The sequence below is a fragment of the Amblyomma americanum genome, chromosome 4 (assembly GCF_052857255.1).
Source record: "Amblyomma americanum isolate KBUSLIRL-KWMA chromosome 4, ASM5285725v1, whole genome shotgun sequence".
NCBI lineage: Eukaryota > Metazoa > Arthropoda > Arachnida > Ixodida > Ixodidae > Amblyomma > Amblyomma americanum.
The window spans coordinates 190,749,284-190,893,462 of NC_135500.1; the positions used below are offsets into that span (position 1 = coordinate 190,749,284).

A 144,179-nucleotide genomic window follows, 5' to 3' on the forward strand; every position below is an offset into this window, starting at 1 on the left:
AGAATCGGCGGTAAAGGCGCGTGCAAAGTAAGCACGGCCGGCTGCTCTTTCCGAGCATGTCCCTGGTGCCACCTGTTCTCGCGCCGTCTGTCGGTGGCTGCTGTTGTGATTTGGCATCTCACCGCTGCCACCAATGTTGTGACTTTGAGGTGGTCCCGTTGCGCTCGCCACCCGTTTTGTGACACAGCGTTGCCAGCTCTCTAATCGGTAGCGGTGACTCCAAGTCAGGCGTCGGTGAGAATAACAAAAGGGATTTTGTACATTGTGTACAGGGCGTTATACAGGACAAGGTCGGCACGGGGGCCAAGAGCTCACAGCAAACACGACTGTTCTCGCACAGCGACTTCCGGCGAGACTCCAACGCGTCACACATCTCACTCCACTCGTGAGCGGCACTCGGCTCACGGTGGGTCTTTCTCTGTGTAGATAGGGGTCTCGGTGGATCGGTCTCTCTCCAGGCGGCAGCGCTGGGGCTTATAAAGCCCCGAGAAACGGATGTCACTCAAACGGCCCATTACAAAGCCAGCACTTGACGGCCGTCCGAGAGGTCCAACTAGCGCCCGCGCTGGCCACGCGCTTCAAGTTTTCCGCGCGCGGTGACTTCCAAGGGGAAAGGGGAACCGGCGCCTCGCTGTCTAGCAACTTGCTGCACGTTTGGACATGTCGCCCGCCGATGCTTGGCGGGGCAGCATCTTAGCTTGTCAAGGAAGCGTTAGGGCGCTGTTGCCTTGCAGCGCAGCACCGGGCTTGTCCAAAGGGCGTTCGCCGGAGAAATTTGAATCCGGGCTGGTTGTCCGGGCACAACACTGCGCTTTGCGAAGCGTGGATTCCAAGCGATTCCGTCTACCCTTTCATATTGCGTCTATAGCTGTTTAGCAGGATGTGCCAACTAAATCGTTTCTCCTGCGTATAATCTGCCACAGAGTGAAGCACTTCGATTTGCATGTAGTGCTAGATCGAGCTTGTCTGGCACTTGGCTCATTTTGTCGACAAGGCACGCCCCAAAACGATGAAGGTCGTCTGTTTCTTTTTTTAAAGGATTTCTCCAAGCATGCCAATTTGGTTGTCATACGCATCTATTTTATTTCTTTTTCTTGCATGAACCTGTGCTGGGCGTTTCAGGCACAATTAAGCTCAACTCTGGCATTTGGGGCTGGAGTTGAGCTTCGCCCAGGGCTAGACGGCAATGAGGCTTGCTCGTTAGGGCACATTTTTTTTCTTTTTCAAAAATCTCCTGCTCACTTTCTTGTGGCGTGTCGTCGCCGTTATATTCACGGACAATGTATATGGCTTCCGCATCGCCGTAGGGCAGTGCTCCCACTTTGCGCGAGACCCTACAGTAAAGTAAAAGATGAGTAGGTACCTTCAGTTTCAATCGGGTAATTGAGGTCCTTGCAAGTTTAAATGCACTTTAAAATCATGGTCTGCTTGAACTACTTAAACGGCAGCAAATATAGAAAATTTTCTGGGGTTCAACGTGGCTTGAAACCAGTTATACGAGCGACAGCTATGTTAAGCATGGTGCAGCACGGTTCGCTTGGTTTGAATGTTTTATTATTGCACATCAAAGGTTGCATCACTGTCTTGTTGTGGATTGACTAAAGTGAAGACTGTGTTATGGCCTGTAAAGTAACTGCTTGCAGTTAGAGCTCGGGTTACCTTGAGGTTAGAACTAGGTAGTATGTGATACCCACTGTCTCGAATCAAATGTCAAGGTAAAGGGTCGAGGTCATGCACCCAATGGTCATAATCATATGATCACGTGGTCGTACTACCATATCTTTGGCCACACCACCATGCAATCAAGTTCGGTTCGACCTTGTGAAGCATTGAAGGTCATTGTCTCATCTCCACCGAAATAGGAATCAGCAAATGGGATAATACCATTGGGCCTTGGTTTCTTTTCCTGTGAAAAATGGCTGGGTACATCATGGAGACATGTCGAAACAGCACACAGTAGCATACATTTGTCGAAATGTAATGATAAGCGCCAGGTAGGCTTATGGACTACTGCGCATTGTGTCCCGCGTGAAGGACAGCCTTTCGAAGAATGGCCAGCTGGCGGATTCTTCTTCAACGTCATCTGCCTCAGTCTCGCTCTTTTTGGCCTGTTTGCTTTTAGGAAATGCGCAGATTCTTCCGTCTGCTCGTCACTTCGGGAACTGCGTAAGCATGAAGAGCACAGTAAATCCGCAATCAGGTGAGAGCCTGTATGAAGACTATGTACAGATTTGGCATGCAAATCTGCTGCACGGATGAGCGCCTATTCCAACGAACCGTTTGGTTTATGGTTTATGGGGGTTAACGTCCCAAAGCGACTCAGGCTATGAGAGACGCCGTACTGAAGGGCTCCGGAAATTTCGACCACCTGGGGTTCTTTAACGTGCACTGACATCGCACAGCACACGGGCCTCTAGAATTTCGCCTCCATCGAAATTCGACCGCCGCAGCCGGGATCGAACCCGCGTCTTTCGGGCCAGCAGCCGAGCGCCATAACCACTCAGCCACCGCGGCGGGTTTTCCAAAGAACGATGACGATCGCTCGACGTTACGCAGCTCACCTCGCCCGTAAAACATAGCACTTGCGAAACGCCGCATTTGGCGTACGGACAGAATATCGTGCAGTCGATGGCACCAACTAAGTGCTTTGTTTAGAAAACTACACACATGTTGCACCGACGGCTGCGGCTATATACTCGGCGCCATGCTGCTTTTGAAACGTGGCTCGCCATGTAATTTTTTTGCTGCGGGTCCCAAAGGACCCGCTCGCACTCGACGGTGTAGTTGAGGCGCTCATTGAAGACTTGGGAGTGCTCCATGGTAGTGCAGTAGAGGGCAGATGTACAGTGGTACAGTGAACTAGACAGTGGTGAGCAGCCCTGTCTAGAGCGCTCCATGGATGGATGGATGGATACGGCTGAACCCTTTACATCGGGCGGTGGCTCAAGCCACCTCCAGGCGGAGCAGGTCAGCGCCATCTAACGTTAGGCTCTGGGTTTGACTTATGCATCCCGTGCGCATGCGCGGCAAAAACAGACCGATGCCTGCTCATCGCTTCTTTGTCCATGCTGCCCCCACCTTGCGAGTTCGTTTTGTGCCGCCAGGGACGCACTGCCTGCATTTGTGACGCAGTGACGATGGCCAGGGCTTCGCCATGCCGCCGTGTTTTTACGAGTGTAACGAGACGGCCAGACAAGCAAGCGCGAGTGATAGCGGATGATCGCGCGTCTCTGCATCCAAGTTCATTGATCTGTAAGGACGCCAAATGCGGTGTCCCTTTTAGCTGACAGCGCACGCCGTCAAACAATACGCCAGCAACGCATGGTGCGTGTGGTAACGCAACCTTATACGGACAAGACGAAAACAGGCATCAAAACCAACTAGGCCCAATTCTCGGACACGCAGTCTCGTCCGTGTTTGAAACGCGCGATCACCCGATATCACTTGCTTGCCTCCGCGTCGTGATTCGCGCGAAACGCGTTGGTTTTCCGGTCGCGGTTACATATTCAGCGCGGTCCTGGCGGCGGGAAGCGCAAGCACTGAGCGGAAATGATGCCGAGAACGCACGAGCAGGCACCGCTTTATTTTGGCCGCGCATGCGCACGGGACGCACAACTCGAACCCAGAGCCTAACGTTAGACGGCGCATACTCGCTCCGCCGAGCACCCGTCGGCGCGCTTTATAGGGTGCGTTCCAATTCTCTAGACGTCCGACAAGACAAGTTCCAATATGCGGACGTGTAGACGGCGTTCTATAGGAAGCCGTCTACATGTCCGCATATTGGAACTTGTCTACTGCTCATGCCGCCTCGCGGCATAAAAATGTAACTAAAGCTTATGGACAGTTATACTGTAATTTTTGCTAAACTTTGCAATGACGATCATTAAAAACGCGTTTTTAACAGTTCGCACGTTTTCTGCTGCAATAATTTTGCGCATAAATTAGACTGGTGGCAGCGCCTATCGGTCAGTCTACTTGTAGCAGACGGCAGTGCCCGCTCTCCGAAGATGACGCTAAAGGCATATGCCATTATTCTTTTATTATTGATGCTATTGTTGCTGTCCTCAAGAGGATAATGTTCCTCGAAAATGCTCGTCCAGATGGCCCTGTAAACATTAAAAGGAATACGAAAGACTATAAACACGAAATTAATACACGCGAAAGGCGATACTTGAACAGAAAAACACATGCGTGTCTTTAAACCTGCTGTCTGTCGTACGTGCACGGTACTCGACGACGGCGAAAAACCTAAAGACATCACTGAGCTTGAATCCTGCACAGACTAAGACCAATTCGCAACACGCCGGTGTATTTGTTCTGAGACTAGAGTGCACGAAACAGTTGATGCAGCTAATATAGCAACAGAAAAACACATTTATAAACGTTACGCCAGCCGTAGTAACTCCGGCGAGGAACCCAGTGACAGCTGCGAGTTTTAATTAACAAAATCAAGCGATAGGAGCCGGCATCGTCAGATTACAGACAGACCATGTAAACAGACCTACAGCATCCGCTGCTGTAACAAATCTCTCAACTGCACGATTCTCTCCTGCGTGAATCACTGCTAGGAATCACACGCCCACAAAAACGGCTTCATTAGCCACTAGTATGCGTACCAATTAACTTAAATTAATGACTCTCACTTGAAGGACGGTGCCTATCCATATTCCGGCTGCAGTCCGACGCCCGCGAAGAGCCCGACTCGCTCCGCGTACGTCAGCTCCGCCATCTTTAGACAGGAAGTTAGCCTGCATCGATGTTGACTTCGGCCAGCGCCTCGTCTAATAGAGCCGGCGCCTCCTCTGGTAGAGGAGGCGCTGCTTCGGCGAAGCAGCCATCTTGGACTGCTTCGTGAGAAATGGAACGCATCCCAAGATGGCGGCTGTCCGGCTAGACGTCTAAGTAGCCGTCAACTTGGGGTATTGGAACGCACCCTTAGACAGGGCTGGTCACCACTGTACTTAAGGGAACCTGACAACACTTTACAACGCAAAATGCGGCGCTTTCGAGAAACCGCGCGAAATCACTGGCAGTGACGTACGCTGAGCTTCTATTGGCTAATCGCGTAAGCAACTTCCGGGCGATGTGGGTGCAGATCCGGGGTGTTCAGCGACAAGGCAAGCGACGCTGGCATTTTGCTTCCCGCTAGGGCGTCGCTTGCCGCCGTCATGTTCGCGTGAGTTATCGCGTACACGGATCTCAACTTTAACAATTTGGTCGTAGTAATCTGCAGCGCATGATGGTCATGGACAACTCGCATTGCCGTAAACTGCATAAGCGGACGCCCCAAGGGAATGCCAAATGCTGAAAATCCGCTCTGTCAAGGTGAAATTCACGACTCAGGGAGTGCATACGCTGAAAGCGCTGAAGGCATGTAAGGCTATTGTCAAATGCAATGTTTGGAATAAACAGGACCACAAGTCATCAAATGTAGGGCAGATGCCCTTTATTCTCCCTATCCCGTCCTGTGCCATCCTCCTTCAGCGTTCGTCCCTTGCTGTGCTTTACCACAACACATTTATGAAGTTATGATAGCCAGCCTAAAGGTTCCGTTGAGCCCTTTTTAGCTGTGCGCGGCATCGCACCCCACTGCTTCCTGTTCGTGCGTCTACTACCAGCTTGCGTTAATGGGGCATCGCAGCCGAATTTGAGTGCTCCGCTACCAAGTTTAAAATTGTCGCCTATCCTGGAAAGCACCACACAATGAAGTAGCAAATCACTTGAAAACACCGCGCATTTTTAGGCGCCCTCGCTGCAGTATGACGACACTGATGTGCACATGGCCACTGTGTTCTGCCCACGAGTCACGACGAAAAGCTGAAACGTAGCCAGCTCACTGAACTTGACAGGTGATAGATTTATCGCATCTCAGTCAACAGCAGTGGGCTGTGTCTTGCAGTAAGTTCTGCCGATAAAACGCAGCATGGCGTGTAAGTCCAAGCGCAAGCGTCGTTTGTGATGAAGCAGAAATATGGCTTTGTAAGAAACGTGAACCTCACCTTGTCTTTGATTGCAAAAAAGAGCATCCTCAAAGCGTTCTTTGAAGAATTATTAATGATTACTTTTCTACTTTTTGATAAGCCCGCGCAGGAGGTTGCCGTGTGACGTCATGCACTCAACTGCGCATGTCGCGACGCTGGCGATGCTTCGCACTCGTAGCCGCACATGCTGTAACGTTGTCGGCATTTTCGGTCACGTATTTTGTATCTAGGCTGACCAAACACCTGCGTGATTGCGAGCAGAACTTGCAAAATACAGCATATGTTAGTCGTCGAGCTCAGTCATACCACAGTAGTGATACTATGTGCCCGTTGGCAGGTTACTGTTCACTGCAGCTTAGTAGCTTGGGCGCAGCTTAAAAGAACGCGATACTGCGGGAAACTCGCACCGGATCGTCAGCCTAGATCTACTGCAAATGACGTACGTGTGACAGGCTCTTAACTGCCAATCAGTCATCTACCATACATCTACGATCAGTCTAATAACGTGTCAACGCATTTTTAAACCATTCTTTCAGAGCCCGTTTACGTCCTGGCTCGTTGGTCTAGGGGTATGATTCTCGCTTAGGGTGCGAGAGGTCCCGGGTTCAAATCCCGGACGAGCCCTATCATTTTAAAAAAAAAATGATGATTTTTTTATTAAAAAAAAATAGGGCTCGTCCGGGATTTGAACCCGGGACCTGTCGCACCCTAAGCGAGAATCATACCCCTAGAAAAACCATTCTTTCAGAGCCCATCTACGTCCTGGCTCGTTGGTCTAGGGGTATGATTCTCGCTTAGGGTGCGAGAGGTCCCGGGTTCAAATCCCGGACGAGCCCTATTTTTTTTTAATAAAAAAATCATCATTTTTTTTTTAGCCAAACGAACACAGCCTGATTGCGACATGCTGCAAGGCCTGCGATGGGACACTGGTCTTCATTCATGCAGCAATGCAGCCTTTACACGGCCTTATTGTGCCAAGACAAGAAGATCATATTCCTGAATTAAAGAAAATGATTATGAATTAGCTTTCTTGGAACCTTGTTAGCTTTCTTGAAACCAAGCTTATTAATAAAGCAAATCATGCACAATTTCCACACAATTCTTCTAGACAAAGCTCAGCGTAAATATGGGCTGCATGCTGCCGAGAGTTCAAAGCTTTAGCAAGATTGCACTAGCTCCATATGGCCATTGCAAAGCGCATGAAGAATTTTGTCAGTTATCCCGCTGTCCTAGTAATATAAGAAACTGTTCTGCTTCTTTCCTGATTGCCAAAATACTAAAAAAAAGTAAATTTGCAGGAACACACAACATATATGGCATTGATACTGCAATTCCTCACTGTCATTTGTGTAACACCGATTAGTATTTACTCCCTTATTAATAGTGAAGACTCATTTTCACCATAACAGCATAATTAAATGTTCAACAAGCAGTAAACATGGAGACAAAAATAAAAACGGGACAAGCACCTAACTGAAATTTTGTTAGAACAACATGAAATATTTACGCACACATGCATACTCGACACTCAGGCATGTTCCTGACATGATAGGAGCACATATCAAGCGAAAAAGAAGAAACTTCAATGTATCAAAACCACTTAATTTGACTTTTGTTTAGTTTCACATAATGTACGCGGAGAATTTATGGGTACCATGCAGGTCTTTGAGAAAAGTCGGAAACATATGACAAGAACTTTGAAAAGGTTTTACAATGCTTCAATTTACTGATTTTGAGTAACTACACTGGTACTTTATATATTGGTTCATCTGAAGTTAGTAATACCAGCAAATGTTCTGATTGGAAGACGTATTTTTAGGACAATGAAGTGAAGTCCATACTTCCTGATCACGTCAAATTGAAATATATTCTGAGCAAACACCATAATGTCAGCCATACATATAAACACATTCATGACAAGTGCATAGAGGTGATGCTTCTAGCTTTCTATCAGATCTTCTTAGAAATATATATGCTCAATACAGCAGCAACAAGACAGACCTAAGCAAATTCTTGCAGGCTGGCCTTAACATTCCCACGCAAGGACACAAAGTGGCCCCGAGCAGGTGCCATGGGGTGCTAACTTGAACCAGTTATTACAGTTGGGAGAAAACGCATAGTCAGTATACAATGTGGGCTTTAATTAGCTGTTTAATACCACCGTGTCGCAGGCACTTCTCGTGTTTATGTACAACCAAAAGGGAAATAACGTTTATCTGCAGACATCTCAGCTTTTCCGTTTTTTTATCTGTCTCGCTCCTGTTTGCTGCAAACGCCAAAAACTTGACACTGTGATGCATAAATTTGAGGTGCACTTTACTCCACTTTTGCATTCGACAGCATGTTCTTGTCAAAGAAAAACAGCACACGACAGACAAAGATAACAGACATCAGCCCTCTCTCTTTCTAGTGCCTTGCTCTGTCCTGCCCTTCTGTGCTGTCTCTGACTTCATAACCCACACAGTGACATAGACAGTGCTTAAAGTCAGGGACCCTCTCCCCTGCGCTAGAATATATTGACTGCATGGATCAGAAGCAGGAAACCATTTTTATTCATGTCAATGGTGGTCGAAACATTTCTTTATCGTTTTGAAAATTTCACTGCGACTTTTAATAAGAATCATGAACATGCTTTCTAAAGGATGAAGGTCGGCAGCGCTACACAAAAGCTGGAAGAAAAGGGGAAACCCGTGACGTCACACCACGAGTCAGTCCAGAGCTGGCCATTCAGCTCCAAGGCTACCCAAAAACAATGGGAAACACAGTGCAAAGTATCCCCCCCCCCCCCCCCCCCCCCCCGCCAACATTCATGAGTAAAGAAAGCTTCCAGCCTTAATAAATAAAAAAAAAGGCTCTAAGGCGTTTATTATCTTTTTTTCTTTCTGTTTCCCACCTCTCAGAGAAGATAGTAAGTGATTTCTAGTTTGCACCATTTTTATTTTCATCCTGTATGTATGCAGTTTTTTGTACACTATATACTCCGTCTAAAACGATGAGTAAAATAGCTGTCAGCCACTTTCTCTCTCTCCCACTTGATTTCCCTCTCCAACTGTGCTTGAATAACTAGAGGCCCCACTTCGATGTAGTCAGACATTAAGCACTGGACATAGAGGATTTTTGCAGGAAGGCCTTAACAAAAATTTTGCTGTTCACGTACAAAACGCCTCTTTTTCTTTATTCATTTAAACCCATCCTCTACACAAGGCATCAACCTGTCACGGGGATATTTCAATCATGTATGTCAATACTCAATGCACTGCATGATGGGGACTTCATTGCCCTCGGAACCTTCATCACTGTTGTGAACAAAAAGATACACAATTTTTGCCATATTTACACGGCAATTCCATGGAATCACTGTTTGTTCGATCATGCTCACCAGCAGCAAATGGACTTTCTAGTTCCTGAACTTTTCAGAGAAAAATCTTCAACATTTACCAAGGCCACAGTACTTCCGTGCCAAACATTTTTTTGTTACATGAAAAAAATTCGACATGAAATGTAACCTACCCACACTTTTTCATCTGGCTTCTATCCATGTGACAGCATCTGTGCACTCAGAAACAACCCCAGGAACGAGTTTTTGTGGATGCTAACTTGCCAAGTCACTTCAAAAGCTGCTCAAACAACCTTCTGATTGAGGTGAGGCTCAGCACTTTTTAGTGGGTTGTAGAAATTTTAACTCACCCAAATGGAGGACCTTACCAACTTTTGTAGAAGATTTTTCTTTTACTAGTTGTAGAGGCGGCACTTTATACTGAAGGAAATTGACAGTTACATTGCTTTTCTATTATCAGTCCTTGAGCAGGTGCTGCAAATGATGTACCCCCTTTTTGCAACATCATCATCATCATCCTGACTACGACCACTGCAGGGCAAAGCCGTCTTCCATATCTCGCCAATTAACCCTGTCCTGTGCCAGCTGCAGCCATCCTATCCCTACAGACTCCTTAATCTCAACTGCCCGTCTAACTATCTGCCATGTACCCTTTGCTACGCTTGCCTTCTCTTGGAATCTAGTCCGTTACTCTTAAGGACCAACGGTTATCTTGCCTTTGCATTACATGCCCTGCCCAAACACATTTCTTCCTCTTGATTTCGACTAGGACGTCATTAACCCGCGTTTTTCCCCTGACCCACTGTGCTCTCCTAACGTTACAACTGTCATTTTCTTTTCCATAGCTTTCTGCTTTGTCCTTAACGTAAGGTGAACCCTTTTCAATATCCTCCGCGTTTCTGCCCCATAGGTGAGTACCGGTAAGATATAGAAGGTTAGGTGGGCGGATGAGATGATGAAGTTTGTAGGCAAAGGGTGGATGCAGCTGGCAAAGGACAGGGTTAATTGGAGAGACATGGGAAAGGCCTTTGCCCTGCAGTGGGTGTAGTAAGGCTGATGGTGATGATGAGGGATATTGGTAAACTGCCATTCATAATCATTCGTTATAAATAAGCAAACATAAATAAATAAGTAAATAAAGCCTCCATGTTTCTACCTCATAGGTGAATACCGGCAAAATATAGCTACTATATACTTTTCTCTTGAGGGATATTGGTAACCTGCCATTCATAATACATATGAGAGAACCTGCCAAATGCGCCCACCCCATTCTTATTCTAGTCATTCCGCTCTCATGATTCGAGTCTGCGGTCACGATCTGTCCTAGGTAGATTCCTTTATCACTTCCAGCATCTGGCTACCAATTGTAAACTATTGCTCCCTTCCGAGGCTGCTCAACATTACTTCGGTTTTCACTTCTTTACTTTTTGCAACAGGCTCCTCTAACCCAGCCTTTATACCATCATTGTATCCAGCTTTGTAGCCACAGCATTCAGGAATTGAAACTAAGCATGTTCTTCAGAAATGGATCATGAAGGGCTGCAGCCAATCAGATATCACTTGACGATTAGGCAGACATGTTTTGTAGCAGCTCTTAAAACGTGCTACATTTACCCTGTATGTGCACACAACAATCATTGTAGCCCGAAAGGCCATGTAGCAGAGAAGAGTCGAACAAAATAGAAGAACTCCGCATACTAGAAATATATTCACGCAAAACTGAAAGATGAGCTCAATGGTTGAAGTTGACCATGACAGCTTGAAACCGCAATAAGGGGACAAAATGCAGAGAAACAAATACAAACACAGGACAAGCATCTCACTCAAGACTGAAGTTTTTAATTAAAACTTGATATATGTATGTACATATACAAAAAATATAGAACTGCATGCATCGTGCAGGAAAAGTGCATGCTTGAATGAATAAGTGAAAAAGCTGGCAAGTGGAAAAACCAGGTATGAGTCACAAATATCTGAAAAACATCAACAACAAAAAACTAAAAACTTTACAAAACTATAATGCCATCTGGGCCATAATGGTAGGTAACCGAAATAACAAAATAAAATAAACTCAATGTACAAACCAAACCACTAGTGAAGGCAAGCTGTTTGTCATGTAACATGATTCAAGGTTGATTTATGCACACTCATATACTTTTCGTTGACTAGCACTAATTCAAGTCAAGGGTTCAAGAGAATCCTGTTTGGCAGGGGGGAAGGATAGTGGTTGAATAAAACATGGACTCGCCAAAAATTGTTTTAAAACATGACGTCTCGGGACCCCTATTAATCCCTTGTTCACACCATGTTTTAAAACCATTTTTGGGGAGTGTATGCTTGATGCAACCACCACTAAACTAATTCTAGTGCTTGGATGACTTCTTTGTTACTCATGCACATACAGTAATCACTGCAACCAGAATGGCCAGGTTGAACACAGACTAAACTGTAAGGTGCCCCACCTTTCAGAAATATATTGCTGCAAGAATGAAAAACGACTCAGCTGGTTAAGTTCATCTCAAAGCTTAAACATGCAAAGAGGGAACAAAATACAAAGAAATGAAGAAATGACAGGTCAAATCTGGCACATGTGAGCTTTGCTCATGGCAGAAAATTTTACAAAAACTGCCAATATTTATAACACATAACAAAAGAGAAAAGTAGTGTGCATGATTGCCTCAGGAGCATGTGCTGAGAGAAACAAAAGAAAACCTCACATGAGCAAAGCAACAATCAAGAAAGCAAAAATGAAAGTCAAGCAAAAAAAGCCCAGCAAAAACAAACCAAAACAAATTAACATCACAAATTACCATTTACTCTGGATGAAGGCATACCCTTTATGATAAGACATGACTCGTCATAAATACAAAATGATAGAAGTTCAAGTTTTGTGTACTTCACTTCTTTTTCTTATGTGAAAGGTTTTATCAATTCTAACTAAGCCAGCCATTGCGACACTGAGCCAGCCATCGCAGGTCACATTTCCCAACTGGAGTAACCATGGTTCAACTCTTTTAAGAGATGTTTCTGCAGTATTACCTATCCTTTAATTCTTGCCTAGTCTTTCCATTATCCAAAAACAACTCTGGTCTTGTCTACCAACATGGCCATTCTTATGCCGATGGTGGATGTAAGGTCTGTAAAAGGTCAACCTGCAAACATAATACCCAAGTGGCCTCTCTCCCATGGGCAAGTGCACTTTACAGTTTGATTCCTCAAAAGATGCTTCTTTGGGGATACTTATTCTTTAAATCTTTTCTAGGCCTTCTGTTTTCCATTAAAAACTGTGATCTTGTTTATCAAAATGGCCACGCTCATGCCGATGGCGAATGTAAGGCCTGGAAAAAGCCAAGCCACAAATACGGCACTTGAATGGCCGCTCTCCTGTGTGTGACCGCACATGACGGGTCAGGTCGTTCTTCTGAGCAAACCGCGCAGGGCACAGGTGGCAGGAAAACGGTCGCTCTCCCGTGTGCGTGCGCTGGTGCTGCACAATGTGGGCCCACTTGTACGAGCGGTAGTCGCACGAGGAACACATAAAGCTTGTCTTTTCCCAGCTGGTAAGTCGGCCCTGGCGAACGGAATGCAGCAGGCCCCCTGCAGCAAGCAGCATGAACATACAAGCATAACTGCCATTGTACTCATCTCCAGTATTTGCAGAGTGGTGCACACACTGGCTGTAACTGATCATTTTTTCTCGCATTTGCTGCAGAGCCTAAAACATTGCAAGGCAAGCTAGTGTTTGCTTACTTTGATGGCTACTTCAGTCTTTCAACCCCTCGCTAATACAATCTTAATGTTAAAAAAAAATATTTGCTCAACCATAATTGATTTGGTTCACCTATAAACATTCCACTGAACTTTGGACCTCACCGCACAAGCTACGTTGTCTAGCTCTTCAATAAGCATCAGCAAAGGGCTGAACAATATACTGCAACCGAAATGAATTTCTGCTTTTAGCACTGGGAATGCCCCAATTTATTATCTCCAGAAGTAATAGTTTCTCAACAAAGTTTTGTGGCTTAAGATTTCTGACAATTGTGCTGCAGAAGGTGCACAAGGAATTACATTTTCAAAATGGCCGCACACTTTCTCTTCTGCAAGTGGTCATCGATAGCATGCGTAAGGTGTGCATAGTAATGATGCAACGAAGAGGATATAAAAGGACTAAGCATTAGCACAAGACGTCATGGGATAGCACAGCTGCAAAAGATGTGTTCCCAAGATGAAAAAGATCAAAAATGTATGACATCAATAACCTAGCCATGAGATACGTACATTATGATTCCTGGACACAGCAATACATGCAGCCCAATTGAAAAAAAGCAAGGGGTAGCTGCTGTAAAGCCAACAAACAGCCATTAAGGATAAACAGGGATATGCTTTTAAAATGAGGGCCTGTACTAAGGAAATTAAACAAAAAGAGAACACAGGGCTACAGATATAGTTGCAGAATAGATGGGGTTAGCTAAATGATAATATCGATAAAGGAATAGTCACTTAAACTTATGAAGTAGTCATATCAGTCACAGTAAGAAACACTATTCCTGGCATTGTTTGCAATTCTGTCATGTACAAGACCAAAACTGAATGAAAGGAAGGTAACAATGCCCCATATATATGCCGTTATAACTCCTGCAAATTCACACAAGGCTAGCAATGTCTAAAATGATTAATGAGAGTTGATAAGACCGGTGCATAGCGTTTTAGTCAATAGCCAGCAGCTGAGGCACAATACATGCTCCAAGATATACAGGAAATTTTTAAAAGCTACCTTATACTTACTACCGAACTTTTTATTGCAAAAAACATGTTCCAAATATTGTGGTGCTGATGCACGTGCCAATTAATATGTACTGCAACCAGAGCTTTTCTTTCAAACCAACTACAACACATGTGGGTGATACAATTCAATGGAGCTGACAGCTCTTGTTCTGTAACCTTGTTGTGCCTTTAAGATGAATTCACTGCTTTGTTTGCTTTCCTACTTTTGCTGCGACATGTCAAAATGAAAAATAGACTAGGTAACGCCATGATATCTATAGGTATAGTCCGGTCCCCAGTATGTTTTCTCCTCATGTCATTACGTGCTAAGCAGGAACTATACAATTTTTGCCTTATCCGCATAACTAGTTAACAATGGCTAATGGATGACAGCGTAACACTAAATAACAAAAGATAATTCCTTGGTTCAAAGCCCTACATTTGTTCGCACCTTAAGTTTTTATCACAGCAATTGACATAGTTCTTTTTCCCTGTAGGTTCCAAACTATCATTCTCCCCAAGGCTACAGATGTCAGTTTTATTAGTTGTAACCGGGGCTGAGCAGTTATAGCCGTTGCAGCTTCATCACACTGGTAACGGCAGGTGGACATTTGCTCAGAGCAAAGCAGACATACGGCAAAATGCATCTGCTTAGATTTTTCCGGTTCGGTCCAATCCGCCTACATCTACTATTTAATAAGGAGCAGAACTACAGCCACAGTTTACAAAACCAGTCAGAACATGCAAATAAGAAAACAAATATCGAGATATTCCATCTCTGGCCTCTTTGAGCAGGGTAAACGAGAACAATTGAAGCATAAAGCACAAAATGTGACATTCTTCCTCGGCTCATGAGAAATGGAGCACAAGTAGCCAAGGGGAAGTAACAAGGAAGTAACAAAAACTTCACAAAACGCAATGCCAGCACGTGTTCGATGTCTCATCACGGCAACTGCATAGTTTCCGCACATTCCAGTCGCCAGTGAATGAACTTGTAAAACTCGCCCGATTTCAACGCGCACAAGGCCGCCATGTTACATCACGATGTCGATTAATGCCGCAAGGCTATCAGTCGACATCTATCGGTTACAAATTTTCTTTCCGCCGTGTTCCTAAGCGGTTAAATGATGCTGAAATAACATTTATGTTCTCTAAATATAAAATCTCCATGCAACTACAATCAAACCGGTCGGTCCAATTGAGGCATCGTTTTCGCTTTTGCAGTCGAAAACAAAAGGGAAACGACCAGTCCACTTCCTAATTTCCAGCTCGCCCGTCGTCCGACAGCGCCATCTATTTTTGTTGCTCCTAGTTCTATTGCTCTTCAACTGTGCCATCTTGAGCGAGTAAGTTCCGAAGATTGCTTTCGCGTTTTGTAGCTTCGCTTCCCGTTATCTCCTGTTTGTGCTCATCCGGAGCTAATTTAATATGTGCCGCACCATTTTCCTGACGCTGTGAGTCCTCCGTGCCGGTATAAGAGCAGCGTGCGCCTTTCCAGCTCCCTGGTTAAGCCTAAGCTGAAAACGTGTTGATTTTGTGATTGCTTCCATCCTTGCTCGCTGCAAATAGAACAAGCGCAAATGTCGCCTTCTTTCAAGGCTGTCGCCGATTTGACAAGAGAGGTGTGTGGGCTTTAAACTTCCGCCTTAACGAGCGAATGAAGTGGGCCTAGGAGAGCTCCAGACAGAATCCCCTAGTTCTTTATTTTTTTTTTCACTCGTACCCCCGTCGTTGGCGAAAACATCTGCACCTAATTTCTCCCGCTGACGCCTGAGCTGCCCAAACTTCGCTTGCGCGGTTGCTGCTGCCGGGTGTAGTTTCTTGCGCACCGCACGCAGCGGACGCCGGCTAGTGTGCATTCTTGTGTAGTGACCTTTCGCTTCGCGACTCGGATTGAATGACTCCACACCGCCGCCGTGCCGAAATTCGGCGTCGAAAGGGCGCTTCCTTGCGCCTCCTCGGCGACTGGCTTGGAATGGAACGCGGGCTGCATTCGCATGCACCGTGTAGGACGCGGTTCAACGCCGTTCTGTTGCGACAGAAGCTGTGGTTCAGCGTAGTTGGGCGCTTTATTGTTGGTTAATTCTGTTCCCGCACTCGCTGGCACCTTCCTAATGTGCTGCCGTGTTCGCAACCAGTTTACTCTACCGGAATAGCATCTCCGCTGTGTCTTTTCCGGAACGCTGCCGTGACATTGCGGAAACGCCTTCCATTAAACCGTGCTCGCGCATGCCTCGCGACGGAACGCGTCTAATTGCGCAAGCGCAGCTTTCGTTTTCGTCGAGGTGCTTTGGTTTGCGGTTAAGGTCTTTCCTTAGGGTCTTTCCTTTCCGCCAGTACTGCGTCAACGCCTCGTGCTTTGCCTTTGTCGACGGAATTCCAAAACCGACTGCGAAATTTTCGTCTCCGAGATGCGTCGTAGAAGATGGAAAGCGTTAATAGGCTCTGTTTGCTCGTACTAGTCGCTTGCCCCCTTTTAGTTCTTCGTGCCCCCTACGTGGAGTAAGCGTGTGACCTCGTTCAACTTTTTCTTCTGTTCTTCGACCAGCAAGTGCGTGCTGCTTAGAAGTTGCAATGCTGGTTGTAGTAGTAAGATTAAAAAAGGGCTGTTGTGTGTAACTTCTGGCAGACTTCGTGAACCTTCATCACTTTCTGACAGATCCGGGTAGCTTAATAACAAATTCCATGCCTTGGGATGACTAGGGGGTTCATTCATTCATTGTAGGTTGCGACATGTGCTGAAAGCCTGGTTCATGCACTCATGTGACTAGAAGGTCCACTTCGATTTAGCCTTTGCAAATTTAAATTGTGAGAAAAATTATGGTTGCGCAATATTTGTGAAATTTTGCTGGTTCAGTCATTTTCACTGGCTTTTTCTTATGCCGGGATTCTACGCTAGTGCTGAGCACTTGTGCATGGAACTTACATTCATCACATTGCATGCACTGTCAACCGTGTGTGCAGCTTCTCGTGCTGCACTGCCTGGCAGGTTTTCTAATGTGCGGGGAAAAGCATGATCGTAGATCGACTGCCTTAAAAGAACATAGAAGATGCAGTGTGACATCTGGTTGGCCCAGCTTTGGAAGCAGTGTGTGCGAACTAGCACTGGTTCTGTTTTTTTGACCCTTAGCACTTTAGTTGTGTCCAGGGGAGGAAGCCAAAGAAATAGAAAATGTTGATGCCATTGTTGACAAAATTCCTGTGGCGCTAAATTTGACAGGAGCCTGTGACTGAGCTGTGGCGTGCCGTTTCGTGCAGGCCAGTATGTTTTTTGGCAACTAGGATGCCCGGCCGACTGCCGTGCCCACGTCACCCGTTGTGCTTTGTCGGTATTGACCTGTAAGCACTCGGCAGCTCCTGCTGTTTGTCGTCGTAGGCACACTCAAAGCAGATACACACATAAGCTCACCAAAGAAAGGCACGCCTCCCTGCCAAGTGAGTAGCGTGTTTGCATCTACAGCAGTAACTAGATGTAGATAACTTTAGTGGCTTTAGAATAGTGAATGTTTGTACACCTGAAGGCTAGGTAGTCCGATTTTTGTATGAGGAAAGTCACTGACAGACACTAGGTGCACCTAGCCCGAGAACTAATTTATGGCTCATGGGGAATTTCCTATTTTTTCGTGTGAAATGATAGGTTTCTCCAATGTGTTTTCATAACTGCTGTAGCTGCCTTCTTGCCATGTAAAGTTACTGGAAAGAATGGGTTATCGAGAAAATCAGTTTCACATTAACAGGTGTGGGCTTGTAGTTGGTAATCCATTCTTGACACAAAATGCACAGAAAACGACCAAGGCAAAAGAAAGAAAAGGTAGACAAGTGTTTGTCTGTCTTTTCTTTTTTTTTTTGTCTTCATTTTCTGGAACGCTTTGGGTCAAGAATTATCTCCTGCTTTTTAGGTGTCCTTTCCACTGTGTGCCTGTAATGGCTGTTGACTACTGTACAGAACTAAACCAATTCTTTGAGGTGATCTAAGCGCAAATTCAGGAATAAGGAGCAGGTGTGCTTCACAGCATGCTAATTTTCAATTGGGTATTTGCTGTAGCTGGAGATCTCTCCTAGATATTTGCATGGTTCTATTTCTGCTTTGAGGTAATTAATCCAGTCTGGCCCCATTTCGAGATTTTTTGGGTTGCTCAGGTCAGATTGTTAGGTTCTGCTGGAGTCGCAGTGACCTTGTATTCAAGTTTAGTCCTTTGAATAGTTTACTTGTAAGAGTTTAGGGCTGTATTCCTTGCAGATTCTTTTATTATGAATATTATGTTGTGTTATCTTCAGTAAAAGGAGAGTGCAGTAACCCATATGGTTCCACAGAAAATTGTACTGGTTAATTATGATGGCTGTATGGAAATAATAGTTTTTTTTTTTTTGCGTTGCATTTTCTGTTTCTGTATTTTGAGAATGACTAAAGGTACAACAGTTTACTTGTAGCAAGGAATCTGTTGGAATTTTTCTGAAAGCCGCCGCGGTGGCTCAGTGGTTATGGCGCTCGGCTGCTGACCTGAAAGACGCGGGTTCGATCCCAGCCACGGCGGTCGAATTTCAATGGAGGCGAAATTCTAGAGGCCTGTGTACTGTGCGATATCAGTGCACGTTAAAGGGCCCCAGGTGGTCCAAATTTCCGGAGCCCTTCACTACGGCGTCCCTCATAGCCTGAGTCTCTTTGGGACGTTAAACCGCACAAACCAAACCAAACCGAATTTTTCTGTGTGGATAGTTGTCGTGGCAGGGAATCTGATGGAAGTTTTCTCTCTGAATAGTTGTCGTGCATTCACATATTTTTGCCCACGCAAAATGCCAACAAGTATCCTTTTGTCTTGCTTTTTCAGGTAAAAAGCTAGGCAGTATACTTGAAGGAAGAAACTGCACAACAACTAGGAACGTAACAGCCCAAGGTAGCACCAAGCAAAAGTGATGGCTGCTAACCATGATAGGAAGAATGACGACTGCTACTTTTACTTTTACTCGACGTGCACCAAGGTAAGTCAGTTAATGCTGCAATTTATTAAAAAATTTGTGGATTAGCTCAGCTGATCCAGGATATACAGAGTGAAATCCGTTGGTGTTCATTGTGTTCATTGGCGTTGACTCCATTGACAGGCCAATGATTTTGAGGAAAGGAGGGGTGCTTAACTGGCTCTCTGGCTCAGGGGAGGCCAATTGTAGATGGCTGTGGTGAGGGAGAGATGTGGGCTACTTTGTGGCAGACATGCAGCACTGCAGTGCAGCATGTTCATTGGGTTACCAACCTCCTCTCCCGATAAGCCATTAACTGCCACCTGCCAGGGTGCCAGGGTGGGTGCACTGCCTATCCAATGTGGGGGAACACAATCAAGGCAAAGGAAAATTAATGGCCTCTACAACTGTCAACCCCAATGAATGCCAATGAACCCAAAGAACACTGGGGGCTCACTTGTTTTGTTTGGTTTTTGAGGAAAGGAAGTGGCAGAGTAAGTGTTGCATATCTGGGTGGATACCTGAACTGGAAAGGATAAAGGAGGGAGGGAAAGAAGAAAAGAGGAAATTGAAAATTGGATGAAAATTGGATTTTGAGGAAAGGTGGGGCATCAACACCTGTGGCCTGTGACTATGGCCTGTGACTGGGTGCAACTAGAGGTGCATGCGCAGTAGTGGCTAGGGAAGCTTACCAGAAATGCGCCGCTGACTAGTCTAGTGTAGCTTTTGCTACAAATATGTTTGCCTCATGTGGGAATGCAGGTCTTGCGCTTGAACCTGCAAGTGTGCGTGTTACCACATTTCGTGCCCATGGTTTTAATACCCATTCACACTTGCAAGGGCAGCCCGGAGATAGCTTTTCTGAATTGGTCTTGTTCGGAATGAGAGTTGTTGACCTTGGTTGTTGCTGGCAACGAGCTGCCGGACATGGAACAAGCTTTCGTTCACTTCCGCGGTGCTGCTGATTGATTAGTGGTTTGTGACTGGCCTGTGACTGTTGATATTTGACCAAAACGGTTGTACAATCTAATACCCCTGTCACACGGCCAGTTTCAATGGCCATCGAACTCGAAAGAGTTGTGTCGCTGCTACACGGCAAATCTCAATGGCCATTGAAATGGTTCTCGTGTCTTACGCCAAGCTTGCGTGGCGCCACAATCGCTACTTTGGATTTTGCAAAAATAACAAATATTTGAGAAATGTATACTAAATGCTTTAATACGCGCATGTCGTTTAAAACCCTTTTAATTGCACGTATGCGAAGGACAGATGCAGACACTGCTGTAGCCACTCTAATACAAGACGAGCCAAAACCAAGCCAGTCCAACTGTGTCGGAGTGCTGCTTCGTCAGGCACCTGAGAAATCGCCTTGATATCTGAAAAACGAGCTATTTGTCTCTTCAAACTTTCTGCGAGGGTAAGAATGGGCAAATCGAAGGCCAATACAACAGCTTAGAACACGATATTGCTTTGAGGGATTAGCGACGAAGCTGTTCGCTGTGAAGCGGGCGGTCAGGGCGCCGCCATGTTGTCAACGCTAAGTATGCAAGCAACGCAAAGACCACAACGCAAAATTAATGTGCTTAAAACCAGCCTGATACAATTTTATAATTATTGTACAGACTGCTTGCATTAAGGTTTAGGTGAATGTTTGTTCATACTTTTGTACCATGAATGTATCGTGTACGAAAGTGCACTTGGCGTCGCTCAAAGCAACGCTAGCAACATTGGGAAACGCTCGAAGGCCCTCAAAATCTCGATGGAGTTCCGTGCTGCTCTGTTGACTCGATAGACTATTGGTTCGAGGGCCTTTGAAATGCCGTGTGACAGGGGTATAAGACTCACAAGTGCAAATGGGCCTTTCGTTGAAGTTGATAAGAAACCTGTCTGCTGAAAAGTGTGTCAATTCTGATTACATGTATCTTGCAGTTATAACCCCTTCAGGCACAAATTATTATCGAAAGGCGGTGAAATGTAAAATTTTCAGGTTTTATTGAGTATGCTAAGATGCACAGAAAATCTTCCCAGGTACTGAAATATGCAGTTTGTCTGGACCTCATTTCTCCACGTCGCGACTCCACACTGGTTTCAGGGCTTTGTTGTACAGATTTTGGCTAAATCCTGTCATAGGACTCTTCATGCATCAGTTCATTTTAGCACTCATGTCTGCAAAACAAACAGAAAATACGCACTGACTTGCGGATGATGATGGCAGTGATTTTTTTATGGCACAAGGGCATCTGCGGCCAAAGAGTGCCATGGCACAAGGTATTTTTTCGTTTGCCCAAGGTGGGGTCAGAGACCTATTTCCCAAGCATTTCACCCTGAATTAGCTATGCACCAAGCGAGGGGAAGCTTGTACTCATTGTATCACTGGTGGGTACCCGGCGGCACTGCGGATCGAACCCCGGGAGGTGCTGGAGCTATTGTACGATGCCGTGGTGTCAGCCTTAAAAACTGAAGTTTACATTTGTTTTGTATAGCTGGCTTGAAATGGTTCTGCAGACGGCTTTAAACATTCGGGAACTTTACTGTAGTGCCCCCGTATCTGCACTTGCACCTTCTGTGCAGGGATTTGACAGTATTCAGGACGCATGTATAAATCTACACGCAGCACTTGAAGGGGATAAGCAAATACACTGTATGGATGCCCAGTGAAGCCTGTTGACATGATCTTTTGGTAGCGGGAAGGTTGAATCAACCTACATCCAAGCATTGCTAGTTTACTGCACTCTGAAAAATGGCGCTTTATCTTCTGGTAAAGTGTCCTTGAATGCTTTGCTTTGCCTTGACTGCAGGCTTCCTTGGTCTTTTTTTTTCCCTTGTTTTAGGGGGATGACTGCCCCTTCCGGCACTGTGAAGCAGCTCTGGGCACAGAAACTGTGTGCCCCGCCTGGAAGGAAGGCAACTGCCTCAAGAAATCATGCAAGTTCAGGCACATGGAAAGCAGGGTAAGTGTCAGTGCTGGACTGAAACTTGTGTCTGGGGTGAAACCTGGATGTGGGGTTCCTGAGCACACGCTTCAGGACATAGCCTATTTGAGGACCTGCATGTTTTTATTACATTTGGAGAAGCTTTTGTGTATGTAGACTTCTTTAGTGCCCATGAAAGATTCGTTGTCTGCTTGAAAAAAAAAACAAGGGCCCTGCGATAGGGCTCAAGCAAAAGTTCCTTAGCTCTCACATTCAATTTTGATACTTCACATTTGCTTGCACAACTTTCCTTAGAAATGTGCATGTGATTAGTCTGCTCCTTTTGCAGGTGTCTACTACTTGTGGGTGTTGTAACCCTTGTGCAGTGCGTGATTCAAGAATCGAGGTTTCTGTTTGCAGAGTTCACTGTTGTTGATGGGAGATAGTTTCTTCTATGGGCTGTTATTGCTAGCAGTCAGTGCCGTACATATGTGCCCCCTGTGAGCAGGCAACAGGTAGACATAGCGCCACCTTCTCTCTGGGCTGACTGATGCATACAAGGCTGCAGATTCTCCCCAAGGACAAAATTTAATGGGCTTGCACTTTTCTTATTCTTAATAAACTGACCATTTGGTCATCCCTGGCTCAGTTTGTTCTGCTGAAGGCTTGCACTGCCGTGGAACAGGTCCTTGGTGATATGGCTGCTCATTGGGAGGCCTTTCCTGACAGCTTGTCCCATTGGTCAGAAATTAAGGGTACATGTATGTGCCGTGCTTAGTTTTTGGAGGCATCATGCAGAAAGCAAGAAGTGCATGCTATCTTTGAATCGGGATCCTTCCCCAGCTGCCGTTTCTCACACCTTTCTGCTTCTGTTCTACTTTCTTGGGGCCGGTGCAGAAGAACCGGTCACAAATCCCGTGCTACTGGGAGAACCAGCCAACTGGATGTCGCAAGCCCCACTGCGTTTTCCTGCACAGCCGGCCCCGTGCGGCTATCCCAGATGTGCTAGGCGCCCAGCGGGCACCGGGCTGTGAGTGCCAAGCAGACCCTATGGGTCTCTCTCTCTCTCTCTATACTTGGTAACCGTTGAAATGAAAATTGGTTTTGGGGAAATGATAGGTGTAGTAATTGTCTTGCTTCTGTGTGGACACCTCAACTGCACCATGATGGAAAGAAGGCGAGATAAAAAGAAGGGAGAACAAGACACCGTTGTGGAAGGCTCTAGAACAGTTTAAGCCCCCACGGTATCTTTTGATATGCACTGACATTGCACAGCACGCACGCGCCTTATGTGTTTCGCCTCCCAACGAAATGGGACCGCCATGGCCGGGAATGGACCTGTGTCCACGGGCTTAGCTGCCGAGTACCCTAACGGTGGAGCCACTGTTGATTGCTCTGCTAAATGAGAGGCAGTGGTGGCATGGCCCGGGATGTGAATGGTTCCACTAAGTTCGCATGCTCAAATGGGCATGGTTTTTACTCCAAAAAACACCAATGCCGTTGCCTGCTTATGCTTTCAAACACTTGAACATAAATCATAAGTATTTATGAGACTAGCTCTATAATAGTATTCGTTTTTGCCTTACGATTTTTATTGGTGCAGTGGCTAATGAAGCTTGTCTAAATGACCCATTAGTAAAGACTGGTCAGCTGTCGTCACAGGGGCGACATCTCCATATTTGGGGCTGCAACTAGTCAGTGTGGACCAAAGTGACCGTGTACATTTTCTGATTGTGTTTCATATAGGGGCACGGTTTTCGCTGTAGAGGAATGGAAAGACGAAACAGTTGGTGTAAATTGTTTAGGAAAATAGCATTAAGGGGATATTTACACGTATTGAAACTTACCGTAAAAACCGGAATATAGGTCGAACTTTTTTTCAAAAAACCATGGTGAAAAGTCGACCCCCGTCTTATATACCGGTCATTGGCGGAAAAAATACGGAAGTCTTGCAACAATGGGTGGCTGAAGTCAGCAGCCTCCATCACCATCGCCATCAGCAGCAGTGCCGCCATTTTGCGTTCCAGTAGATGCAAAGCGGAAGCTAATGGCAATTTACCGCCGCCTTCAAGAAAAACACGATTGAGTACGAGGAAGCTCACGGGAACCTGGCGGTACAGCGCGAATTTGGAGTATCCGAAAAGAGCATTCAGTACTGGCGAAGGCAGAAGCTGCGTATTACAACTTGCAGCAACCAGAAGAAAACATCATTTCGTGGGCAGACCGTAGTGTATCGAGAATAGGAAGGAAACGTTGCGCTGCGAGCAAGATCGCTGCCTGTGACTGCCGAATGCATCCGCGTGAAAGCGGCAGAGATCGCGCGTGCCTCTAGACTCACGAGGGCGCAATTCAAAGGCTCGCCATCCTGGTTGCGGCGATTCATGAAGAGGAGGGCTTTGCTCTACGGCGCCGTACTTGCCTGTGCCAGAAACAAACACGCGGGCCGATTGGTGCGCGATATTGTTAAAAAATTTTCCGGGTGTACATACAAGCAGCATTTAAATGAAATTAAATACTGTCACCATTGTGCAACCTCTCGAGTCGCATTTGTTTCAAAGTAAGGATGTGACTTTGAAAAAGATCTTTTTCATTTTTAGAATTGGTTAGTTAGGGGGTCGACCTATATTTCGGTCCGACCTATAGTCCAGTTTTTACGGTAGTCATGTTTCCATCCTGTCGGCATTTTTTATTTTGTCTCTTGCATCTCTCTACTGCTGCTGTTAGTTTCCGTTTCTGTGATATCTTGGCATGTCAGGTCTTTGCCCTTGAAAAATTTGTGGCTAAGCATTGAATCGAGAACACTAAACGGGTATTGACATTGTCTAGGAATTGGTGCGTGGGATAGTAGTGTTAGCTAATTCCAACCTGTTGGGGGCAGGCTGCTAGTTATTATGCTTACTTGGCATGAAGAGCAAAGTACTGAGATTAGTTTTTCCACATTTTAATTGTCCTTATTTATTTAAAAATACTGCAACCCCAGATTTTGGGGGGTTTTGGCAGGGTGGGAGAACAAACTATAAAACACAGTACTTCTGGTCACTGCCATAGTTATGCCTGTACTCTGGAAGAGGCAAGTGAATATTTTACTGTGACAGCTGCTAGGCGCCTGTCCTTGGCTTTCTCGTCGGCATCGCTATAACCACTAGCGCACTCACCAGTTGCGCCGGTCAGCCTGGGTTGCAGTCTACAGGTGGCTCTGTTTGGAACAGCTGCCTGCCAGTGCAGGGGTGCATCACGTGACCACTACACCAGTGCGCCAGGAATATATCCCTAAACCCAAACGCCTAAACAGCTATCGCCGAATCTCTCGTTACAGTCGTAACCATCCTGTGAGTTTCTTTTTTTTGTAAATAGTTCAGAGCAGGTGTATTTTTCTTTTCTAAAGTTTGAGACCAAAACCTCTGTTAGCCATAGCAAGCAAATGGTTATCGCAACCTTGCCTAAACGGTCATGTAATGATACCTGAAATATAATACTGTTGACCCATGCTCATCTGTTTTGGTTGCATTGGTGTGGGTTTTGTTACTGAAATTGAAGTGATTGCCCCCTTTTGCACATGACAGGGACTTGTGACTCATTCTGACCAGACCAGGCAATGAGGCTACCAGCATGCTCTGTGAAAGAAAATAGATTGCCACTTGCTGCACAACATTCTGTGTTTGGCATATTTCAGAAATGCGTGCAGCATGCACATTCGTGTGTCTGGCGGCTGCTCAGCATTTGGCATAGAAATCGCCCCTGAAATTTAGAAAAATTAGAGCACAGTGCTAAACTTAGGACTGTCAAGCCACGTGTTAGCCTCGAACTTTTCACTCAACCATCTGCTATCTATTCACTGCCAGTGAGTGCTGCTTGAGGAGGGCTCTCGGTTTCCCAGACCTATGCCACATTTGCTTTTTTGCCTAACTGTGCTACACACCGCCACTTGCATGTGTTGTCTGCTACAGAGCTTTTTCTCTAACAAGCTCAAAGTTTGTCACAAGCAGGTTTATGACATTACTCAACACGTTAAGAAGCATTCTAGCCAAAGTAAAATTTTGTTGCAGTTGGCCTTTTAATGGTTTGAGGTGGTGGGGGTGCTTTGCGGCTTTGGGGACCATGTTCTGATTTGGTGAAACTGTCGGGAAGTGTTTGAGCTAGGCATTGGCTTATATTAACCTCTGTCATTGCCTGCTGCTCGTCTGGGTGCAGTGATCTTGCCTGTGCCTGCCCCCGTGGTGGCCCCCGAAGCGGCCACCCTGGTGGTGGCCCCTGGGGCCAAGCAACCTGACCTGACCGCCACCCTGCCTCAAGCCATTGAACCGGTGGTCGTCAACTTTGATGAAGGTCAGTAGCACTCGCAAGGTGCACAGTGTCCCCTTTTTTTTTAGGTCTCTGCACGCTTCTACCCTCGGCAGCAAGCAACGCTTTGCCACACCTTGCTGAAACTGTGCCGCACTGTTGAGGCTAGAGGCTGACATCAGCCAGTGGTGGGGCCTCTGGTGTGGGCAAAACAGTGCTCAGTATTCCTTCATGGCGGCAGATGATGCTACATGGGAAGTGTGTACAATCTTGTGAGAGCCTTGTCAGGTTGTGTTATCCTTTCCTGCTTGTTAGATGTGTGCTGCAAAAGCTTCCACAATGCCACATGGCTTCAGCAAGGCCAGATATGGTTGTGCTTCTCTTTGGCACTGTCCAGCGGCTCCATTGCGTGCTCACTTGCTGCATTGTGAGAGCGCCGGTTCAGAATAGGCCAGTCTGAACATCTGGTGTGGGCTTGGCATGTGATAGGTGGTGGGTGGCAGTGGTTCACGCGACGCCGTGGTTGTTTGTGTAGCCAGTGCACCGACACTGGCTGCACATTGTGTGTTTTGCTTTTGTTTTCTCTCGGGGATGTTTCTGGCATCATTGTCAGGTGACCAACCATCTCAAATTCGTGGCCTTCAAGATAGTTTCATTTTGACGAAACAGAGTTTTATGCCACACAAGTTATGAGGAGCTTGTCACACCTGCATAAGGGGCCCGTTAAATGGCATCTGTTTTGTTTGCAAAAAAAAAAAAAAATCCTCTGGTGCAGTTTTTGTCTCTACAGGCCAGAATGGCAATGGAAGAAAGGGTATTTGGAAATCTCCTTTCTTATAAATGAGGCAGAGCAGGCAGTAATACTGGTTATGATCTACATAATGAGCTTCTTGGGTCATTAGTAGTGTAGAGCTTTCGAAACACATTCCTTTATGATCACTTGTATTCTAAAAAATGAGCAATGAGTTTGCACAGAGAGAGAATGCAGTGGACAACTGATTTTTCGGACTCTCTATCTTTAGGAGCTGCAAAATAGTTTCAAATTTCACCCCAAAAAATTTGACTTATTTTCAATATGCTGGAGGAAGGGATTAGTAGTTGTGTGCATATTCTGAAGCGCCTCATGACCTAATCTCGTGTGTCTTGCTCACGAACTACGGGCGGCGACCTTTTCCATGTGCTCGGCGTATGGTGACTGTATATTGCCTTCAGCATATTGTTGACGAATGCACAGGTTGGGACAGTCTAGACGTGAAACGGAATCCACCGCAGCGGGAACTGTGCTGCACCCGCGGTATGAATGGCCTGGAACAGTGATAAGGTGAAGATGCCGAAACGATAAGAACCGACAAACTGTTGAAACAAGCGCTTTCATAATTAAGCCTAGTGACTGGAGCCAAAATCGCCATCGTAACCGTCGATATGCAAAACGAAATTTACAGGCAGCACTTGTTTATAGTCCGGGCTGGGCACAACAGTCATCTCTGTCTGAACTATATTTGGACTGATTCTTTTCCCACAAAGTGGTCACTTCTAGCTACAAAGTAGTGTAAATGCTACTGAATCATGAGAACATTGCCGTTGTGGCGCGGGTCGTCGTGGTACGATGTCGCTACCTTGGACGCGATGCTCATCAAGGTTTCTCCGCACTGACTGGTTTGCTGGATTTAACAGTACTTGCTCGTACAACTGAGAGAAAAAGTGAATCGAAAACTAAAGTACAGTTCTTGTCCAACCTACTGTTTGGAATGATTTGAACTAACGTGGTAAGGAAAGAGTCTCTGCCCCCGTTGCCAGCCAACATGTGACTGCCCGCAAAAGTTTACACACAAGCTGGTTGTATAGCAAAACAAGAGGCTGATGATGCAAATATAAGGAACTTGCAACCATGGCGCAGTAAATGTCTGCGGAAAAGTAGCAGCCTGTATGTGCAGTGGGAGACAGATGGAACATTAACAAAAATGGTGGCATAGAGTGTATGGCAGTCTTGCATACAGGTTCTTTGGAAGCACGTTCGGAACATGGTTAGTACAACAGAAATGTTATTTTTCTCACTGAATGTCAAAGTTCGCAACTGTTGCAAACTGTTCTCTGATGGCGCATGGTCACTGAGTATGATGAGCATTATCTGATTTGTGTTTTTTTTGTCACGCAGAATGTATGCTGAGTGTTCTCTTAGTGTGCTCACAACCTTTCTGCTTCCAAAGATGGTTGTTTTCGTATTTAAAGAGTGGAATGTGCCCCACACAAGGCCACTGGCCATCGTTGCTCTTGTTACACTGGAGTTCAGGCTTCTTCTGGAAGCCCATTCACTTTTGCTTTCGGTCGTACAAGCAGATGAAGCATTGTAGTGCTTAGTGATGACATAGCATAAAAACCTGCGTATAATACGGACACGCATATAATACGTGTAATTTGGTGGTAGCGAAAATGGAACAGATTTCATTCACATAAAACGGGAGCAAGGAAAGGTCACGAAAGCATTTATTTGCACTTCATTTCGTGCATCAATGATCGTCATAGGATGTACTGTCTTACTAGAGTTCCTTGTGAGACGAATCTTTCCCTAGAAACTTGTTTTGGGTACCATTGAGCCCATTTGATATTCCACATTTCTTGGAAGTGTGTCTGAAGAGGGCCCAAGAATCGGCAGTCCAGCTGCAGAGCATGGCTGAAAAGTGGAAGTACTGGCAGGTTCTCCCTACCCCATCCAGTGCTTGCATGTGCCGTGGTGCCTCAGTGGCTCTGGTGTTCAGCTGCTGATCCCAGGAGTGCCGGTTTGATACTGGCTGTGGCAGTTGCATTCCAATGAAGGCGAAATGCAAAAATGCCCCTGTGTTGTGCATTGTCAATGCATGTTAAAGAACACCAAGTGGCCTAAATTAATTAGGAGGTTTCCGCTGCGTCCCTCGTGGCCCATACATTGCTTCATGGAGGACTTCATGTCACTGCCTCATCCAGTCCAGGCAGCAGTGCTTGACACGGTGCTGATAGTTTCAGCAGCTGTGATTACAGACCTTTTAAAAGGAGCCAAGTACTGCTTTAGTGGTGCTGATATTGGTCTAGGTGCGATCATTCTCCTTTGAGTAGCATAGGCATGGAGAGGTTAGCGTGCTACTGCTAGATAGTGCCTCCTCTTGCTGGAGGTCTGATGGCAGTAGTGCTGAATCATGATGGTAGGCAGTGCCTCCTCTTGCTGGAAGGCTGATGGCGATAGTGCTGAATGATAATGGAACAGGAGCTGTGGATTTGGGCTGAAAATTGTTTGGATCCGAATAAAATGAGGCAGGAATTTGGCATCCTAAAATCTAAAAAAAAACATTATACACAGGTTTTTGCGGTACGCAGCATGTCCGTCAGTTTTCTATGAAGCCTGTTTAGCATATATTTCCAGCTATACAGTAAGAGCTCGTTAATTGGAACTTACGGTTAATTTGAACTGACACTCGGGTCCCGGCACAGCCCTGTGTATTTCAATGGGGGAAAACTCCTGATAATTCGAACAAATCGGCATCCGCCACGGTTAATTCGAACTAGGAGCCACTGGCTAACACCGCTCCTCGCAGATAGAAGTTGACCCATAGCGAGTAAAACACGCTCCAAATTTACCAGAGATTTAAAACAATGGAAAAGAAAAAAAAGCTGAGCGCACGAGGCTCACGGAGCCCGCGTTGCGGTGCATGCCGTAGCAGGTTTTCGCTGCTGGAGCACTCGCCCACGCCGCTGATGCTTCGACATGAATCTCTCCAGGTATTTGTTGTGCCGCTGTCGCTGGGTCGTGATCACGTGGTGTAAACAACGTAGTATGGCTGGTATGGCGGTTTGGGCGGTGACTGCTTTTGTTGGTGCTGCGAGCGGGAGTTACATGGACAGCAGTGTGGACACGTTGGTGCCCATGAGTGACGCCGATATAATTGAGGCTGCATACTCCCAGCAGGCGTTGCAGAGCTCACATGCGGTGAGAACAGTCGACAGTGATGAGTCCGACGGCGGCGACGAGACTACGCCACCGCCAAGTGCACATGAAGTAGCGTCGGCGCTCGATGTTGCAGCACACCACTTCTCTGTCAATGAGGACTCTGACATTGCGCAGGAGCTTTGGGCAAGCTGCAGATGAGGCTGATGGAGTCTCGGTAGAAGAAACGCAAGCAAATGCACTTCGCCGATTACTTTTTATTTTGACAACCCTTCCCCGTAAATAAACATCTTTTGGAGCATACATAGCGTCAAATATTCCAGCATTAATGCTCGCTGCTCACGTGAATGCATTCCAGTACTTTTTTCTGGCGCATAACTGGCTGTCAAATTATTTCATTTGCCACTAGGACCGGATGAATTCAATTCTCAGAATATGCCCGCCACAAATGTTAGTAGCGCCTAGCTAAAGATAACGAGTCTAGATGTGACTGCTTTGGGTTCTGCCCGCCCAGCGGGGGGCGTTCTAACCGCTCATTCTAGCGCCCATTCGATAATTCGAACTTCGCTTAATTTTAACAATTTTCCAGTCCCCTTCGATTTCGAATTAACGAGCTTTTACTGTACTTGTATAATATTGGACACTAGTGCATAACGTCTGGCAGTTCTCATTCTGTACATCACAGGCATGGCATTGTCAATGCAATGCTTACCACCTTTGGCTTGGCAATTCTCATGACTTGAGGACCGCTTACTGTTGCTATGCTTATGATAAGCTCCTGCCCCCTGAGTTTTGGCAACTGCACACAAGCGGGAGCGCAGGATATTGTCTGCAGGGTCATCGTCAGTGATCTTTCTCTGTTGCTGGTATTGTTTTGTAATGACATCGAGCAGTTGCGGTCATGATTTTTGCAGTTGCTTTTTATATAGGTTCCCAGCTCCTGCAATTATAGTTTGATCAAATCATTTTTTGTTGGCTTGTTTTATCTAAGCACAATCCGTGGACGAGTAAATGGAGTCGCTGTGCTAGCTGTTGACCTGGCTAGTATTACAAGAGTCCTTCAGTGCTTTCTGGCCGCAAAACTTTTCCGTTACGTTATGGGAGAGCTTCATATGCTGCTCACTGTGCCATCCTCTGCAGAGGTACATTGTCCGAGGAGCTTATATTCCTTCTCGCAAACTGTTAATTTGAGGGAGAAATTTGATTTTTACTCTTTTGTGCGTTCAGGTAGTGTAATTTGCGTGAGTGGGACCATGTCGAGCACTTGTTACGTGTCTGAATGTCGTTCCAGCTAGAGTGACTCGACTGAGAATGTCTTATTGGTTCCCTCTCCCGGTGACAGAGTTGCCAAGGGAAACAAAGCAGGCAGTAGCGCAGCAAGAAATGGGTGACTTCATTTCCGCCTCAAAATGTGTGCGCTTGTGAAAAGCATTTCATATTTTCACTCTTGAGAATAGTCAACGCCGGCCCTTTCCCACGATGGGTAGACCTAGCTAGTTCGCACTACAGTCGTCGCAACATTGTCGTCGCAACATTGTCGTCGATGGAGACTGTCTGTTGCTGCAGTCCCATCACAGACAGCACCCGGGAACTCTGAAAGCTGGTTGAACAAATCAAGTTCCACAAGTGGTTCACCGCTATCGAGGGGTTAATTGCAATTGTTAGATGAGCTTGGAAGATATTGGCAGGTTCTATTGCTCCACAGCAGCCATCTTTTACGGAGTGGACGAGCTCAGCGCTCGCACAACGCAACAAAGCACATCGATTGAAGCAGTTGCGAGTGAGAGATAACCACATGCAGGCGCACGTGGCCGTGAGTAAGAGAGTGCGCGGTCGAACCATATTTGCTAGGAGGGGTGGCCGAGTGGCTGTCTGAGGGAGCCAGAGCAGAGCCGTGCGAGCGCTGCTGGGCTAAACCACTTTGTCCAGGGGGGGGGGGTGCCACCTTCTAAGGCGGTTTTGCAGGGCTTGAAGTTCGACATATCGAGCGCGGCTGCTATTTTTGTTCGATATATTCATATTTTTTGCTTTGTATTCTTATATTAACAATACAATGTTCATAAATTGTTCGATATATGGGGTAATTCGATGTAAACGGGTTCGATATATTCAGGTTTGACTGTATTTGTGAGTGTGATTTTGGCGATTGTGGAAAACAGATTCACAAGTTATAGTGGATGCAAATGGCCGCCCATTGTAGTATTGGCAACAGTGACCAGAAATCGTTGATTGCTTGCGTCGCAGGACGTACACAAGTAGCGGTAAGCACCAGTACGACCTTGTCTGCCGCACAGTGCTGAAGAGGGCCAACAGCTCTAGTCGGCCAAACTTTGTTTGATAACAAATTAGGCCTTTTTTTTTTTCATACGAACGGTCGCTGAACATACTTCAGATTGGAGAGAGCATATATAATAACGGAATACCCTAGCCGTATGCGGCATCTACAACCTGGCTGTCAAGCTTTTCTCAGTTGTGTTCGCATCTATCGGTGCAGCTTCCAGATTTATTGCACTGTGCAAAACAAGCAAAGCCACAACTAGTGCAGGAGTTAATAAAATGTTTAATATAGAGAGAGCTCAGTCTGCGTTTTATGCTGTGTAAAGGAGAAAGATCTCTTTTTACAATTACAGAATTATCATAAACAACAGCAATTATCATCGGTGCATGCCTGGGGGAATATAGCGTGTACTTTGTAAATGCTGAATGGTTATTATTTTGAAGTACTCATTTCACAAATACAAGAGATGTTTACTAAAACTGCAGGAAAAAGCACCTAGCAATCGCGCGGTGCGCATGTGGGTGGCGCAGAGTGAACACAGCTGCAGCTATTGGTTGGCGCAGATAGACATCATGCCAGCTGACCAGACAGACGGGCAGACTGCTGCCCAACTGATCCGATCTCGGCGACATGCCACGGACACTGCCGTATGCCGTGTGTCGGCGTGCCACTGACGTCAGCTGGTGTAATGTGACAATTGGACAAATGGCAATGCAGAAAATGCGTTTGCCGACGATCTGCCAGCTGAGGTCATCCTAGCGTGATCGCACCTTTGGTGCAGTGATCATGCACCATTTTCTTTCTAAAGCAAGTATTGAATATTCACAGTGGTGACGTTTTCGCTTGCATACTGCAATTTTTGTAATCTGATAGTACCAAGTGAAGACAGGAGACAAGCAGACAGCTCTGTGGGTTGCTAGCGGGTACAGTAGAATCTCGTTACAACGAACTTCACGGGACCGCCGAATTTAATTCGTTATTTTGAAATATCATAGTGCTGAAAAACCATTATTTTCATGTCAGTAATGCATCACAATAACTAAAATTACGTACCTTTGCAGCAGATTTATGTGTTGGTAAGTAAATAATGAACGATAACGCTGGGCTCTGTTTAACTACAATTTATTGCTTGAAGAAGTCTGTTATCTTCTTCTGGCGAGTAGACGACAAGTGCTGCAGGACGAACGCCTCCACATCCTCGACCTTCCTGTGCACCTCATCAGGGACATCGTTGCAGTGCCCGAGGAATGATCGGGTCTTCTCTAGAAAGACTAGGACATCCGAGCCGGAAACAATCTTCCTTTTCGTGCGCTGATCCAGTCTCGGCATCGTCTTCGTCGCTACTACATTCTTCTTGCTCTCGCACTTGATTCACAATGTCTTCGGTGGTGAGCTCCGCTGATGTAGCCGCCGCGCTGTCGCTGTCCACATAATTCGAAAGTCGCTGTCCACATAAGTCGCTGTCCATGGTAGTTGCCGAGCCGCAGACGTTTTCTTGAGGGAGCCAGCTGCGACTCTCGATGTAGTTTTGTGATCTTGTCCCGATCTTGAGCATCGTTGCCATTGTTGACGGTGTGATGTCAAGCTTCCTGTACAAGTCCACTTGCTTTTTTCCAGCATTCAGCTATGACAGAATGTCCGCTTTTTCCTTAAGCGAAAACTCGCTTCTTTTTAACGCGGGGGCCAGGAGAGTTCATTGTCAGGAAAGCTAATGCACAACACAATCACAGCGCTGATAACTTTGCAGATCCTGCCGTTTGCTGTCAACGTGGTGAAACTGCGCTAATAGGCTTACGACTACGGCGCAGTATGCGACCACACGCTAAATGATGGATGGATGATAATGGCCTTACCCTTTGTATCGGGCGGCAGCTTGCGCCGCATAGCCTATATTCATTCAACGCGAGACTCGCGTTGATGCCGATGCTGCTGGGGCTGTATCCGTTGCAACGGGTTCCCCAGCGCATACCTACCTGCTGCTTCGAATGATGATGATAGGCATCAGCTTCAGGGATTTGGTAAGAAAATTCGACGGAACTTCGTAATAACGAAGCATCTTGCAACAATTGTGAGATAAAATTACATACGTTATTCTGAAATATTCGGTAATCTGAAATGCGTAGTACTGAAAGTTTTTTTACATTGAAAATATAGGCATTTTAGCGGGGATTTTAAAAAAAATTCGTAAATCTGAAAATTTCGTTAATCTGATGTTCGTAGTAACGAGATTTTACTGTATCAAGTGTGCCCTGTCACATTTAAAAAAATTTCATACATTGTAGTTTTGAGTTAAAATCCTTCACAGTTAGTTTTACAGCAAACATCTGCTGCAGTGGGGCATTTTATGCATTGTGCTCGTCTTGCAATTTCCTAATGGAAGGCACAAAATTCTGCTTGCAAACTAAATGCCAGAAGCCATTGTGATGTAAGCTAATAACACAATCTCTTCTCAGTGTGTTCCTACATACTGTGCCGCCTCTAGCGGCCGGCGCCAACCCTATATGAAATTCTGGTGGGAGCTTCGTGACGGAAAAGCATTGAAGGACTCTGGTATTACAGTATAAACACGCTGTTGCGTTTTTTATGGGGCTGTGAAAAAAAACTTACCTGCCGGGACATTTAGTAGCCGGGGCGCGCATGAAAAAAAATGTGCATTGTTGTCTGTCATTTTTGTTGAATGTCTAGTAAGGGCAACATCTATTTTAAAGCCTTTGTGGCTCTCTTGATCGTTCGTACTCGCATAAATTCCTGAACGTCTTCCAATGGCTCTGTCTGCCTGATTAGCCATTGGTGCAAGGGAGTAAATAGCAAAGAGGGAATGCACGTGGAGTGGCTGAAGTTTGAGCAGTGGTGTGTGATTCTGCGCAGTTTTCGTGCCAGCCACTTTAATTCTACGCAATCCTCACCTATTGGAACCTAGAAATTTCTTTTAAGTTATAGTCATTGAGGCAACAAGGCAAATTCGGGTGACAGAAGCATACCTCGGAACCAACCCACGCCACAGTATCTTGTAAAGCTCTTCCCAGGTGGCACATTTTCGTTTTTGCACCTTGGGGTCGTTTGCATTCGCTCCTGGTGATGGAACTGCACCAACAGCTGCAGCAAAACTCGTGCCGTCCTCAAGTGTGCTCGGTGTCGGCTCGGATGGAGCATGCTTGTAACCGCCAATGGAATCTAGAGTTGTGCTTTGGCCGGTCTGCCGTTACCGTTCCATGTGCGTTAAACATAGCCTGTTAAAATTCCTGGTAAAGCACTACCGTGAAGTGACATTCGCAACATAGCTTGCGGGAACGGTGTCACAGTTGCAGCATTACAGCCTGGTCAGTGTTGCATGGTTTTTTACGGGAGCTTGGATGGGACCAGCTCACGAAAGCTTAGCAGCCAGGAATGTAACAGCTGGTAACAGCAGAAATTTTAAAAGCTGTTTGTAAATTATGGGGTCTATGCAGAGCTTTTAAGTTTGACTTGATACTCGCAAAGACCACCTTGACAGGTTTGTTACATTAGAACTGGGCCGTCGAAATCCTTTCGGGGGTCCCTTTAACAAGTTGGTGGCGCTCCTTTTTGATTTTCCTTTTTGTCAGACCCTTGATTACTCTTGCAAACAGCATGGCGTGGCACTAGGTTCTGTTTGAAGATGCTTGTGTAGTCTCGTGTGGCACTCTGCTTACGCAGATAGACCAGAAAGAGGTGCTTCATTGCACATTCTATGTCTGCTTAGCCAACGTTGCATGCTTTTGCGGCTGTTGTGCTCCTAAGTTTGCGAAATGTTATGTAAAATGCTTAGCATACAAGCGAAGAATGCTTTTGGCAAAAGGATCTGTAGTTGAGAACGCTTTGAACAGACTGCCTAGCTCGGGCTGGAACGCTTTCATTAATCTGATGGTGCACACTGTGAATGGGTGCTGCCACCTTTCGATTACCAATGCAGAGAAAGTCGGTAGTGCACTAGCGCTATAAGTCTTCAATCTTTGTACTTGTGCAGAGCTTTCTCTGCTCAAAGAAAGATGAAAGATTCGTGCGCAGTTTACCTATCCCATATTAGTTCTAGTTTTTTCAGTCGGATTAGATTGTAATATTACTGCTGATCCTGTGGCACATTACCTGATAGTGCTGATGTGTTTTTAGCACGCTTGTTATCATTTGCTCCCATTTGATCACTGCCGTTGCAACTGCACTCAAATGGTGGGCTGGACAGTGTTCATGGCATCGTTAGTCAACTATAAGCCTAGCTACGAAATAAAAGGGGGCATGACATGCATGCATTGCATCAGCATCATGTGGCATCATTTTTCATTCACGTGAATACTACTTGAGGGTTGACTCATTTAATACTTGCTTACCAGGAAGGGCCGGGATTCTAAGTTCTATTCTTTTAACTTTTTGTTACTATTTGTGAAGTGCCGCACAGCTCAAGACAAGGGCTCATGAGCACTTTATTATCCTAACCATACAGGTCTATCTTGTTTCACATATAGTGGAAACACAGCAGCTATAGTTGCCCAGCAAGAAGCTCTTCTGTGTAGCCTCTCAGATATGATAGCTGTGGTTATTCAGCGCCATCTGTCTGCAAGGGTACTTCCAAGCTGGATTTCTCATTTAGCTACCGTTATGCCCTTGTATATAAGCCGCAAGGTGTGCGTCTGTCCACCATTGTGAAAGTGGCGAGACAGCTGGGCAAGAAATTTTAATATCCTTTTGCTTTGATTTTTATGTAGTAATTCTATTCTCATAACGCTGACTGTGCAGATTAACGTCTCCTCTGCCTGTCGCTAACTGCTAATGCTGCTGCTCAGGGTTGCCGCAGTCTGAGTGCTCATTTGTACCGGCTTTGCTCAGGGGTGTACTGGGAAGCTGGCTTTCCTCCTGATCTTCGTCAGTCGAGCATGGCATCAGGCAAGTTTGGGTGCTGGTAGTGCCGCCACCATTGCTGCTGCTTGCTGCGAGCTTCATTTACTACAGTTAGGGAAGCTACTAACGTCTTCACGGCAGTGATTCCTCTGCATGCCATTAGCTTTGCAGTTCAGGCACACTGACAAGGGCTGCAAGCTGTTGTCCTGAAACGCCTGCCGAAATAAAGGTGCCCCATTCATGTGTAGTTCTCAGTTCGAATCTAACATAACATGGAGGACAGACAAGGCCTCTAAAAAGGTAGTTCTCCAGTGTTGCAGGGTAAAAGCCCTCCTGACTGAAGCATAATGCTGTCCTGCTGGATATGTATTTAGTCTGTTTACATTGCATATCATATGGAGTTTTAATATGAGGCGCTCACCCAGAGCAGAAGTTGAAGCTCAGGTCCTTCAAAACTGTGCAACTCTGCAAAAGTGAAGAGTCCTTATTAGGAGAAAGAGGTACAGTTGTTGCCTTAACTCATGCCCTGCTGTAGCAAATTCACGGAAGTTTAATCTTTCTGCTAAAGTCTTGATGCATGTTCGAGGAATGGTGCATGCTTTGCATATCCTGCAAGTCTTTTTTCTGCATTAAGAGTTCTCAGTTTATGCTTGACTGCCTGCGTTTGCTTTGCTTTATTGGGTGCTTGCATAATAAATGTTTAGTGATGAAAGCTGCATGAAAATTGCCAAGCCTCTCAAGAAGCTCTGTGAGGAACTTGCTTGCTGGGGTGGTGGCACTGGTCGGGGCATTTTTTGGTGCAGTGTCACCTCTTAATTGTTAGGGTCAAGTTCTTGCTGCAGTAATAACTTTTTACAAAACTGTGGCCTGTCGTGTGGACTGTCAATCACATAATTAAGCCCACATCTCTTGTCTTGCCCACACCATCTCGCAGCACAGCTCATTGCTTAATATTCCTTTGCTGTTTACCTAAGGGCTTGAATCTTGCATGGCACTGGTGATCAGTGCAGTAGGTCTCCTGGTTTGTAAGTGCTGTGCCTTCAGTTGCACGCATTTATTCGATGGCCAACCTTGTCTGCCTGTCGCTAGTAAATTTCTGAATGAATGAGTTAGTTCACAGCTCAATCAGTTCGCATGTCACAAAAAGGTGTTCCTTAGCAGAGCTGTGGTGGATAATTTGCCCGAGCACTTTTTTAAGGTTGAAGGTCTTGCCTCAGGCCATGTAGTGTTGATCTGCAGCCATTATGTAGGAGGAAGTCATTCTCTAGTGGCTCTGTCTTGAGCATTAGCAAGCACAACCTGCATCATTGAACGCCTGTTTTTGTGGTCTGTGAACATTTAAAAAAAATTTTTTGGTGTTATGAAGACATAATAGCACTATGTGTTTGGTACAGGAAGACTTGTGTGGTTCTGTAGCTGCGGCTAGAGTGCCACCACCCCATAGCAGCTACTTGTTGGAGACTGTATGCAAGGCTTTCAGGTTATTCTTCCCATAAAGCCCCTCGTGAATGCACTATTACATTTGCAGGAAACAGATGTGACAGTACACAGAGCATGTGCGCGGGTGTCGCATGGTCTGGTACTGCTTGATTGGTGACAGCTTTGCCATTGCTGTTGCATTTGTAGAATGGCGGCTTTACGACTATGGGGGAGGGTTATGGCAGCCTTGTTATGAATAGAAAACCTGCCTAGGATATTGGCGAAGTCTCAAGTTGATAGTCGGATTTTGTGGGGGGTGGTAGTGAGGGGTATGGGGGGGGTTGGGCGGAGGAGGGCGGTGGCATCCGGCTGAAGCCTCTTGTTTCCGGTTTTTGCAGGGGTGTCGACGTCTCGCTATTGCTAGAGGCAGGAAGAGTTAGGTCTCGGGGGCGCGCGTGGTGTGCTTGGCTCCGGGGCCCTCAAGGCTGCCGATACTCTCCCTCCGCCTCTGGCACCACCACCATTGCGCCGCGCCCGGATTGGCATTCTCCTCCGCACTCTGCAGTTGCTCCCTCTTCCTGCTCTTCCCCCACCACCCCAATCTTTGTTATTGTTTGTTGTTTCTTCTTCTCTTTATTATTTTTTTCTGTCTGCTTTCTTTTTTGTTGTTGGATGATGTAGCACATGCGCCACAACACACACCTACACAACCACATTTTCACGTCCTTTTATTCACCCCCCCCCCCCCTTCTTCACAAATCTTTCCTTGTTATAGAAGCACATGCATGGACATGTGTTATGCAGGTCTTCCTGTTTGTTATTTTTTCCCTTTGGGTTGTTAGCTTTATTCCCAGTCCCTTCAATTTTCATCAAGAGCAAAGCTCTTGTAAAATCTGATTGCCTCTCTTTTGGGAAACAGGCCAACAAATGGATTTTCTTTCCTAGTTTAGAAGTTGTAGTGCTCTATTAATTTATTGTTTGCAAGTGTGTCAGCTTTGTACAGAGAATATCGCCAGCTGGGGTTGTTTGCTATTTGGCAACATGGTGTTGCGTGTGTACCTGTGTGACTTTGTCCTTGGCAGGGGTTCCTTTCTAGTAACATTAACAAGCGCTTCTTTTTCTTTTTTACATATTGCACTCATTCCGTAGGCTGCTATGTCCTCTCACTTTTTTTTTCGCAAGTTCACAGGTCTGCACACAATCCTGAACATTACCTGTTGCTTTTTTCTTTGCTATCCTATGCATTTTTTTTTCCCTCCCTGTGACAGGGTCATGTGTGCATGTCTCATGTGGTGGTGTTTGGAACAACAATGCTTTCATTCTGTTTTGTTTGAATATATGTTGCTTGCCAAAATAAGGGTATATTTATAAAAATTTTCTTTAAGTCATCCTGGTCGGACTATCATGTCTACACTACTGTTGATATAAGAATTCTCGAAGTAATAAAGTTGAGTTCTTGCACAAGGACAGATGAAGCATGCATGTGTTGTTTCTCTTTTGTATTTTATTTATTCACACCTTGTTAACATTTGGTTTTCGGGGGCCCCTTTTTTTTTTTCCTTTACTGCTTGTTATTCACTTTGTTTACTTGCTTTGGCTGTTAGAAGCTGGCAGGTAAGTTTAGAGGGATTGCAGCAACTGCATTGGTGCTAAAACCAGTCGGCTAGCATTTCCATTTGGAGAAACTGCGTGCCATTGGCAAGGTTCATATGCACAGTCTTTGATCTTGCTGGAAGCTACCTAGTGTGCTTCTGCCCTGCCTCTAAGCATGTGTGCTTGCCACCTCTGGCTTCTGAGTCATCGGTACTGTGCTTTATTTTGGGATCGAAAATTCCTTGAAGTCCAGAAAATTGTGGAATGGTGCATTGTGCCCTGCCATGAGATGTTTAGCTGAGGAAACATTTTCTCCAAAATGTTACCTGTTGGCTAACTAGGACTGTTCCGCAGTACAGCTGTTTGTGCACTGTGCCCAAGCTTTATAGTAGCTTGCTCACTGGGATGTGCCGATATGCGCACTTGCTTTTTCGTGTTCATAGAATGGTTTGCTTGGATTGCTTAGCATAAGTAAACGGGTTGTGTTCAGCTTTGGCTTTATAGTGACTGGCTGTGGAATGTTTGAGAAGTTTAGCTCTGTGCTGTTTAGTTGTAACCAAATACAAGCACCTTACGTGCAAGCACTGAGTGCACATCCTGCTGCTGTATGGTGCATGGCATACTTGGAACACTTCCGGGTAGAACTAAGCAAAGCTCTGCACTGCAAATGATTTCCTTGGAAACTTCAGAGTAACCAGGAGTATTTTGTTGTGTACCACCTCTAAAGGGTATTTTAACGTGTTCATTTTGTCATGTCACCGATGGATCGCTTCGCATCCGTGCGGTTTGCGGCCACCAATACCGAACCGTGCAACGAAGCCGTGGATAGCTAAGTAAGCTTCAAAGAGCGTGCGAAAGCTTATTTGCAAGGTTGCTATTCCCATTCGCTGGTGGTTTAAAAAGCAGGTTCCGCCAGTGGCTCACTGGTGATTGGAGCTTTGCTCAAAACAATTGGTTTGCCTACCAGTGGGCATTACACACAGGAATTAGGGCTCCGAAAATTGCTGTCACAGTGAGCATGTAAATGCCGCATCTGTCATGCAAAGCATGTAGCACAAAGACAAACTGCTGTCACATTGGCACTTGCAATCCCGATGGAATCTGATTCCGTTTGAAGTGCGAAGTGGCTTGTCATGCAACGCTGCTACACGTTCCTAAATCGATCTTGATAGACAGCTTCGCCTTCTAAATGAATGGCGGGCATTGCATGCACACGTTCAATAAAACTTGTAGATGTTTCACCACAGTTTTTCAGATTGTAGTATTGACAAAACTGAAGATGAACACAGGACAAGCGCTTGTTTCATGACATCCTTCTGGCATTGTGCAAATTTGTCTTGGCAGTGCACTTCACTTCCTTCTGAAACCATGCACAAATGGTGGCAACGAAATGGGGTTGTAAGCAGATAAAAGAAAAATAATACACTGTTGAAAATTCATGTGACTGTGGCAGCACAGCCGCACTTGCGCGCTGTACATTTCATGTTTAGGATGTGTTTGAATGTTTCCCATGCTTCAGGGCTTGGAGTTGCGGAGGATCGGGCTCACTTGCAATTTAATTGCCTAGTAGTGATGCAGCTGCAATAATTTGTCACGGTCAGAATTGCCTGTGTGACAGTGGTATTTAGTGATACTTCGTCTTGCCTCCACTGCATTCTGTTAGGCATGCAAAAGCATAATATGCCAAAGTACCCGACCATGGTGTCCTTGCCGTCTGGTCACTAATTTGGGCTATAGGCTTTGTCAGTACCATGATAATGTACCGTGGTTGAGTACTTGGTTGCAACTCTTAATCGTAAATCCGTGTAGTGGAGCTTGCCGCAGATGGTGATGCTGATTTGTGTAAAGGTGCTGCATGGGACTTTTCTCTATTTGTGTGTGCAAGCAGCTGCATGCTGTTTTGTCTTGAAAACCTTTGACTTTTGTATTTGGCATGGGTGTCAAAACTAAAAACTGCAATGTTAGAAACTGAAATTTTAACCTCCATGGCAAGTGCGATTCAGAGTTCTTATGTAGAAATAAAACAGACCACAATGCCATTGGTTGAGATTATTGCTACAGTTGATCTGCCTGCCAGTCCCTGGGTGTTTAATTTCATTGGTGGCGTTTTTCTCCTTTCTTTCAGTCCATTGATCAATGCAGAAGCTTGAGCTAGCGTTAGTGATGGACTTCACAGAGCTCAGGACTGTGAAAAGCATTTGACAGGGCAGTGAGCTCCAAACTGGCATAATGTAATTTTAGTTGTTTGCAGGTTGTTTCAGCCCCCATTTCACTAGCAAAAGAAAGGGCAGTAAATTCCATTTCTCTTCACACCTATCTTCATAGCGCTAGAGAGTGACAGGGTGCAGCCTTCGAATCACAGCCAAAGACTCCCTGTGCCCTCACTGAATTTTTTTTTTAATAATTCGAAGGCCGGAATAAAGCGTGCACGCGTCACCATTGTAGCACATCGATGGGTCAGGTACTGTGCCACACATAAATGTTGATCGAGTCTTCTACTCTGAAACAAAGTGGCTTCGTATTCACTCTTACTCTGAACTGCCATGCAATACTGGTGCTGTTTTGCAGTGTAGTGGCGCGTATGGAACCGTTGGGTGTGGGGCCAGCACATTCAAATGGTGGATATGTTGGTCAAACAACGAGCTCCCCTTATTTTTGTTTTATCATGACACGCATGTATCCTGTTGCTGTGTGGAAGTGGATTGAAGGGAAAGGGGTTACAGTGTGTAAATAAAACAGCTGACCTGCCAGAGGGTCTCCGCAGCCCACTTGACCAGCCGGCAGATTTCACACTTGGTTTACAGTAGCCATTTCGTTCTCGCAAACGTTGCTTGCAGTCACCGCCTTCGTACAGGAGTTTTATCATTACGCGGAGACCCACTTGCACCTGCGCTGTTGGCTCCTCGTGGAACACGCTATGCGGAAGCACTCGCAACATTACGAAAGCTTGATGCTCGGTCCTTCTTTGCATCTGTGTGTCTGTGTGTGTCTGCATGCATTCGTGTGCTTGGGAAGTCGGCGTGTACTGACGCGCGCGCGTGTGCCCACCCCCGCCCAGGGCGCCACCACACCGTGTTCCAGGGGTTCCTGCGCCATGGCAGTGTCTACCTGGGTCGGCCCGCCTGGCACTGAGCAGAGAAGCCCCGCAGCTGCCGGCTATCGCTTCTCTCTCTGTCTCTCTGGCCTGCCCCGCCTCCTTCCTTCCTTCTTTCCCCTCCCCCGTTGTTCTTGTAAAGCTTCCCCCCACCCCTTTCTCTCTCTGTCCCACTCACACCCCTGCCGACTCTTTCCTATTTTTCTTCTAATTTGTTTTGACTAATCCCTGGGATGGTGATGCGCGCCGTTGGTAGACGTGTCGCGTGCGATCCCACCCTTCTTCCGGCCCCTTCCTTCCTTCCGGCGGTCGACCAGAGAAAGTGCCGTTGCCAGCTGGCGCAACTGGGAGCCCATGGCAGCCGGTGACTACTAGAGCGCTGCGGTCGGCGCAAAAACGCTGTGGCAGCTGTTGTAGGGAAAGGAGCTACTGCCGCATTTACTGCAATGAGGACGCGCGCCCGGGCTCCGACCCTAGGTCACCCTCTACGCTGGCGTCCCCTCAAGCCAATGGCTTCCTTTCTGCATGCGAATTCGAAGAGCCCGACTGAGGCGCGCGCTGGCATGTAGTTAGCGGGCTCTTTGGCGAGGATTCCTTTTTTTTTGCTTGTTTGATGGATTTAGACGCTGGCAGGCCCCAATGAGGCAAGCATTCGTCGAGCCAGCTACTGGAAATTGCTGGCTTGCTGCTCGTGCCAGCGCTCGCGCAGCTCCTTGACGTGTGCACCAGGCTGACATCCGAAATAATGACTGGGCACAGGGACGTGTGCGCTTTGCGCGAGGGTGACCGCCGGAAAGCTTTGGTCCGCACATGGCTTGTGCGTTTTTTTTTTTCCTGCGTGTGGTTGCTTTCTTTAGCTGTCGCCGGTTATCGGGAGCCTGCCGGCTGTTTAGGAGGAGTTTCTCGCGGAACATAACTGCAGAATGCCTTGTTTTCCTTGCTCTCTTGTCTCCGTTTCTTTTTCTCTTGTGGACTCGTCAACGGCCTTACCGTCACTACGAGAATCTCAGGCGCCCCACTTCTCCCGTTCTTCCCCTTCAGCCCTACCGAAAAGCAGCTCTGAAAGGCCTTGTCTAGTGTCCTCGACGAAGTGCGCCAAATTGAGAGCGGTGCCTGCTACTGTTTTTGTTTTTTGTGTTGCGCAGACCGCCACTTCCTCGAATGTTTTACGTTGGTCTGTGCCCTTAGACCTCCTGCCCTTTCTGTCTGCTCCTCCTCCTCTTTCCCCCGAATTCTCTGTCCCTCGCGCCTCTTGAACAAGCGTCTGAGTTCTGCTGAAATCTGTCGACCCTGTGCCTCCCGTCTGTGTCATGTGACCCCCACACACAAACAACAAAGGCGCTTGCTATGCTGGACGTCACTAACAGAACCGAAGAGAATGCAAGCTGTTTGTACATAACAAATAAAAAAGAATACAAGGACGTGAAAAAGACGGTGTTGCAGACGTGGTTTTTCTTTGTGCCATTATCTCGCGACAGGAGCCCTCTGGTGATGAAGCCTGTCAATGAGGTATGCCTTCCTGCTGGTAACTGGGCATAAACATTTACGAAGTTTCGACTGGTGACTGCAGTGGGGTTTGTGCGGTAACAGCGCGGTTCTCCATGGAGCGTGGTTGCTATCCTTAAAAACTCCAGGACGTGCGTGGTAGTTTATGTAGCCATGGATTCTGTATTGCGGAGGTAGTGCTTTGTTATCGCAGTCTGGTAGCTGTCTAGGACAAACTGTGCACTTGTCATAGCAGCTCATGCCCGGTAATATGCGGTGTGGATGTCGCTGTCCTTGAAGCGGGCACATCCTTGGTCATTTAAGCACTGCAGTGTGCCCCGGAAATAACTGCACGATAGCATTTCTGTTCCCTTATCGATCTGTTGCGGGCTATACATAGCGGTGTAGTTATGTGCTAACGGCTAAAGAAATGGTGTGTTGTCGCGTTTGAAAACATGGAGGACGTACATTGCAATCAAGGTCTTCCACATCGCCGCGGGCCTACTTCGACTCGGGATTATTTTGAATCCGCTTTTTCCATATTACTTCGCTTCTTTTGTTTTTGGCTTGACATCGCTCTGCGTCATCATACAATTATCATATGGTAATAAGCGCCGCACAGAACGGGTAGCAGGCTTACATTTAAGTTTGGCCTGTCAGCGTCGGCGGGCAGACGTTGTACAAACGTACGAATGCGAAGGTGGTGTAGCACTTTCCGAAAATATTTCGATACGATTCCGATCCATTTCGTTTGGTACTTGTATCGAGCGCTCTAAACGCCATAACCACGAGCATAGTAGTGGTTCGTGATTTCGCTTTGGGACCTGTACGTGGCTCCCACCACGTGCAACAAACAGCTTTCGAGTTGTTTTCCGCACCGTCCGCTGCTGCATGATCTTTCGGCGATAAGTGCTTTAAACTTGCCTCGTTACCTGGTGTCGTGTGTTGCGAAAGCTCGAGGTGGACGATTTCATTCTGTGTTTTGGTCGGCATGTGTGTGCATAATTTTGTTCTTAAATTTGTCCGCATCGTCGTGCCTCAGTACCTGCACCGAGGCCAATAGTGGATGGGGTGAAATGTTTGGGGAAATAATGGAGTCTTTCGCGAAGCTACCATGCTACATTACAATGAACTTTATACGCCGCTCGCTCTTTGACTGCATAGAACACACGCAGCATACGCACCTCATGAGGTTGATGGTTTGCTGCTACCAGAGCTTTGTTTTTCAGTGGGTCGATTATCGGATTCTGGAGTACCAAACGTAAGGAATGCTAGACCCAATGGACATTGGAGCTCCCGTGGATGTCCAAAGTAGTTTCAATGCCCATTGAGAGACGTTGTGGTCCTCCAAATACTGAACACTGCTCGTTTTGTGGTCTCTCTCTGGCTGCATTTCCATTGTGCCGAATCTAAGTCGCAAATGGTACCAATACAATGTCTCTGCACAAAGCAAGTGCCACACCGGACTACAGATTTAAGCCCAGACCGCGCGTCTCGCGGTTCAACAAGCGGCAGGCTTGAAGGTATCTGGTCATCAAGTGACCGATTCTCTTGAATAACACATGGTAAGAACCTTGCGGCTGCTGCCGGGGCTTGGATGTCCTGTGTTGCGGACAAACAACTATTATTAAACCGCTGAAAAACCGAAGCGTGAGTATTTGGCCTCTCCAGCGAAGGCAGTGACGTTCCTACACCTCTGTCGCACTGCGGAAAGCAGGCATCTTTACTAGCTCGATCTGGGTATTCGTCTTTAGATTACCCGTCGACGATGCAACGGCGCATATGAACAGTGTGTTAAAATGCTCCAACGAGGTACCAAAGGAGAACTGCACAGAATCACGTTCGTTTCCTTTGTCCTGCACTGTGTCCGCGAAGCTGTATCGCTCTGTGTGACCTGTGCAACGTGGGAGCACTGCTGACTGGCAGCACGAATCGTGGTCCGTTCTCGTGACCTCTGTATCGCTTCCTAATTCGACGGTAGCGACGAAGAAGCGAAGTGGAGATGCAAAGGCGTGAATGTTTTCACCGCGTCTCTTTCAGAATCCGACAGTGAGAGCACCTTCGGAACGCCCCAGAAGAACCACGCATCGCCTGCGCCGCGCTGCGGACGAGCTGGAGGCAGGAGTCCTCAAAAAGGTGCGTGTATCGCGTTCGGGTGTTGTTGTTCCCCTCACAAAATGGCACATACCCACAAGGGGGATTGGCCATAACCAGGCGGTGTCTATTTAAATTGCAGAATGCATATGGCAAGCGTGGGATTACCTAACAAAATTGTGTAACTGTTTCCGTAGTAGAGGAGGTTGCAGGAGGTTGGGGCGACCTAACAAACTGAAAATTAGGTAAGGGAATCAGTAAAAAAAATTGAGAGAGTAGGAATTGCAAATAGTAGTTACTCAAATACGAAAGCTTATGATGGTATGGGCAGTGCGAAAGCTTATTACGTTCGGTACTTCATCATCAGCCTGACTGCGCCCACTGCAGGGCAAAGGCCTCTCCCATGTCTCTCCAATTAACCCTGTCCTGTGCCAGCTGCGGCCACCGTACCCCCGCAAACTTTTTAATCTCATCCGCCAACCTGACTTTCTGCCGCCCCCTGCTACGCTTGCCTTCTCTTGGGATCCATTCCGTTTAGGACCAGCGGTTATCTTGCCTTCGCATCACATGCCCTGCCCAAGCCCCTTAATACCCCTGTCTCACGGCATTACTCGAAGGCCTTTCCGGCAAAGGCGCTTCTTTTCACCAAAGGACCGAAAGCTCAAAGGAACAGCGACGCAGCTACACGATGCAGCCCAAAGGTGAAACAGTCGTCGAGGCTTAGCACCCGCTGCTGTGTTTGAGGCGGCTCAAGTGAGTGTTTTAAGATTATAGTGGGGAATTCTGTTCATTCGTTGAGCTCAGACAATTTTTGTGTCAAATTGCTTCCCTAAAAGAACTGCAACAGCTGCTCTCCTCAGCAGCAGCGGGTTTTGTTTATTGCCTTGGCCACCAGGGGCACTCGGTGTTGCTGCAACACTTTTACTTCACTATACTTTTACTGTCTTGAAATCTGGGCATAGAATATAAACACCCGCACAAAAAGCGAAGGCAGGCACACCTTTCGTATTGTTTTAAAGGTATTTTCAAGCAGTGTTGGCTGCATGCATTTTTTTCATTACTTTTACTTTTTGGCGATGGACGGCACTGCGATCGCATGTTCTCGAAGGCCGCGCCTTGAGGCCCCAAAGGTCTCAGGCGGGCGCCTTCGCCTCCAAGGTTCTTAGCAGCAAAGGTGCAACATTTGTGCCGTGTAGCTGCACTCCTTGCGCCTTTGGATATAAGGACCTGACTCTCAAAGGCGTTTGCGGTGCCTGTGTGACAGGGGTATTATTCCCCTTGATTTCGATTAGGATGTCATTATACCGCGTTTGTTCCCTCACCCACTCTGCTTGCTTCAGGTCTCTTGACATTACACCTATAATTTTTTCTTTCCATTTCTCGCTGCGTTGTCCATAACCTAGGTTGAGCCGTTTTCGTTAGCCTCCACGTTTCATGGCAAAAATACAGAACTAGTGCTCAGCGTCGCAAACCGCGCTACCATATATGAGCCCATATACCATGGTGTATTGGTAACAGCTGGGGATAAGTGTTAATGGAGGATACCTTAGTAATCTGCGATTCGCAGATGACGTACATTGCCATGCTAAGTCAGTCAGGGGATGAATTGCAAAGCAGGATCAATTACTCAGACAGGCAGAGCAGAACGGCGGGTCTAAAAATTCACATGCAGAAAACCAAAGTAATTTTCAACAGTCTCGGTAGGGAACAGCAGTTTAAAATTGGTAGCGATATGCTGCAAGTGGTAAGGGAATACATCTACTTATGGCAGGTAGTGACCACAGATACAAATCACGTGAGCGAAGTAACCAGAATAAGAATGGGGTGGAGCAAATTTGGCAGGTTCTCTCAGATCATTCGTGGTAAAACAGCGCGGAAAAACACGAGGACGGAACAAACACGACAACACGAGCGCTGTGTTTGTTCCGTCTTCGTGTTTTTCCGCGCTGTTTTACCATGGATAGTAGTAAACAACTTGCTCAGCTTTCCGTACTTCTAAATCTCAGATCATGAATGGCAGTTTGCCAATATCCCCCAAGAGAAAAGCAACAGCTGTACCTTACCGGTACTCGCCTATGGGTCAGAAACGTGGAGGATAACGAAAAGGGTTCAACTTCAGTTAACTACAAAGCTGAGGGCTTTGGAAAAGAAAATGATAGGTGTAACGTTAAGATACAGGAAGAGTGCAGAGTGGGTCAGGGGACAAACGAGGGTTAATGACATCCTAGTCGAAATCAACTGGAAGGAATGGGATTGGGTTAGGCAAGATAACGGGTGGGCCCTTGAGGGTAACGGACTGGATTGCAAGAGAAGGCAAGCGTAGCCGGGGGCGGCAGAGAGTTAGATGGGTGGATGGGATTAAGTTTATCGGGGATAGGGTGGCCGCAGATGGCTCAGGAGAAGGTTAATTGGAGAGACATGGGAGAGGCCTTTGCCCTGCAGTGGGCGTCAGGGCTGAGCGACACGGTCTCGCACTGCTCTTCGTTTATTTTTTATTTATTTATTTACAAAATACTGCGGACACTGAGTCCAAGCAGGGTGGGCGAACAAGTCAATCAAACCACAAAGAAAACGCAACACTTAAAAAAAGAACACAATATAGCAATAATTTGTTAAAACTCATGGGACAATGGTTTAATTAGCTGATTTCAATCTGTTATTGTGCGTGGAAAAAACGAAAACTTGTGTCTGTTCTAGCGAATATAGGGGTTAGAGACCTGGGATGGTGTTGACGAGTTTGTGTGGTTGGTGCCGGCGTTAAGAATGATGAGGGATCTAAACCAAGTTTGTTATGTAATAAGAGAAAAAATTCTAACCTAAGCTTTCTTCTACGATGTTCAAGTGGTTCAATTTTATTAACCTCCATTAAAGTAGTTGGGCAGTCAGTCCTTGCATATCTATTAAAAATAAACCTGACAGCTCTTCTCTCTATTCTTTCCAGATTGAAAGCGCGGTCGCGTGCTTAGGGCGGGCCGATATTACGGGATTTAGGATTGCTCTGTGGGAGCAAAACTTACATTCGTCGCTGTGCACCCAAGGGTAGAGGTGCGTCATATAAATGGGAGAGTAACCGCCAGGTTACCTCGACTTTTCATGAGTGTCTTGTTTTCCGGGGGGTACTTAATCTGGAGAGCGATAAATAACTTCGCGAGAGGTCACATCTTCCCTTCGCGTTGCAGATTCTTACATCCATCCCCAACCCGTGTCCCTCCCACATTATCTGGACGCCGACGCATGTGTCTCCCTATCGGGAAACGAGGCAACTCACACCGCAGCCCGAGGTTTCACGAGCTGGGCTGTGGCTCTCGATCGAATACCTATAGGCGTCGTGTTAACGAGAGACTCGAGAACGTTTCAGAAGCGCGCTCGTAAAGAGAGGAAACAAAGGCACTGCCGTATTGCTTCAACTCTTTCCCAACCATGGTGAAGACGTCCATTTTTTTTTGGACCTTGATTCTTATTTTTGTGTTAAGAAACTGTTAGGCTCGTTATGTTGCGTCGCGCTAATAAATGTAGCTAAATGAACGTGCTTTTACTGAGTGGGAAGTATTACCCAGAGCCCGAGTAAACACTGCAAAAATTTAATTCCCCAAACGCAAATTTTGAGTGAAGATCAGAAAAAAAGGGGGTAAATATATGCTTATATCTCAAAATGAGAAATGAAAAAAAAACAGAATATACAAAATGCTCCTTATTATGCCAATAAAACGTGCTTTTAAACCTAGCGTTATAGCTAGCAAAGTCTTCAGTGCTGTCAAAATTCGAGTCAACCATTATAACCGATGTGTATTGCGGCGTACCGCCGCTCTAAGGGCTGGCTTTCTTTCAGGTTGAAACTGCACTCTCTGCGCACGAGGCGGCAAAACTTCGCTGGCGAATGATACAGGCACCCTGCAGATACGAAATATCGCATTGTAAACATCAGTAGACGATTTGAACAGAGCGCGAAAGCGAAATTTTCATACGACCTTTTACCCCGCCGCGGTGGCTCAGTGGTTAGGGCGCTCGACTACTGATCCGGAGTTCCCGGGTTCGAACCCGACCGCGGCGGCTGCGTTTTTATGGAGGAAAAACGCTAAGGCGCCCGTGTGCTGTGCGATGTCAGTGCACGTTAAAGATCCCCAGGTGGTCGAAATTATTCCGGAGCCCTCCATTACGGCACCTCTTCTTCCTTTCTTCTTTCACTTCCTCCTTTATCCCTTCCCTTACGGCGCGGTTCAGGTGTCCAACGATATATGAGACAAATACTGCGCCATTTCCTTTCCACCAAAAACCAATTATTATTATTATTATTATTATTATTATTATTATTATTATTATTATTATTATTATTATTGTTATTATTATTATTATTATTATTATTATTATTATTATTATTATTATTATTATTATTATTATTATTATTATTATTATACGACCTTCCGCCACGGTTCCGGGCAGGTTTCGTTCATTCTTGCTGTCAGAACTACTGAAATCTGACGACCTGGAATCATCATCGAACACGCTGCTTCTAAAGTCAGGACCGTCCATCGACGGTGCGGCAGGGTCGAGAGATGCTGCTAGGTACCGCACCTGGCGACGGACCCCGCGTGGGCGCGCATGGCTTTCAGCGATCATGCCGCGGCACCGGTTTCACTTCGGCAGAGATCAAACTGCATAGAAATTAAACTTTAATCCCCAATCAATCTGCGGGATTGCGCAACGTTCCGGGCGCCGCAGCGAGAGCTTGATATAGGTGCTCATAATCATCGATCACTGGCAATCGACACTCTGTAGGCGTCGTTGGAAAAGAATTGATCGCACGAGAAATTCGGGTTCAAAATCCCAAAGTGTTCGATGCTTAACCTTACATTGAGAAAGCGCGTCAGGCAGTGGGCTGCGACACGCGTCTGGGTCTTCTTCAGGGACACCGGAACTTTTTTTTTTTTGAGTGGGGGCCAAGAATTGGAGCTTATTTTGTTATTTAATCAATGCTCAGTTCATAATAAATTTTATATTTTGCTAATATTCTTTATTTTTCAATGTTCAAAGGTCGTCACGTTGTAGTGACGACATTCCAGCAGTCAGGAAGACAACGAAACGGCTTCCAAAAGAAACTGTTTCGCAGCCACTAAGAATTGAATGACTCGGCGGCGGCAATAGCCACAAGTGTGCTCGGCGGTCATCGAACTGAATGCCTGCCTGAATGCCTGAATGCCTGAATGCCAGGAATGATGCAATGTGAAGGATTGATGTTAAGAGGTTGTTAACGTCAACGAATTGTGTGGTCAAAGAGGACGGATATCCGCGACGCCCGGAAAGTTGCAGATATGCTGACTATAAAGATTGTCATTTGTGATAAGGTGAACAGGATTTGTGACGTAGAAAGGTCTCGCTCGTGAGCGCTGTTAATCGAGTATGTTGTTTTCATTCTGCCATTGAATCTTTAACCGGCTGCTGCTCAAAACATGGAAGAAAGTTACGGAATTGAAAGGGTGGAGGGAAATTGGATGGGCGCGTTGCAAGGCGGGGACTGCAATACAGAAGAGCAAATCGGCTTTTATTATTATTTTTAGCCGTTGTCGTTGGGCTTTCGGGCTTCTCAGCGCGTTCCTGCTTCCTGGGAAATTTTGCCGGGAGCGAAGTGCAATATCGTTTGACTGTAGCGAGCAGTTAGGCGAATTTGAAGCAAGTACGGTGTAGACTTGAACATTTATCCCGCCTTTATCGTACTGCAAGGGCTTACTATGCGAATGCGCATAGATAGCCAGGACGTTGTCGGAACAGATTTGGCCTATCTTTCATTGATGTCTGGTTCAGGAAATGTTTGTTGCATCGGACGAATTTTTAGCGCAGTTCAGCCCATGGGACCGCGAAGTTCTTGACGAAATCGGTAGTGTGGTCTTCTTAACCATGTCTCCGTTTGGCGCTTTTCTTTCAGGTGGCGAGGAATCGGAAACCTTCCAGGTCAAAACGCTTGCTCAAATTCGGCGGGAGAAGGCCGCCGCGCGCGACACACCTGTGACAAGTACAGAAGAAGGTAAGTTTGATCTTCGCTGACGCTGCTGTGCGTGAAAGTTGTTGTTGTTGCCTGAAAAGATGATGGCACATACCCAGGGTGGGGGATTGGTCAGGGTTTGGTGCAGGTCCAAACTTCGCTGCTGCTACTGCTGCTACCGCTGATGATGATGACGATTATTGCGGGTTTCGCCGCGGTGACAGAGTTTCTCAATATTATCTGGAGGGGAAGCTGGCGCCACCGTCTATACAAGTTTCTTAAAGAGCAGTTCATCCTCCGCGGTAATGCCGGGAAAACGAGGTTCCTTATTTGGCTTGGCTATAGTGTTGACCGAAAACATTGATTTCGCATCGTGATTGGCTGTTTCGCCGCGAGGCTCTCGTCTGCACGCGCGTTGGCTTATTTTAATAGTGCGTTTATCACTTCCCTAATAAATTGAACACAAGTGTCACGCTGGTATGCAAACTTTCGCGGCATTTCTTCGGGGTTTGCGGCGATAAGGGTCGTATTGTTGCGGCTTAATCCACATTTCATGCCCAACAATAGCCAAGCCAAATCAGAACCTGATATTCCCGACATTCCTGCACCTCTCCTTGTTGCATCATGCGCAGCGCCGCCAGCTTTCGCTCTAGGCATTCTCTAGGCAATATTAAGAAACTCTGTCATGGTGCTGTCGGTTCGCTCAGCAGATAATAGACATCATCATCGTCGACTAGGCCGAGCCCATTGCGCAATAAATGCCTCTTGGTTTCCTATTCTGTCCTGCATCAGCTGTCACTACTGTATCCTGGCAATTATTCCTGTATCATCTCCAGACCTTTTCTACCTTATACGCACTGCGTTGCCTGAACTGACCACATGTTGTGTGGCCTACACATCGTATGTCCTTATGCGTTAACTCTAGTTTCTTCTCGAATCCGCGAGGCTTTCTTTTTGTCTCTTAACGTCATATACTACCTCCATAATTTCTCTTTCAGTAGATCGCTGCATGGTCTCTAAGGCTACGCGCATTGTGAGATATGTTTAAGCCTTTACGCATGCTGACCCGCATACGCGATGCGGAAGCGATTAAATGCGTGAACATCATTGTGGCGGGTTTTACAGAGAAGAAAAAAGTAGAGGGCGGAGGCAAAGGCTTACGGTAATGGGTCCCCAGTGTCTGAAAGCGTTGCTTAAGCGGATCACTGGCGGCCGTTCGCGTTAGCAACGTTCACGTGCATTGCTTCCCGTCTTGCCTTTTCAAACGCGAGCCATACGCGTTCCGAAGCTGGCCTCGTACAGGGCGCCGCAGAACAAACGCTGTTGGCTCGCGTGTGAGACGAGCAACAGCAGCTGCATCCGCTGTGAACGCTGCACCCTATAGATCGCACCACGCGCGTAATCTTATAGAGGTTAGAACGAAAGCGCCATGAAATACTTTACTAGGCCTGGAAAGAAAGCGCGGCAAAAAAAAGAGAACGAAACAACTAAGTTGCTTGTATATAAGGAAAGCTCGATTTGAGTCAGTTGCATCCTTACGAGCTGTGTATGTCACATGCGTGTCTCGCGTGAACTTTGCACTTGACTCTCCATCGAACGTTGTGGTTCCTTTCAGAGGCGGACGCCTCGGTCACGGTCGACTCGGAGCGGATACGGGAGGAGCAGCTGCTGAAGCGCATCCTGGGGGTTTCTGAAGTGTACACGGTTGCCCAAGGTAACGTATACGCAGCGCGGTATACCCGCTCATTGAGCCTGTTCAAGCCTATGTGAAAGGGCGCTGAGTGGATGCTGCTACTCAAGAACGAACGGGCAGATGTCACTGCCCGGCACACGTAGACGCGCTGTAGAAAATATGAGTACACTGACTGCCATGGTTGCCATGACGCAGAACATCAAGTGTGGAGTTGTCCACTTGTTCATCCGCAGGTTAGATTGCGAAAGCGCAGCCTCCCATCGCACCCCGTCGTAATCCCCCACTGCGCTGCTTTCCGGCTGCTCTTTGCCCATTGCCGGCCGGGCACCTCCATGGTGGGATTGGGGAGGAGGGTGCTAAATAGGTGCTGGAACTGGTATTTAAATGAAGCTTATGCCGGCTTGCTGACAACGGTCACTAATAGCTGGCATCCGTGTATTACCACTGCGAACGTAATGGGAAGAGCAAAGTAGTTTTGTTTTGTTTTTCTCTGAAAGAACGCCCTAACAGCGCACACCGAACTCTGTAGAACTTTCGTCCTCGCTTAAAAGGGTATCTACACAAAATTTCGAACGCAAGCAAACGATTTTATGTCTTTAATGGACCCGCAGCGGTGGCTCAGTGGTTAGGGCGCTCGGCTGCTGACCTGGAGTTCCCGGGCTCGAACCCGACCGCGGCGGCTGCGTTTTTATGGGGGAAAAACGCTAAGGCGCCCGTGTGCTGTGCGATGTCAGTGCACGTTAAAGATCCCCAGGTGGTCGAAATTATTCCGGAGCCCTCCACTACGGCACCTCTTCCTTTCTTCTTTCACTCCCTCGTTTATCTCTTCCCTTACGGCGCGGTTCAGGTGTCCAACGATATACGGGACAGATACTGCGCCATTTCCTTTCCCCAAAAACCAATTATTATTATTCTGTTTAATGGCCGTTAGGGGATGCCTTCTATCAAGTTTTAGTCGCAGGCCTTGAGTGGAACACAACATTATTTAATACGGTTTTGAATGTTGTCCTATGAGCCGCTCGGCATTTCCACCCTCATCCAGTGACGTCAAGGTGCACTTGCCCCAATTATTGTGACGTCACCGAACCCTGTGGTTGTTCACATGAGCAACCAGTGCTTGCCGATGACAGCGACGACATCAGTATTGTGATAGTCCAGGTTGGCCGGTCGACCCTGGTGTTAAGGTGCACCTCAGCTCTTGCGCCGACCGAGCGACCGAGACGGAAACTGGCGGTACAGAACCATTTGTAAATAATTATTCACATTGCGCACTGGTGTTTCCAGCTAATTTTCGTTATTTCCTATAGGCCTCTTTCAAGCCAGTAAAAACGGACACACTAGAACTTTGTTTAAGTACATCTTTAACGTTTCTCAGGGGCGCTAACTTCTACAGCGATGTTAGTAGGTTTCAGGCAGTAATACCAGTGGTGGTGGTGGTAAAAACATTTATTAATTATAGAGAGAGGTGTTGGGGTCCGTGACCTGAAGGGTCACGCCCTTACAACCACTAGGTGGGGATGCCTAGTCAGGCACCCCATTGGCGGTTGCCGCAGCCCGGGCACGCTGCGTTAAGGCCCTTTGGGCCCGGAGGGTGCAGCAGCCGGACAGGGTCGCCTCCCAGTCCTCTCGGGTGGGGTTTGGGATAGGGGGTAGGGATGGGTTCTGCTGGCAGGCCCACACCATGTGGTAGGTGTCCGACACCTCCCCACAGTGTGAGCACCGCCCGTCGAATTGAGGATTGAAATGCTTTAGAGTTGCCGGGCACATCATCGTGTTAGTGAGCAGGCGCAGGAGTACCCGCTCGTTGGCCTTCCCCAGCCCTTTGCAAGGAGTGGGAAGAGTTTGGTGGGTGGATTTGTAGTAATCGCATATTTCCTTAAAAGTGTAAACCGGATTGAAATCGGAGTCCTGGTCATCGTCGGGTCCCGAGGGAAACGCCCGGAGAGAGAGCGCGCGGGCGGCGGCGTCGGCTGCTTCGTTTCCGTGGAGGCCTTGGTGACCTGGAGCCCAGATAATAGATCGGTGCGCAGGATCGGAGTCTCGGCTACAATTTTGATAGATGCGATAAGCCAGGGGAGTAGCCCACCCTTGCTCGACGTTTCGACAAACCCCTCGCGAGTCGGTGATTATGTATTTGGAGGAGGAGTCGGAGGCTGCCAGGGCGATGGCGACCTCTTCTGCGTGAATTGCTGACTGGGCCTTGAAAGTAAGGGCGTCTACTGTTTTGCCCTCGTGGACGACCGCGGCCATGTACCATCCCTTGGGGTCCGGGCCGGAGGCGTCCACGTAGAAGACTCCTGGTTTATTCCCAAAATGGCGGTCCAAGGCTTCCGCCCGCGCCTGGCGCCTGCCATTATGGTCCTCTTTGGACATGTTGGTGGGGAGAGGCCGTACGTGGAGGGCGCGTCTCCAGTGTACGGGAAGGCGGCATCTCTCCTCTGTGAATTGGGTGTGCTGGATGTGAAGTCGGGCTAGAAGGCGGCGACCCGACCCTGTCCTGACCAGAAGGCAGCTTTCATGTTGTGGTTACTTTTACCGCACACGGTCGCACTGACACCACATATGCCCCAAATGCGCCACATTGCGCTTAACCAGATAAGCTGCGTCATGGTGTTAAAAATTGGGAAAATTCCGCCAAACTGCTGCCAATGATCAACTTATTATCCAGCCAGGCATGATAACCTTAGTTGTCGCCGCCGTTTCAGCACGCTGCAATTCGTTAAAGTCCGCTCACAATGAACATGACTTGTCACGCGGCAGACGTTCTTTATATGCCGAAGCTCGCAGTAAGGAGGTTGCAAAAAGAAGTATTTACCATATGCGCGAGTCGCCATCGCTCCGGCGAAGTTCTAACACGCATTTTTTCAGTTCGAACCTGCTTTTAACTCAGCTAGAAATCAATGCTAGCAGCACACGCATCAAGATTGAGGACGATCAACGTATTATAGGCCTGAGTACGTGTCTTGATAATCTGCCCTTCGTGACCTCTCCAGTATATAGCTCTTCCCTGTTATCTTGACCTCCCGTGCGCGTTCGCAGAATTAGGATGCGTCATGGATGAGAAACGTGGAGAAAGGCCGGAGCAGCCTGCATGAGCGGTATGGACGCTGATTTGGGTTGAAGCGTGGTCGTGTTTCCATAGCTATAGCGCTAGTCATCCCCATTACCACGCGTGTAATCGTCATTAATTTTGTTGCCTAACCTTTTGCCGCAGGGCATATAAAGTTAAGAAGTGGCGTTAGAAAGTCGTGCAAGTAAGCATGGAGTCCAGTCTCATGTGAGTAAGAGAGAGGCAGAGAAACATTTATTAACTTAAGTGGGAAGAAGGCCCCCAAGGAGCGGAGACCTTAGTCAAGAGCTCCATTTGCTGTAGCTATCCGAATGGCCCGCGCTGTCAGGTTACATTGGTCGTCCAGAGTCAACAGAGCTATAGACAGGGCGGCTTCCCACTGGTACGGGGAGGGGTGCGGTATGGGGATGTTCTGAGGGAGGATTGGGGCATTTCCATGTAGAATAGAGTAAGGTGGGATGCGCGCCACAAAAGGGGAGGGGGCAATTTTCGGGATAACATGTGGGATAAAAGGTGTGCCTAAGCGCAAGATGGGGAAAAGTGTTGGCCTTGAGTTGCCGTCAGAAGGCCAGGGAGATTTTTGTGAGGTGGTTATGTTCTGCGGGACAGTCGGCAATGTTGGAGTATGTGCGAATAGGTGAGTAGAATGGCCTCCGCTTTCTCTAGGCTGGTATGGCCTTCCACTAGCAACCGGCGCATAAGTTCTCGGGCTGTCGCATGAACGCGCGCATTGCCAGGGAGCGACATATATGGCCAGGTGTCCAGACGAGCTGGGTTATCGGGATGTGGCGGGTGCGATGTAGGATACTATGCGCGATAGAAGAGATACGTGCTTGTGCGTAGCTGTGGTTGTCCGTCAACCACGAAACAAAAGTGTGAGTCATTGCTCGGAGAAAGACAGCCCTGCCTCCCGAAGAACCCGGCCACGCACCTGGGCACGTCCTTAGCAGGTGCTGCACAGTGTGGGCATTTGTCAGGAGTTTGTAAACTCTGGCTACGCCACTAGTGCCCGAACCGCCAGGGTAAGAGCCACTCCGACCCGGAGGCGCCTGGAGAGACCTCCTTCACCAGAGTTTGACTAGGGGAAGGGGGTAGGTACACGGGGGAACGAGAGCGCGTGTACGCTGCCTTAGGGATGCAGAGGATGTTAAGTGGGTTAGGAGTGGATCGGCCAGGAGGGAGGTAGGAAGAGGTTGAGGTACGCCTGGTGCATGGGAAAGAGCATCAGCTGCGGTGTTATGCATATCTGTATTTGCCTGAACCACGGTGTAAGATATATAGGTGAGGATAGAACACACGAAACGCCAGCGGCCAGATGAATTACCATCGTCGCACCTCCAAACCGGGCCTTTAATCATAATGTCTGCAATCCGCCGAGCGGTGAAACTTGTGAAACTTCTCTGACAGAAAAAAAAAGATACATGAACTAAGAGTTTTAGAAGCCTGATGGGGCTAAAACGCGTCGTCGGTCATAAAATTCGCCCATTGGCTGTAGGGAAGTTAGGTCACCAGAGAGGCAGTGACTTCATTTTCGGTAAAGGTACCAACAGCTTCTAATTGCCAACGCATAATGTAATTAGGTGTCGCTGTGCATTTCTTTTTTACGCGCGTGCTATAGCGGGTGCGCAGCGACGAACCCAGGGGACGGTGGCAAACGAACGAATCAACGATGTGATGAACAAATGAAAGAGCGGTGAGAACGCCAGGCTCGCGTTACTGCTTTGTCATCAAGGCGCCAGTATTCTTACCCGTGTAACAGGTTTAGTAACAAGGTTCAGTAGCAAGTGGGCCCTTAAAAGGGCTCTCAATTAATAACCGAGGGAAGTTAAGGAGCTTACGTGCGAATTATGCGAAGGCTTTGCAATTCTATTCCAATTCTATTAATAATAATAATAATAATAATAATAATTGGTTTTGGGGGAAGGAAATGGCGCAGTATCTGTCTCTTATATCGTTGGACACCTGAACCGCGCAGTAAGGGAAGGGATAAATTTGGAGGGACTAAGAAAAGAAAGGAAGAAATAAGGGCTGTAGTGGAGGGCTCGGGAATAATTTCGACCACCTGGGGATCTTTAACGTGCACTGACATCGCACAGCACACGGGCGCCTTAGCATTTCGCCTCCATCGAAACGCGGCTGCCGGGGTCGGGTTCGAACCCGGGAACTCCGGATCAGTAGCCGAGCGCGCTAACCACTGAGCCACCGCGGCGGGTTTTCTCTAACAACCAATTTTCATTTTTTAAAATTCTAAGGGGCCCGTGTACTATGCGATGTTAGTGCACGTTCAAGATCCCCAGGTGGTCGAAATTTGCGGAGCCCTCTACTACGGCGTCCCTCATAGCCTAGGTCGCTTTGGGACGTTAAACGCCCGTAAAGCAAAACCAAAATTTGTTGGAAGCTGAGTTATCTGTTGTCAAAATTTGAATTTCTGCGTTTCCGCGCGTTTGCCTCTCCTTTCATCACTTTTTGCACGATGGAAGACCGGCGCTTCTGCGCCGGCCCGCCCGTTCTGCCGCACCGCCGGATGCCGACGCGCGCGGTAATTCCCCGGGGGTGGAGACTCCTGAACCGCCGGAGCGACGCGGCTGACTGGCCGCGGCCAGGGCCGCTGCATGACATCTGAAAGAATCTAATAGCCATCTCTCAACCGACATACGCAGGAGCGTGACACGAAGGAGGGCACGAGTATGTCAAGGTCGCCGTAAATGGCTCGGCAACTGATTGGGAGTTCCCTGCTGCGTGTAGAGGTGTCTTATTTGGCCCAGATATTCATGACAGCGTAGTGTAGTGATTGAACGTGTTTGTGTACGCTCCTCAGAACGTGTTTCAGGACCCATTTAACGAAGAGTCATCTTGGCACGCCTTCAGAGGAACTAGGGGACCTCATCTTTCCACGGCGCGGGCCACTGTGTCCCCTGAACACAGTCGATACCCGCCGTGGTGGCTCAGTGGTTAGGGCGCTAGGTTACTGATCCGGAGTACTCGGGTTCGAACCCGACCGCGGCGGCCGCATTTCGATGGAGGCGAAACGCTAAGGCGCCCGTGTACTGTGCGATGTCAGAACACGTTAAATATCCCCAGGTGGTCTAAATTATTCCGGAGCCCTCCACTACGGCACCTATTCCTTCCTTTCTTCTTTCATTGCCTCCTTTATCCCTTCCCTTACGGCGCGGTTCAGGTGTCCAACAATATGAGACAGATACTGCGCCATTTCCTTTCCCCAAAAACCAATTATTAATTATTATTGGTTGGTTAGTTTATGGGGTTTAACGTCCCAAAGCGACTCAGGCTATGAGAGACGCCGCAGTGACGGGCTCCGGAAATTTCGACCACCTGGGGTTCTTTTGCGTGCACTGACATCGCGCAGCATACATTAATTATTATTAATAATTATTACGTATTATTAATTTTACAGGCACCGGAAATGAGCAGCAAGTAAACTTTGTTTTTGAGGAAAGGAAATGGCTCAGTAATTGTCTCGCATCTCGGCGGACACCCGAACTGCGTCGTAAGGGATACGATAGGATAGGAAAACTTTATTGTCCAACAGGAAGAGTCCGCCTAGACGACGGGCGAAAGGTCTTGACTCTAGGCGGTGGCTTCTTCGGCCAGTCGGACGAGTTGTAGCCGAGTCGCCGAGTCGGAGTTTAGTTGTAAGGTCTCCCATTGATCTTTCGTCTCTAAGCCTCGTCCCTCCCGGGAGGTCATGAGAACATTCCCATAGTATGTGGTCCAAGGTGGCCCGAAGTTCGCGGTTTGCGCATTCTTCTGAACGTTGCCCGGGGTATACATAAGACTCCAGAGGGCCGGGTTTGGAAATGTGTAACATTCCCATAGTATGTGGTCCAAGGTGGCCCGAAGTTCGCAGTTTGCGCATTCTTCTGAACGTTGCCCGGGGTATACATAAGACTCCAGAAGGCCGGGTTTGGAAATGTGTAAGTTTGTAACCGGCGCCAGCTGATGGCTTGGTATCTGGTCAGGGATCTCTCTGTTGGAGGAAATCTAGCTCTTTGCAACCTCGCTCGGGTCCGCCCGGAAGGAAAAGCCACGAGTTCGCCGCAAGGGAAGGGAGGAAAATGTAAGTAGCAATGGATTGTGTAACTCGAATGGTAGCGCCGAGCAGGGTTCATGTATGCTTTTGCTTCCATCGGCGAAGTTGCTCAGTCGGCCGTTATGCGACGCTGCGATCACAGGCCCGGTTTCGAGGTGCGCGTGGACCTGTTATCCGGTCGCAGGCGTTCACTGCGTTTCGCGTGTTAACCGTGGTAACAGCTATAAGGGCTACCGGCACTGCCTCGGGGGCCTGCCTTTGCGCGTGTAGCATTGTGCAGAGGTTGCTGTTGTTGCGGCAACTATCTCGCCCCAATTCCGCGGCATTTGCATCCGATAGCAGCTTTAATCGTTTGCCACGAAACCCTGACCTCTCGTTTACTAGCTGGCTGTGAAGTGGGGCAGTGACGCGAGACTCGACCACAGCGCGATGCTGGCTGCGCGCGGAAGGCCGTTGACGCGCGATCGGCACACCGCTCCTGGGAGGCAGAGGGAGATAGCTGGAACTGCCTGTAGTCCCGATCGGAGAACGCTACTGCTGTTGTCGTCGGTTCTCCTTGATCGCGAGCGGGCTTAGTAAGGCATTGTCTTGACGAAGGCGTCTGTGCTCGGCGCGAGGATTCGCGAGTCAGCTCGCTTAGTTCCTCAAGGCCGAATGTGTTAATCAAGAAGTGGGCGGCTTAAGGTGCGGGCTAGCACAGCTCAGTAACCGAAGGATTTCCGCCTAAGTAGGACTCGTTCTTCCAGCCTGCAGGCGGTTAAATTTCTCGCATCGCCAGCGTGTGTCTCCGGCGATCTTGCTCGAGTCATAATACCAGTGTCTGTGCGCGGGAAGGTGTACATATATTTGGCTGTGTATCTTTTCTCCCTGGTGTTGGCGTTGAGATGCGCCTGCGTACGTAGGCACAGTCGCGTAGGCCTCTGTGTTTACCGTTTTGGTTTCGGTCGGCGGGGGCTGCCGTTCAGCGCTGGGCTACAAACGGGGAAATGCGCTCATTACTGCAGTGGCGAACTCCGCCTAAATGACTTCCTAAAAGGAAATTATTTGGTTTATGATTTATGGGGTTTAACGTCTAAAATCGACTCAGACTATGAGGGACGCCGTAGTTGAGGGCTCCGGGAATTTCGACCACCTGGGATTCTTTAACGTGCACTGACATCGCACAGTACACGGGCCTCTAGGATTTCGCCTCCATCGAAATTAGACCGCCGCGGCCGGGATCGAACCCGAGTCTTTCGGGTCAGCAGCCGAGCACCATAACCACTGAACCACCGTGGCGTCTTTGAATTTATCCACACACACGCACACACACGCACGCACGCACGCGCGTAAAGAGACGAAGATGTTCAGGAGATGCGTTTTGCTGTTTTAAAGCTGTCTGTGAAAAAGTGAGTGTTCACCCAAACTACAGTTAAAATGATAAGACGACCACCGGACCGTCAAGCACAAATCACATGGACCCAGGTCCATTGTATCAGTGGTGTTCCAAGCCGTGTAGACAGCACGCCAGTTAAGGAGGGCAGGGGGGAAATGACTGACCCCCCCCCCCCCCCCCCCACCACCACCACCACCACCACCACTTATACTATGTTGAGCTGTTTGCAAGGAGTGCCACCGACTACACGCGCGGTTATAGTTCGCTATGGAACAGACCTTTAGCATATACAGCGCGGACTGCTAGGTGCCATCAGGGGCATAGGTGCTAGCCAGCTGCGTGCCCCTTCGGAACCATTGGGCGCATGCGCACTGGAGATGCGCGGTAACAGGTACGCGTATGCCCTATGCTAAAAGTCTATTGTGACATTTGTAGACTACCGCCTGGCGCGTAACATGAGCATGATATGTGTACGACAAGGTGCATACACCCTAACGCACCAAACGCGTCTATGGGACGGATATTTGCTTTGCGATTGGTCGTTAATATTTTAGCTTTTCGGATGCTGAATATGTCCGGCTAAAGCATGTCGGCGAGCAGATGTATGCTGAGAAGAGCAGCTTCTGCCGATTTCAGAAGTAGAGTGCAGTGAAGTGACAGTTTGAGGCGTGAAACTGGAAGCTGTGGTTCCTAAAACTACTTTGTTCTATGCCTTAAGCCCGTGTCGTGCAGACAGTTTCAACTGGAAATGGAGTCGAAGGCCTCCAAGATTCTCGATCGGGACCGAACTCGAAGATGGTGGTACCGCTTCTACGCAGCAAACTCGATCGCCACCGAAAAGTTTTATAATCTCACACCAAGCAGTTGCAGCGCTGGCGTCGTTATGCAAACGGTGACGCCCGCAAGTTTGACCAAAGAAAAGCTTAAAAAACGCGATGTTTACTTTACGTGAGGTTTTCGGAATTGCCTTTATCATCAGCTCTATTGGTTCTGGACGCTCTGTAGTAGCACTAGTGCATGCACTTTTTAGCGAGCAATTATTTCGGGCATTTTGATATCGCTTGCAATGTTCGAGTAATGTTCGTGGTAGTGGTTTTGTCGCCGGCCTATTTTGTTTCCGCAAAATGGGCACGTTTCCTGAGTAATTTTCTGGCGGTTATACTGCTCACATTTCACCGGGACACGCCGGAGTCGAAGGCAATCTGAAGGCGTACAAGCTAGCTCGCGTGCTTACTATCCGAGCTGGTGCGTCAAACGCCTCGGACGGCGCGGAGATAGCGGTGGAGCTCACGTACGCAGCTATCCTCAACCTCATCAAAGGCAGAAGACGCAAATATCCCCAGCCACATCCTCTGCTAACACAATATGAAGCGACATGTTGGAGAAGACTCCAAACAGGAGCCTTCCACAACCTTCACATTCTACATAAGATGTATCCGGTGCAGTATAGGGGTACATGTCCGTGGTGCGGGGCAACCGGCACGCTGTATCATATCACATGGGAATGCGTACACAATGTAGCTTTCCGAGGTAACAAAGCGCCAAATGCGGAGCAGTGGGAGGACCGGCTACCCAGCAGCCAGCTCAAGGTCCAAAGAGACCTAGTGAGCCACGCATGCCGGATGGCCAGGGACAGTGGTGCCTTGGACTAGGGGCGCCAACCACGCTCAGCCTGGAAGACATCGGCAATCTTCCGGCAAGCAGCAAGACTCCTTTATTAGAGCAATAAAGTGTATTCACTCACTCACTCATTTCTCAGCGCATAGCCGCGAGCGCCCCGCGTTCGAGAGTTCACGCTACCGCCTATCGGAGGCCCTTGGAATTTGCGTAGATTTCTTGCGCGCTGCTCCGTTTACTCGATGGCCCTTGCAGCCGCTTCTGTAGCAGTGCTCAGTTGGTCCTTGAGTCGACCGACTGTTGGTCCGACGGCGTTCGAAATGCTCCCGTCACACGGGTGCTGGTGCCACTTTAGGCGCATTAGTTTGGCGTGGTGTCATGTACGAACTTACACTCACCAGACCCGGTCCTTTTTTTTGCCAAGAAAATGGATGGAAAGAGGAAGATTCGAGATAGTATTTGAAAGTATAGGAAGGGTCTCGCCTTTCTTGCTTCTTGTAAGAAGTAGCTTGAATACCGCATTAATGGCGCTTTTTTGTTTTCTTTGTGCACTTCAGATGAAATAGGGGACCTGCGGGAAAAACTGGCTAGGAAGAGGAAACAGGAAGCTGGTGAGTGTAGGATTGTAATTTGCCGCGACCTTCCCTTTGGCATCGCATGTTTCTGCACTCCTGCAATGGTTAGCCACAGTTTTCTGCTGTCTCTCTCTGACGTTCATGTTTCTTATGCTAATCACGAAATGGAAAGTATATCGCCTTTACGAATGTCTTTCTTTTCCCCCTTTCAGCGGATGACAGTGAGCTTCTAAAACAGAAGCATGGCAAGCTCGGTGATGCGAAAGCAGGTTAGTGACACCACTGACAGACTTTGGAAAAGCAAGTGTGGCTTTTCTTTTCTTTTTTAATAGTTTCGTATCTTGCGATGGAATATTCTGGGAGAATAATCTTGCATTCAAATTATAGCTTGTGCAGAAGCGTTTGAAGCTTAAAGGAGAACCGACTAAGAACGGTCTCGGTTACGTTTATTTTAAACACGATGATCCAGCCAGAAATGTCACGGTTTCATTGTGAATGCCAGTCTATTGAGACGAAAGAAAACCACATTAAGCAGCGATATTGGCTTCTTATACTACTGCCAAATAAGTGTAGCTTGTGATCACTGCAGGCACTGTGTACCTGTTGACAATCTTTTGATGCGTATTCGGTGTTCTGTAAACGCTCGATTATATACGTTCGGCGTAAAAAGTGAACGGTTAGCGAAACGTGAAGGGAGATCGTGAAAACATTTACGCACTGAGCCAGCTTTCAAAAGCTAGAGGGGACCCAAAGTGGATTGTATTTCAAACAAATGCAGTAACTTTACTCGGAATCCACACAACTACAGCCGCGCTGCTACACACAGCTTCCATTGCTTTATATATACTGCATCGTAAGAGATTTCCGTCAGCACTTTTTACTAAGATACATTAGGTTATACCGAAAGTAATGCGATAGTTGGTATAACTCTTTATTAACTGACATACGTCGTTCAAATTCTACGTGCTTGTAGAGCAACCATTTCTTAATACAAGGACACTACTCAATATAGCCCCCATCACAAGCGAAGCATTTGAGCCAGCGTCAGTTCGTATACACTCGCTGGCGATTCCTGTCAGTGGTCGCAGTGAATTTTGTCCCACTGTGTGGTTCATCTTCAGCGCTGGTATTCCTTGTTCATACTTCTTAATCCACCTCAGAAGATTGCTCCTGTCAACGGCGTCATCGCTTCAAACATTCAGTGACTTTCTGTAAATGTCGGAGTGCCTGCATCATCCGTTCGTCAAAAGCTACATGACGGTCCGTAGCTTCTTAAAATTCATTAGCTGCATGCTGTGAATAAGATCCATTAGTTACCTGAGAAAACTAGTGGTTATTATAGGTGAAGAGCTACCCTACAAACACGTAAAATTTTAGCGGTGTGTGTCAAGAGAAGTTATGCCAACCTTTGCGTCGACTTTCGTTACAACACTCGTATATTGTTCCACTTTTCATTTGCGACTGATCCGGCCTCGCCCACTCGGTGGCCCCGGATTCGAGTCCGGAACCAGGACGAATTTTTATCAGCCGCGAAGCCGTAGGAAAGCCGTAAATTGCCGCGATATAGTTTCCTGATTCATGAGTCTCGAAGTAGTGCGCTTGATGCGCAAAATTCGAGGCTGCTTTCTTTACACTTTCCGATGCACATTTGAGCTGTTCATACAAAACACCAGCTTTAACTTTGTAGAGAGAGGGGAGATGCGCCTCTTTGCTCGTTTGTTCGGTTGGGAAATTAGTTGACTGACTGATGTATAAATCGATTGACGTCGTTACGACTGACTGCGCTGTACTCTTTCCCCCAGCGTCCCGAGTTCGCATCAAGCGACCCAGTTTCAGGGAATCCACGCGGACGGTCACCATCGGCAACCACCCCAGCAGACCTCGCCGGGCGACACTAGCAGGTGCGTTGCCGGCCAGTCTGGCCGGTTGCCTCGGGCTGCGCGCCTGGTGCGCAGCTCTTGAAGTAACGGATTGCATGCCGCCTATTATGTATGCGGCGTCAGTCACGTACTTCCTTTTCTTTTAACTTGTGGGAGGAGTGACGGGGGCTTCCTTTCGCGCTGACCTAATGAAGGATTGCACATAGTTGAAAATAAACTGCAGAATTGCCTGTCCGGATAGGATGTACCTTCTAAGAAAAATGGGCAGCTTACGTTGTGTGCATGTATAATTGGTCGAAAGGGAGGCGGAGAAGTTTATAAGTTTTCAAAGCAGGGAACCCGCGTAGCTGGGCTCTCCAAGGTTTCTAACCTTTTCGGGGGGTCTGTGCTGCACGTAGTAAAGTTAGCGGATCCTAGCGAAAACGCTAACGAAAATGATTAAAACGAGACCATGGACTATGCGGCGCGCGTTAGTAAGAGCAACGATATCTAATTCTGGGATACAGCTGGCGAGCAGCGTAGGTTAGAGAGGAAATGCCAATTGATATCCTAGCTGAGATCAAATAATTTTGTTTTACTTTAAGTTTAATTTTTTTTTCAATGTCTCGATAACACGCGGCAGGCGGACAACTGCTGCCGGACTGTATACAGGAAAGCTGGGGCCTTTTCCAGGCCTTCTGAGAGCCTTTAGCCCAGCCTCTACTCGAATATCGAGGAACCAAATAAAATCAAATGTTCTGTGGTAGGCCATGTAACGCGCAGTGCAGGTTATCGGTACTGTCGTAAGAGTTAGAGTGGGCACCAAGGTAAGTTAAAACTAGGGTGGCAGAGGCTCTGCTAGGTCGATGAGGTTGAAAGGTTTTTTGGGGGAAGTGTGGCTTGGCCTGGCTAAACAAGGGTAATTAAGGCTAACTGCAGAGGTAGTATAGTTCTGCAATTGACTTATCTTGGGTGACGATGACAGTGCTCTTGTGTTAGCGATTGCGAATTGCTTCTTAAAAGCGTTGGGAGGTACAGCTTAAAGAGTTGCGCGAAAGAAGTTTTTCTCTTCCTCATCGCAGTTAATCATCTGAGTTGTGGCGCTTACAACAATACTGCGCAATCCGCTGCTGTCTCTTACAAACATTTCTTTAGACAGTCTATAGACTGTCCATAGACTTCTGTGTATAAAGTCTATAGACTCTCTATACACACTCTAGATAACAGTCTATAGGCAATACAAATCCCATAGACAGTCATAGACAATCGGTAAATTTATGGTGATACACTTTAGTAGACTTTTTTGTGTAGACATTCTATAGACTATGAATAGACAAATAATATCTATAGGAAGGCAATGAGTCCATAAGAAGTCTGTAGACTGTCTGTTGACCATTTTTGTCAGGGGTGCGTAGTTCAAGTATGCTGGGCTGCCAAGCTCATCAGTGTTATCTACAGTGTGGCTAGGCTGATAGCTTCCAAGAATGTAAGCGCGTTAATGCCGTGCTGAGGGCATCGTGTTCATCCGCACAAACAACGCGCGTGCACGCTGAGGACGGTCGCTCTGTTTTAAACTCGCTATCTGTGATCAGCTCACCCTTTTACAGCGCAGCTGTTAAGCGTCCAGTCCTGGGTTTAGCGTCGGGTTAGTGGGCCGTCGCAGGAACCCGAAGAGCGCGCTCAGACGCGTGGTTTCTATGGAAGGAGGGGAGGGTACGATGGGAACGAGGGAATGTGGCAGGCCCCTCTTGCGGTGGCTGCTTCAAAGCGCGCAGCCACTCCGCTGAAGAGGAGTGTTAGTCGAAGAGCAGGTCAGAGCCCAACCTGGGCCTAATATCGTCGCCAGACGTGCCGACGACCCTGCAAAGCGAAACCATGAGCCAATCGGGCTAAACACATGCTTTCGCGCGTCTGCTTGGTTTAAGTCCGTTAAAATCCTACCACTTGTTTATTCTTTCTTTTTATTTCTCGCGGGGGTCGTGGCACAGTCGTGCAGGCTGAACGCAAATTAAAAAGACAAAGCGACAGTGGATCGGCAGAAGTATGCGTGAATGTGGGAGGCAGTGGTTGCGTATACGGTCTTTCCAGTGATTTCCACGTAGAGAAAGGTGGTGGTAGCTCTTGCATTTGTCGTATACGGAACGCTTTTCTGTTAAATCGTCATTTATACAGCACGGCTCTTGCGCTGACGCACGCCGTACACTCACATTTCTGTGAAAGGGTCAAACGTGTGCTTAGTGGGAAGGGCTTGTGTACTTAGCCGACCGATCGGAGCGCCTTGTCTGAAATTCCTCGCCGGCCTTGCAGCATTGCAGACGGGGAGGCCGAAGTAAGCGGCGGTACAGTTTCGAAAGCTTGTGAAACCGCGTGTGCGTTTCCCTTAACACGCAAATCTTTGCAAAAATAAAAAAATAAGAAAACGAGAACAAGTTGTCGCTTCGCAGGCATTCTGGGAAGAATGGTAAAGCTGAAAATTGTTGCCGACGCCGGCACATATAGACGCGCCACCGTTTTTATTTGTTTTGTAGATGTTTGCGATGCCAACCGCCTGCATATGCCTAATTTGCAGACATGAACTATTAGTGCTCCCTCCATACACTTCATCTGAAGCAGCTTGCTTGGCTGGTATCCTGGCTGACATTCAGTTTTCATTACAGACTATCCTCTCTGCTCAGTTCGCCTCTAAAACAAGTACAGGTGTGCAATTAAGTCTGCTTAGGTGCAGTAATGCGAACCATTTCTCTTAATGCGCGTCCTTCCTCATGCGCGCCCGCCATCTCGCCTACGCGCGCGCCATCTGCTGGACCAGCGCCGTAGATTGCAAGGGGGGTTACAGTGGGTGCCGTATGATAGCGCTACGACTGCACACCAAGCACGGAGTAGTTTACCGGAAACGTACGTCTGTAATTTAGATGCTTGTAATTACTCATGCATGCCTCAGTACATACCTCGAAGATACATTTCGGAGACATCTGCGCATTCACTAGACTTCACTATTTTCATTCAGTTCGTGCGGACACGCTCTGTCCACAAGTTCCGTCCACAGCGTCTCTCCACAGCTTCCGGCGACGCCACTCATGGGCCAAGAAATGCTTTGGCATTAAAACCGATGCACAAATAAAGCGTAAAGCAAAGGTCAGCTTTTAAGTAATCATTACAGCGTCGTTGTATTCGCAACCGAATACGACCGTTGTTAAATATTGCTGCGTCTATAGTGTACTAGATTAGATAGCTGCCACTGAGCGGCGTCGAAAATGCGCGATTGTGTAAGCATCGTTACGACGTTCTAGGTCCTCAGCATTACACTCCTTTTGCCATCTCGCAGTGACGAAGCATGCGGCTCTGGAACAGGAGACGGCAGTCAGCTCGAGGTAAGTCACTCGCGACTGCATGAGGCTTGGTTTAGTTTCTCGCTTCGCGCTGGAGAATTCGTATTGGTATCCATGCGATTACAAACGCGAAATGCATCCATTCGTCACTGTTTTGCTACTACGCGTCACGTAACGTACAGGTGCGGACGAAAGTAAACGGAGCACGCTATTTCCTTCTACCATTTTTTACGCGTTGCCTAATTGAAATTGCGAGCTATGGTGTGTGCATTATGGTGGGGAACGCCATTGCGCTTTCTCATGGACGGACAGTGTTACTTCATTTCCGATAGGGAAGGCGTGATTGCACTTAGAACGGAATCTAGTGCTCCGTTTACTTATGTCCGCACCTGTACGTTCGTACTACGTCGGGGCTACTCTGCCTTCCTCTCTCTCTCTCTCTGATTCTGTCGTGTCTTCCTCGCTATATAACCGAACCAGTTGCGAATGTCTAAAAGTGGGATCTTGAGCATTTGAACTAGCGCTTTTTCGTACCTTTTAAAACAGCACATGTAGTTAAATCGCTTTCGGGGCTATACCGAGTATTCCAGTAAAACCTTTCAGTTATCTGTTTTGTCTGCACGATATTGTCAGCGGAAGCAGAAGTCAGAAAACAAGTGAACCGTGTTAGCTTGTAAACTGGTTGCATAATATCATATTCAATGCACTTTTGAACTTAGAGTTGAGCGCTTCAGTCAGAAATTTTTAGCTACCCGTCAGTAATAGGAGTATATATTTTTAGGTTTTTTTTCTGAGTCCTGCGGCCTAGTGAATTCCGACTCTCCCGGCGCGCTAAACCGAAGCCGAGCGGCCGAAATGCTTACGTATATCCGCGCCCACGAGCGTGCGTCGCACGACACTCTGCGCGCATGCGCTGACATAAGCGCTGTCGTAGCCTAATAGCTTGACATACTTCGTCAATGCATAACTGGGTGGTTTTTTAGCCGTGCGCATTATGCTTTCACTCCAAGGACTTTGCGTGATCTTGCTCATAACGGCATGCGTGCCAGAAGGTTTTCCAACCAGATTTCGAAGAGAGGCCTAGAAAAGGAGCTTTCACTTTGCGCATCTCAAACACGCTTGCTCCTATAGCTTCGCTTAACGAAGTTATTGCCTCTCTGGCAGCTTCGCTGCGGACAGTCCCAAGCAAGGGTAGCGCGATACACTTGCCTTGATGTTCACCTATTCGACCTTCTTGCGTACATTTCCAGCCTCCTTATTTAATGTTATCTCCGTTCCAGCACTCCGGATGCGGAGCTGGAAATGAGCGACGTGGTCAAGCGCCTGGACGATTTCCTCGATGATGATGACGTAGTCACAGCGTCGTCATACGACGCTGACATCGACGCTGATCTGCTGAGCGACCTGGACGACGCGATTGGCTTGCCGTGACACGGGCGGCCGAGTTGAGCCTGGGGCCCAGCTCCTCAACTCGAGCGCGGAGTAGCGTCGTTCGGAGTCGCGCATTAGGCGTGATTTGGCGGCCAGTGTCGCCCTACTGCGCTCTTGCCTAGTGCTGCGCTGCCCTAGTGCTGCGCTGTCCTAGTGCAGTGTCGCCCCAGTGCTGCATCGTTGCGCGGTCGCCAGCACTCCGTGAGAACTTTGCGACGCTTTACGCTTGCGACTGTATATTTCAGTGCCATAGACAGTAGATTTGCTCAAGACACCATTGTCAGAATGTCCACAAACGCACTTTTGAAGCAAGCGCACAGGTCTTTTTGGAGTCTACAAACTCGAATTTGAAGTGAGCCTAATGCGTTCACTTGTTCGCATTTCGTTTTTTTTATTATTTTTTTCCCTTGATGCTGTGCATAGTCCTTGCACTGAGGCCGGTTTTTTGTATAATAAGAGTCTATTTTGTAAATTTTGTACCTTTATCACGTGTATATATATATAGACACATCATGTGCCGGTGGGTTTGCAGCAAGCTTTCCTGGTCATGTGTATGTCTTTTTATACTTTTTTTCTTGTTGCTGCTGCTGCTGTTGTCAGGGTCAAGAGCAGTGTTGTTAAGGTAATGGGTGAGACAGCATCCGGTGTGAGGAGACTGAAAAGAAAATGTTTCTCAAGTCGGATCCCAAGCACAAGGTGTTAAAGTTGAGGACCAACCCGCAAGTTATGTTTGATCGGGCTTCTCAGCAAGTTTGCTGAGACGGTATAAGTTGGTGTTCGACTCGTTCGGCATGGCATGACGCTCGGACGTTCATTTTCTGTGAGTGTGTGTGCAATCTCTGCTATGATAGAGAAACCAACCCGATGTGTTTCTTGCTCTTCTGGACGTTGTGTCGTCTATTAGGCTCAATACCAAGCGCACATAGAAGCACACATGAAGTGCACCTCTCTCTCATATTTGGGATTTCTGGTCCTTTTTTTCTCTCTTTAGTCCATGGTGATAAGCATTTCACAGAGGATGATTGTACCTAGTCCAGTCTATTTTTCAGTACTACTACGTACACTGCTGAGGACAACTTTGTCGTCTTGAATGGATGTTGCTGTTTTCTTTAGTTTTGTGGCTTGAGAGCACGAGTCACTCCCTCCCGATTGGTTCACATTTGATTTCCACAGCTGAACGTGGAGGCCGCGTTTTCTGCTGGGCTTTTTGTCTTGAATCAAGCAGTGAGAGGGAGACAACGTATTAGGCCTCAGTTATTTTATTGTGTACAAATAAATTACACGTTGCATCCCATGTCGGTACTTTGTCCATGTACATTGTCTTCGAGCAAAACTGTATGCCATGCCCAAGACACCACTCAAACCAAGGTAATGCAGCGCTAATCAGGTTCCCACCGCACTGAGCTCGCGTAAATTGCACCACCGAGCACTAGTGTCTTACGGAATAGTGTTAGATGGGAAAGGGTAGAGCTTATCGCTTCCACTAGCTGCTAAGACAGTGGCGGCTGTTGTTATTGCCGTGTACATAGGAAACACAGTTGCAAAGAGCAGCAGCAAACTTCTAAAACAGATAAGGCATTTCTACGAAGTTTACGCTTCAACAAGTTGTTTTACTTGGACAGCATGTTAAAACAGAAAACAAGAAACATGTCTGCGCGAGGTACGGTCCTAGCAACAATCTTGGTCGCGGTAATTCCACTCAGGCGGCTCAATGACAGATAAATTGTTCACAGTATGTACAGTCTTTCTAATGTGACCGCTAGCTCGCATAATCGCAGGTCACACTGCTCGAAAGCAATGAGGTCGCCTGCTGACGGAGATGGAACAATCCATACCAGTACAGGGACACAGGAATAGCAACGTACTGCTGACTAGATGCGCCTCAGCGTAAGCTATGTAGCCAAAGTATTAGCACAGCGTCTCTCTTTTTTTTTTTTTCGTCAGTTCTAGTGGCGCGCACTGCTAACAGAATCGGCATAACCGAGAAGAAGAGTTACGGGGTCTCTGTTTTCCCCGCCTCCATGCCGTGCGTGTGTGTGTGTCAGTGTGCAATGTCGAGTGCGTGCAGGATATCATCCGTCGGTGGTCCCTTGGGTGTTGGCGAGGATCAGCGCCTTCCCGGCCCGTAGGGGTCGTGGGCCAGCTTGAGTCCGAGGCGGGCCTTGGCGGCTTCAGCTCCCGATGCGCCTCGGGACACGCCGAAGTCCAGCAGACCGCCCGCCCTCTTTTGCTGCTCCAGGAGAGAAGGGTGGCTGTGCGCCCATGGGTGCGAGACGGAAGAGGGGAGGGGGAGAAAACAATTAAGTGACTGTCATAATACGGCGTTTACAGGTGATATGCGCAATGATGTAGAAGGTGACAGTGCCCCCATAGTATTTGCGTCATGCCCGCCGCGGTGGTGCAGTGGTTATGGTGCTCGGCTGCTGACCCCAAAGACGCGGGTTCGATCCCAGCCGCGTCGGTCGAATTTCGGTTGAGGCGAAATTCTAGAGGCCAGTGTTCTGTGCGGTGTCAGTGCACGTTAAAAAACCCCAGGTGGTCGAAATTTCCGGAGCCCTGCACTACGGCGTCCCTCGTAGCACGAGTCGCTTTGGGATATTAAATCGCCATAAACCAGTATTTGCGTCATTCTAGTGCACCCGCCTCTGCCATAATGGGGTGAAACGCATGTAATGGTTGACGTGGTATACATGGCACAACATAGTTCGAATATAGGTTCCCCGGAACGTTAAGATGTACGATAACGTCAATAATAGCGTGGAAGCCATGACATCATTTTAAATTATCTAACGATTATGAGAAGGCGATCGGCGGTCAGACGAATGGGTCTTGGAAATGACCCTGTATTTCCCCTCACATCGTCCCATTGCGTGCTGAATCCATTTTTGGTCGAACACGTTGCGTGGATTCGTCAGCGCAGCATAAAGGGCACTGTTCCGTACTGGCAGTCGGTAGTTATAACAACCGTAATAAGCGGGAGCCTTTGTAATGCCACTTTTTTGTACGCGTTATGTAGTTCGAGGACAGCGAAGCGCGCCGTTTCAGAGAGTCCTGCCTAATTCCTTTGGAGCGTTCAATGCTCTATCTCTTCCAACAACCACGTTCTTTAAGAGGCTTGTATCTTGGTGCTTTTATTTTTCTTGTGCGAGTTACCTCGCGAAACAATCCATTTAACATTGAATAGGCGTTTAGCGACGACCTAGTATTGTATATGTTCACTGTGGGGCAGTCTCATTTTTTATGACCTATTAAACTCGGCACAATTCCAGACTGCGTCTAGCCGCGTCACCGACGCCATGGTCATGGGCCGTGTTCCGATCCGCCAGCTTTATGTGATTTCAAAGTTAAAAGTTGGATACCTACAAATCACGCCCTTCCGTTCGCCTCACCTGATACGGTTGCGAAGCAGGCTGAGCAGATACTCTTCGCCGGGGTCAAGCGAAGAGTCGTAGTACACGTCCCTCTTGGGCCTGGAATGTGCGAACAGGAATATGGAATGTTTGAGTAATGGCGCCGGGGCCTGTACGGGAGCGTGGACATAATTTGTGACCTGCAGCGTCAATTGTCCCGAACTTCAGCCAGTGTTTTACCGCAAACACGAGGCACAAAATAGTTCATTCTGTATAACAGTGGAATATGAGTAGATTGGATGGCGATGCTTGTGAGTTGTTTATCTATACCTCAAGTACGCCATACTGGCGTGTTAAATGAGGAGTAGTGGTAGAAGAGTGAGGTGACAGGATGATCGTGGCGCAGTTTTGGCCGCGTTGTGGTCGAGGAAACACGAGGGTTGAGTATTGCAAGCTCTGCGCAGCGGCTCGCAGCTGTGCGTTTCGAAGGGGACCGATGCCGAGGGAACCAACCGTAGGGGTGACCGACGGAAGCGCTGTCGCAAGCAGAGGGTGAAGCGATGGAGGGTGGCTGAAGGTGGGAATGTCTGGGGGGAACGCTCAGAGCAGATCACCTGTCATTGGAGCAAAGTGATGTCTTGTTAATTGATCGATCATTTCTTGTTATGCTACGTAAAGCTTTATCCTGAGACATACATAGATCCTCAGAATTAGGAACATGTATGTATGTCTTCTAGCATCTGGCGTATTAATAGACCACAGGCGAGAAGATATGAAAAATAGCTTGAAAATGGCTGTGATCTGAAAGCTTCACTGCAGTTTCTCAGCAATGGGGTCGGCATGGAACTTTTGGTGAAGTTATTATAGAGTCAAGAACTCCCAGTGTCTTAACGCGGCGGCGTGCTGTTTCGACTTGCTGATCTAAGCTCTGAGGAGGGCCACGGAAGGCATTTGAAGTTTCAGCGTTTCGGAGTTAGCACGCGCAGTTTCGCTGAGACTAACGTCATTCCTTCCGGGCTCAATGGTAACGCGTCAGCGTTACGGAGAGGCTTTATTTGGCCTGTTCACAGACACATTAGCTTGTCCATGCTTGTGGCCAACTTTCTGGAGCAATAGTGGAGAGCTTGGCGCAAGAACTTGACACGAGAGTGTTTAGGCGCAGTTACCTATTGTTCTCGCATGAGGTAAAGGAAAATCCATGCGGCGGGCGTTAAATATTTGCTCTTACAGTGTGGCATCACCCATGAGGTTTCAGCATCAACGCCTTTACGCTGCTTCCACTGGTTATAGGCCATGCGCCTAATATACGACAGAAACAGCTGTGATGACAGCTTTCCCGGCGTGAATTTCATATTTGAATGTGCTGGCGCGAATTTCTAATTCCATGTAAACACTTCCAACTAGCGTCGTTGCGAAAGGAGAATGCGTTGATGCAAATGAAACACAGTGCGCCATGTGATAACGGAGCTGGCGTTGCAGACTGTTATGAATACGTATGCCTTTCTGAATCTGTGAATCGCTACGAGAATCTTGTCTTTGCGCGCAGTGGTGGTCTGCTGGTAGGAGGACATACCTGGACCGAGCTGGAGAAGAGGCTGCGATCGCTGTGAGGGCGAGGATAAGGATCCATGTTGTTCCGTGCAGACCGAGTTGCATTCTGGTGGGAGACAGAGCAAGAAGAAAATAAGCATGCTAGTCATACATATGTGAAATTTGCAGTTTATTTAATGCGTTTGCATTAGAACGGTTATGGGAACAAAACTCGGCGTCCGGCGTTTGTCGCACCGTGCGCTGAAAGGGAACAGAAAAAAAAAACTATTTTCTGAGGATGCTCGTAGGAGCCGCCTAAAAGGCTTTTCTGTGAATTTTGGATTCAATGCATTATGCGTCCTGTCCCTTGATCATTACATAGTTTGGCTCTACTATTATCTGTGTACAATTTTGCTCTGCTTGCATTGCGTCGGCTTAAGTTAAACGTGCGACATTTGGGGCTAGTCCCGTTTTGCTCAATGCTATTCTACTCGCAGTTAGGTATTTATAGCGCTGTGAATGGCATCCAGGTACCCAAGCGTATATGAAATGTAGAGTAACACATTATAGGGTCACAAATGGCTTGCAATATACCCTTGCGCAGACCTTCTGTGGCCGGTTGTTGCTTGCAGTGCTCACTACAGGTTTAATGACTATACTATATAACCTAGCGTCGGTGCCTTGGAAGCTGCACTGTTACACACCATGCACCCGAATGATCTCGAAGGGAGCTCGGGGCATGATAACAGGCCGCGTACACTTCCCTTTATGTACACTTCCTTTTTTTTTTTTCTGGCAATGTGGGGAGAGAGATTCTCTACCTTTTCTCCAGAACGAAGTGCCAAGCTAGCCTGCATTACGAGAGCGAAAACAACCGTGATTATTTCGCTCGCAAATAGGTCGCTGGGACGCGTCGGCCGGAATTGGCGGGGCGGGCAACTAACGAAGGCTTAATAATGCACGCTGCTTTCAGTTTTCGCGATTTCTTTCGACCAACTTCGCGAATATATATATATATATATATATATATATATATATATATATATATATATATATATATATATATATATATATATATATATATATCAGGAGAATTGAAGTGCCCACTCGGGCTGCGGTTGGTGTGTTTTATGTCTTGTTCGGGTAGAAAGTTGTTTCCGTCTAGATGTGCTGAAATGCTTCATTTCTGTTACCGCTACCTCAGCTGAGGAGAAGATTATCAAACACAAATATATATATGACTTTTTTTTTCGAAATGAGCCAAGTGTACTTAAACAAGTACTGAGAAAAACGCGAAACTTTCTTATCCACACAAACCATAGTGCTTTCCAAGCTGTTATACAGTATGCTTTGCATGTTAGTTCGAGGAGCTCCACACCACCATGTAATGAAAAGTTACGCTAACAATTTGGCCATTATCAGCTTGTGAAATTCGAATTTAGCTATTTTCATTGTGAAATTCTGTATTTGATCCTGTATAGTTCAGAAAACTTATTCATACATTTGTATTCGAAGCTGTGTTTATGAAGGCGATGCTCAAAAATAACTAGTTTGTGAATTCAGCAGAAAAACAATTAGAAATTTCATTGCGTGCAATCAAGGGCACTGCTGTGCTTCACCAGCGCGCGCAAGCAAATAATGCTAATAGCAGGCGTCTGGCGCAGGATCTGATTGGACAGCCTTTTTCTTTTCTTCTGTTCACACTTCGGCTGCGGAGAGGGGAACTAGCTAGACTGTATGCAATCTAGAATATGTATTCTACTTTAATGTGTCATCCTAAATTCGTAATGAATAGCGAAATTGTAGACCTGTACAGGACGCAAACCGACAGGCAATGGTTAGGCTTGTTGTTTCCTGTCTGCCTATGCTATTTGGCTAGTAAAAATAAATTCAGGAAGACTGTTGCAGCTAGCCAAAATAAACGAGTTAACGGTCAATATAGTATATGCGCATTCTTGTTTCATCCTAATGATACAATCGTTATCGTCGTCTTGTGGGTTCAGATATATTCCGGCGACCTCTTAATTCATATCCGTCGCAGTCGACGAGAAACTAGCGCTGATAAACGAATTAATGAAACCACGCTCGAAACAGCCCGATCCATGAGGCGCAAGCTGACAAGGAAGGTTTTCACGATTGAATTTGCCTGATTTTGACCTGTACGTCACTAGGATCTGGTTCATCTTTTATTTGAAGTTGGATTTGCGCGCACGTTTTCTTGGCATTACGTGGCGCCTTTCGTTCTCATAACGTTCGCAAAAGAGAAATAGATTTTCTTTTCGTGGATCTCGCTCATTTAAGCAAAAAACAAAAACATATGAATGCATGCTTGCTTTATATTGTTCGAAACAAGTAATTTTATTCTCAACTACCTATTTGCGTGCGTTCGCATATTGTTGTTGTTTCCGCGTTATAAAACCGAAGCCAACGATCGAGGCCGCTGTGCGGTTGTCACATTCCAGAGATGTCGTAATATTAAATGATAAACTTTTTTTTCATGCTTTCCGAGCTCCTCCGATTTTGTCGCGTTATAGGCGTGGCAGAGCAGAGCGACGTGTTTAACTTTTCGTTGAAAGTAAAGAGAACACTTTAGGTTGGATTGGAGCTATGGTTGGACTGCATTGGTCAAGTCAGCAGGCCTCCCCGGCGTTTCTAAGCGTTGGCGAGAAGTTCTATAGACTTTCTGGGGCAGTCTCTAGACCTTTGGAGTGCCAACTGTTCTCCAGAAGGCCCGGTGCGAACATTGATCATACGCAGAGTGAAAAGTCTTTTCTTTTTTCTCGAAGACTACACATCGCACAGCACTGTTGGTAACGCATCACCGCGCGGCATTTCAGTTCACATTCGCGGAATGCGCCGCCGCGGTGGCTCTGTGGTTACGGCGTTCGGCTGCTGACCCGAAAGACGTGGATTCGATCCCGGCCGCTGCATTCGAATTTCGACGGATAAGAAATTCTAGAGGCTAGTGTAGTGTGCGATGTAGTGTGTCGAAATTTCCTGAGCCCCTCACTACGGCGTCCCTCATACCTTGAGTTGCTTTGGTGCGGTAAACCCCATAATCCACGCCAAATCACAGTAGCGAACTCGTGAGACGGAGCCCGGCACTACGCTCATGCCGGTATTGCTTCGTACATTATGTTGCACTTGTTTTGGCTGAGCATGATCAGCGCCATTCCGGGTACACTGCGATAAAGTTGATTTTTCGGCTTCGATTGGTAAATCACCTTACCCCGTGTAGTGTGCGATGTCAGTGCACGTTAAAGAACCCCAGGTGGTCGAAATTTCCGGAGCCCTTCACTACGGCGTCTCTCATAGCCTGAGTCGCTTTGGGACGTTAAACCCCCATAAACTAAACCTAAATCACCTTCCGGACCGATCAAAGCCATTTTTTTCATACCGTTATCATATTTCGATAACGTTACCGCTTCCATTGGGCGCGCGCGCTACGCTTGTGGATGTGCAGTCAGAACCTGGCTGGTGCTAAAGGAAACGCAACACGGTAACCGCCATCTACAGCGCCGTACACTGTTACCAGCATGCTCCAGTTTTCGTTTTGGGCCGGCTGATTGTGAAGCAAGGTAACTTCTTTCTCGTGCACACCGAAATTAGGACACAAAACTAAATGGTCCGAACGCTGTAAAGGGCACCTTTTTTAATCTCCTTATCTGACGGAGCGTTAAGGGTTCCTGGGAGACTATAAATCTGCACCGCTAGAAAGCTAATCCTCTTTGGAGCAAACCGCGCACAGCGCAACGCGCTTAGATTGTTTGCGGCGAGCTGAACCTTGGCGGTGGACGGCACAAGGCCCGTGGCGTTCAGCGCGGGATATTTCCAAGCCTGGCGCTTTCGGCCCCGCCTCCTGGAGGTAAACAACAACAATTAGTCTGCAAGGGCGCCTGTGGGTCGAGGTAGCCGGCAACAAAGCTGCTCGGACGGCAGTGCCACAAATACGCGCCGCCGCGTGCACTACAGCGGAAGGAGAAAGCTCGGAGGTCGTTCGTTGATCGCCTTGCACGACGTTTCAAGGCTGCATTCTCGAAGATCGCTAGCTCGCCCCGATGCGAGTGTCGCGTACTGCTTTTCTTTTTTTTTTTATGCGCATGAAGGCGTCTTTGTGCACGATCAGAGTGGACGGGGCCGCCACAGTGTTTGCATTAACAGAATACTAATCAGTAAGCCAAACGCTGACCTGGGCGCCTGCACACGTCTTGCCCTCGCCACACGTTTTCTTTTTAATACAATGGCATTTAGGCTGTCGTCTTGTAAAAACCGTTGAGTTTCTCCGTAAAGAAATTCTCTGATTGGTCGGGAACGCCGTGACGTCATCAGCCCCGCCAAATATGAAAATAGGACTAGAATTTTCGAGTGCCGAGGAGGCTTACTCCAAGACCTTCTCTGCGGTCACGGCGCAGGAGGGCCGGCAAGGGGGAGACCCTCCCGCTGGCTGAGCCCCTGTCCCGAGGTTCATGTCGGCGTAAATAAAGTCCTCTCTCTCTCTCTCTCTCTTGTCTATTCCATTGGATTATGATATGGGGTTATAACAACCCAATCCGCTCTTCAACCTTAATCCATCCACTAACCCTCGGTAATCCACATTAATACTACCAATAATTCCCACTAATACACCTTAATCAACCCACTAATCCAGCTTTTTTCATGTTTCTGGGGTGGGCCTATACTTGCAAAATTTGGGGGTACTTCGGTATATCTGGGGGATAACAAAAACTTCCAAATGCTGTCGCAATTTCTTTAAGATTATGGTCGAGTCCCAAAGTTTTTTTTTATGATATAGACAGATGGGGGGAGTAAGGGTTGGCGTTTACCACGGCTGCTTTCCAACTTTCGTTCACAACAACGCATCAATCCGGGATGCACTGTTGTGTTTGCGGCTGAAACGACACTTTGTTTACTGCTGCTATGAGCAGTGGGTGTCTTGGATAGCTGATCGTGTCCTATTGAAGAGCAAGCCGTTAACTGCGGGAATTACGTCCATCTCTGACGGAACAGCTCCGTTTAGCGGCCGCATTTCGCCTGCAGTCTTCAAGCTGCGCGTCGCACTCAAACTCAGCAGTCCCTGTAACGTGATTATTACGAATAGAGTGCTTCCCCCCAACGCCTCCCGCCAGCTTTAACGTCGTATATAGGTATGTACTGTGCCATAAAAACCGAGTGTCCATTTCAGCTGGCGGTTTCTTAAGTGATTGCCTCGCAAAGCGCAGTAAGAATGATGTCTTCCCACATAGTATAGAGCAATTTCGAAAGTGTTCACCCGCTCCGAGAGTTACGAAACAGGCGTCCAATACTGACACTCTTATCGCGGTTATCGTGACCTTTCTTTTCTTTCGCACTTAATGCGGTTGGCAATAGCGCCACAAGAGAAAAAAATATTCTGGACAAGAGCCAGAAAAATCACTTCCGTAAAACTTTAACGGCTACATCGTAACCGAACGAATTGCTACTGGCAAAATCAGAGCATCAAAATACTCTGCAGAAGGGTCTGTTACTTCTTCATGGAGCCTATACTTACTCGCTGTGTTTTCGCGTAGGAAGTACACAGAAGTCGACCATCCAGGCAGAGCAAGACAATAATCGGCCGATGCGCCGATGAGGCTGGCGACCTATTATGGGTACAGATTTAATGCTGCTGTTGCTAGCGCTCATGACAGCGCCGGCAAACAGCTGCAACCAATGACAGCAGCCGATCGATGCTGGCGCCTCACGACACACTCGGACGTCCGGAAGGCAAGCGTAAGATGTAAGACGTCTCCTCCACAAACTTTCGCAACGTCATTGGTGATGTCTGGTCCTAATTTCTTTATATATGAACTTGCAGGAGAATATCGATGCTTGTGGGAGTCGCCGGCATTCTCGTCTTTTTTTTTTTATCCGCCTCCATAGTTCAGTGACCGAAATTTGCTATTTACTTGTAGCTTTTTGCGAAATAGGACGATTTGCGGTTTGTGTCATCTGCGACTGCCGGCGCCGCGGTACAGAACTCACGCGGCCTGTGCGACGACTACGCGCTGAGCTGATTACTTTCTTGATTATTCCGTTAAAGGTTACAGGTCCCTTTATCCTTTGGCGATTACTTTAGTGTGCAGATATAGGGATCCATTAACTTTTTTTCTTGCGTTGCATAGCGCAAAAAAAAGGTAGTAAATATAAATCACAACACTTGGAAACAAGCTCTTCTCTGATGCAGTAGACTTTGATTGAAGGCGGCTGGAGCAGGCAAATGTTACGATCATTAGCCCTTAATTTTAGCGAAAGGCCTAATTGATGCTCTCTGTGATAGGTTTTCGTTTACTAAGCCAAGAACTGAGGCGCGCGTAGTGGCATAGAGCAGTAAGGCAAAAACCAGGCTGCTAGGTAAGATCAGGAGATTAATTATATATCCGTCAGATTTACAGGATTTATAGCCTTACGAGGTGCAATCTTGCAGGTGCAGCACTCTGCAGAAGGCGATACGCTTGAATTAGCAGTGCTCATGTATTCGCGTGAGAGTTCCCTTTAAATGACTCTACTTCCTTCATTTTTTTACCGCTGTCGCCTGCGTTATAAATAGCGCACTCTTTCAAAGATGTTGAAGCGGACTGACAAGCTCACCAGCCGTCGGTGCAAATTAGGCTCAGAGAAACCTGACAAACTGACATAATGAAGACAAATTTAAGTTGCCTTGTATCAACGCACTACCGCGTTCTAATGACAAAGACGCTAGCTTGGCTGAAAAACCATGCTTTAAAAGCTAATATAGGCTAAAAAAATAAACATGGGTGTCGCCACCACCGGCCGTTTTCTCAAGCAAACTGCTACGTGTCAAGACTGTTTAATTGTCGTAGACCCCTGAGGCTAGGCTGCACCGTCATCCACTTCAAAACGATGATCACGGAGTCATTTTCGGTCAGGACGCCACAACTTTAAATCATAGGGCGGGACAATTTTAAAAACCAAATTTGCCAGCACTTAATGCGCCTTTTTCTGCAGGACAAACATTAACGTAGCCATAAATAGCCATGAAATCAATTTTTACTCAGAAGAAAATCAGATGCAGTTGTCACTAGTCTCCCTTTAAGAGAACTTACGTAAGCCCATAAAAAAAATGTAGTCTACAGCGGCAGAGGTGAGCTTTCAAAGAAACGCGGTGCTAGCCGCGCGGTAGTTCTAACCTCCGCAATGATATCTTTTTCCTCTGTCCTCAAGATTATCCTCTTGCGGAAGTTTTGGAGCCGCAACAGCACTTTTAATAACACATTCACTGTTTTTTTATTTGCGGGAAGGAGCAGGATCAGCCCTTGCTTTTGACGTATATGTCTGCACCGTGCACCTAATTGCACTCCGTGAGGCTTAGCGTTAATCCTTTAGAAGGCAGCGATCGCGAACCATCCATACCATGCACTGCCTCTATTTCTGTGCATGCGTTTTCTTTTTTCCTATATGGCGCCCCGCATCGCTTCGTTTGCGACCAGAGCAGGCGGGAAGCTGGGGTCTCGGCTTCCGCGGCTCGTGCTTAGTAAGCTTCGTCCAGATTTTTCACTGTGTGAAGAGTATATATGCGCTCCACCCCACTGCTGAGTTGCAGTTGCGGTCACTCCCCAAGGGACCTCGAACTTTCCAAAAGCAGTACGCATGGCGTCGCCTTTGAACCGGGAAATCCTTCCATAAGGGATCTGCGTTGCCCGGGCATCCCCACGGCTTGGATTAAGGATGTGCGCGGTCTCGCGTGGACGATATGCGTAGCATCGTTGGACGCAAGTAATCGCCTGTAGCTTGCACATCACAAATCACCTTTGGTATCACGCTTTGATATCGTATATCGATGCTCTCAGTGGGCGTTCTCAACACGGGAGGAGCTTTACGGGGCTCATTTCCTTTGAAACTGGGGCAGTGGCGGGCTGTGCGTGATTGCCGTTGGGGCAGCCGAGCGCGAACGCATTCAAAGCCCGGGAACCTTCCCTGTGAAGAGCAGCACTTAATGTTCGCGTCACTTCTACGCTGAGGGTGAGGAGACACTGACTTCGCAATGAATTACGCAAAAGAAATAACAACGCTCTTTTCAATGTTGGAAATTTATCTCCAAAAATATACACACGTAACATTCGTCAATTTAAACGATGGGAGGTATAACGCGCTTGCGAACTAATTATGGGAAACAAATGTTTATGTCACCTTCTCTCATTTTTCTTGAACTAACTTAGTTTTGTATGTTTTGAAGGATGTGTAATATGAACCTATGACATCATGTGTATGATATAGCTTTGTATGCTTGCTGCATGTTGCCATATACACGGCGTTGCGGATCCCGTCAAGCCCATCTTGAGGCATTTTGTCTGCGGTCCTCAACACCACTAATGTTGAAATAAGCTGGACTGATTGATTGACGATACAGCCGCCAAGGCTTACTGCAACGCGCTGCGCTTATAATTCAAAATTGTGAACTATAAATTGTAAAGCTTAACGTCCCAAAGTGACACACGGGCTATGAAGGATGCCGTAGTGAAGGGCTCCGGATTAATATCACCTTGGGTTCTTACGTGCACTAGCAATGGGCAGCACACGAACGCCCTGCGCGTTTCGCCTCCATCGAAATGCGACCGCCGCGACCTGGATCCGAGTACTCCGGATCAGCAGACGAGCACCTTAACCACTGAGCTATCGCGGCGGCGTGCAACTCGTCTTGTTACGGAAATTACTCACTAAAGATCAGGTTTATGTCAAAAACTAGCGCACCTCATTGTGCAGTTTTAGCAAGGAATGGCTAAATAGTGCCCCCCCCCCTCCCCCCTTAGGGCTGTGTGCTCTAACAGAAGGGAGTGAAAAGGGAGTAAGCTGTTTTCTAGCGCACTCCTATTTATAAAATGAAGTGCACGCTAGTGGAGAGTTCACACTCTTTTTACTCCCATATAAGAGTATTAGTGTTTAGAGTGCCTGTTATAGAATCTTGTCTCCCTTTCATGATCCAAATCGTTTTGGGACGTGGAGGCAATCGGGGCAACGGTGTAACCAACGTTGCATTCCGCTGGCCCGCGCTTCTTCGTTCGCAGTACGTTTTAGCGTACAGTGTGCCTGCATTTCTATGTTAAGGCAGGCTGTAGGAAGAGTATCCAGACGCTTCTGCGCTGTGCGGATAATTTAGCTCCACTATAATATAGCTAAACTGAAGAACAAAAACTAGCCTGAACTCTCGGCTTTCGCCTGAGTTGCCTGAAATGCTCACGGCTGGCGGCACGGCCAACCCGTTCCTGTTCGCCATTTCTGACGCAGCCGGTTTCGCCGTTCAGTTCTCCGTGTAAAGTTTCTTACCCATTAGCTACGCCAGTGGAACAAAACTCATCAAATTAATTAGTGCCGAGAATGAGCACTCGGAAGCTCCAACTTTCTACTTTAATGGAGAGACGAAGGCTGCATGAAGTCTTGGGGTTAGCTTCTGCATTTGCTAGATTCACCCTGTGCACTCTCCCGTAAATATTTCCTCTTTATGCGCGGTATAGCGGATTGCACTGACAAATAAACTTGCTTCAGGTAAGGCAAACTATACGCTTCTAAATGCAGCTTCATACAAAATTCATAGGGACACTTAATTACCTTATATGTTGGCAATGAAACAACATTAGAAGCTGTTGATGCATTTGCCAGAAGTGACGTCACCTTCGGTCTGCTGACGTCACTTTCCTTCAGCCAATGGGCGATTTTTATGAGTGACGACACATTGCCCCCGATCTTTTAAAGTGATGATGCGTAGAAAGCCTGGTACCCTGTGAGATGGTGAGTAAGTCAGCTGTTAGGGCACCATGAAGCTGCTTGCCGTCACGTGACCACAAAACACGTGGATATACACAAAGCCACGCGCTTCTGCTCGAAACACGATGCCGCTGTCATGTCGCTTGTATACATCACAAAAACCATATGTATCGCAATATCGGCCGCTGTAAAACGCGCTAAGCGAAGCACTCTTGACAAGTTAAGTGGCAATGTACCGTAATTTTGACGGGAGCAACCGCTTTCAAAAGGCGTTCTCCATTTTCCCTCGGCCCGCCGGGGTGACTCATTGTCTATGGTGTTCGGTTGCCATGCCCAAGGTCGTGAGATCGTATTTCGGCCACGGCTGCCGCATTCAGAAACTCAGGTGCGTTTTGCGATGTCAGCTAATGCACGGTAAAGAAAAGCTGGTGGTCGAAATCAATCCCGAGCCCTTCTCTTTGGCGCTTCGGTCCGTTGAACCCCACTCGTGACATATAGACCACGTCCTTTCCCGTGGTGTGCGCTCATGTCTAATTTTACCGTGAAATTGAGCACCAAGGAAACGACATATCTGCTGATTCCTATTGCAACCGTATATACCGTTTTATGTGAAGCGCACATAAAATAAGTACGTGTTTGTAATGTATTAAACTGCCACGCGCGGTGTTGTTATCCAGCGTCTGGAGCAACATGCCCAACATTCTGGGAGAAAAATTTTGAATATTAGAAAATTGTAATCTACTGTTATGGAAATATTGAAGGTAATGGTACATTCTTCCGATGTTTAGCGAAATCTTTCTTTTAAAGTTTTCCCGCCGCTCGCATCGAGAATTTAAGACTGCCATCGAAAACCAATGGGCAGCGCTTTTGAGATAAGAAAAACGTTAACAGCAAAAAAATGCAGGCCTGCCGACGGGAGATCTGCGGATATATTCATTGTTATAGATAAATCTTACAATATATGAATAAATTTGGTTCATAAACTCTTTCCCGTTCAATTACGCTTTTGTCCATAACTGCTCGGCATGATCGAAGGGCACGGACTTTCGAATTCTCGTTCTTGCATAGGCTGGAAGCAAAAATATTCTTGGCGTTAAAAACATGGGCTTTCAATATTTTATCAGGTGACACCTTGTAGCTGAGTCCTACGTTATGCGCTGGTCGCTCCTGCCTGATAAACGTGCGACACGCCTACAATGTGCAGCACAATCACTTTCCCTCTTACAACGGCATTTACGGTATCAGCGAAACGATACCTTGACAGTTTCGACTCACACCCCGGCCTCACTTAGTGACAAGAAATGCTCTGCCTTAAAGACCTTTTCTTTTAACACTTCTGTATAGCCTGTATGGGTTGCGTACTGATGACCTTTAGGTGCCTGAAGAGCTCTGCCATACAGACCTGCGAGCATTCTTAGCTGGAAACGCGTTCATTTTAAGTGTGATTCCGTTGTTGGGGAATAAAAGCGGCTTCAGGTACACAGACGAAGAAAGAGGAAATTGACCTCCATATCTCCATGTCTCTCCATATACCTCAAGAGAAAAGTATATAACATCTGTATCTTGCCGGCAACAACCTATGGGGCAGAAACTGGGAGTCTAACGAAAAGGGTTCAACTGAAATTGAGGACAACGCAGCGAGCTACGGAAAGGAAAATGATTGGTGTAACATTGGGAGACCAGAAGCAGGCAGAGTGGGTGAGGGAACAAACGCGTGTTAATGACATCCTATTCGAAATCAAGAGGAAAAAATGGGCTTGGGCAGGGCATGTAATGGGAAAGCAAGATAACCGCTGCTCTTTAAGGGTAACGGAGTGGATTCCAAGAGAAGGCAAGCGTAGCAGTGTCCCGCAGTGGGCGTAGTCAGTATGGTGATGATGATGATCTCTACACGTCTCTCGCTCTATCTCTGTTCCCCACCTTGTACGTACGTATGTCTCCTGTATAGCCCCACGTTGCCGGCTAAACCATGATCCAGAACTTTTCTAGGCAACTGCGGGGCCGTGAGCGAGATTTTCGCCTTTCACTACAACCACACACGTGCATGCAGTCTAGCCACACAGCGAGCAGGTGTGATCTTTCCATGCATGCTATGTAAGCTACGCCACACTTCTATTTGAATTGCTACAAACTGAGTTAAAAACCGGTTGCTTTTTTGTACGAACTAGGACATGAACCCTAGTGACTGGCTATCCTTCTGTTCAATGCTATGGTAAGCGCATTAAAGAGGACTGAACTCTTCCGAAACTGCCACAAGCTCAGTAGATGTAGGGTCTCTGTCTGGAACAACGATTGACAGGGTTCAGAACCTTTGTCCTTCGATCCTAATCTACGATAAGGTAGTAGAGGCTGACCGTGCATCTCTACGTAACTGTCGTTAGCTCAGAAGGGACAGGTTCCTCAGCTGTCCGGAACTGTGTGATAAAACCTGCAGGAAAACATTTGAAACTATAATAGGTTCAGTACAGATAGGCCATTGCTCATTACAATTAAAGCTGTAATAGGCTAATAACAGCTAGCGTATTAGCAGTACAGAACAGCATACAGCAAGGCGTCCGCATGAACTCACATGATGCCGATTCCGCTGTGCACTCGTGCAGGAGAGCTGCTAAAATTCCGCTGTCTTCGCTGCTTGGAGCGCAGTGGCACATTCGGGAAGCGCGTGCCCCGTCGTTTTTAACTGCGGAGCCGACGGCCCCTCGTCGCGGTCTCCGCCAATCGGGAATAGCCGGCGCGTCTGACGTCACTACTCGCCCCCCTTCGCGTCCCCTCGATTCCTCCACGTGCTCCCCAGTGAGCGGTGGCAATCAGAAAAGACGCGGAAGAGCGGAGTCAGTGGAAGCATGGCGCTTCCTCGTTAAGAAGGGCGCAGCACCCTTTCCCCCTCCCTCATCCCTGCCCCTTATGCACTACTGGATCAGCGGGCCCCTTGTTGTGGCGTCTTAATCCGCCGTCTTCGGGTGCAGAGCGACGCGAAGTCCTCTCGTCTTTCTCTCCATCTATGTCTTTCAAAGAGCATTTATTTGTTAGCGTTTATGGCTCCTCTCCTCCTCATCCTCCCCCTCAGCTCTTATTCTGTCTCGTTGCGCTATGAGCCGTCCTCTCAATAGGCGCAACGCTCGAGATTGAATTGAAGGCACGCGTACACACAGCGTGAGGTGGACCTTATGAGCTGCGCGAATCCGAGATTAAGGGTCGCTCAAACTATTTGGCGGCCGCAATTAAGGGTCACCAATCGGCCGGCATCCCAAGGGAGCGCTTAATACCCCCGGTGTATGGAGGGGACGTTTCGCGGTTTTCGCACGGCACGCGGAACCGAAGAGCAAGTCTGATCACGGAATAAGATTTCATAGACTTCTGAGTCACACCGCAGTTAGTGCGCTGACGGTGCTGGGCATGATTCAGCTAGTCAGCCTTGCGAGGTAGGTCAACGCATTCAATACTGAGCCCATATAAGGGATGTCCTCCAAGTCTATTTTTTTTTCGGTCGTACTTTTCTCCATGTGGAAGTTATACCAACTACTACGCCTATATTATAATTGGCGCGTCCACAGTCTAGGGCCTTGGTATGTTCCCACAGCTCACTATGCTGTGCTATCTCGCGTATTATTTATTACTCTTATGGTCGTGATCGCCGGTTTGAAGTAACGACTAAACGGCGTGTTATTAGGTTATAAACCTCATAGTCAGCCTTTCAGTTCCGGACTGCGCATGCGTTGTCGCGAGAACGTAAGAGCTGAAGAGCTGCACACACACACACACACACACACACACACACACACACACACACACACACACACACACACACACACACACACACACACACACACACACACACACACACACACACACACACACACACACACACACACACACACACACACACACACACACACACACACACACACACACACACACACACACACACACACACACACACACACACACACACACACACACACACACACACACACACACACACACACACACACACACACACACACACACACACACACACACACACACACACACACACACACACACACACACACACACACACACACACACACACACACACACACACACACACACACACACACACACACACACACACACACACACACACACACACACACACACACACACACACACACACACACACACACACACACACACACACACACACACACACACACACACACACACACACACACACACACACACACACACACACACACACACACACACACACACACACACACACACACACACACACACACACACACACACACACACACACACACACACACACACACACACACACACACACACACACACACACACACACACACACACACACACACACACACACACACACACACACACACACACACACACACACACACACACACACACACACACACACACACACACACACACACACACACACACACACACACACACACACACACACACACACAAACGCGCGCGCGCGCGCGCGCACGCACGCAAGTAGGTTCTGTATTACATATGTAGTTAGCTAGCATCACGGGGAAGTCAAAGTGCCGCACGACTGTTCAACACAATTGTTATACACTGTGGCAGATGACTGGCGGTTCACTGCGGCCCGCCACTCCAGTGAGGGGCCTGAACGTAAAGTTGCCGCTGAATGAGCGCCGGACTAAGCCACTCTTGCTACACGGATGTGCTGTCTTATTTTGTGAAAGGCGACGTCGTGCTGCCCACCTCATTACCGTCGCTGTCTTCCCGGCGGCGATTGGCGTGAGTGCGTGGCTCATCCCGTTGTCCTCGCTGCGTTGTTCCCTCTCTCCTGCAGCCCTTGTACGGCGCGCCGTGGATCAGATCCCCTGTTTCTGAGAGGATCCCGTACTTGGGAAAGAGCTGTTAGCGCGAGTACACTTGGCGTCGCGCTGGTCACCACTGATACACGGCTGGGGATTTGGCGTGGTTCCTCTGCGGCTTTTTCCTCCCTCTCTCTCTCTTTGTCTTTTTTCAACGTCCCGGGCGGATTTTGTGCTGCGTGGGGTAACCGCTATGCGGGCGTTACATATACATATTCAGCACACGTACCCGCGTACGTGTAAGCGCGCACCCAGTGCCGGCGTGTCTTTTACCGCACGGAAGCCGCTTTTGGAGCAGCTCCGAATTGTGCGTAAGAATTCTGCCTCCACGCTCGGGACTGCTTATGTTTTGAGAGCCTTTAGCGCAGTAAGCTGGCAGGGTTTAAAATGCAGGCGCGCAATTACAGAGGCCAATAAACCGTGCTAAGTAGGAAACGTTGCGAGTCAAGTCTTAGTGTCAAGATGTTGCACTGCCACAGGTAAGCATTCTTTTAATTACAATTTGGAGAGCAGCTCTATATAGTCACTAATGAGGATGGCAATTACGTGTGCTCGTACGAGCAACCTTTTAAGTACCGACGAATTCTGCAAACATAGTACAGTAGTGTTACCGCATCGAAATGAGTACTATTCGATTACACTAAGGATACATTTCATCAAGCTTTTTAAGAGAATGGAATAGTCAATAGCTCCGTAGGAAATGTTTCAAAGCAAGTTTCAAGGCGTCTTCTGATGCGTGTATGCTCCTTGTTAACTTTCATACCAGCCAGCATGAAGTTTGATTTCGATGCTGAAACTAAATGTGGTAAAAATGGGGTCATGCATTAGTATATACCAGAGTCGGAGAGAATTAATGGGCAAGATAATTAGTTACATGATAAATAAAACCCTAAGTGGTCATTCTGAACTTCTTTACCACAGACCCGGATCACATGTCGACTGGTGAGTTCGCAGGCCATTGCGGAAAGTCTCCCTTTCCCACGCTCCTTTTTTGTTGCGGATAAAGTCGATTCCGTTTCAAATCAATTTCTTATCAGTGAATCGATTCATATTCAACTTAGCACTGCAACTACTCTAGCCGAAGTGGACCACTGAGCCCCCTAAACTGTTTAAATTCACAGCCCATGGAGTTCAAATAGATTTATGCGTGAAAAAAAAATCAAATGACATTTTAAATGTCTCATACGCGCCCTAATACTGCACAGGCGGGCTTTCTTGTGATACAGCGCGCGGCAGAATTTAGCTTTCGGGCTGTATTGTGAGGCAAGTCAAACCGTCAGTGCTCAAGCGCTTGGTACTTGCAATTACGGGCCGCTAAGGGGACTAACGAACTCTGGCCAGGAAGGGAACTCTGAAGGCTACGTAAAATTCATTTATGCACCTTAGAGCGATCTCTCAAAACATTTCAAAAGTGATCGGCAATATCCGCCTAGTTTGCTTGTTAGGCATACTTTGACTTTGCGTAACTCTGTTGTTTCTTTTGCGTCTTAACAAAGCCAAACCGTGATGCAGTATAAAAGTTTAGCTTGGGTCGCGTAGACAGTCTGAGATCGTTATCATTATAGTATAGTGTCTTAGTTCATATGATATTCTATCACACCCGTCAGGTGAACACTTTCCAGGTTAGGTTTCATGCAGCGAAGAGAGCCCGAAAGATTGGACAGCCGCCGCCGTAGCTCACTTGGTAGATCACCGTACGCGACATTCGGAGGTCGCTGGCTCGAATCTCACCAGCGGCATGTCTTTGTTTTTCTTATACTTTCTAATCAATTATCTCTAATGCCATAAGATAATTACGCTATTAATTTGCCACTGATAAACACTACAAGTTAAAAAAAAGGTAGAAACATTCCCCTATGCTGTCTTTGGTTTCTGTGACTGTTCATTTGCAAGTGCCTACAGGGCCCATGAGGCATTATTGTAGGGGGGATATAACTACATACAATAACACACGCAAAGAAGATAATGTGAAACATGTCAGCAAGGTAACACAACATACTAAAAGAAGACTAAATGAATTCACAAGTACTATGAGTGATAACTTATTTAGGCTTCTTTCATACGTACTTACATCAGTGCGCAGATGTTCGTCTCCGCTGTGGTTTTCTCCTTTTCACAAACAGGTATCCTGGGCGAAGTATCGTTTCACCTTCGAACTATGCTGGTGAACGGAGCCAAAATTCAAGCTTGCATACAATACACCAAATACCTCACTACTAACGAGTGTTAAGACGCAGGATAAAGGAAGGAATCAAGCTATGCAAGTGGGTCAGTTGTTGGCCAGACAGGACAACTATATAGAATGCAACTCAAGAACGCAGCGGCAGATGTCCTCCATAGGAGGCCCTCTAGCCAGTGGGTCGACCGGTTCTGGTGACGCCATGGTTCTCCTTACCCGCACTTTTGTGAAATGAACATTTGTAGCCGTGTTGTTTGCTCTGTTTGCCATGTATTTCACATGCGCTCTGAGTCGATTTTAGATTTACAACTTTTGTCCGTAAAGTTACGAGACTGATTTATTTTCTTCTATCGAACTAATTCCCCTAAACAAATGTTGGTGCGTATGTGTAGCGCCATCTTTTCGCACTAACTTGAGCTATTTAAGTTCATTGCTGTGGCAGCCGCTAGATGGCACTAAATGTAAAAATATACGTTGTCCCTAGTTTGTGCATTCTACTGTGAGTGAATGTGGAGAGATGGACGTCCTCTTCGGACAGCGTGTAAACATAGAATTCTGCGCGAAGCTTGGCAAGACAGCCACACAGACGTATGAGCTCCTTCGTGACGCTTACGGCAAAGAGACATTATCGCGGGCGCGAGTTTTCGAGTGGCACAAAGGTTCGTTTCGGAGAGAACGTCGGTGGAAGAGGACACAAGGCAGGAGCGCCCTTCAAGCTCACGGAAGGGAAACAACGTGGCTCTGGTCACGGAAATCGTGCAGCAAGACCGCACCATTACAGTCCGCGTGCTATCAGATGCTCTCGACATTAGTAAGACATGTCACCAAATTTTGCGTGAGAACTTGGGGAAACGAAAGCTAAATGCAAGATTTGTGCCGCACTCCCTCACACAGGACCAGAACGACAGGCGGACACCAGTGAGCGCTGATTTGCTCTCCGAGGCAGACCAGGATGCTGCATTCGTCGACAGCATCATTGCTGAAAACGAAACATGATGTTTTTAATACGATCCTCAAACAAAGAGGCAGAGCGCCGAATGGCAGTCCACAAGCTCTCCGGCGTCGAGAAAGGCGCGGCGACAGAAGACCAAAACAAAGACGATGCTGATAGTTTTTTTTCGGTGCCTGAGGTGTTATACACCACGAGTTCGTCCCACAAGGGCAGACGGCGAATCAGCAGTTTTATATCCTAGTGCTCCAACACATGCGTGATGCACTGTGACGCCGTCGCCCTGACTTATGGGCATCTGGACAATGGAGCCTTCTCCACGATAATGCAAGGCCGCACACTGCTCTCAGCGTGACAAAATTTCTCGTAAAGCACAGCATTACTGTACTTCTCCCACCCCATACTCACCTGACCTCCCCATGCAATTTTCTCCTGTTTCCTCGTGTGAAGGGAGCCCTAAATGGTCGCTGGATGGGGAGCGTGGAGGCCATTCAAGACGCCACGACGAAGGAGCTGACAGCCCTGCTAAAAGAAGCGTTTTCCAACAGTTTCCAAGACCTCAAGAAGCGTTGGAAGCTATGTATAGACAGCAAGGAAGGCTATTTCGAAGGGGTGCTGCACAAATGATTTCAATCTTAAATGCATTTTTTTTTTAGTGGACTCAGTCTCGGAACTTTACGAACAAGGATTGAAGCTTTCTTAATTTTGCTGGGTGTTTTCTGTCATTAATCTGCATTTTACTTAGATTATTACCTGTATTATCCCCCCATTGAAATGTCCATTTGGCGGTGTTGGTGCAAGCAAATAAATAAAAATAAATAAAATATAAACATTTAAAGTTAATACGGTTGAGCTGGGCCATTTGGGGGAGTTGTTTTAGTCTGGCGCTTGTTCCCTATTCTGTGCATCTGCGGTGGAAATTTAAGGTTGTGTAATTTATTGCACTGCTAAGTTTCTGTGGAAGCTGTTTAGCTTTCTTCAGTAGCATTATGACTGTGCTTGGGTGGATACCAATAAGCAATTACTTCCTTATTGCAAAAACAAGTAGGCAACGCCACATTTAACAGCTGCTTTCACGAGGCTTCTTAGACTGTTGGAATCTTTTGCCTGCAAGCATCCGCTGGGAATCACAAAAACAGAATGCGACGCGCAAGTGTGTCCCTTATTTCCTCATCACCTTACCGTCGGGATGTACAGTATGGTCCACTGTTAAAGGGAACATGCGATCGCGTGTCGTTGGCTTTCCGCGAGGCGCTGCTGAGGAAAGCCGAAAATAATGCTGCGCTGATTATGGACCGGAGTTTTTTTTTTTTTCGGAATTCTGAAGGAGGTGGCCCTTGCATCGATATCATTTTTTCACACCCACAACGCACGGATTACCGCTTCTCGCTGCTGAATTGGCTTTTTCCATTCTGTGGTCGCGTTTCCTGCGAAATAAGCAACATTTTCTCCCGACTAGATTATCCACGTGTAAGTTTCATGTGCCACTCAAATTGTACTGTACGCGTTGAGTGGCATATGAACCGAGGCCCTCACACGTGGATAATCTTTTCCGGAGAAAATGTTGCTTATTTCGCACGAAACGCGACCACAGAATGTGAAAAGCCAATTCAGCAGCGAGAAGAGTTAATCAATGCGTTGTGGGTGTGGAAAATGAGATCCATGCAAGGGGATAGAATGCCGAAAAAAACTCCGGTCCATAATCAGCGCAGCATTCTTTTCGGCTTTCTGCTGCAGCGCCTCGCGGAAAGCCAACTACACGTGATCGCATGTTCTCTTTAACAGTGGACCATTCTGTACCGGCTTTAAACTCCCGACCGAGAAAACGTCGGACGAAAAAAGGAAGGAGGTGGCCATTTTGTGAGTTTATTTCTTCTTTTGTCACGGCGTAATTCTCGTCAGGTGGATGCGGCGCCTCGACATCATCTGTACACTCCTTGCAAAGAAAATCATGCAGCGTCCTGGCGGGCGTAGTTGCGTGAAAGCCGGGCATTTAAATGGGCCGCATTCACGCAGCAGCTCGGGGAGCAAGAACGAGATACAATTGGCTGGTTCCCGGTGCACTGCCTGCCTAATCCTATGGTCGGTGATGCGATGGTTATAGCAAAGTGTGCGAACACGTTTGTTATCCCGGGCCCTCAATAGCTGACGTCATTCGCTGCTCCGCTTCCCCAGTGCACAGTTTTAGCGACGCGGAGAGTAACTGCAGGACCAGTCATGCGGGCAGCACGACAATAGAGGGCAAAATAGCGTCCGAGTATATAGCCGTTCCTTTCGCAGTATGAAAAGTCAACAAAGGCGGGTGTGGTTCGCGCTGATTTGTTAGCCATGGTTGGTAGCCAGTAAGTGTTCATGAAAAAAAAAACGATAATAGAATGTCAGAGGCACTCCTGTTTCTGTTTGTGTCAGGGGCAGTCAACATGCACAAAGGAGCCTCTCAGGGAACGAGAACTTTCTCAAAAAGTTTCTTGTGAACTTTCGTGTGTTTATGTGATGGCTGTGACAGTTTACATTGCAGCGCGGTGAAGAACACGCACAAGACAGAGGCGCGCCAAGCGTCTGATAACTGACGGCTTTAATTAAAAGTCGGAAGCACATCCAGAGAGGAAAGGAAACCAACAATAGCTTTCATCACAAACTTGTGAAACGCAACAAAAAGCATGTGTGTCAAAAGTGGCAGCGTTCATGCTTGTGACAGAAGAGGCGTGGAAAAAGTAAGACAAATGGAGCAGCGTGTACAGAATAAGTGTAAGGATTGACGCCAGAAGGCGTGGCCGTCAAGTTCTGGAAGCAAGCTTTGCTTAGTTCAGCCTTTGTTGAAAGCCGTCGTTTTTTTTTCTGTTCCCGCATTCACACTTGTGCGTGTGTCTTCCTCGTTTAAAGGAAATCGCCTCTTCACAAAGAATCATGTGTTGAGTTTTATTTCCCTTCTTTATTTTTTTCTTCTGCGTCACCACAGTCACGTTCCGCTGTTTGCAATAAACTACGAGTCCAAAGGCGTTACTGACCTTTCCAGGGCAAGTATTATACATATAATTCTTTTCACTCAATTCTGTTCCCTTGTAATCCACCGGGTCGTCTTGCTGATCCCGGCTGTAAAAAAGATGTGGAGGTGCTTCAGCCGTGCGAAGAATAAGGGCAAGAAGGAATAGTGCTGGATTAGAATCACTATAAATCAGGGGTCTTAAACTCATCGTGTCTCGCTTTCCGCATTGCCCTACATTTGTCTTCCAAAGGCCAGCAGCCGTAAAACAAAACAAAAAATAATAATGCTTGTGAATCGAGAAGTTTAATTCAACGTCCAGAAGCCACACATGAACATGTACAGTCTTTGTCAAAAATATGCAGCCCAATTGAGGGGTTTGCTACCACGCCGTGCAGCGGTGCTCTTGAGCACATATGAGAGTTCTAAGCTTGGGAGAGTTGAGGACTTAAGTTCCTCTCGCCTTCGGGAGATTAGTGTCTCTCATTATGCAAAAGGAGCCGCGCTGCAGGCCTGGGTTGAAAAGCAGACCCCTTGGTCTGTATACTTTTGTCAAAAACTGTACGCCGTAGCGGAAACCTACGGATTCATTTAAACCACCTGAGGTAATTTGAGATGCGCTGACATCGCACACAGTTCATGTTTTTTTGTTATTTTGCCTTCATAGAAATAGCCGCCACGGCCGGGATCGAACCCGCGACCTTGGGATGAGCAGCCGAATGTTAAAGCCACTGAGCCACCGTGGAAAGGGCGCGAGGTGATGAGAATGAAAATGAAGTATAGTGTTCATTTTTGTCTTTTCCTGGAAAAAAAATAGCAACATATCCAACCCGCACTGGCGAAGCACACTCATAGGCACGCTTCGAAGGTAATCATTTCATGTTTACATTAACGAAATGAAGGATATCGAGAGTCACCATCGACTGTTGCCGTAGTATGCCATCGAAGCGTTGAGGCTTAGTGCCTAACACATATTGAATCTTTGTCTCCAGCTGTCGGCGCGCCGAACAAAAGAAAAGTATTGTATTTTTTTTTAATCCCACACAGTGAGCAATGAGCCAATTTACGGATTCCCAGCTCCCTCCACAACGGGACAGCGCACATACGAGCAATTGAATTCTTGGGCAGCTTCGTTCGGGTAGTGAATGTTAAATGTTTTCTCACAGCCGGTGAAAATGAATGTAAAGCAGATTTCCACCTCTCGATTTCTGCGCAGCTTTAGTAAGATGCGTTGACCAACCAGCCGGCACAAAAGCGTGTACAGAAAGAGAGTGACTCAACACGCATAGAAAACACAATAAATGTTTTACTGACAGGGCGGCTTGAGCATCGCCGTGCCAGACGTGTTTGCGACCCGTGCGATATGTATTATACCGGCCCTGTTATTATTACAATCCATTCCTCTCTAAGAAATATAGGGATTAAGTGCAAAGCATTCCTTGCATCGATTGCTCCTTTGTTCGAAAAGCCGCCGCGGGGGCTGAGTGGTTACGGCGCTCGGCTGCTGGCCCGAAAGACGCGGGTTCGATCCCGGCCGCGGCGGTCGAATTTCGATGGAGGCGAAATTCTGGAGGCCCGTGTACTGTGCGATGTCAGTGCACGTTAAAGAATCCCAGGTGGTCGAAATTTCCGGAGTCCTTCACTACGGCGTCTCTCATATCCTGAGTCGCTTTGGGATGTTAAACCCCCATAAACCATAAACCTTAAACCTTTGTTCGAAAAGTGATGTGATTGTTCATGTTGATATAACATATACTGGACTTCCGGAACTCCACATGATCTATGATAGACGGTATAGTGGAGGGCTCTGCATTTTTTTCGACAACCCGAAGCCATTTAGTTCCCTTGACGTCGATCAAATGCTGCCGCCACTGCCGGGATTCCGTTTTCCCATGACCTAATTCGGACGTTAATAGACGCATATAACGTCTAACCCGCTGGCGACGACAATGAAGAGCTGAGTACACCTTGCGCACTTTTTTTTTAATTCACAAAGAGCGCTGCCAATACCCCCCCCCCCCCCCCTCACATCCATCCGGCTTCCCTTCGTGTCGTGTAAGAAGTGTACTATAGGGGTTTATAAGCCGTACTTTGCTCATAACACCTTCTCGAAATGCTTTCGCAATAAACGAAACTGCCTCAATCGGCCCATATACGCGTACTTCAAAATGAAAAGAAGGAAAAGAAAAGAAATTAGGGCACAAATGTTTTGTCGGTGTGAATGTCCTTCGAAATTGATGTTATAAGATAACACGCGTATCAAGCAGCATGTAAAGAGCACTTCAGTGCTCCTGCGACACGTACAAAACTATGCACGCTATGTCGATGCGCTGTGTGCTGTTCACGACAGGGCTGGCTGGCATCTCCGCCCGACGTGTTGTGAAGTGCGCCGCAAAAGCCTCACCGAACTTATCACTGCCATTCAGCTATCGCCTGTCGTCGTTAGCGGCACCGCGACAACGTTGCGGCACTCCCAAACGATGAGCTGTAAAGGCAGCGTGCAGAGGCTACGTCCATAGTTTGCCATCCGGTATGTGACCCAGTCGGTGGCATTCCGTTGGGAAACGAAGCGAGCGTATGCACATTGAAGGGAAGCGCCGGCATTCTCTCCCAATTCCGCACTTTCTCCTGCAGACTGACGCGCTGCTTTCGCTCATAACACGCTCGTCGCGCTGTGAAGCGCGCGCGCATGCATCCCAGCAAAAGCGAGAAAATACGCGTACACGATGCCCCAGTTGTTCTATACCAGAACTCCAAAGTTGCTCGAACACTCGCAGTTCCTTCCTGACGTCCGTGTGAGGTTTATTTATATGCAGGCTACCTGAAATAATCCTCGAACGCGCTTGTGAGCGCCAAGTGACAGGCACTTGCCAAATTGTTTGACATCCGCGAGCCTGCTGCTGCAGGCTTGTCGGTTGAACATTACTAAAAAGGCGAACAGCGCAAACGCAGGACGAGGTAGCGGTAAATGACAGAGGCGCTGTTTGGAAGGGCGATAATGCTCCCAACGTCAAGGCTGGTGGCAGGTATGACTTTTTGATGGAATATGTAAAAAGTCTTGCTCTACATATGGCGGTTATTATAGAAATGGTGCGCACAGCTGTACTCGAGAGAACATGGAAACGGAAAGTGCTCGTTGTAAAGGAACGACACAGATAGCGCCTGTGTCGTTCATCTATACCTCGTCTTGAGTTCGCGCTAATCCCCCTTTTTAGTGACCTTTGGCATTAAAGCGAATGACAGGGCGTACTTTTTTTTTTTTTGGCGTGTCGGTATTGGCAGCTTTACTTTGGCTCGGCATGTTGCGACGTTTAAATGGCGTCAGCATACGAGTACTTTTTGAATCGCCGCTTCTGTAAGTGGGCACGAATGACAGCTGCAGCAACACGTGCAAAGATCAAGCGCGTAGCGCGATTTGGGAAATAATCTGAGCGCCGCGGCGCAAAGTTGCTCTTTGCAAAAAAACTAATGAAGCATGTCCTACATGTTCGGTGCTGGCTGAGTTTTTTTTGAGGAGATTTCCAGCGACTCTTTGCCGGTAAGCAAACTTTCACTCGTTCGTATGCGAATTGTCATAGATCATCGTTGGTGGCGTGGGGAAAACAAAATGTCGGTTGGCTCGAAATCAGTACACATCCACCAAAGGACTCTCGGAAGGATTGTTATTAAGCATAAACTTTTGTTTGTCCCCGACGTGCTCAACAGGCTGCGTCAGAGCTAGTTCCCCGCGTACCACTATAGACTCTTACCAATTTTTTAGACAGTCTATAGACTGTCCATAGACTTCTGTCTATAAAGTCTGTAGACTGTCTATAGACTATGAATAGACAAAAAGAAATATCTGTAGGAAGGCAATAAAAGCTATAGCCTGTCTATAGACCATTTTTATAAGGGGAAAGTCTGCGAAGCCACGCTCCCATTTCCCGCCATTACCTTCTGAGTTGCACGGATGTGTGTGAGGTTACATGAGAGGGAGAATAAGGATGAAGCAGGGCGGTGCGTGGCAGCAACCCAGAGATAATGATGGTTGGGCTGGAAAGTTCGCTGCAACCTAAGTTCAGATAGTAAATTCGCTGGTGGACCCCACGCTCTCCAGCTGACTCACATGCAAGACGTAGCAAAGCGGCCTTTGTGTTGTGGCAAATAGTTCAAGCAAATCCAAAAAGTGGTTCAAGATGTGTGGTGTAGAAGTTGTTATTGACTGAGAGGCGATTTATTTTAGTATGAGTTTGAAGTATAGGCGATGGTTTCCAACCATCGACATTTGTTGGTCCAGAAAATTGTAAAATAGGATTCAGCATGGTTTTGCTATGTGAAATTTCTCGCCTGGGGTGTGGGGGGCTTAAATTCATTCCTGTCTCTTGAAGTTTAGCCTGGTTTGAATACCTGGCGTTTTAAGACCCTTTGATGTTTGTCAACACATCGCCTTGGTGCCGGCTTTTTGGCTGTCCAGTTTGCAGCCCGGGGAAGAAAAGAGAAGGACATCACGTTAGGATGGAAGAGCGGGCTTGTTGGTAACACAACTTTACATTATTTCAGCGTGAATGATGGTGTCGATGGCCTGGTGGGTCAGATATAGTCGGTCCTCGCGGCAATCCTACCTAGGCTAAGCGCTCCACAGGTGGGAAGAGACAGCTATAGTCGGATACAAATCAAGAATGAAGTGGTTTTCCCCGTCAAATGACTGCCTTTCAGCAAATGGCGTCGGCCGGTTCTCATGACCCTGCTAACTGGGAGTGGCAGATGAAAGGCATGGTATCCTCCCTTTGTGGTCGTTGATATACCCGTCCATGAATTGCCGCGCCGCTCCCTGCATTGTCACGATAGCAGGGTCATGAGAATTGGCCGACGCCATTGGCTAGAAGGGGGTCCTTTGACAGGAAACGGCCGCTTCGTTCTTGAGTTGTATCCGACTAGTGCTCCAGGTTCGCTTACGGGGGAAGGCAGTTGGGGCAAGAGGCACCCGAGCAGGTGGTGAATCTGCGAGGTTATGAGGGCCGGGTTAAGGGAGAGTAGTGTACAGGAATCGGCCAGTCTGCCCTTTCTCTTTTTCCAGATGGTCCACATCCTTTTGCGTCCACTTCCATCGCACTCATTTCTCTCCCTGCGCCCACGCTGTCCAACATAGCTCAGGTGTATGAACTTTTTGTTTACGGTACGGGCCACACCCACACTCGAATGACGTCAAGGGTGGCTACTGGCACCCCTATCTTTGTGTTCCTCGCTCATGGCATGGCATAGATGAAACACTCCTGCCACAAGTACATATATCGCAGGCAGAGCGTGCGAGGGAGAACAGCATGCTCTCTATACGACGGACACTACGGCTTCGACTTCGAACATGAAGAAACAAAGAAAAAAATGCTACAACGTGAACCCCGTCAGAGGGTTTCCGCAAAGCATTCTCGCTGCAAATGGCCACCCGGAGTTGCTCTCTGAGCCGCCCGAAGAGAACGATGGTTACACGTCTCACAAAATCCCTGCAGCACTGTCGAAGCTATATGTGTAGTGCCAGAGTCTATTGGCCACAGGGAAGATTTCTCTGAGCTCTGCGAGAGTAACTAGGGCGTTTGACTTGGCCGCGTCTGTGTTGGTTGAATAGTCGGCTATCGTGTCTAGGCAACGTATTGTGCCGGATAATTAAGACACGTTCTTACGTACTGAGAGCTTAGTAAATTTGCCTCGCCATAGGAAAACCGCAGATCCAGCTTGCAGAACGCTGCTCCGTTCTCGGCGAGGTAGAGCTTAGATAATCGTGCACCAGGAAGCCACGCCACCGCGAAAGGCCTAAGAGCCTCTCGCGCGTCCCGCTGCCTATAGCGTTGCCAAGCCCGAAGCCCATTGCGCCACAACCTTCGTGCTCAATTTTTGCTACTTTCTTCTGTGTACACCTCGGAATTGGCGGCGCCTGAGCAAGCCAACGTATTCTGGCTGTCCATCTTACCATCTTTCTTTTTTTTTTGCTCCGCTCCTGAAATGCAAGGTCGTAGGTGCGGTAATACAAAATGCAACAACAGGAGCTCGTTTCTTCCATCTGACCACGAGTGACCGTCCGCGGGCATCCACGGGCTTTAATTCCGCTAGGTTTTTCTGTGTTTCGTTCTCTTCCCTGTGTAAGTCCGAGCGCTCTAGAACTCGTCTGTGAACTCCAGCCGATAGAGGGCGTGCAGTGTTGTGGAAGGTAAGGCTGATGTCGTCTGACCAGTGCCCGCATGCACTGAACTCGCAAGAGTGGTTTCGTGATGGGCGGAAATGTTGACTATCGTCGTATCATTGGCTCTCGTGATTACCCCAGCATATGGTGGCGGTTAATCTCGAAACAGGCCTGCGTGTGAAGTGCGTTGTGGGTTTCGCTTCTGATTAGTTCCACAGCACTGAACCGTACTATCGAGGTCGTGTATATACCTAGACTTCTCGTCTTCTTGCTGCTCTAAATGCTGCCTGAAGTTTTCTTTCGATGTTTTTGTTATCGTTAGGGGCATTTCTCCAGTTGTAGCCAATGTCTCGGACTTTGTTCTTTTCTGGAACTTTGGAAAGCAACGGTGGTTAACGAAGCTTGGGACGCTGCAGCAGCAGGCATGTGGCCGGGCCCCAATAACAAGGACGAACACTCGGTTGCCTGCATGCTCGTTAATTATGAAAAGAAGTACGCCGTTCTTCTAGTAAACACGGTGGCGCAAAGGACAGCTTGGGCTGTCTGGCCTGCCTGCGGTTTTTCTGCCTCCTCTTAATTTTTGCGTCTTCAGACCACGAAATGCGCCGAAATTATAAGGAGGAGCAGGAACAATTAGTACGGACACAATAGACCGTGACTGCGGTAGCGAAGTAGGATGACGATTCTCGGAATCAGTGGCAATCTGGTCTAGGTATAGCGCAAGTATATTATTTTAACACACAGGAGCTTGAATAAAACGATATTTCTGTAAATTCAGGCTGTGACAGCGAAGGCTGTGAACATGCAAACACTGTCTAAAAACCTCGTTACCTTCCCTTCTCTCCCACCTCCCCATTTTTTCTTTAGAACGAAAGTTGAAGAAATGCATTGGGCGACAGTGGTGGCGCATTGATCCGCCCATTGCGTATAGATCTCGACAGTGTGGTCATGTAAGGCCGCGCAGTGATCCAGATGGATCTGTCCCATCAAGGGGTTCGAGAGGGCGCTTTCATGGGCGTAGAGTTTTTTCTTAGTATTACTTAGATGAAAAGCAGGTGGCGCTGCATTTCCTCCACCATAGACAGGCGAGGAATGCCGAACTTGAAGATGTATTTGGCATGACAATTGTTAGGCATAAAAACGTGGATTTAGGCGTAACAATACAACTCATCTCGCGGAAAACCTCGAATAAATGCTGTGAAAGTTTCCATACCAGCCTACCTCTTGTGTTAAGTTTTTTAAAAAGAAGAGCGCTGTATCGAAATAATTTCACGTGGTCACAGACGAGAGCCTCACGGCGAAGCTGTCGATCCCGATGCAGAATCTACGTTCTCGGCCCAACGCTAGCCAAGCCGAATACGAAACCTTGTCTTCACGGCATTCCCACAGTGGATGAAGTGCTCTGTTAGAGACTCGCATAGAGAGTGGCGCTAGATTTGGTAATATTGAGAAACTCATGTTTACGGGGGCGCAGGCGCTGGAGCGGTACAGCTATACATCTCTACCACGGTACAACTCTAACTGCACCACACTTCGTCGCAGTAGAATGGAATTAAATCTGGGCGATTTGATGGCAGTACGTCCTGGAATGGAACAGCTCCAAAGAAGAAGGACAATGAAATAAGTGGACATAGTAAGGAGCATGGAAACACCAAGAGAACACCAACTTCTTTCTTCTCTGTCTTGAGACAGAGGAAATAACTTCCACATTCCAAGATGTTGAGGTTATGCTACAGCGATTGCTGCACGTGGTACTTTCTCTGAAGTACGCGGTGACACCGCTGGTATCCTTGTTCTCATCCTAGATGCGTTGCGACAGAAAAATCATGCATCCGCATACTGTTCAATAAGGACCATATCAAGGCTAAGGAGTGACCAGCCTCGAGAGTGCGCCATGTGGCGTCACGTGATCGAGAAGGGCGTGGCCTTGTCACAGTAAAGATGAGGCCAAATTTTTTCTTACAGTACCTGCTGAAATCCCGGACCCAGAAGACAGGTTGTGAGAATTGCAACAAGCACAACTCATTGTCAGCATGCGCTGCTGTATTTCAGTTGGATACAACTCAAGAACGAAGCGGCTTTTCCCCCGTCAAAGGACAACCTTGCAGCCAATGGCGTCGGCCGATTGTAATGACCCTGCTAGCGTGACAATGTTGGGAGCGGACTATCCGTGACCATAGAGGAAGGGGACTGTCATCTTTCATCTGGCACTCCCTGCATAATTATGCTAGCAGGCTCACGAGAGTCGGCCGACGCCGTTGGCTGGAAGGGGGTCCTTTGACGGAGAAAAGTCGCTGCGTTCTTTAGTTGTATCCAACTATAGGGCTGCGCATTCGGGTTCCAGCTATGGTGCGCAAGAATTTTTTCGCAGTTAGAAAACATGGTGATGCTCAAGTGGTGTAGGGCATGTACGACTGTGCTATGAATTGGAATGTAACTGAAAGCAGGCAGAAGCTATTGGTAATCTAAAGAAAAAAAAACATATCACATAGCAAACACAAATTTGTGAAACTGAGCTTTCAGAACTTGCTTGTTGAATTAAACAGTATTATGTCTGGCACAGAACGAAGGCTAGCATTTGTTTTCACTCTACAAATAACCCGACAAAATCCTGAGCCGGGGAACAGTTTCACGAAAAGCCGAATTTCCACTGGATTTTCTGTTGTCTCCATAATAAATGAAGCCTGATTTTTATCCTCCTGGATTTTGCTGTTATAAAGCCCCAAAATGAAGTTCCCCGCACGTGAAACGCGCAATTCGTTTTCTTACTGATTGCGAGACTTTCTTCGGTTGATGTTTTCTTATTTTATGCTACGTTTTTTTTTTACCTTGTCATGAGAAGTATTATAGCAATGTGGAATAGGGAAATAAAAAACAAACCTTGTATACCGTTAAGCTGAGAGACGATCAATTCATTCCGCGCTAATATTCTTGTGGTGGCTTCTCCGTTGCTGCATGCATGGGCACTCGCGTACCGTGTCGTATCACTTACAAGGCATTGAACACATTTGTTTCGAACAGAATTGTTTGCTCCTAGTACTATTACTCAGGCGGAGCTCTTTCGCTCAAGAATCACAACCGCTCCGACAAATGCACACCACTCAAGTCAAATCAGCTCGGCTCATTATGTATAAAAAAAAAAACACTGTGAAGTCCATTCTAGATTTGAAAACGAATGCGACTCCCTCACTTTTAAAAATCCTCCACACGTTCTTGTTCGAAGCGATGCTTCCTCCCTATATGCATAATGGATCTGGCGCGCACATATGTACACATTCGTGGAGCTAAATTATGACTGCGCGTCCTTTTTCCTGACGCAAGTAACGCCTAATGTATGCTGCAGACCGGAGTATTTTTAAGCTTTTCCTGCATGCGCTGCAGAATCTTTTTGGCTAGTGTGGTGTATACGAGCGCGGCTTGTAAGAACAGTGTATATATTCAGATAGCAGTTTGCAAGCGTGGTACGAACAGATCGCCTTCCAGCCTCCCGCTGCGTTGCGTGCCATGTGCTCCGACCTCTTTTGTGCGTCATCGGTGCGTCATTTATCCATTACTCGCATGTGACGTGAGCAACGGCTGTGTTGAGGACTTTCTTATACAAAAATAAAAGCACAAAATGTGCGAGGAAAGACGTAGAATTTTCAAGCGCAAGCGAGCGCGGCAACGTGCGTTCATAGGAGTGCAAAAATTAATGCGGATTACGTCAGCTAATCCAGGATATACAAAGCGAAAGATGTCGGCGTTCACGGTGTTGATTGGCGTTGACAATGTTCTAGACAGCGATGGCTTTGAGGAAAGGAAAGGCGCTAAACTGGCTCCCTGGATATGCGGACGCCTCATTCGTGCTTTGATGCACGTGGCGGTGGTGAGAGATAATAATAATAATAATAATAATAATAATAATAATAATAATAATAATAATAATAATAATAATAATAATAATAATAATAATAATAATAATAATAATAATAATTGGTTTTGGGGGAAAGGAAATGGCGCAGTATCTGTCTCATATATCGTTGGACACCTGAACCGTGCCGTAAGGGAAGGGTAAAGGAGGGAGTGAAAGAAGAAAGGAAGAGAGAGGTGCCGTAGTGGAGGGCTCCGGAATATTTCGACCACCTGGGGATCTTTAACGTGCACTGACATCGCACAGCACGCGGGCGCCTTAGCGTTTTTCCTCCATAAAAACGCAGCCGCCGCGGTCGGGTTCGAACCCGGGAACACCGGATCAGTAGTCGAGCGCCCTAACCACTGAGCCACCGCGGCGGCGCAGAGAGATGTGGCCTGAATGCATTAGCGCTGACAGCGTCGTGGCTGAGATGCGGCACTGCAGCAGTAGCTAGGCCGCAGCGTTCATTTGGTGATCAATCTCTCCCGATAAACCATTAACTGCATGCCACCTCCCAGGGTGGCAGGGAGGGCGCGCTGCCTGTCCAGTGTGTGGAACGCAATCAAAAGCAAGCTTTTGCAGTTCGACACCAACGCCACATACATGAAAGGGAGATTGACGTTTCCACTGACTAACGGAGCCGGTTGTGCTCGTTTCCTTTCGTGAAAATGAACGGCCCATGCAAAGTTGCCAACGCCAATGAACTCTATGAACGCCGTCGGCTAACTTGTTCTGTTTGGTTTTTGAGGAAAGGACAGGAGACAGTAACCGTCTCACATATCTTGGTGGACACCCGAGCCACGCCGTAAAGGAAGGGATACAGGAGGAAGGGAAAGAATAATTAGAAAACTGAAAATTGAGTTTCATTTTGAGGAAAGGCGCGGCGCTGCGCAGCGGCGGAACACCTGTGGCTCGGTGCTACTAGTGGCGCATGCGCAGTAGTGACTAGGGAGCGAGAGAGAGAAATATCCGCGGCGAGGCGCGCGTTGTGACGTCATGTGCCTCCTCGGAGTACCACCACGGCGAAATCGCGTTTGCAGCCAGTAAAGCTTTCGCTTTAAAATCGCGTTTATCTCAACTAGCGGTGTGGGGCCGAGCCTGCTAACTTAAAACCTTCTAACGTTGTCAGAATACAATCCTATCTTTTGTCTATGCCCTCTTTTTTTTTCCATATTTTCGCCTGTAGCCGTTTAGCTACTCGCGAGAAATGCGGCAGTTTTGAATTCCCGACTTACAGAAAAATGAAAATTGTTTTTGGGTAAAGGAAATGGCGCAATGTCTGTCTCATATATCGTTAGACACCTGAACCGCGCCGTAAAGGAAGGAATAAAGGAGGGAGTGAAATAAGAAAGAGCTGCCGTAGTGGAGGGCTCCGGAATAGTTTTGAACACCTGGGGATCTTTAACGTGCACTGACCGCACAGCACACGGGCGCCTTTGCGTTTCGCCTCCTTCGAAACACTGCCGCCGCGGTGGGGTTCGAACCCGGGTACTCCGGATCAGTAGACGAGCGCCCTAACCACTGAGCCACCGCGACGGGTACATATGGCGCCAATTGGAGACTTCCAGGAAAGCTGGTTCATTGATGTTCACCATGATGTTCGCTGAATAAATGACAGCCGCCAACCATCACCTAAGTCTTCGACACTTGACACGAGGCGGCGCCACCTTGGCGCGACAACGGGTGCGCTTTCCTTGGACACTGCTACAGTGTTCTATAGAATATTCTAGTTCATTGTAACGCTGACGTTTGCCTGCGAGGCTTTCCCCCCTATTTTTTGGAGTTGCCGTTATGAAAGCCACAGCCGCCCTCAGGCAAGCCCGCAGTGCACCGGCGATGACCAAACTGTAAGTTGTTGTTGGCGATGATACCAACTTTTTACTGGCATTGGCTAAAATTTTTGCGCAATACCACACTCAATGTGATAATACGCATTATTGAACGCATGCTTTAAAAATAGCGAGGACTATTTCTAAAAACCTCTGATGAGCACCTAATTCGTTGTGTCGCGTCTGATCAGACGTTGTTCGTCGATCTTGGAAGGCCTTGTTGGGTGCACTCTGAGCGCTAGTTCATGTCCATGACGATGAGTACAGTTATCTGATTAGAGCAGTCGTCTTCGTGTTGAATGTTAAAAGGATAGCCCCTATCACGGAACATTGTGACACCATCGCCATGTACATTAAAACGCGATTTAAGTGTCTACTGACCTAGCGAGCTGTTTATCCTCACCCTTATCATTGCCAATGTATGCTGCGCAGCCATGTACCTCTGCTGAACTGCTGAGCTGCTGTTGTGAGGAAGGATGAAAAGGAAAGTGCACGGGCCTGCCCACTGGCTCAAGCTGAGCCACAACCGCTGCCATGTGATGAAAGTAGGAGAGTCGAAAGATAGGAGAGGGAAGATAAAGAAAAACGCGCGCGCTCTGATATGTCCCGGGCCGATCCCGGAGGTAGTGCAATACCGGGCCAACTCGTGCCGCAGTGATTGCCGTAACTACATGAACGGCCGCATAGGTCGCGCCGCGCTCCGGCTCCTCCAGAGCGCGACCCCACCAAAAGTCATACATAGCATTTACTGGGTGCCAGGACACACCGACATAGCGGGGAACGAACGCGCCGACGAGGTAGCTCGAGGGTATACGAGCCGAGCTTCCTCCCAATCGGACGATCTACCCGACCGAGTCAGTCCTACGTACTCAGACATTCTCAACTACTATAAGGGGGTACGGATCCGCTATCCGCCGCCTCATCCTGATCTAAATCAACTAGAGGCAGTGTATTGGCGAAGATTGCAGACAGGAACATTCCCAAACCTGCATATCCTTAGCAAGATTTACCCGACGCAATATCGGGACACTTGCCCGTGGTGTGGCAGCAAACCATCGTTGTACCACATCACGGGGGAATGCAGTAAAAACGACAGCTTTCGCAAAGCCCCGAGTGCGGAACAGTGGGAGAGCCGGCTCTCCAGCGGCGATCTGGGTTGCCAACAAGGTCTGATCCAGCACGCCCAACGAGCAGCGAAGCTCAGCGGAGCCCTGGAATAGGGGCACCGACCCTGTGAGAAGAAGGAAGATGGACCTCTTCTTTCTCGTCTGCTACTAGCACCTTTCTAGAGCATTAAAAGTCTTTCCTACCTACCTACCTTAATTCACCTCAACTTCACATTGCAACATTCTATAAGAAAGACTGAAAATAAACCACACCGGATTGGAGATTTTCGATTCATCTGCCTTTTAGGCTTTACGTCAAGTGAAACAAAGAAATAAAACTGATTTTGAAGGAAGGAAATGGCGCAGTAATAGTCAGTTTTCGGTAGACACCTCAGCAGCGCCCTGAGGGAAGAGATGACAAGGGATTGAAAGAAGAAAGAGAGAAAGAGGCTGCGTAGTGGAGGGATCCGGAATACTTTCGACCCCCTGGAGATGTTGGACTCCCTGGAAATGTTTAACGTGCACTGAGATCGCACAGCACACGGGCGCATTTTTGCGTTTCGCCTCCATCGAAATGCGGCCGCCGCGACCGGGTTCGAACCCAGGAAATTATACTCTGTACTGCAAAGTCGCAGAACGAGGAGCAGATAGCAAAGGCTGTGATGAAAGGAAAGGCGCTGTAACTGTCTCACTCTGGAAACCTGCAACGGGCTGGGAGGAGGGGAAGGAATAGGAAATTAAGTACAGGTGTATATTGCCTACCCTACGCGTTCTTGGGCGTGGGGAAGTAAAGAACAGAAATGGCAGCGCGGTCGAGTACTGCATTGAATCCCAGTGGCGCCAGCGATTACCAGCTACAAACATCCACCGACCGCACTTTGAAAAGGTGTCATCAGTGTGCTTAAATTGTTGAGGTGTGTAGGAAGAAATGAAATATTCTAACGCTGTCACAAAGGAAAAAAAATATTTGGCAGTCTCTTGTAAACACAGTGTGTTAAAAATGCCGTTGTACCGCTGAATCCGCGATTTTTTTTTCGTTCCTTAGCGGGGGTAGGCCACAATAAAGTGGTGGTGGTAGTGGTTTTATTAAAATAATAGTAAAAAGGAGGGAAAAGATTTCTGCTAGCCCCGGCATCTGCCATCGATACTGAATCACCTGAGCTGGGGCAGCGGAAATAAAGGATAGCAGGCAGAATGGAGAAATGAAATCAAAGAGGTGAGGGGACAGGAAGAGAGGTTAGGGGGATAGGTAATATGTACGAACTATTTACACAATAAGAAATGTGTCCAGGTTGTGCGCGTGATTAGTTCATTTTAGAGGAATTAAAGTTTTTAATTGGTTTTGGGGGAGATGAAATGGCGCAGTATCTGTCTCATATATCGGTGGACACCTGAACCGCGCCTTAAGGGAAGGGATAAAGGAGGGAGTGAAAGAAGAAAGGAAGAAGAGGTGCTGTAGTGGAGGGCTCCGGAATAAATTCGACCACCTGGGGATCTTTAACGTGCACTGACATCGCACAGCACACGGGCGCCTTAGCGTTTTTCCTCCATAAAAACGCAGCCGCCGCGGTCGGGTTCGAACCCGGGAACTCCGGATCAGTAGTCGAGCGCCCTAACCACTGAGCCACCGCGGCGGGGCAGTAATTAAAGTGCGGACCTCAGTTTGGTGGTGCATGACATAAATATTGATGTGGCGCACAGATGCTGTGTGTGGGCCACTTTTCGCTCATTCGGCCCATCTTCGCACTGTTGCATTCTCTCTAATGGGCCAGCTTGCATTAAGCAGGGAGCCTACATGGTATTTGGTGTTCGACGTCCCGAAGATTCACGTTTGCTATGGGAGGCGCCATGGTTTAGGGCACCTGAGGTTCTTTAACGTGCGCTGAGATCGTGCAGCACACGGGCGTGTCTGCATTTCGCCTCCATCGAAATGCAGCCGTCGCGGCCGGGTTACGATCCGGCGGCCATGGCCTGAACCGCCATAGCCACTGAGCCCCCGCGGCTGGGATAAAAAAAAAAAGCCACACAGCCGGTTGTAGTACATTTTGTGGCAGTATCTTGCAGCGGTCAGCGAAAGAATAGCCAATGTGCCCGAGCCCACTAAAGAATTGTCTTCAATGCAGATGGACCGCGCCTTGACAGCCATTTTGTCTTTGGTGGCTGTTTTATTTTTTTAATGGGCCGGTGACGTTTGGCTCTCGAAAATCCACTTTTGAGACTCGTTCATGCACACACTGATCTGAAAGGGTATTTTTATTTTCCCGCACAGACAGAATTTATGACCAGTACCCGCAGCGGTTGCTCAGTGGTTTCATTAAAACTTCCTGTTGGGCGAGTTGGTTGTTCATCTTGATCTAGAAATGTTCTTTTGCGCAAATAAAACGACACACGAGAAAGGCTACACACACACACAAGCGCAATGTGTGTGTGTCGCCTTTCTCGTGTGTCGTTTTATTTGCGCAAAAGAACATTTCTAGATCAAGATGCTCAGTGGTTTGGGCGCCCGGCTACTGAGGCGGAGTACTCGGGTTCGAACCCGGCCGCGACGGCCGCGTTTCGATGGAGGCGAAACGCCCATGTGCTGTGCGATGTCAGTGCGCGTTAAAGATCTCTAGGTGGCCGAAATTATACCGGAGCCCTCCGCTACGGCACCTCTTTCTTCCTTTCTTCTCTTAGTCCCTCATTTATCCCCTCCCTTGCAGCACGATTCAGGTGTCAGCCGATATGTGAGACAAATACTGCGCCATTTCCTTTCACAAAGAAACCAATTTTAAACTTTCAATTTTTCAGTGTTCCTCAACCGTGGTGCATCTCGGCGCTAGGAACATCGCGGACTTCGTGCAAAGCTCAAGGGTAGAGGCAAACGGCGATGGCAAGAATCGCTCCCCGAGAAACCTCACTCATTGCCTGACATCACTGCACTGACATCACTGACATCACTGACATCACTGCACTGACATCGCAAGGCACCCTTGTGCTGTGCGATGTCAGTGCACGTTAAAGACCCCCAGGTGGTCGAAATTATTCCGGAGCCCTCCACTACGGCACCTCTTTTTTCCTTTCTTCTTTCACTCCCTCCTTTATCCCTTCCCTTACGGCGCGGTTCAGCTGTCCAACGATAGATGAGACAGATACTGCGTCATTTCCTTTCCCCAAAAAACTAATTATTATTAATATTATTGCCTAAAGGATTGCCCCGTGTGGCCCAGATGCATGTCTGCAAGGGGCGCGCTTCTTGTGCGCCCAAGGAAGAAGTCCTTGCCAGATGGAGCGCTTACGCACCGAAGAGAAAAATTGGCAGTGGCTTAACTTCGCTAGCCCTGGAATTCAGCGAAAAGCAAGCACGCTTGCTATGCGTCTGAGGCTCGTCCATTACAGATCCGCGACACGCTCGCTACAGCCGTTCTATATATACCCACACGACCACGTGGCTATGACGTGGTATCACATGGTCTTACGACACCCCCATCGATGTTCTTAAGGCCAAAGTTCAAACCAAAGGTTGCCCAATGTAAAAGGTCATGGGTCAAGGGCAGGGGTTAAGGGTTCAACGCCGTAACTGTACCACATGTGGTCATACACGGCTAACGTGGTTGGGCTGAAGGTTGTTCAAGATCACTCTCCGGCCTACGCGACGACTGCTTTACCTGGCGTAGCGAAGCTTTTCGCTTCGAAAGACTGTGAACGCAGCGAAGTCGCTGTAGTGGAAGTTGCGTGCTGAACCTGCGACGCCGGAACAACGCCGCTTATTCGGCACCTGTTGTGGAATTAGCCCGGTTTGGACCTTATACGCACGAAACAGAGGCACCGAAGTCGCTTGGCTAGAAAAAGCATGCATGCTATGCTCCCTGTAACACTTCGCCCGCGAAGCCAGCCTTCTCAGCAGGACACAATCGCGCGCTTTTTTAACTCGTTTACTCCGATCTTTTCCGATACGTAGGCCGAAGTGTCATCCAGTCCTGATTAAATATTTTTTTACAGCAATGTTTATTGCCTCAGGGCATAAAGAGGGATGTAATGATGGATGGAAAAAAGGAATAGCTAAAAAGAATGAGAAAAATATTGGCCGATCAAAATATTTTCTTTCCTTTTTCTGAATTTTCTCTTGGATCGTTCCGAAGCGGTGACCTTGTGGTAGAGCATCCGCCTCGCATTCAGGAGGTGCTGGGTTCGATCCCCAGTGCCGCCGAGTACCCACGAGCTTTCTAATATGTACACGCTTCCTCCTGCCTAGTGCTCGGCTTTTCAGACTTTAAATGCTTAGAAAAAGGGTCTTCGACAAAACCGTTACTTTGACTAGTCGGTGATTCATTTCGCCGACAAACAGCTGAGCGCGATTGTCCGGACCCGTGGAGTATCTGTTGGGGGTCCAAGTTGGACTTATTTTTGTAAATGTGGCGGAGAGTTTGAAGGGTGCTTCACTCCCGCCACCGGTTGGCCCGCTATTGCACTGCCTCCGGTATCGGCCTTGTCTTTAGCGCGTCTTTACTATCCTGTCTTTCTATCCCATCTTTCAACTCTCCTACTATCTGCACGTGGTAGTGATTGTGGCTCGGCTTGAGCCAGTGAGCAGGCCTGTGCACTTTCCTTTTCTTTCTTCCTGGCAATAACAGACAAACAGACAAACAGCTGAAATCCGCCTTGTGTGGTAAAGCCTGTTTGCAGCCTCCCCTTCCCCCTCTTTTTTTCAGAAGTGCCTTTTCAAGCTCACAGTGACTCGATTTGTAGGCCCGGACTCCCTTTCAGAGCCGCACACCCTGGAAAGCTGAGCACCAAGCCGGGGGATAAACTTTTACCGATTTGAAGAGGCCGGTGGGTAGTTAGCTGGCACTGGGAGTCGAACCCCCCCCTCCCGCCACCTCCCGAAGCTGAGGCGGGTGCGACAGTACGCACATGGCGGACGAGGCGGTGATAGCGCCGCTGAAATCGCGCGTCTTTAGAGTGGAAAGCGGCTTCTTGATGCTATGGCAGCTTTCGGGGTAGATTTGGCGGTTGCATTGGGTGACAGCTCCTAAGGACGCTAGGATCCACAGTATAACTCCCGCCGGTATAAACCAGCAAGTCATCCCTTGTACCCATCGGCAAATCATAAAAGTAATGCCCATGCCACGCAACATGCACCCAGAGTTTCACAAGAATCGCGCGGGCCCTGAGCCTAGAAGGTGCATAAAAATCACAAGAGAACGGTCGCACGGACGCGGCGGGCTCTGCAATGGCTGCAGTAGTAGTAGGCAATGATAAGAGCGTGGTAACAGGACTCATGGTGAGCGGCGCCAACAGACAACAAGCTGAAGAAATCGCAATCGCCCTAGTTATCTCCCCGACAAAAGCCGCCTTTTGTTATCACAGATTCTCAAAGCGCTTGCAGTGTCTTCTTAAAAATAGAAAAATCAACGGGACGACTATGTGAATCCTATTACAATCTCCACTGAAAGAAAAATAGCCACAATCGAGTGGACGCCAGGACACTCTGGACTGCGTGGGAATATCGTAGCACATGCGGCTGCCCGTCATTTCGCTAACCGGTCTCCACAAGATGCAGACACCCGAGATTTCACCCAACTGGTCACATGCCATAACATTACGCAACATTGCAGACACACCCACAGACAATACCAACCGGTACATGGATCCCTGACCAAAACACAAGAAAGTGTATGTGGCGACAGCTGCATATATTAGTGTGGGCAAAGAAAAAAGAAAGAAAAATAATGTCGCCCAGCCCGCACCGCCAATTGCACAACGGGCTTTGGCGACACCTACAAACGGAAGTCTACCCTCATATACACTACTACATGCCATATACTCCGTGCAATACGCCCTACACTGCCCTTCCTGCTAAAAGTTGGCCACCCTCTGCCACATGGTATGGCCTTGTTAACATAACCAAAAGCAATACCAATTCCTCGCCCTACACAAGACCAATGGGAGAGTCAGCTGTAAGCACTGGGTCCTAGCTGTGCAACTCAGACCCCGGGCCTGCAGCGGGACCTGATCTAGAGGGCTCAGCAGGCAGCAACAAATTAATGGTGTCCTGAATAGAGGACTCCACCCACAGAACTCAACTTCAGTATTTTCATCGAATCAAATTTTCCTATTCCTCCTTCTCTCTTGAATTTTCAATACCATAGGGGGTCACTATTTGGTTGTTCCGAAGCAGTGACCTTGTGGTAGAGCATCCGCCTGTCCTTCGGGAGTTGTTGGGTTCAATCTCCAGTGCCGCCGGGTGCCCACCTGTTTTTCTATTGGTTTCTGAGTTGTTATGCTTGGGAAAAGGGTCTTGGCCCAAACCATTGCCTTGATGGGTCGGCTATTCGTTCCGCCATCAAACAACTAAGATTCGACTGGTGCGGTGAAGCCTGTTTGCAGCCATTTTTCTTGTTCTTTTTAGATGGGCCTCTTCAAACTCAAGAGTAAGAGGATTTTACTGTGCAGGCTTCTTTCACAAGCCATCCACCCTGGAAAGCCGAGTACCTGCAGGCCTGGGGATAAGCATGTACCTATTTGAAGAAACCGGAGGGTAGGCTGCCGGCAGTGGGAGTCGAACCAACCACCTCTCGAAGGCGAGGCGAATGCAGCAGTACAACATGGTGGACAAGGCGGAGAAAACGCCGTTCTAGTAAACTATAGTTAGAGCCAAAGCCACCTCGACAGATGGCGCTGTTAAAGCATGCGTCTTCAGAGGGGAAAGCGGCTTCATGACGCTCTGGTAGGTCTAGTAGCTCTAGTAGCAGACCAGCAGAAGTAAAGGCACGCTGGGCTACTGAGCAGGAGTACCCATGCTCGAACCCGGCCGCAGCGGCCGCGTTTCGGTGGATAAAAGAAAAGGCGAAGCGAAAAAAAAATGGAGGACACAAGCTTCGTCTTCAAGAGTTAGACGCGACAGCGTGTTGCAGCGCTGCCAAGGAGTCCACGGAACGCCATCGCCCATTCGGCGCGACGCGTGGCCCGTTGGACAATTTAAGGAAAGGACGCCTGTCTCACATATCTCGGTGGACACCCGAACCGGGCTAAGGGAAGGAAAATGAAATGAAAATTGGTTTTAACGAAAGGAAATGACGCCTGTCTCACAATTCTCGCTGGACACCCATACCGCGCCGTAAGGGAAGGAAAATCCCTTCCCTTACGTCGCAGTTCAGGTGTCCACCGAGATGCGCCATTTTTCGCTCACGGCCAACGCCACCGACGACACAGGCTTTTCTGTGACACGAGCTCCTTAACGCTACCGCGTTAAAAAAGGCGCCTGTAGGCTGTGCGAGGTCAGCGCATGTTCAAGATCCTCAGGTGGTCGAAATTATTCCAGTCATTTTACGACGTCATCAGTTCTTTTCATAAGGAGACGAGACGCCATTTCCCACCTCCCCTCCCCGACCTCGACCGAGCGCAAGCCACGCTGCTTCGCAGATTGCAGAAGCACTCAATCCTAGCCACTTCACGCTATCACAAATCACCACCGCACCGCCGCCGTGGTGGCTCAGTAATTATGGCGCTCGGCTACTGACCCGAAAGACGCGGGTTCAATCCCGGCCGCGGTGGTGAAATTTCGATGGAGGCGAAATTCTAGAGGCCCGTGTACTTTGAGATGTCAGTGCACGTTAAAGAACCCCAGGTGGTCGAAACTTCCGGAGCCCTTCACTACGGCGTCCCTCATAGCCTGAGTCGCTTTGGGACGTTGAACAAACATAAACCATACTAATCACCAAGGATGAATATGACCCCACATGCCCAAACTGCAACCACGGAGAACCCGCCACTCAGGCGCAAATCCTCTGGGGATGGAAAAATAACCCACCCTCACAAGCCTTCCTGTCAGCTCTTTCTGTGGAGAGCTGGGATCCAGCCAGACAAGGCCACTCAACTTTCACTCATTTCTTGGGCCCAGGACTTCGCCCCACCTGGGGACCACGCAGGACACACCTGCCGTAATGGTTGTTGTTGCGACTGAAGGAAGAATGAAAAGGAAAGTGCACGGGCCTGCCCACTGGCAAAAGCTGTGCCACAATCGCTGCCACATGAAGACACTAGGAGAGTTAAAAGAGTTGAGAGAGGAAAGGTTGAAAAAAGGACGAGCGTCGCAACACCGCGTCATCTTAGCGATGACGACAGTTTAGCAACAGATACACCCGATGACGAGGAACCCTCGCCACATTGGCGAGAGCTCCTAGATCCCGGCCCCATAGGGCCATAATAATAATAATAATTGGTTTTGGGGGAAAGGAAATGGCGCAGTATCTGTCTCATATCGTTGGACACCTGAACAGCGCCGTAAGGGAAGGGATAAAGGAGGGAGTGAAAGAAGAAAGGAAGAAGAGGTGCCGTAGTGGAGGGCTCCGGAATAATTTCGACCACCTGGGGATCTTTAACGTGCACTGACATCGCACAGCACACGGGCGCCTTAGCGTTTTTCCTCCATAAAAACGCAGCCGCCGCGGCCGGGTTCGAACCCGGGAACTCCGGATCAGTAGTCGAGCGCCCTAACCACTGAGCCACCGCGGCGGGGCCCCATAGGGCCAGTAAGCCACCTCTCGCTCCATATCATCCCGCCGTAATTCCTGACACCTGTGGCAATTAATGTTGTCTCTCTCTCTCTCTCCTCCACTAAGGTACCTCTTTCTCTCTTTCTTTTCCCACCCCCACCTCCATTCCTTCACTCACAGCACGGTTGAGGCATCCAGCTAAAAATGAGGAAGTTACTGTGCCTTTCATTTCTTCAAAAACCAATTTATCGTTTTTTAATCGGTTTTTGAGGGAAGGAAATGGCGCAGTAACTGTATCTCATCTCGGTGGACACCCGAACCACGCCGTAATAGAAGGGCGGAACGCGGCCGCCGCGGCTGGGCTCCATCCCGATCTGGCTCAGTAGTCGCGCACCCTATCCACTGAGCGACAGGTAATTGATCTCAGTGCACGCGCAGCCGGTCTCGAGGGGAGCGTGCGCTATAGAGCCCCCCCCCCCCCCCCCCCCCTTGAGACCAGCCGTGGTCCACATTAAACATCTCCTTTAAACATCGGAAAACAGTCCGACAGTTTCTACGTCATTTCCTTTCCTGAAAAACAAACGATTTTCAATTTATGTCCATGCGAAGGAGTACAAAACTGTTTTCCATAGCAACAGTGTTAAAAGGTAGTGCCTCACGTCCAGTCTAGCTTAACGGGATAAACGGACCGCACGTCGACAGAGTGCCGCGTATAAGCCACCGAGAAAAGAAGCCGGTGCCGCCCCGAGCCTCGCTGCCCTCGGGCGTGTAGAAGACGAGGCAGACGACGAGCCATGGTAGCCGCAAGCCGTTCGATTGGCTTCGCGTCTTCGTCTTCTTCGCTCCGTGAGCTGCAGCGCCAGTGCTGGCGCCCACCACACAGCGCGTCCCTTGCAGCCGTAGTACTCGAGGGCCACCATCATGCCCGGGCATCCGAAGCCCGGCGGCTGAGGTCCCCGGTGGACCGACGCGGGCCCCAACCCCGCGGCTCGCAGCGGCCTCCCCGGTCACGCAACAGCTGCTGGATCGGCCCAGAATGACTGAACCCCTCGGGCGGCCGTTGGTGCCCGGAATCGCGCAGTTCTTTGCTCGCAGCACCGTCCTCATCACCGGTGTTACGGGCTTCGTCGGCAAGGTGAGCGGGCACTATATGCGTGCAAGTCGGGCATCATGGGCGCCCCATTTGCGCAGCACGGCTTACAGGCGGCACAGCCGGCTATGGACAAGCAGCGGGCGACAACAGCGCTTCATGCACACACAGCACGTGACGTTTTGACACGGCCACCGCGCGCTTGTTGAACGGGAAACACGCGTAGAGCATTTGAAATGCACATCGAAATCGCAGGTCGTACAGGCCATTTCGAGAGACGCCCGTTTCTGTTGGAAAATGAGTCGCATCGACTTCGTGAGGAAGCATGTGGCGCAGTCATGCCGTTCGCTCTTATTTCAGCGACAGTCCACGCTGCTGGCATGGTGGTTAGTGCTCGGACAGACCGAATTGTTTGTGTGCTCTGTTGTTTATGGGAACTGTCTGTTACCACATACCGAAACCGACAGCTCCCCCTTTCACTTACTGCTCATTGAAAATATGAACTAAAGCGGGATTTGCACTTGCGAACGGGCACCTCTGCTGGTGTGTGCGGGGCAGGCTTTATCGGCTCTTCGGTCCCTGCAACGTTCAAATGGATGGCTTTCTCTTGCGATGCGCAGACTCATTCCTTACGTTGAAGTCACCATCTTTTTCTGTTCAAAGATCATTGTGGTGGTAACGGCATTTCTACGTCACATTTTGTGAACATGTACTTTTTTTTGCTTTGACGGCAAGATACATCGTTGCTCGATCGCCAATTTTTCGCGAAAACTTCTTATTGTGTTGCTGTTCGTCGTAATTCGGTGTGGCTCTGAGCCAACACTTCCTTTGAGTGGCGCCCGAATGAAAATTTTATTGAAGATCTTTAGAAGGTTTTAGCGGCGGTTGGAGTGCTGAGTCCGGAAGACGTGAAATTAGCGGGTTACAGAGAATGCGCATAGGAACGATGCCGTTGCTTGATCAAGGTGCGTGGTTTGCAACGTTCATAATTGTGGCGCTAAAGCGGTAGCGTTTTGAGCTTTCTAGATTCAGCAGCGAATCTTGCTAGCATTAATGAAGGCAGAAGTGCGGCCTTGGGTGAAGAACGTTGCTTTGTCATATTTATTTTCCTTTCTCTTTTCCATTTTACAGCTTTCTACACAGGGCGCATTATGAGTAGCAAGCACCAGTTCAGTAACATAAACTAGAAAGTTGTATTAACCTCTCTTCCTTTCTTTTACTCGCGTGTGCATGTTTTGTTAAGCTCCTACACAAAGTAGTCGCTGCAACTAACACGAAGCGAAGGTGCGAGCACAAGTTTGGGAATCTGGTCAATCCCATGACCCCTCACCCTGCTTCAATCTGGCACTGTCTAAATGCGGTACTGAGCTTTAGGACTAGCGTCATGTTTATAATTGTGCCTCAGATCTTCCGAACCAGACTGGTGCCACGTTTTATAAATTCTGCCGCTGTCTGCACTCATGGCACATGCCTTCATGCCAGGATTGTCCATAACACCTCTACTACATACAGCTTGAGACCTTGCTTGTCTGGTCAGAACTACTGAAATAGCTGCTAAGGACTCGTAGTGCCTAACGTAGGGTTTTTCAATAAAACCGAAATAGCACAAGGCCGTCCACGTTCTACAAACTTGATAGCCTGGTACCATACGATGTATAGCGACCATCAAGGCAGCTTAGCCAGAAGGTCCAGACGCGATCTGGACACGCCTTGACCAATTTCGACCCTCTCGATGCAAAAAAAGTGATGACAAATAACGAACCACCAGCAAATCCGTACATGCTTTCACCGGCACCAGAGTGCGCGAGATGTGAGCTCACATCTCAGTTGTCCACACTTCAATCACGTGCCCGGGGCAGGAAACAGAAAGACGACAGCATTTCACAGAACTATACGTATTTAAAATACCAAATCGCCCGTCTTTATTATGAGGTGATGACGGTATGTTTTCATTGGATAGGGTGTTTAAATTTTAACTCATGCAGGCTTTTTACAAGAGGTCTCATTATTCCATGTAACCTCAGCCCCTCCTCACTGTTGAGGAGAAGGCTGAACTTAGCCGTAGCTGCCAGATGTCTCGCCCTTTTTGCTGAAGGAAGAATTGTGGTTGAGGCTGCCTAGCTTCGTCCTTTATATGCAATGACTCTTACCAGAATTTTTAGGTGCTATGCACCACTTTAGGCCATTTCATCTAACTTATACACCCTCTTGACACACTATAATCATGCACATACTCATTACTCTTAGGCCCTGTACTCATGGTGTTGATTTTAACATGTGCCATATTTTAGCCTGAGCTGACCAAAAACTAGAGTTTGGCGCTGTTTGGCCTTAGAGGCCCTTGCGCCAAAAAACCTATCATCATCCGAACATGTTTCGAGCTCAGTGAGCGACCTGTGTGCCAAGCAATCCCATTTGACGAGCGGCGCTTGCCCATTAAGGCCTGCTGTGAGACCTGGGGCTTTGCTAAGCCACTGCCCTCCCGAGGGGCCTGTTCATACAGGACAGCTTCTCAAGCAACGACAATAAACTGCTCCATTCCCCGAAATAGCTTAGAAAACAGCAGTTAAGGCACGCTTAGGCCATGTCAAGAACACAAACGAACACTACTTCGCTTCCCCGGAGGCACATCCGCCGTCCTCCGGGTCAGCAATTAGCCGGGCCTCCCCAACTTCTGGCATTTCTTATCTCAGTTGCAACTATCGAGTGAATGCATAATTATTTGCTTTCCCACGAGGTCGTCCCAGCTGCCAGAACAACAGAGAGGAGGTGTGGAGAGAGGGCCGTGCTAATGGATGCGTTATCGCTGCCCAAGAGGTCGCAAAGTCATGAAGCCAGAAGAACGGGAGCGCAGTTGTGAGCGATAAGCACTGGGGCATTCAACTTCTGAACAGAGCTGATACGCGGCCAAAATCGTTCATTCAACTCAAAGAAGGAGGGAAAGAGAGTGATAGAGAGTGAGAGAGAAAAACTTTATTGTCAGTAAGAGCATGGCGATCTCAAGTTTCTTCAGCCGCGCCAGGTGGCAGGCAGCTTAAGTCTGCCGGCGACCTCCTGCGCTCTTGCCGTGCGTGGCCCGGGACTGAACGTCCGTGTCCGGGTCCTCGCGAGAACAGCTTCCCATTTTTCAAGCGTGGGAGATGTGGCTAGATTTACCGGAGGCGGATCCTCCGTGCAGTCCCAGATTATGTGGTTTAAGGTGGCAGTGGCAGGCTCGCCGCATAGCTGTCAATACCGATTTACCAAATCGGGATTGAAATCGTTCTTCGAGGCCAAGCCGCTGACTATGCAGCAAGTTTCTGCCTGTTGTTCCGGGCGGAATGCTTTTGCTTTTGTTGAAACGAGGTCGTCATGGCGAATACTCTCGATGTAATATGCTGATTGTTCGGAGAGATGACCATTCTACCAGATTAGAAGAGGGAAATACATTAACTGTATCTGAAACGTAATTAAATGTATCACACATGAAACTGGCTATATTTACGCATTAAAGAGCACTCATGCGGCTTATATGCCCCTTGTCTGGCTTGCTGGTGTCGCTACACAGGAAATGACTACATGCTCTCACTGTACGAAGCTTACGTGCGGCGGCATATTCTATACCTTCTGCGGGACTGCCCTGGCTTCGCCACCGGACGTTCAGAGGTTGGAGAGTACCGTTTGAACTACTGCTGCCTATCTAGCAACAAATTTTAATGTCCAAATGGTGTTTACAAGATATGGCTCTCTTAGTGGCCTGATCAGAGCAATGTGAGGTGACTGACGACCATGCAAATATTGAAGACTCTGCCTACTCTTCTTTACCCCAATGCGCCTTCCTTACCTATAGTAGAGGACTTTCAACTCAAACAGCACTCATAACTGTTGTCGGGTTCACGGCTACAAGAAATTGTCTTCAGTGCTTTTACTAAGCAGAGGTCAATAACCGGCGAATAAGAGAAAAAAAGAGTAAGTTTGGAGTCGACAATAACGAAGACAGCCTAAAGTAAGCCCGGTTTGCGAATGGATGTATGCCGACCGTGCACTTCCTTGAAGAGACAGCGCTTGACAATAATGTCTGTACTTGAGCATGTCCCTTGAAATGCGCTAGAATTAATGAATGTGGTAAAAAAAGCAGTGACCTCAGCAGTAAATGCTGACGTCATAATGTAGGGAAAATAGCGGAACACTGTTGTAACCAGCATATCAAGACTAACAAATTAAGGTTATGAATGCTAAACAGAAGACCTAAACGCCGCAGGTAACTGCAGGAAGATTTTCATGTAATGCATAACCGATGCATAAACCATGAATATTACCGCAGCGGTGGCCAAGTGGTTGAGCATCCGCCTCGCATGCGGGAGGTGCGGGGTTCGACTCCCAGTGCCGCTGGGTACCCACCGGTGGTGCAATGGGTGCAAGCTTTCCCCTGGTCTGGTGCTCCGCTACTTTAGAATAAATGCTTGGGAAATGGGTCTTTAACCTCACCTTGAGGAATGTAAAATAATTTTTTGCCGTGGCGCTCTTTGGCATTAGATGCCCTTACACCATAAAAATTCTTCATCATCATCAACCATGAGTTATGGCACAGCATTAGCAAATGTTGCTGCATCCAAGTGAATCGAGTAGCAGATTTTCTCTGTATTTAATGAGACCCTTAAACGCCTTTCGTTGGCGACGCAATTTTTTTTGTCCAAGACTTTTTTTCTGCTCTCCGCACTGCCAGCGCCGTGAAAGCTTCAGAGGCAACTCCGGCGGAGAACTGGCAGCGTACACGGTCACAGGCACAACATAGAGCTGCTTTATCTGGCTTTGCCTCCATCGCAGAAGATTCGCTGATAAGCGCGCTCTTGTATTGCCTAGTGAATTTTCCCACACATTTCAATAGAGCTCTGGACGGCACACCCCGATTCAGTGGCACCTACCGTTGGCTTCCGAATTCGAGACAGCTCGTTTCGGAATTTGTGCCGAGTATCAATTGTATCGTCACCGGCTTGTTGCTGCTTGCTGCGCGTGCAACTGGTGAGCAGCAGTGCACGGAGCAGTAAGTCAGCACACTCGGCTGGCAGGTGCTCGGTTCAAACCGAAAGGCGAAGTGTATAGGTGCCACTAACGCGCTACGGAGACCACCCCTCAGATAGTCTAAAAGATATGTGGGCGTAAGTGCAGGGAAATCATTTCTACTAACGTAACCTTACCCCTCCAAGGCCAACACATTGATCGAAGAGCGGCGAGCTTTTCAAGGAAGCACTCGGCCATCCACACTAGCATACCAGAGTGTTTTTTAAGAAATTCTCGGCACCGTGCTTTTTAATGAAATAAGGACTGGGCGTCGTCAATTGTGAGCGGCGCTCGCTTCAACCAATGACATAAATCTTTAATGAGCACGTTGGACACCATAACCATGCCTTGCAGGAATGGAGAGAGGAGAGAGTGAAGTGATCCAGGGAGGAAACAGCGAAGGCTTCCGGAATATTTTCGATCCCTGAAGTTCATTAGCGGACATCGACATTGCGCTGCATACAAGCGTCTTTTGCATGGCATTGCTGTGAAATGCGGCCATCGCTGTAGGATTCGAGCCCGCAGCCTCACTCCCAGCAGCCGAACGCCGAGACCACTGAGCCACTGCGGCGTCGTCGGCTGCAAAAGCAAAGCTACAGGCGTGCTTCATTCTGCCACTGACGCTGCACGGTGTACGTCAGCTGTACCAACGCCCCACAGGCACCGGAGCCGGAAGGGAAAGGCGATAGCCCACGTAGCTTGCTTCGGTGCTTGCACAGAGTCGCCGTCGCCGCCGACGCTGCGATGACCTCGTTGGCGATGTCAACTCTGCAGGATCGCTGCGAGACACGCTCGCCCACCTGCCCTGCCTGGTTTAGCCCTCCCTTGCCCTTTGTTGTCGCATGTTAAAGGTGTCCCACATCTGCAGCCTGCCTATGCAGTTGTGTTCTTCTCTGCTTCGTGAGAACGCAAACACGGCGGCGCGATGTTCTAGCGTCATCGGTGATTGCGCTTTCTCGCGCCAACGGGGAGCGGCCGTCAGCGATTTCTGCCGTCTCTCGAACTGCTGCCGTTTTTCACAGATATTCGTCAGACGTCATCTGACGACAGCCAGAATGTCTAAACTGGCCTGGAAGCATCCAGAATTGGGCTTGAATTCTCAGTCTGTTTCTCAAGCCCATGTCTCAAGTGTAGAAGATTTGGAGAATTGTTTTTGACAGTTAAATAATCTTTCGGTGTACCGAGATGCCTGGATCCTAAAATTTGGGAATTTGTCCTCCACTGGCGTCTATACTATTTGCGCTGTTTCCCCCCATAGATCCCATCGCTCTAGGCCCGAAAGGAACTCCGCAAGGGGCGGTACTGTCACCCCTTTTGTTCAATTTGGCTATGAAAGATCTACCAGGCCTTCTCTCCGATATCCCGGGAATCAAACACACATTGTATGCGGATGATATCACTGTCTGGTGCAACTCGGGGAGTGACGCCGATATCGAGGAGCGTCTTCAAGCAGTAGCAGATACGGTGGACCGGTACGCCAGGGAGAGATGCCTCCAGTGTGCGTCGGAAAAGTCCGAGTTGCTCATCCTGAAGAACCCGAGGACACCCCTGACGCAGAACATCACGATGTATATAGACAACCACTCAGTACCGAAACCCACGGAGATCCTAGGGCTTTATATCCCGCAGGGGCGACAGAACACCACCACTATGAAGAAGCTTACAACATCCACCGAGCAAATCCTCCGGATGATACATCGCATAAGAAATCAGCACCGTGCATGAAGGAAAGGGACGCCATCCGCTTAATGCAAGCTTTCGTGACCTCTCGGATAATTTACGGGACGGCATTCCTTAACCTGTCCAGGTCGTAAATTGAAAAGTTGGAGACACTGATCAGGAAAGCCTACAAGACGGCACTGGGGCTACCAAACTCCACGCCAAAGGCAAAGCCCATGGCTCTGGAGTACATAATGCCCTCAAAGAGATGTGGGTTAAGCACAACGGCTCTCACAACTCAATAGACTCGCACTCACAAAACCAGGTAGAGATCTGCTCGAAAAGATCCATATTAATCTGCCCTATACGATAGACCAAAGGGAAGGGATACGACGCGATGTTAGGAGACGCATCAATGTGTACCCCATACCGCGGAACATGCATCTTACATATAACATCGAAAGCAGAAAAGCAAGAGGGGAAGCCCTGCAGAAGAAATGGGACGAGCAACCTAACACCCTTTACGTGGACGCCGCAGGATCAAAGAATGGAGTGATGACTATTGGGGTCTCAACGCCTTCAGGATCGATGGTGAACTTACGCCTCGGTGAAAACATCCAACCCCACTCACGCAGAGGAAGCAGCTATTGCGTTAGCTGTAGCATCTAACCCCAACACCGTTGTGCTCACAGATTCCTAGAACGCCTGTCGCAACTTTAATAATGCGTTTATTCACAGGTCAGGGTTGTCATTGCTGATTAAGCATCTACCCAGCCAAGCCTCAGTCATCTGGTTTCCCGGTCACCTGGAACTACCAGGAGGAAACGAAGCCGCTCACAGGCATGCCCGAACTCTTCTATACCGGGCATCTCCCCCTGATGACCATGAAGGGTGCTGAGACCTAACTGCTTTAGAAGTGTATGCTGACAATCTCGCACCATACAGAACAGGTAGGAGGGAGTACCCAACACCACATAAATCCCTCTATAAGTTAGTAGAGAACACCCTTAGGAGACTAGAAACCAATACATACCCAACGCCAGCTAAGTTACACCAGTGGTACCCTGCACTATACTCTCCGCAGTGCCCACACTGTGGAGAGGTAGCTAACCTCTACCACGTGGTGTGGGCATGCCAATTTAATCGCATAGTTGACCCCATTCCAAACCCCTCAGAGGAGCAGTGGGAGGCTATTCTGCTCAGCGATGATCCTGACCGTCAGCACTGGCTGGTGGGGAGGGCCAGCGCAGCAGCAATAACCAGTGCACTACCGGACTAGGCGGCCCACCCACATGTTCTGCGAATATTCAGCAAAGAAAGATGTTTTCAATCAATCAGTAAACCCCCAAACGTGTCCTACATGCCCTGCATTATGGGCGGACCTTCGGGAAATGGCGAAACGTGGCTGAATTTTTAACTAAATCTCGTGCATTTCCAACAGACCAAAAATGTGGAGCCGTGTGAGTCTCTACTAGGCCGACGCCGTACGTGCTCGTGATCGTGCGGCCGCCTGCACGAAAGACATGTCTTTCCTCTTGCTTCATCATCATCCGCAAATTTACTCACGCTGGCGGTGTTACAACGCGGAGTCGTCGTCGTCATGCGGTTTCCCCTGCGTCGGCCGTACGCGTCGAACGTACGTACGTACAAACATTGGGCGCCCACGCCTCTGCGGCCGGTCTCTATGGGGAGGCGAGGATTGCGCAAGGATTCGATACCGAATGCTGACTGCGACAGGCCGAGCTGCGAAAGAACACCCTTTCACTCTAAATCCTCTCCCGTCACTTTAGCTCGCGCGCTTTCGTTTTTCATTCGCGCCGCGTTGTCTCCTCGGGTCATCGCTCGCGAGTGCTCGCGACAGCGACGGCTCGTCTATCGTCGCCGACATCGACAAACGATGACGTGCGCCACCTCCCGCCTCCTCCGTGACCCAAAGAGCGGCGGCTGTTTGCTGTGTGCAGAGAGGAGGAAGGGGCAACTTTCGTTCGGAAAAGCGGAGAGAGATGCCGCTTCCTGGCTCCACCGCGGTGGCGCCGTGACCGCGGCAGCGCTGCAGCGACTCGTTCTCGGCCTTGCGTGTCCCACAGCGAGACACGCCAATGTGGTGGTAGGGCAAACAAAAGACTGGCCCGCTCCTTATACCATTCCCGGGCTCTCTCTTCTTTTTTCCATCGATTTCGCTGACGTTTCTGCTGAGTGTACGGGTGTGTCGGCGACGGCCTTTGTGTCGCCCGACTTGTGCTGTCTGCTGAACGATGGCTTATCGCGGATGCACTTATGGGCGCCAGGCAAAACTTTCCGGCCAAACTTGGCGCATCCAGGGCCTCGATTGTGATTCGCAATAAGTTAACGAATGAAAGTGGTTCCATGAAATGAAAAGAAAATTGGTTGTTGGGGAATTGAAATGGCGCAGTATCTGTCCCGCATATCGGCGGACACCTTAACCGCGCCGTAAGGGAAGGGATGAAGGGGGGACTGAGAGAAGAAAGGAAGAAATAGGTGCCGTAGTCGAGGGCTGCGGAATGATTTCGACCACCTAGGGATCTTTAACGTGCACTGACATCGCACAGCACACGGGCGCCTTGTGTTTCGCCTCCATCGAAACGCGGCCGCCGTGTTCGTGTTCGAACCCGGGTACTCCGCATCAGTAGCTGAGCGCCCTAACCACTGAGCCACCGCGGCGGGTAGTGGTTCCACGGAGAAGTGGAATTTCTGTGGGGTTCGGGCATGCTGGCTTGAAATGTGAGATGCAAACCACCCGCGCCATACACGAGCGAAGACTGTACCTCCAAATTCTGCACCTCCAGTGATACGTAACCTCTCTTTGTCGATTGTACAGTCGTCCACACATTTGTTTATGGTGATTAAACGGCACAGAGGGAAATATGTTCGTGTAATTTACGAGTGGCCTAATGGTCTAAACCTGGCCTTATCGTACATGCACATCATGATGGATTGTGTTGTAACTCTTCATGTCTTTAAAAGCTGTGTTGCACCTGTCAGGTAGCGTCGATTGTCATAAATGCGTAACAGAGCTCACCATTCGAGTCCTCCAGACAAGCTTGTGGATGACTGTGCACTGAATATTGGGTGTGGTTTGGCATGTGATGGGTGCTATAGGCCGCTGTTTTGTTTATCTTGAGCTAAATCCAGTAAGAATAGAAAAAAAATACGGGACAGAGGGAGACGGCACACACGAACAACCAACGAGGCACTGGCAGGTGGTTGTTTGCGCTTTTTATGCATAGCTCACAACAATGTTTATCATTTGTGACCTCGTCAACTGCGTGGGCAAAACCCCATGTAATTGGAGCGTCTGGGTCAAGCGCACTATATAGTTTCTGCCTCTTGCCTATAACATTCCTGAGAAGCAGGAAGGACCATTTCGAAATTTTGCGATTCATGACCACGCGGTTGCACAACCGCCATTTCCGCCAAACGTGAGGCTCACAGGAGCAGGGTTGAAATGGCACGATCTCTCTTCACGCGCTCCTGGACGCGCCTTTGTGCTTAAAGTAAGCACAGAATGAGAAGCCGTTCTTCTTTCGCTGACGTCGTGCTATTATTTTCACTCCTTGCCTTTGTCGTAGAAATTTTATCATTTTCACCTTCCTCTCAAGTTTTCACAGAGTGACTTTTCTTTTTAATGCTTCACGTCACTATAAGTGCGCAGTCATATTGCCTGTATGTAATGAGGTCACTGAACGCATTCGCATTCCATCTCGACGTGCTTTGAAGAAGCCTAGGGAGCTCGTATAGCTTCCCTCCTCATTTGCAAGCAGGTACAGCCTCTGCCTATGGTATACGCTTGTCATTGCTGCCTTATATCTTCGATGGGACAAGCATAAACAGACCTGAACGAAATGAATTCTTCGCTGAAAGTCTGGAACCTTATATTGAATATAGTGCATGCATTATTCCATTTGTTGTGAAGTGAGGAAAGCCACTTAAGATAGCTGCGAAAGAGGTGCTGTGTCTGGAATTCCCCGACGAAGAACTGAGCATAAAGAGCTGATCCTTGAAGACGCGTCCTGGAAAATGCGCGCCTGCTGCGTCATTGTGTTAAATGTGATGTTTCTGCTTTGAAATATGTATACCCTATGCGATCTGCAAGAAACAATGGAGATTAATGCGTAATGTGTTTGCATAGTGGTGCATAAAAGTCTGAAAGAACTGCCACGCTATATTAGAGCATGAAAGCTACCATGCGCTGTACTTTCAATTGGTATAGCATAACTGGTTTAGTGGGGATTCGCTTGGAAGTAGCGTTAACGTGGAAACAAAGCGGGCTGTTACGCAACACAGCAGAACCGAGCCGGTGTGGCAGAAGTATACCGGGTGTTTCAGTGAACACTTTCAAAAACTTTCAAAAATAGGCTTGTTGGGGTTAAAATATGGTTTTTGCGGCATAGTGTTGCCGGTGTTGGCGGACACTAGAAAACCGGTGAATCGTCTTAAGTAGTAAGCTGGTTACACATTTTTGAAAATTAACTTTTTAACTAGTAGAGCTAGGCGCCTAGTTGAAATTAGAGATTTATAGCCGTTCTTTAGTAATAACCTTGTCAGCTTTTAGAATTTAGAAAACGCGATTACGCTTGGCGCTGTGGTTTGACAAAATTTTGCTTTTCGACTAGTTACGTTCACTGGAGGGGTTGCTTTGCCTGCATGCTTTCGAAAGCTCGCGTATTTTCGCAAGATGTAGTCAAATTTTGTCGAAGCAGAGCGGCGAGGGTAATCTCGTTTTCTAAATTCTAAAAACTGATATAGCTATTACTAACGACCGGCTACAAATCTCTTAATTCCAACCAGCTGCCTATCTGGGGCAGTTAAAAAGTTAATTATTGAAAATAAGTTAATGGGCTTACTACTTAAGACGATTCGCCGGGTTTCTGGTGTCCGCCGACACATGGTATTACTATGCCGCAAAAGCCATTTTTTTTACCCCAAAAAGCCTATCTTTGAAAAATTTTGAAAGTGTTCGCTGAAACACCCGGTATATTGAGCGTGATGCCGAGTATTGGTTCGTGATGTATTTCCGAGTTGGGCAGACCTATAGAGGTTAGCGTTGCCATGACAAAAACTGACGAGGCTGCAGGGAAAAAGTTGAATGTCGGGGCTTGAAACGCGCCTGAAATCCCCGATTCACGAGCGAGAGGCCTAACTTTTTCGCTTTTTTTCATCGACGAAACAAGATGTCGAAAAGCACGAAAGGGGCCGGAGTCTCTGCTTTTTTTTTTTCGACTCGGGAGCTCGATGATGAAGATAACAGAACCTTCGCCCAAGGTGTTAAAGGAGACCGCTTGTAACGGTAACAGAATGATACCCGGGGGACGAAGTGTCGTTTTCCGTGAGTATGCAAGGACCGTGCACGCAGCAAGCTCGGGTAAACCGAAGGTGCCTCTCTGGCTAGTCTTCCGGCTTCACAGGCTGTGGCGATACGTAACTAGTACAGCTTTACGAAGCACCTTGACAATGTTGCCTTCAATATTCGGCTCTCTGATCGCGCCGGCCTTGGAGATAGTCTACAAGGTTCCTTTACGTAACGTGCTCTCTTGAATACTTATTACATGCGAAGGGAGGGAAAGGTAATAGCATATCCTTGTAAATCGGCTAAAGTGGATAAAAAATAGACACGAACAAAATAATGACAGTGGCGCAGCCTTTCTCAGAAATAAAGAGCCCTCGATTGTGCGTCATTGGAGGCAACGTCTTTGACGACTTCGAAGGCGTTCCGAAGCTCTCGAGAACAAGTGAGAGCTTGTCGTCATGACTATCGTGCTGAGGTCGTGCTGAGGCCAGTCGCACATCCATATAGGGTGTGTGTTGGAGGGGGAGAGAGATTGTGCGTCGGTCTTTAGTATTTTCGAGGAAGTATGTACAGGTCCACACAGAAGTTTTCGGAACACGATAATTGCAACACAGCCAAATTGGTGGCCAGAATAAGCATGTAGTCATAAACAGAAGGGCGCGCTTTGAACTTGCTTGAGTGAATTGGTCCTCAAAGGTACCGGAGTGGATTTCAAGAAAAGGCAAGCGTAGTAGGGTGCGGCAGAAGGTTAGGTGGGCGGAAGAGATTAAGAGGCTTTGCCCTGCAGTGGGTGTAGTTAAGCTAATGATGATGATAATGACGATGAGGATTAGATGGTCTTGTCCGCACGACAGGTGTCATACATGCGATGCGCGGCTTTACGAAATCCGGCGCTGATTAAAAATGGCGAACATCTTCAGCGCTCGGCAACTGTCCTTGCTCTGGCGTCCGCAGCCGACGTCGACACACGCTTGAAGCGGCGAAATGCGTGCTTGGCTTGTCGTCCACCGTGCGCATAAAGGGGACGGCTATACCGAAGCAAAGACGCGAGGTTAAGCGAAAAATGGGAGACCAGATCTGCATCCGTCAGTCAGTTTTGGACCTTTGTCGCCATTTCGGACAGGACCAGCCCGTGGACGCTGTTCTAGTTCTTGCACGTAACGTGAGTTAGAGTAGTTTGCAGCGGCAAGTGCGCTACAAGAGAGATCGTACGGCACACTGGTGTTTTGGCGTTCCGCTTCCGTGGGTTCGATCGCACGACCTCTGGCTATGCAGCCAAACGCCGAATGCCACTGATCCACTGCGGTAGGCGTAATTTAATGGTATTAAGATATCCTCTATATGTTCCTAGATGGAGAGTATTGGTGAAAAGCTCTTATTTATTTATTTGTTTACTTATCATGAATGATCACGAATGACAGTTTACCAATATACCTCAAGTGAAAAGTATATAATAGCTATATCTTACCGCTACACACCTAGGGAACAGAAACGTAGAAGGTAATGATATGGGTTCAACTTAAGGTAAGGACAGCGCAGAGAGTTATGGAAAGAAAATGAGGGGTGTAATGTTAAGATACAGGAAGAGTGCAGAGTGGGTGAGGGAACAAACGCGGGTTAATGACATTCTAGTCGAAATCAAGAGGAAGAAATGGGCTTGGGCAGGGCACGCACTGTGAAGGCAAGATAACCGCTGGTCCTTAAGGTAAACGGGGTGCATTGCAAGGGAACGCAAGAATAGCAGGAGGCGGCAGAAAGATAGGTGTTCGGGTGAGATTAAGAACTTTGCGAGGATAGGGTGGCCGCAGCTGGTACACTGAGGGTCAACTGACGAGATGCGGGGGAGGACTTTGTCCGGCAGTGGATGTAGTCAGGCTGATTGATTTATTTATTTATTTATTTATTTATTTATTTATTTATTTATTGCACCCTCAAGCACATGGCTTTACAGACGGGACTGGGTTAACACCGACAAAAATCGACACATATGAATTGCGGCAAACATAATGTGGGAAAATATAGAAAGCGAGGGAGTATTTTTATTTTTATTTATTTATTAATACCGCAAATGCACGAGGGAAAGGGATTACGTTACGTATGGAATGAATGTTCAAATTAGCCGCCGCTGTGGCTCAGTGGTTATGGCACTGGGCTGCCGACCCCAAAGACACGGGTTCGATCCCGGCCGCGGCGGTCGAATTTCGATGCAAGGGAAATTCCAGAGGCCCGTGTACTGTGCGATGCCGGTGCACGTTTAAGAACCCCAGGTGGTCGAAATTTCCGGAGCTCTTCACTACGACGTCCCTCATAGCTTGAGTCGCCTTGGAATATTAAACCACCACAAAAGCAAGGAAGAAAATAATGTTCAAATTAAATGATATTCTATTGCAGCCTTGAGCTGAAGTAGATCGGAGTGGTTCACGGCGTCGACGGGCGGGTTGTTCCAGTCCCGAGCAGTTTTCGCTGAGAATGAGCGGAGATGAGCGGTAGTCTGCTTGACAAGCAATGAGCAAGCAAAATGACAAATAAAATTTAGGACAAAGGCACAGCCTGAAGATGCGACTATGTATCCCTTACACATTAATGACACGCAGTTAAGGCTATTCTGACTGTACTTATCGCGGATGAAGCGATCATGCTTTCTCTGAAACTCGGTTTTATGATGAGCCTTCTGTTACACGCACACTTTTAACCTGCTCTTTTCTGGACTATGTACTACTGCCATATACCATTCTATCCACTTTACAAGCACCGAATAGGTACCGTTGCATTCGATGTATTCGCTAAGGAAATAATAATAATGATAATAATTGGTTTTTTTGGGGGAAAGGAAATGGCGCAGTATCTGTCTCATATATCGTTGTACACCCGAACCGCGCCGTAAGGGAAGGGATAAAGGAGGGAGTGAAAGAAGAAAGGAAGAGGAGATGCCGTAGTGGAGGGCTCCGGAATAATTTCGACCACCTGAGGATCTTTAACGTGCACTGACATCGCACAGCACACGGGCGCCTTAGCGTTTTTCCTCCATAAAAACGCAGCCGCCGCGGTCGGGTTCGAACCCGGCAACTCCGGATCAGTAGTCGAGCGCCCTAACCACTGAGCCACTGCGGCGGGGCTCATGCTTTCTCTGAAACTCGGTTTTATGATGAGCCTTCTGTTACACGCACACTTTTAACCAGCTCTTTTCTGGACTATGTACTACTGCCATATACCGTTCTATCCACTGTACAAGCACCAAATACCTTTGCATTCGATATATTCACTAAGAAAATCAGCAAACGTTTAATATGAGGATGTTTTAAAGTTTTGCGCACGAGTGGATACCTCTGCCAATATTAGCTTTCGAAGTAACGCTTTGTAACAGGCTCTTGAGTTTGATTTCGAAACCAGTTTCACACTACGCGTCTCCTGCATTACAGCCTCGATGGTATAGCTTCGCCATAAAACGTTAGCCCGCGACTAATTCTACAACTTTCTCTGAAATAAAATTTCCAGCCCGAACGTCACATGTGCTCCATTGTATATTATTTACACCGTTGCTACGCAGCGTGAAATGAGTGGTGTAATGCCCAAACCAAGCGATACCGTATTAGATCTGGTTGTGTGCTGCTTGCCAAAGAGAGCCAATTTTAGTATAGTTGCTTCATAGCCAACCTTGGATTGCTCTAAAAGGCACAGAAGCTTAGCTCTTAGTCATACCTGTCGCGTCGTGAATTCAGTACGTTGCACCGAACATATGTAGTGCTGCTGGCGCTTGTGCCTTTTCCTGTAAACGCCTCCCAAGAACATGCACCCTACAGCGCTATCAACGGCGCACGGCCGAATACCATGTCCTGAACGCACGCGGGCGGCCTGTCATTTTTGTTGCTAGTTTTGCCTCTTCGGATATTTATAACTGCGCTCGAAACGCTGCTCGGTTCTTTATAGTCGAAAAGAGAGGAGCGGGAGAGAGGAAGAGGTAGAGGGGAAGGGGTAGAGAGGAAGGGGTAAGGGAGAGCGTTAAATGCGCGTCGGGGCAGCTGTAACAACTAGAACGTGCTCGAATGCAAAGCAGCATAACACCGAGGTTTCCTCGCCATCGTGGCATAACCGCAATAACCAAGATGATCTTGAATCAAGTATCTCATATCAGCTACGTACGCTTGATTCGCTACGAAAACGGATTATTATCTACTACATCTGTGTAAAGACGCCGAGAGCTCTCTACTCATTAATATATGTAGTTCTTGGAGCAGTTCCTTGTAGCACCCACCACAGTGTCTCAGTGGCTTGGCGTTCGGCTGCTATTCCCAATATCGCGGGTTCGATCCCTGCCGCGGCAGCCATATTTCGGAGGAGGCGAAGCACAAAAACGCCCCTGTGCTCTAAGATGTCAGCGCATGGTAAAGAATCCCAGGTGGCCTAAATTAATCCGAAGCCCTCCGCTGCGGCGCCCTCATAGACTATCTCTCTTTGGAGCGTCGAAACCCTGCAATCCAGCCCTGTTTTGCTTCTCAGGGAATATAAGTGTTCGCTGATAACGCCATCACATTCCAAGACCAGACGGACGGATGGACGGACGGACGGGTGGGCGGGCAGGCATTATTTTCTGTGATCAAAAGCAACGTAATGCGCAGGAACGGTAGAGCCTCGAAAGCAAATTGAAAATGGCGTACATTTTATCGGTCATACCTTATGCTATGGGTGACGTGGGACGAAGTGAAAGCCCGGTGCTTAATTTATGAGCAATGAACATTCTGCAGAGAGACGCTGTAAAAAGGACGAATTCGCTCTCGTGTGAGGAGCCTTCGCTTCAAATTGTGTTCCAAACAAAGCGACGCCCTTGAAAGCGCGCAGGCCCTTCGTTTCCAGAATCTAGTCCGATGATGACCACAGTCTGAACGTGGGTTCCCAGTTTTAAAGAGCATCGCCATGTTGTCCCTAAAGTTTTTTGCACATTGCGTTAGAGTGCGCGTGTGCTGCACTCGAAAGCTTTCGCAACCGGAACGTGACCGACGACTTGGCTTCAAATACAGTTTGGCGAATGCGCGCATACCCCGCCGCGGTGGCTCAGTGGTTAGGGCGCTCGGCTACTGATCCGGAGTTCCCTGGTTCGAACCCGACCGCGACGGCTGCGTTTTTATGGAGGCAAAACGCTAAGGGGCCGTGTGCTGTGCGATGTCAGTGCACGCTAAAGATTCCCAGGTCGTCGAAATTATTCTGGAGCCCTCCACTACGGCACCTCTTTCTTCTTTCACTCCCTCCTTTATCCCTTCCCTTACGGCGCGGTTAAGGTGTCCGCCGATATGTGAGACAGATACTGCGCCATTTCCTTCCTCCCAAAACCAATTATTATTATTATTATTATTATTATTATTATTATTATTATTATTATTATTATTATTATTATTATTATTATTATGCGCACATGGCGAGCACCAGTCTTTTTCAACGCGGGCAATCGCCTTGTTTCTGTGCGTGCTTGCGCTATACTAAAACCACAGAGGCAGATTCGACTCGCCGCAATATCCTCTTCTGGCTTATTTCTTCGTAACCTGCGCAAATGTTGTCAGTGCTAACACTTGATGTTCGTCATGATATTTTGCCACGCGCGCAGAGATAGCCCAGCCTTCTCGGTCACCGCGTAACACCTTGAAAACTTGGCAGTGAACCGCCTCCCGCACAGTCTGGGCGGCCTGCCGCGGACCAAGGTAAAGCGTGCCACTGCGCGGGCACGCGCTGATGAGATGGCCGCGTGCAGAGGTCGGGAGATTAGAGATGTGATCGCCTGACCGGTTGAAGGTGCCGCCATGCCGAGTAGTGAACTCTAATTGCGCTGTCCTTTCAGTTGGCTTATCTTCTCCTTTTGTCATTACCAAATATGAAAGAGGACTCGGCGACTACAGAGGGACTGCTTGGAGCCTGCAGTATCAATAAGGCCTGCCGGGGACAAAGTTTTCGGACGGGCAAGAACCCAGTCTCTCGGTAGCCTGTAAATGAGCCTGTGTGGTGCAATCATTGCCATGCAGTTGTGAGGAAGTGCTGTATATATGTTCCCGCGTTACCTTTCAGAGATGTTATTTGTTGTGTATACGTGCACTAGGAATTGTTAACGTGTCTGTACAGCTAATTTTATTGAGTAAACTGTTGTGTAATTTACCACAATACCGGCTCTGGCAACTTCAGCTTCCACAGCGCCATGGGCGCAGTACCTAAGTATATATGACGGGGCAGCAGAGTTTCAATAAAAGTAGAAGAACGGCAGATTGGGCGAGTTGGAAATGCTCCATGATGTTAAAACAGCGCTAAGCAACAAGGACGAAGAAAGAACGGAACACACACACAGGCGCTGATCTTACAACTAAATTTTATTTGAAGTAAGCAGGTCAATTTATGCGTACACAAGATCTTCGCACATGCGCATGGTCAAACACAGATGTACTCATTTGACCTGCTTACTTCAAATAAAATTTAGTTGTAAGATCAGCGCCTGTGTGTGTGTTCCCTTCGTTCTTCGTCCTTGTTGCTTAGCGCTGCTTTAATATTATGTTTCAATAAAAGGACTGGCAGCACATTATAACGTGTCCAGAGGTTGCGGGCGTTGTACTGATTGAATCAGAGAGACGAGAAACTGCAGCTACACTATGTCGCTGAAAGTTGCACGAAGTTAGATGAAGGAACGTTGTGCGAAAAGACGTTGCTACTGTTGGTATGTTCCACCACGTGACTACATCCTACGACACAGATTGACACAGCGCAATGGAACGAGGACGAGAAGAAGAAACACGAAACACAGGAAGGGCGCTGTTAGACGAGCAAAGTCAGCAACGTCAGCAGACGAGACGTTGCGCTGTGTCAATCTGTGTCGTAAAAGTATGAACCAACTAGCCCACACCAGAATCCTTTTAGAACGTGACTGCATCGCAGTGTTTAAGTAGACCTAGGTGTAGTTAACTGAAGTGTGCTTTCTTTTTCTTCTAAAAGCTCCTAAGTGTGTCCTCTCATGACAGGAATTGTATGGTGAAAAGACCGGCGCTGCCATACGGCCGGCGATTGAAACAGAGGAGCAGTTCTGGCCCTATTAACGGGGTTGTGCATGTCGGTGCTTTTATATTTAAAGACGTTATTATCCTACGTGCAGAAAAATGTGGAGAACGGTTTGTTTATTAATAAAGAATTGATGTAACTGTGGCGAAGGAATGGGCCTGTGGAACAACCGCACATTATTCTACGGAGGATGCTTTCTTGCATATGGTGCCGCATTTGTTTCCGGTTTCTTCCCTCTGCTTACGCGTGATTGCGAGCACAAGCGCTTACTGTACACAGCATCATTACACACAACACCTAGTTGCGTGCAGTGATCGCAAAACTCTGGTTAAAAAGACTTCGTGGCATTTCTCCCGCACCGATTGCGGTAGCAGGCACAGCGGGAAGAAATACTTTTGTAACACTCATAAAGGTTTTGGCCCTTGGGGAGTCGTTGTTTGTGCTTCTAAGATGAAAAGAGCGTCTAGACTACTTTGCGACCAGAAGGCGAAGCCGAGTCTCCAGTCTAGAGATCAGAGTAGGAGACGACGTGTCACGGTCTACCTCACTTGCAGTGCGGGACAAATTTGTGCTGTCAAATGTCCATGAAATCCATGGATTTTTCATGTTATAGCGCACGCTGTGTCCTAAAACAGCGTCGCCGTTCAGCTGCCAGCCCTTGCAAAAATTTCTTTAGACAGTCTATAATCTGTCCATAGACTCCTGTCTGTAAAGTCTATAGACTCTGTATAGACAAACCCTAGGGAACAGTGTGTAGGCAATACAAGTGTTATAGACAGTCTATAGACAATCTATAGATTTATGGCCATACAATTCTAGTAGACTTTTGTCTATAGACAGTCTAAAGACAAAAACAAATATCTATAGGAAGGCAATAGAGTCTGTAATAAGTCTATAGACTGTCTAGAGACCATTTTTTTTTAAGGGAGGACTCCCCAGGGACTGCCAGCTTTTCTAAAGAGGGGCAGGAAGTAAGCGGAAATATAACGGCGATGGCCACAGAAGTGAGTGGAAGTCGGGTATGAGATTTGTTGTGCTTGTGAACGGACGCGAATGCACAGCCAGGCGTAGAATGCCCGAATAGAGAGACTGCCCCGGTCCTTGACGTGAAACCGGCTTGCAAACCAATTCCTGTTTCCTTTTGTTTTCAAGGGTGAACGTACATTCTCTCCGTCGTGTTACTTGCTGTGGCCTCGTTACGCCGGTGCGTATTTCCTCCTCGAACATTCCGTGACGGAATGAGCAGATCAAGGTTGGTCTCTCTGCCCAGTTTCTGAGGGCTCTACGCAAAGTAAGGTCAATTCGGAAATGGGGCAACGGCCTCTGCGCGGAAGGGGATTTGAAACGACCCTATGCTTCAGAGCCTTGAACACGCCCCCACTTCAACGCTATTCGTTTGTGTTCGGACATGGTCTTGCGGAGACGTGATAGCAACTGTTGACGCCTCAGCTGTCATTATGCAGCTACACCTGACAAAACTTGCACAATCTAAGCCTTAATAATAAGTGAAATACGCAGGCGCGTCACACAAAAGTGAACTGTCCCATTGTTTAGGAATCACCACTGTCTTAACGAGTTCCCATGAGTTTATTATTACTATTCAGATTACTTTCCCGTTGCCCTTAAGGTTGCTGTCATACTTGCGGCACTGGTGACCTAAGGCCTGCACCTTTATTTTCTGCCTGACGGCTTGACAGTTATTATTCTACACCGACGTCAATGCATACACGCCGTGTTTTACTGCGGTGACGATTAGAATCAGGTATATTGCGAGTGGTGAAGTACGGAGCACTTTAATAAACCTTGCACGAGACGCTCGCACCACTGCTAAATACAAAAAGCAATGTTTACTTTATTGCCGGATAAAGCATCAATCCGATTTTGCCAAACAAACAAGAAGGAATTGATAACAACTGACAAACCGCTACTTGATCGTGCGTTGAATCAGCCGGCGATCTAACAGTGCCGGCAAGGACAGCTCCTTGGCTGAGCGCGTGGAATGGTAGTGGCGAAAAGGCCTTGAATAAAGGTAGAGTGAAGAGATGGTGGGGGTGGGGGAGAGGGAAGGTGTGTGCAAATGCTCCTTCTGTTCAACCTTCGGTTCACGTTCGGTCTCAGGGGATAAGATGCAAGACAAGCGCCTATCCAAGCAGAATCTTAGTGCTCCAATATCGACGCTCACAAACCCGGGCACTTCCCCAAGTGCTCTCTGGCCTCGCTTATGTAACGCTACTTCGCATGTGCAATGAGGCTTGCCGAAAGGCAGCGCTGCTGCTTCTGGAAACTTTAGTCTCTATTTGGTGTATTTTTAGCCAGACAATCAGTTTTGCTGTTACTGCGTAAATTGGATATCTTTATTCATGCATAGAGACGACGTCATGATTCTTATTGCGTTTTCATTTTTATTGTAAGGTGGGACCGTTCAGCATTTATAAATGGCCAAACTTAATCCTTTCATGACGGACATTTTATTCATAAAAGGCGCCTCGTTACAAAGTCGATTCGTTTCTCCAAGTTTCGTGCTTATATGTTAATGTAGGCGTCACGGCATAGCGTTAATTAGAACTTGCGCCACCGCGATAACGCTGCAGCTTGGTAGCGTTACGGCAGTCCGGCAGCCAGTTCGCAACTGTCTCTCGCGGTTACAATTCCTGTGACCATGAAGCAGTGCAACTTCGTTGGAAGTGTTACGACGCACAAAGAGCTTCGCGACTCCCAGCCTGAATTGCTCGTTGTGGTATGATAGAGAGATGTTTCTTGATAATCACACAGTGATCAAGAGAGGGAAAACCTCAGGGTGCTTGCCAACGCTTCGACAAGTAGACTTGTCTTCTTCTGGCCCAGACTAAGACAAGTCCACTTTTCGAAACGTTGGCAAGCACCCCGAGGTTTTCCTTCCCTTGTTCACTTTAGCTATGGTATGGTATGGTATGGTATGGTATGGTATGGTATGGTATGGTATAATATGGTATGGTATGGTATGGTATGGTATGGTATGGTATGGCATGGCGAGCTGAACGTTTTCTGAGCAGCTCAGGTTATGAGGTGCAGCGTAATGGAGTTCATCGAATTAATTTAGTTCGCCTAGGATCTTCAACGTGCACTGACAGAGAGAGAGAGAAGACTTTATTTACACCGACATGGACCTCGGGGCAGGGGTTCAGCCAGAGGGAGGGTCTCCCCCTTGCCGGCCCTCCTGCAGACCGCAGAGAAGGTCTTGGAGTAAGCCTCCTCCGCCAGGCGTGGTCCGAGCCCATCAGTACCGGGGGCAGAGGGGCACCCCAGGGATCTATCCTCTCCCCGGTACTTTTTAATTTTGCAATGAAAGACATCTCGTCCCAGCTGAATACGACTGAAGTCATCAAACATGGCATCTATGCAGACGACGTCAAAAGTTGGACCGAAGGAGGCTCCAGCGCCGATATTTCGCATAGACTGCAGGAAGCGGCGTCTATAGTTGAGAACTACGCCCTATCTAGAGGACTTTCTTGCGCTCCTCAGAAATCGGAACTATTCTCAATGTGCAGCAAAGAACAACTAACTCGAGAATCCCGCCTATCGCACCTACATAAACATGTGGAGGTATACGTGGGAGGGAGTAAGGCACCAAGAGTCAGGATCATTAGGGTCCTGGGATATTTCCTACAGCAGAATAGGAAAAACACCACCATCCTTAAAAAGCTTCAGACGTATATCGACCAGGCAACGGGGATATTCAGTTGAAGCTACCCCAGGAACAAAGGTCTCAGAGAACACTGCCTAATAAGGCTGGTTCGTGTCTTCATAATCATCGGGATAGCTTATGCCACCCACTTTCTCAGTCTCAGTCCTGGAGAAGCGGAAAAGTTCGAGATAATGACCAGAACGTCATTTAAAAGGGCTTTAGGCATCCCCATCTCCTCGACAGAGAAGATTCTACCTGCGGAAATGCATAATACCTGGGAAGAGATTGCCAAAGCGGTCGGGGAGGGGGGGGGGGGGGCAGATCTGGCGGCTCAACTCCATTGTAGCGGGCCGAAAAATACTACAAGAACTACGGCTGCCCTATGTCTCTGAACCCCTGGAGCTTTAGACGCGGAAACTATTCAAAATTGCACTGATTCTTAAGATAATGCACCCGCTCCATGACAAGGAGCGAAGGGGGCATAGAGCCAAATTTATTCAAATTAAACTAATGAAAGACCCTCCTGGGGAATCAGCTTATTGCAATGCTGCCTGCGGGCTAGAAGGGGCCACAATCATAGCAGTGGTAGATGAGAACCACTCCTAGAAGGTAATTGGATTTGTTAAAACGCGTAACGCTTTAATAGCTGAAGAGGCTGCGATAGCGCTAGCATGTACAGGTACTAGAGCCAAAACTATACTCTCAGACAATAAGGCGGCTGTTAGGAACTTCGGCAAAGGCCTAATTTCCAGGCAGGTGGCCAGTCTACTGAGGAAGCACTCGCTAAACCAGGAGGGTTTCAGTCATCTGGGTTCCAGCTCATGAGGGTCTACCAGGCAATGAGGCTGCCCATCACCTCACTCGAGATGTATACACCCGAGCGGCCGTAGAGACCCCGCTACCCGGAGACAAATACCCCCTATCATAACCTACAAGGAGCTCTCTGAGACTCCCAGACTAGGCCGAAGGATCTATCCACCACCAGATAGGTCCCTAACACCCTCAGGATGTAGAGCCTGGCGAAACATTCAGGCCAATCGCTTCTTCCTTTATGTTACTCTGCATAATGAGCTTACAGGCGACCCAGAGGCTTGCAGTCTCTGCAACGTACCTCTGAGTCAAAATCATCTAATCTGGGAATACCCCGAATCTCCGGGAGCTAAAAAGACCGATCCTCTTGATCAAGTTGCCTAGCAGTCCTACATCCGCAGCCCAAATGCGGATGTACAATATAACATGCATTGACATCGTTCAGCGCAAGGGCCCTTTTTTCGTTTCGCGCCTCTATAGGAACGCGGCCGCCGCAACCGGGATTGACGTAAATGGCTTGCGTCAGGGATCAAAGAGCTGAAGGAAAAATGCACTGAGGTACTGCCGCTTTCACGACCGCGTGAAATAAAATTGT

At 47.9% G+C, this 144,179-nt stretch overlaps 2 protein-coding genes and 3 non-coding genes across 7 annotated transcripts; 3 read left to right on the forward strand and 2 right to left on the reverse strand.

Moving 5' to 3' along the window:
- Positions 1-6,533: 6,533 nt before the first annotated feature.
- On the forward strand, positions 6,534-6,605 carry TRNAP-AGG (transfer RNA proline (anticodon AGG)). Its single transcript has one exon. It is a non-coding gene; the product is annotated as a tRNA-Pro (tRNA).
- Positions 6,606-6,745: 140 nt separating this feature from the next.
- TRNAP-AGG (transfer RNA proline (anticodon AGG)) lies at positions 6,746-6,817 on the forward strand. Its single transcript has one exon. It is a non-coding gene; the product is annotated as a tRNA-Pro (tRNA).
- Positions 6,818-15,305: 8,488 nt separating this feature from the next.
- Positions 15,306-73,232, forward strand: LOC144128881 (uncharacterized). 2 transcript variants are annotated; one of them, XM_077662654.1, is made up of 14 exons: positions 15,306-15,428; positions 17,341-17,517; positions 18,912-19,062; positions 21,870-21,989; positions 22,848-22,980; positions 26,142-26,276; positions 46,908-47,003; positions 52,882-52,980; positions 54,554-54,652; positions 65,302-65,355; positions 65,532-65,588; positions 67,122-67,220; positions 70,504-70,549; positions 71,788-73,232. In XM_077662654.1, exons 3-14 carry the CDS (start codon positions 18,997-18,999, stop codon positions 71,936-71,938), a joined length of 1,155 nt encoding a protein of 384 aa, XP_077518780.1. In that variant the 5' UTR covers positions 15,306-15,428; positions 17,341-17,517; positions 18,912-18,996; the 3' UTR covers positions 71,939-73,232. The 2 variants fall into 2 exon arrangements, with proteins under 2 accessions (XP_077518780.1, XP_077518781.1); XM_077662655.1 differs by lacking the exon at positions 65,302-65,355.
- On the reverse strand, positions 73,184-91,484 carry LOC144128882 (diuretic hormone class 2-like). Of its 2 annotated transcripts, none has more exons than XM_077662657.1 (4): positions 89,126-89,247; positions 76,862-76,945; positions 75,328-75,408; positions 73,184-74,190 (listed from the first exon to the last, which is right to left on the reverse strand). In XM_077662657.1, the coding sequence occupies exons 2-4, from the start codon at positions 76,942-76,944 to the stop codon at positions 74,046-74,048; spliced, it is 309 nt and encodes a 102-aa protein (XP_077518783.1). In that variant the 5' UTR covers position 76,945; positions 89,126-89,247; the 3' UTR covers positions 73,184-74,045. The 2 variants fall into 2 exon arrangements, with proteins under 2 accessions (XP_077518783.1, XP_077518782.1); XM_077662656.1 differs by lacking the exon at positions 89,126-89,247 and adding an exon at positions 91,303-91,484 and having other exon boundaries at positions 73,912-74,190.
- A 27,450-nt stretch (positions 91,485-118,934) lies between these two features.
- Positions 118,935-119,006, reverse strand: TRNAS-ACU (transfer RNA serine (anticodon ACU)). Its single transcript has one exon. It is a non-coding gene; the product is annotated as a tRNA-Ser (tRNA).
- Positions 119,007-144,179: the final 25,173 nt, after the last annotated feature.

Excerpts from the sequence above, each read along its gene's own strand:
- LOC144128881 (XM_077662654.1), top strand. The coding sequence starts at position 18,997 with ATGGCTGCTAACCATGATAGGAAGAATGACGACTGCTACTTTTACTTT. Across the intron at positions 54,653-65,301 it reads AGTGTACACGGTTGCCCAAG|ATGAAATAGGGGACCTGCGG; the intron begins GTAACGTATACG and ends TGTGCACTTCAG. Across the intron at positions 70,550-71,787 it reads GAGACGGCAGTCAGCTCGAG|CACTCCGGATGCGGAGCTGG; the intron begins GTAAGTCACTCG and ends TCTCCGTTCCAG.
- LOC144128882 (XM_077662656.1), bottom strand. The coding sequence starts at position 91,355 with ATGAGCCACGCACTCACGCCAATCGCCGCCGGGAAGACAGCGACGGTA. Across the intron at positions 76,946-91,302 it reads AAGACAGCGACGGTAATGAG|AATGCAACTCGGTCTGCACG; the intron begins GTGGGCAGCACG and ends GTCTCCCACCAG. Across the intron at positions 74,191-75,327 it reads CTGCTTCGCAACCGTATCAG|CCACCCTTCTCTCCTGGAGC; the intron begins GTGAGGCGAACG and ends ATGGGCGCACAG.